This window comes from Budorcas taxicolor, chromosome X, assembly GCF_023091745.1.
Source record: "Budorcas taxicolor isolate Tak-1 chromosome X, Takin1.1, whole genome shotgun sequence".
Lineage (NCBI taxonomy): Eukaryota > Metazoa > Chordata > Mammalia > Artiodactyla > Bovidae > Budorcas > Budorcas taxicolor.
In genome coordinates this window covers 138393929-138531834 of record NC_068935.1, presented here as the reverse complement: position 1 = coordinate 138531834, position 137906 = coordinate 138393929, and positions in this window count along the sequence as shown.

Below are 137906 nucleotides of genomic sequence, written 5' to 3'. Positions count from 1 at the left end.
AGCAGGCTGTGCGATGCTGGGAGAGGCCACTGGCGCCTTCCTGGCCTCAGCTCCACTCCTGCCTTGCCTTTGCATCTAGGCCCCGGGCGTCCGTGGGGAAGGCTTAGGAGCCGGTGGCTTGCACACTGCCAAGCCCTCCGGCAGTGAGGCCTCTCTTCGAGGGGAGGGGAGGGCAAGTGCAGGGCTCCTCCAGCGGGTGCTTGGCCGCCCAGACTCAGCGCCGCACGGAGAGCACAAGGCTCCCAGGTCCCCTGGCTGTGGTCTGCAGCCCCACACACCCGGAGGCTGACTCCGTGGGCGCCCAGAAGGTGCCTGACAGACGTCATGTCCCTAGCGCTCTCCTCCCCAGCAGAGACGTGTGCAGGTGGTGGGGCCTGCCCCTGCGTGTCTGGGCTCCCGCCGGCAGCCCCAGCTCCAGGGAAGCAGCCCCTGAGCCAAGCCCTGTAGGAGGCGCGGGGCGCCCCCGCCTGGAAGCCTAGTGCACAGCAGGCGGGAAGCGAGCCTCCTCGGGAGAAGAGGAGGCAGCCCAGCTGCGTGCGTCTGCACTCACTCCTTGGGCGGAGCCCAGTGAGCCTCCAGGACGGCAGAGCTCCAGCTCTGCTCAGAGGCCCGATCTGGCAGAGTTGCTGGCATGAGGCTGCTCTGCCCTGGGCGAGCCTTGCCCAGATTGCCTCACTGCTAGGCTTTCTGCCCGGGAAGGAGCAGGCTGCGCGAGACAGGCAGACGCTCCTGGCGCCTTCCTGGCCTCAGCTCCACTCCTGCCTTGTCTTTGCACCTAGTCCCCAGGCGTCCTTGAGGAGGGCTTAGGGGCCGGTGGGTTGCACGCTGCCAAGCCCTCCAGCCGTGAGAGCTCTGTCATAGGGAAGGGAATGGCAAGTGCAGGGCTCCTCCAGCGCTCGCTTGGCCGACCAGACTCAGCACAGCACGGAGAGCACCAGGCTTCCCAGGGCCCCTGGCTGTGGTCTGCAGCCCCACACACCCGGAGGCTGACTCCGCGAGCGCCCAGAAGGTGCCTGACAGACGTCATTTCCCTAGTGCTCTCCCCACCAGCAGAGACGTGGGCAGGTGGTTGGGGCCTGCCCCTGCGTGTCTGGGCTGCCGCCCACAGCCTCCGCTCAGGGGAAGCAGCCCCTGTGCCAAGACCTGCAGGAGGCGCGGGGCGTCCCTGCCTGGAAGCCAAGTGAACAGTCCGCTTGGAAGCGAGCCTCCTTGGGAAGAGTCGAGGGAGCCAAGCCGCGTGCAGCTGCAATCCCTGCTTGGGCCGAGCCGAGCGTGCCTCCAGTACGGCAGAGCTCCAGCTCTGCTCAGAGGCCGGATCTAGTCAAGTGCCTTGCGCGAGGCTGCTCTGCCCTGGGCGAGACTTGCCCAGGCTTGCCTCGCTGCTAGGCTTGCTGCCCAGGAAGGAGCAGGCTGTGCGATCCTGGGAGAGGCCACTGGCGCCTTCCTGGCCTCAGCTCCACTCCTGCCTTGCCTTTGCACCTAGTCCCCAGGCGTCCTTGCGGAGGGCTTAGGGGCCGGTGGGTTGCACGCTGCCAAGCCCTCCAGCCGTGAGAGCTCTGTCATAGGGAAGGGAATGGCAAGTGCAGGGCTCCTCCAGCGCTCGCTTGGCCGCCCAGACTCAGCACAGCACGGAGAGCCCCAGGCTCCCAGGGCCCCTGGCTGTGGTCTGCAGCCCCACACAGCCGGAGGCTGACTCCGCGAGCGCCCAGAAGGTGCCTGACAGACGTCATTTCCCTAGTGCTCTCCCCACCAGCAGAGACGTGGGCAGGTGGTTGGGGCCTGCCCCTGCGTGTCTGGGCTGCCGCCCACAGCCTCCGCTCAGGGGAAGCAGCCCCTGTGCCAAGACCTGCAGGAGGCGCGGGGCGTCCCTGCCTGGAAGCCAAGTGCACAGTCCGCTTGGAAGCGAGCCTCCTTGGGAAGAGTCGAGGGAGCCAAGCCGCGTGCAGCTGCAATCCCTGCTTGGGCCGAGCCGAGCGTGCCTCCAGTACGGCAGAGCTCCAGCTCTGCTCAGAGGCCGGATCTAGTCAAGTGCCTTGCGCGAGGCTGCTCTGCCCTGGGCGAGACTTGCCCAGGCTTGCCTCGCTGCTAGGCTTGCTGCCCAGGAAGGAGCAGGCTGTGCGATGCTGGGAGAGGCCACTGGCGCCTTCCTGGCCTCAGCTCCACTCCTGCCTTGCCTTTGCATCTAGGCCCCGGGCGTCCGTGGGGAAGGCTTAGGAGCCGGTGGCTTGCACACTGCCAAGCCCTCCGGCAGTGAGGCCTCTCTTCGAGGGGAGGGGAGGGCAAGTGCAGGGCTCCTCCAGCGGGTGCTTGGCCGCCCAGACTCAGCGCCGCACGGAGAGCACAAGGCTCCCAGGTCCCCTGGCTGTGGTCTGCAGCCCCACACACCCGGAGGCTGACTCCGTGGGCGCCCAGAAGGTGCCTGACAGACGTCATGTCCCTAGCGCTCTCCTCCCCAGCAGAGACGTGTGCAGGTGGTGGGGCCTGCCCCTGCGTGTCTGGGCTCCCGCCGGCAGCCCCAGCTCCAGGGAAGCAGCCCCTGAGCCAAGCCCTGTAGGAGGCGCGGGGCGCCCCCGCCTGGAAGCCTAGTGCACAGCAGGCGGGAAGCGAGCCTCCTCGGGAGAAGAGGAGGCAGCCCAGCTGCGTGCGTCTGCACTCACTCCTTGGGCGGAGCCCAGTGAGCCTCCAGGACGGCAGAGCTCCAGCTCTGCTCAGAGGCCCGATCTGGCAGAGTTGCTGGCGTGAGGCTGCTCTGCCCTGGGCGAGCCTTGCCCAGATTGCCTCACTGCTAGGCTTTCTGCCCGGGAAGGAGCAGGCTGCGCGAGACAGGCAGACGCTCCTGGCGCCTTCCTGGCCTCAGCTCCACTCCTGCCTTGTCTTTGCACCTAGTCCCCAGGCGTCCTTGAGGAGGGCTTAGGGGCCGGTGGGTTGCACGCTGCCAAGCCCTCCAGCCGTGAGAGCTCTGTCATAGGGAAGGGAATGGCAAGTGCAGGGCTCCTCCAGCGCTCGCTTGGCCGCCCAGACTCAGCACAGCACGGAGAGCACCAGGCTTCCCAGGGCCCCTGGCTGTGGTCTGCAGCCCCACACACCCGGAGGCTGACTCCGCGAGCGCCCAGAAGGTGCCTGACAGACGTCATTTCCCTAGTGCTCTCCCCACCAGCAGAGACGTGGGCAGGTGGTTGGGGCCTGCCCCTGCGTGTCTGGGCTGCCGCCCACAGCCTCCGCTCAGGGGAAGCAGCCCCTGTGCCAAGACCTGCAGGAGGCGCGGGGCGTCCCTGCCTGGAAGCCAAGTGCACAGTCCGCTTGGAAGCGAGCCTCCTTGGAAGAGTCGAGGGAGCCAAGCCGCGTGCAGCTGCAATCCCTGCTTGGGCCGAGCCGAGCGTGCCTCCAGTACGGCAGAGCTCCAGCTCTGCTCAGAGGCCGGATCTAGTCAAGTGCCTTGCGCGAGGCTGCTCTGCTCTGGGCGAGACTTGCCCAGGCTTGCCTCGCTGCTAGGCTTGCTGCCCAGGAAGGAGCAGGCTGTGCGATGCTGGGAGAGGCCACTGGCGCCTTCCTGGCCTCAGCTCCACTCCTGCCTTGCCTTTGCACCTAGTCCCCAGGCGTCCTTGCGGAGGGCTTAGGGGCCGGTGGGTTGCACGCTGCCAAGCCCTCCAGCCGTGAGAGCTCTGTCATAGGGAAGGGAATGCAAGTGCAGGGCTCCTCCAGCGCTCGCTTGGCCGCCCAGACTCAGCACAGCACGGAGAGCCCCAGGCTCCCAGGGCCCCTGGCTGTGGTCTGCAGCCCCACACAGCCGGAGGCTGACTCCGCGAGCGCCCAGAAGGTGCCTGACAGACGTCATTTCCCTAGTGCTCTCCCCACCAGCAGAGACGTGGGCAGGTGGTTGGGGCCTGCCCCTGCGTGTCTGGGCTGCCGCCCACAGCCTCCGCTCAGGGGAAGCAGCCCCTGTGCCAAGACCTGCAGGAGGCGCGGGGCGTCCCTGCCTGGAAGCCAAGTGCACAGTCCGCTTGGAAGCGAGCCTCCTTGGGAAGAGTCGAGGGAGCCAAGCCGCGTGCAGCTGCAATCCCTGCTTGGGCCGAGCCGAGCGTGCCTCCAGTACGGCAGAGCTCCAGCTCTGCTCAGAGGCCGGATCTAGTCAAGTGCCTTGCGCGAGGCTGCTCTGCCCTGGGCGAGACTTGCCCAGGCTTGCCTCGCTGCTAGGCTTGCTGCCCAGGAAGGAGCAGGCTGTGCGATGCTGGGAGAGGCCACTGGCGCCTTCCTGTCCTCAGCTCCACTCCTGCCTTACCTTTGCATCTAGGCCCCTGGCGTCCGTGGGGAAGGCTTAGGAGCCGGTGGCTTGCACACTGCCAAGCCCTCCGGCAGTGAGGCCTCTCTTCGAGGGGAGGGGAGGGCAAGTGCAGGGCTCCTCCAGCGGGTGCTTGGCCGCCCAGACTCAGCGCCGCACGGAGAGCACAAGGCTCCCAGGTCCCCTGGCTGTGGTCTGCAGCCCCACACACCCGGAGGCTGACTCCGTGGGCGCCCAGAAGGTGCCTGACAGACGTCATGTCCCTAGCGCTCTCCTCCCCAGCAGAGACGTGTGCAGGTGGTGGGGCCTGCCCCTGCGTGTCTGGGCTCCCGCCGGCAGCCCCAGCTCCAGGGAAGCAGCCCCTGAGCCAAGCCCTGTAGGAGGCGCGGGGCGCCCCCGCCTGGAAGCCTAGTGCACAGCAGGCGGGAAGCGAGCCTCCTCGGGAGAAGAGGAGGCAGCCCAGCTGCGTGCGTCTGCACTCACTCCTTGGGCGGAGCCCAGTGAGCCTCCAGGACGGCAGAGCTCCAGCTCTGCTCAGAGGCCCGATCTGGCAGAGTTGCTGGCGTGAGGCTGCTCTGCCCTGGGCGAGCCTTGCCCAGATTGCCTCACTGCTAGGCTTTCTGCCCGGGAAGGAGCAGGCTGCGCGAGACAGGCAGACGCTCCTGGCGCCTTCCTGGCCTCAGCTCCACTCCTGCCTTGTCTTTGCACCTAGTCCCCAGGCGTCCTTGAGGAGGGCTTAGGGGCCGGTGGGTTGCACGCTGCCAAGCCCTCCAGCCGTGAGAGCTCTGTCATAGGGAAGGGAATGGCAAGTGCAGGGCTCCTCCAGCGCTCGCTTGGCCGCCCAGACTCAGCACAGCACGGAGAGCACCAGGCTTCCCAGGGCCCCTGGCTGTGGTCTGCAGCCCCACACACCCGGAGGCTGACTCCGCGAGCGCCCAGAAGGTGCCTGACAGACGTCATTTCCCTAGTGCTCTCCCCACCAGCAGAGACGTGGGCAGGTGGTTGGGGCCTGCCCCTGCGTGTCTGGGCTGCCGCCCACAGCCTCCGCTCAGGGGAAGCAGCCCCTGTGCCAAGACCTGCAGGAGGCGCGGGGCGTCCCTGCCTGGAAGCCAAGTGCACAGTCCGCTTGGAAGCGAGCCTCCTTGGGAAGAGTCGAGGGAGCCAAGCCGCGTGCAGCTGCAATCCCTGCTTGGGCCGAGCCGAGCGTGCCTCCAGTACGGCAGAGCTCCAGCTCTGCTCAGAGGCCGGATCTAGTCAAGTGCCTTGCGCGAGGCTGCTCTGCCCTGGGCGAGACTTGCCCAGGCTTGCCTCGCTGCTAGGCTTGCTGCCCAGGAAGGAGCAGGCTGTGCGATGCTGGGAGAGGCCACTGGCGCCTTCCTGGCCTCAGCTCCACTCCTGCCTTGCCTTTGCATCTAGGCCCCGGGCGTCCGTGGGGAAGGCTTAGGAGCCGGTGGCTTGCACACTGCCAAGCCCTCCGGCAGTGAGGCCTCTCTTCGAGGGGAGGGGAGGGCAAGTGCAGGGCTCCTCCAACGGGTGCTTGGCCGCCCAGACTCAGCGCCGCACGGAGAGCACAAGGCTCCCAGGTCCCCTGGCTGTGGTCTGCAGCCCCACACACCCGGAGGCTGACTCCGTGGGCGCCCAGAAGGTGCCTGACAGACGTCATGTCCCTAGCGCTCTCCTCCCCAGCAGAGACGTGTGCAGGTGGTGGGGCCTGCCCCTGCGTGTCTGGGCTCCCGCCGGCAGCCCCAGCTCCAGGGAAGCAGCCCCTGAGCCAAGCCCTGTAGGAGGCGCGGGGCGCCCCCGCCTGGAAGCCTAGTGCACAGCAGGCGGGAAGCGAGCCTCCTCGGGAGAAGAGGAGGCAGCCCAGCTGCGTGCGTCTGCACTCACTCCTTGGGCGGAGCCCAGTGAGCCTCCAGGACGGCAGAGCTCCAGCTCTGCTCAGAGGCCCGATCTGGCAGAGTTGCTGGCGTGAGGCTGCTCTGCCCTGGGCGAGCCTTGCCCAGATTGCCTCACTGCTAGGCTTTCTGCCCGGGAAGGAGCAGGCTGCGCGAGACAGGCAGACGCTCCTGGCGCCTTCCTGGCCTCAGCTCCACTCCTGCCTTGTCTTTGCACCTAGTCCCCAGGCGTCCTTGAGGAGGGCTTAGGGGCCGGTGGGTTGCACGCTGCCAAGCCCTCCAGCCGTGAGAGCTCTGTCATAGGGAAGGGAATGGCAAGTGCAGGGCTCCTCCAGCGCTCGCTTGGCCGCCCAGACTCAGCACAGCACGGAGAGCACCAGGCTTCCCAGGGCCCCTGGCTGTGGTCTGCAGCCCCACACACCCGGAGGCTGACTCCGCGAGCGCCCAGAAGGTGCCTGACAGACGTCATTTCCCTAGTGCTCTCCCCACCAGCAGAGACGTGGGCAGGTGGTTGGGGCCTGCCCCTGCGTGTCTGGGCTGCCGCCCACAGCCTCCGCTCAGGGGAAGCAGCCCCTGTGCCAAGACCTGCAGGAGGCGCGGGGCGTCCCTGCCTGGAAGCCAAGTGCACAGTCCGCTTGGAAGCGAGCCTCCTTGGGAAGAGTCGAGGGAGCCAAGCCGCGTGCAGCTGCAATCCCTGCTTGGGCCGAGCCGAGCGTGCCTCCAGTACGGCAGAGCTCCAGCTCTGCTCAGAGGCCGGATCTAGTCAAGTGCCTTGCGCGAGGCTGCTCTGCCCTGGGCGAGACTTGCCCAGGCTTGCCTCGCTGCTAGGCTTGCTGCCCAGGAAGGAGCAGGCTGTGCGATGCTGGGAGAGGCCACTGGCGCCTTCCTGGCCTCAGCTCCACTCCTGCCTTGCCTTTGCACCTAGTCCCCAGGCGTCCTTGCGGAGGGCTTAGGGGCCGGTGGGTTGCACGCTGCCAAGCCCTCCAGCCGTGAGAGCTCTGTCATAGGGAAGGGAATGGCAAGTGCAGGGCTCCTCCAGCGCTCGCTTGGCCGCCCAGACTCAGCACAGCACGGAGAGCCCCAGGCTCCCAGGGCCCCTGGCTGTGGTCTGCAGCCCCACACAGCCGGAGGCTGACTCCGCGAGCGCCCAGAAGGTGCCTGACAGACGTCATTTCCCTAGTGCTCTCCCCACCAGCAGAGACGTGGGCAGGTGGTTGGGGCCTGCCCCTGCGTGTCTAGGCTGCCGCCCACAGCCTCCGCTCAGGGGAAGCAGCCCCTGTGCCAAGACCTGCAGGAGGCGCGGGGCGTCCCTGCCTGGAAGCCAAGTGCACAGTCCGCTTGGAAGCGAGCCTCCTTGGGAAGAGTCGAGGGAGCCAAGCCGCGTGCAGCTGCAATCCCTGCTTGGGCCGAGCCGAGCGTGCCTCCAGTACGGCAGAGCTCCAGCTCTGCTCAGAGGCTGGATCTAGTCAAGTGCCTTGCGCGAGGCTGCTCTGCCCTGGGCGAGACTTGCCCAGGCTTGCCTCGCTGCTAGGCTTGCTGCCCAGGAAGGAGCAGGCTGTGCGATGCTGGGAGAGGCCACTGGCGCCTTCCTGGCCTCAGCTCCACTCCTGCCTTGCCTTTGCATCTAGGCCCCGGGCGTCCGTGGGGAAGGCTTAGGAGCCGGTGGCTTGCACACTGCCAAGCCCTCCGGCAGTGAGGCCTCTCTTCGAGGGGAGGGGAGGGCAAGTGCAGGGCTCCTCCAGCGGGTGCTTGGCCGCCCAGACTCAGCGCCGCACGGAGAGCACAAGGCTCCCAGGTCCCCTGGCTGTGGTCTGCAGCCCCACACACCCGGAGGCTGACTCCGTGGGCGCCCAGAAGGTGCCTGACAGACGTCATGTCCCTAGCGCTCTCCTCCCCAGCAGAGACGTGTGCAGGTGGTGGGGCCTGCCCCTGCGTGTCTGGGCTCCCGCCGGCAGCCCCAGCTCCAGGGAAGCAGCCCCTGAGCCAAGCCCTGTAGGAGGCGCGGGGCGCCCCCGCCTGGAAGCCTAGTGCACAGCAGGCGGGAAGCGAGCCTCCTCGGGAGAAGAGGAGGCAGCCCAGCTGCGTGCGTCTGCACTCACTCCTTGGGCGGAGCCCAGTGAGCCTCCAGGACGGCAGAGCTCCAGCTCTGCTCAGAGGCCCGATCTGGCAGAGTTGCTGGCGTGAGGCTGCTCTGCCCTGGGCGAGCCTTGCCCAGATTGCCTCACTGCTAGGCTTTCTGCCCGGGAAGGAGCAGGCTGCGCGAGACAGGCAGACGCTCCTGGCGCCTTCCTGGCCTCAGCTCCACTCCTGCCTTGTCTTTGCACCTAGTCCCCAGGCGTCCTTGCGGAGGGCTTAGGGGCCGGTGGGTTGCACGCTGCCAAGCCCTCCAGCCGTGAGAGCTCTGTCATATGGAAGGGAATGGCAAGTGCAGGGCTCCTCCAGCGCTCGCTTGGCCGCCCAGACTCAGCACAGCACGGAGAGCACCAGGCTTCCCAGGGCCCCTGGCTGTGGTCTGCAGCCCCACACACCCGGAGGCTGACTCCGCGAGCGCCCAGAAGGTGCCTGACAGACGTCATTTCCCTAGTGCTCTCCCCACCAGCAGAGACGTGGGCAGGTGGTTGGGGCCTGCCCCTGCGTGTCTGGGCTGCCGCCCACAGCCTCCGCTCAGGGGAAGCAGCCCCTGTGCCAAGACCTGCAGGAGGCGCGGGGCGTCCCTGCCTGGAAGCCAAGTGCACAGTCCGCTTGGAAGCGAGCCTCCTTGGGAAGAGTCGAGGGAGCCAAGCCGCGTGCAGCTGCAATCCCTGCTTGGGCCGAGCCGAGCGTGCCTCCAGTACGGCAGAGCTCCAGCTCTGCTCAGAGGCCGGATCTAGTCAAGTGCCTTGCCCGAGGCTGCTCTGCCCTGGGCGAGACTTGCCCAGGCTTGCCTCGCTGCTAGGCTTGCTGCCCAGGAAGGAGCAGGCTGTGCGATGCTGGGAGAGGCCACTGGCGCCTTCCTGGCCTCAGCTCCACTCCTGCCTTGCCTTTGCATCTAGGCCCCGGGCGTCCGTGGGGAAGGCTTAGGAGCCGGTGGCTTGCACACTGCCAAGCCCTCCGGCAGTGAGGCCTCTCTTCGAGGGGAGGGGAGGGCAAGTGCAGGGCTCCTCCAGCGGGTGCTTGGCCGCCCAGACTCAGCGCCGCACGGAGAGCACAAGGCTCCCAGGTCCCCTGGCTGTGGTCTGCAGCCCCACACACCCGGAGGCTGACTCCGTGGGCGCCCAGAAGGTGCCTGACAGACGTCATGTCCCTAGCGCTCTCCTCCCCAGCAGAGACGTGTGCAGGTGGTGGGGCCTGCCCCTGCGTGTCTGGGCTCCCGCCGGCAGCCCCAGCTCCAGGGAAGCAGCCCCTGAGCCAAGCCCTGTAGGAGGCGCGGGGCGCCCCCGCCTGGAAGCCTAGTGCACAGCAGGCGGGAAGCGAGCCTCCTCGGGAGAAGAGGAGGCAGCCCAGCTGCGTGCGTCTGCACTCACTCCTTGGGCGGAGCCCAGTGAGCCTCCAGGACGGCAGAGCTCCAGCTCTGCTCAGAGGCCCGATCTGGCAGAGTTGCTGGCGTGAGGCTGCTCTGCCCTGGGCGAGCCTTGCCCAGATTGCCTCACTGCTAGGCTTTCTGCCCGGGAAGGAGCAGGCTGCGCGAGACAGGCAGACGCTCCTGGCGCCTTCCTGGCCTCAGCTCCACTCCTGCCTTGTCTTTGCACCTAGTCCCCAGGCGTCCTTGAGGAGGGCTTAGGGGCCGGTGGGTTGCACGCTGCCAAGCCCTCCAGCCGTGAGAGCTCTGTCATAGGGAAGGGAATGGCAAGTACAGGGCTCCTCCAGCGCTCGCTTGGCCGCCCAGACTCAGCACAGCACGGAGAGCACCAGGCTTCCCAGGGCCCCTGGCTGTGGTCTGCAGCCCCACACACCCTGAGGCTGACTCCGCGAGCGCCCAGAAGGTGCCTGACAGACGTCATTTCCCTAGTGCTCTCCCCACCAGCAGAGACGTGGGCAGGTGGTTGGGGCCTGCCCCTGCGTGTCTGGGCTGCCGCCCACAGCCTCCGCTCAGGGGAAGCAGCCCCTGTGCCAAGACCTGCAGGAGGCGCGGGGCGTCCCTGCCTGGAAGCCAAGTGCACAGTCCGCTTGGAAGCGAGCCTCCTTGGGAAGAGTCGAGGGAGCCAAGCCGCGTGCAGCTGCAATCCCTGCTTGGGCCGAGCCGAGCGTGCCTCCAGTACGGCAGAGCTCCAGCTCTGCTCAGAGGCCGGATCTAGTCAAGTGCCTTGCGCGAGGCTGCTCTGCCCTGGGCGAGACTTGCCCAGGCTTGCCTCGCTGCTAGGCTTGCTGCCCAGGAAGGAGCAGGCTGTGCGATGCTGGGAGAGGCCACTGGCGCCTTCCTGGCCTCAGCTCCACTCCTGCCTTGCCTTTGCACCTAGTCCCCAGGCGTCCTTGCGGAGGGCTTAGGGGCCGGTGGGTTGCACGCTGCCAAGCCCTCCAGCCGTGAGAGCTCTGTCATAGGGAAGGGAATGGCAAGTGCAGGGCTCCTCCAGCGCTCGCTTGGCCGCCCAGACTCAGCACAGCACGGAGAGCCCCAGGCTCCCAGGGCCCCTGGCTGTGGTCTGCAGCCCCACACAGCCGGAGGCTGACTCCGCGAGCGCCCAGAAGGTGCCTGACAGACGTCATTTCCCTAGTGCTCTCCCCACCAGCAGAGACGTGGGCAGGTGGTTGGGGCCTGCCCCTGCGTGTCTGGGCTGCCGCCCACAGCCTCCGCTCAGGGGAAGCAGCCCCTGTGCCAAGACCTGCAGGAGGCGCGGGGCGTCCCTGCCTGGAAGCCAAGTGCACAGTCCGCTTGGAAGCGAGCCTCCTTGGGAAGAGTCGAGGGAGCCAAGCCGCGTGCAGCTGCAATCTCTGCTTGGGCCGAGCCGAGCGTGCCTCCAGTACGGCAGAGCTCCAGCTCTGCTCAGAGGCCGGATCTAGTCAAGTGCCTTGCGCGAGGCTGCTCTGCCCTGGGCGAGACTTGCCCAGGCTTGCCTCGCTGCTAGGCTTGCTGCCCAGGAAGGAGCAGGCTGTGCGATGCTGGGAGAGGCCACTGGCGCCTTCCTGGCCTCAGCTCCACTCCTGCCTTGCCTTTGCATCTAGGCCCCGGGCGTCCGTGGGGAAGGCTTAGGAGCCGGTGGCTTGCACACTGCCAAGCCCTCCGGCAGTGAGGCCTCTCTTCGAGGGGAGGGGAGGGCAAGTGCAGGGCTCCTCCAGCGGGTGCTTGGCCGCCCAGACTCAGCGCCGCACGGAGAGCACAAGGCTCCCAGGTCCCCTGGCTGTGGTCTGCAGCCCCACACACCCGGAGGCTGACTCCGTGGGCGCCCAGAAGGTGCCTGACAGACGTCATGTCCCTAGCGCTCTCCTCCCCAGCAGAGACGTGTGCAGGTGGTGGGGCCTGCCCCTGCGTGTCTGGGCTCCCGCCGGCAGCCCCAGCTCCAGGGAAGCAGCCCCTGAGCCAAGCCCTGTAGGAGGCGCGGGGCGCCCCCGCCTGGAAGCCTAGTGCACAGCAGGCGGGAAGCGAGCCTCCTCGGGAGAAGAGGAGGCAGCCCAGCTGCGTGCGTCTGCACTCACTCCTTGGGCGGAGCCCAGTGAGCCTCCAGGACGGCAGAGCTCCAGCTCTGCTCAGAGGCCCGATCTGGCAGAGTTGCTGGCGTGAGGCTGCTCTGCCCTGGGCGAGCCTTGCCCAGATTGCCTCACTGCTAGGCTTTCTGCCCGGGAAGGAGCAGGCTGCGCGAGACAGGCAGACGCTCCTGGCGCCTTCCTGGCCTCAGCTCCACTCCTGCCTTGTCTTTGCACCTAGTCCCCAGGCGTCCTTGAGGAGGGCTTAGGGGCCGGTGGGTTGCACGCTGCCAAGCCCTCCAGCCGTGAGAGCTCTGTCATAGGGAAGGGAATGGCAAGTGCAGGGCTCCTCCAGCGCTCGCTTGGCCGCCCAGACTCAGCACAGCACGGAGAGCACCAGGCTTCCCAGGGCCCCTGGCTGTGGTCTGCAGCCCCACACACCCGGAGGCTGACTCCGCGAGCGCCCAGAAGGTGCCTGACAGACGTCATTTCCCTAGTGCTCTCCCCACCAGCAGAGACGTGGGCAGGTGGTTGGGGCCTGCCCCTGCGTGTCTGGGCTGCCGCCCACAGCCTCCGCTCAGGGGAAGCAGCCCCTGTGCCAAGACCTGCAGGAGGCGCGGGGCGTCCCTGCCTGGAAGCCAAGTGCACAGTCCGCTTGGAAGCGAGCCTCCTTGGGAAGAGTCGAGGGAGCCAAGCCGCGTGCAGCTGCAATCCCTGCTTGGGCCGAGGCGAGCGTGCCTCCAGTACGGCAGAGCTCCAGCTCTGCTCAGAGGCCGGATCTAGTCAAGTGCCTTGCGCGAGGCTGCTCTGCCCTGGGCGAGACTTGCCCAGGCTTGCCTCGCTGCTAGGCTTGCTGCCCAGGAAGGAGCAGGCTGTGCGATGCTGGGAGAGGCCACTGGCGCCTTCCTGGCCTCAGCTCCACTCCTGCCTTGCCTTTGCACCTAGTCCCCAGGCGTCCTTGCGGAGGGCTTAGGGGCCGGTGGGTTGCACGCTGCCAAGCCCTCCAGCCGTGAGAGCTCTGTCATAGGGAAGGGAATGGCAAGTGCAGGGCTCCTCCAGCGCTCGCTTGGCCGCCCAGACTCAGCACAGCACGGAGAGCCCCAGGCTCCCAGGGCCCCTGGCTGTGGTCTGCAGCCCCACACAGCCGGAGGCTGACTCCGCGAGCGCCCAGAAGGTGCCTGACAGACGTCATTTCCCTAGTGCTCTCCCCACCAGCAGAGACGTGGGCAGGTGGTTGGGGCCTGCCCCTGCATGTCTGGGCTGCCGCCCACAGCCTCCGCTCAGGGGAAGCAGCCCCTGTGCCAAGACCTGCAGGAGGCGCGGGGCGTCCCTGCCTGGAAGCCAAGTGCACAGTCCGCTTGGAAGCGAGCCTCCTTGGGAAGAGTCGAGGGAGCCAAGCCGCGTGCAGCTGCAATCCCTGCTTGGGCCGAGCCGAGCGTGCCTCCAGTACGGCAGAGCTCCAGCTCTGCTCAGAGGCCGGATCTAGTCAAGTGCCTTGCGCGAGGCTGCTCTGCCCTGGGCGAGACTTGCCCAGGCTTGCCTCGCTGCTAGGCTTGCTGCCCAGGAAGGAGCAGGCTGTGCGATGCTGGGAGAGGCCACTGGCGCCTTCCTGGCCTCAGCTCCACTCCTGCCTTGCCTTTGCATCTAGGCCCCGGGCGTCCGTGGGGAAGGCTTAGGAGCCGGTGGCTTGCACACTGCCAAGCCCTCCGGCAGTGAGGCCTCTCTTCGAGGGGAGGGGAGGGCAAGTGCAGGGCTCCTCCAGCGGGTGCTTGGCCGCCCAGACTCAGCGCCGCACGGAGAGCACAAGGCTCCCAGGTCCCCTGGCTGTGGTCTGCAGCCCCACACACCCGGAGGCTGACTCCGTGGGCGCCCAGAAGGTGCCTGACAGACGTCATGTCCCTAGCGCTCTCCTCCCCAGCAGAGACGTGTGCAGGTGGTGGGGCCTGCCCCTGCGTGTCTGGGCTCCCGCCGGCAGCCCCAGCTCCAGGGAAGCAGCCCCTGAGCCAAGCCCTGTAGGAGGCGCGGGGCGCCCCCGCCTGGAAGCCTAGTGCACAGCAGGCGGGAAGCGAGCCTCCTCGGGAGAAGAGGAGGCAGCCCAGCTGCGTGCGTCTGCACTCACTCCTTGGGCGGAGCCCAGTGAGCCTCCAGGACGGCAGAGCTCCAGCTCTGCTCAGAGGCCCGATCTGGCAGAGTTGCTGGCGTGAGGCTGCTCTGCCCTGGGCGAGCCTTGCCCAGATTGCCTCACTGCTAGGCTTTCTGCCCGGGAAGGAGCAGGCTGCGCGAGACAGGCAGACGCTCCTGGCGCCTTCCTGGCCTCAGCTCCACTCCTGCCTTGTCTTTGCACCTAGTCCCCAGGCGTCCTTGAGGAGGGCTTAGGGGCCGGTGGGTTGCACGCTGCCAAGCCCTCCAGCCGTGAGAGCTCTGTCATAGGGAAGGGAATGGCAAGTGCAGGGCTCCTCCAGCGCTCGCTTGGCCGCCCAGACTCAGCACAGCACGGAGAGCACCAGGCTTCCCAGGGCCCCTGGCTGTGGTCTGCAGCCCCACACAGCCGGAGGCTGACTCCGCGAGCGCCCAGAAGGTGCCTGACAGACGTCATTTCCCTAGTGCTCTCCCCACCAGCAGAGACGTGGGCAGGTGGTTGGGGCCTGCCCCTGCGTGTCTGGGCTGCCGCCCACAGCCTCCGCTCAGGGGAAGCAGCCCCTGTGCCAAGACCTGCAGGAGGCGCGGGGCGTCCCTGCCTGGAAGCCAAGTGCACAGTCCGCTTGGAAGCGAGCCTCCTTGGGAAGAGTGGAGGGAGCCAAGCCGCGTGCAGCTGCAATCCCTGCTTGGGCCGAGCCGAGCGTGCCTCCAGTACGGCAGAGCTCCAGCTCTGCTCAGAGGCCGGATCTAGTCAAGTGCCTTGCGCGAGGCTGCTCTGCCCTGGGCGAGACTTGCCCAGGCTTGCCTCGCTGCTAGGCTTGCTGCCCAGGAAGGAGCAGGCTGTGCGATGCTGGGAGAGGCCACTGGCGCCTTCCTGGCCTCAGCTCCACTCCTGCCTTGCCTTTGCACCTAGTCCCCAGGCGTCCTTGCGGAGGGCTTAGGGGCCGGTGGGTTGCACGCTGCCAAGCCCTCCAGCCGTGAGAGCTCTGTCATAGGGAAGGGAATGGCAAGTGCAGGGCTCCTCCAGCGCTCGCTTGGCCGCCCAGACTCAGCACAGCACGGAGAGCCCCAGGCTCCCAGGGCCCCTGGCTGTGGTCTGCAGCCCCACACAGCCGGAGGCTGACTCCGCGAGCGCCCAGAAGGTGCCTGACAGACGTCATTTCCCTAGTGCTCTCCCCACCAGCAGAGACGTGGGCAGGTGGTTGGGGCCTGCCCCTGCGTGTCTGGGCTGCCGCCCACAGCCTCCGCTCAGGGGAAGCAGCCCCTGTGCCAAGACCTGCAGGAGGCGCGGGGCGTCCCTGCCTGGAAGCCAAGTGCACAGTCCGCTTGGAAGCGAGCCTCCTTGGGAAGAGTCGAGGGAGCCAAGCCGCGTGCAGCTGCAATCCCTGCTTGGGCCGAGCCGAGCGTGCCTCCAGTACGGCAGAGCTCCAGCTCTGCTCAGAGGCCGGATCTAGTCAAGTGCCTTGCGCGAGGCTGCTCTGCCCTGGGCGAGACTTGCCCAGGCTTGCCTCGCTGCTAGGCTTGCTGCCCAGGAAGGAGCAGGCTGTGCGATGCTGGGAGAGGCCACTGGCGCCTTCCTGGCCTCAGCTCCACTCCTGCCTTGCCTTTGCATCTAGGCCCCGGGCGTCCGTGGGGAAGGCTTAGGAGCCGGTGGCTTGCACACTGCCAAGCCCTCCGGCAGTGAGGCCTCTCTTCGAGGGGAGGGGAGGGCAAGTGCAGGGCTCCTCCAGCGGGTGCTTGGCCGCCCAGACTCAGCGCCGCACGGAGAGCACAAGGCTCCCAGGTCCCCTGGCTGTGGTCTGCAGCCCCACACACCCGGAGGCTGACTCCGTGGGCGCCCAGAAGGTGCCTGACAGACGTCATGTCCCTAGCGCTCTCCTCCCCAGCAGAGACGTGTGCAGGTGGTGGGGCCTGCCCCTGCGTGTCTGGGCTCCCGCCGGCAGCCCCAGCTCCAGGGAAGCAGCCCCTGAGCCAAGCCCTGTAGGAGGCGCGGGGCGCCCCCGCCTGGAAGCCTAGTGCACAGCAGGCGGGAAGCGAGCCTCCTCGGGAGAAGAGGAGGCAGCCCAGCTGCGTGCGTCTGCACTCACTCCTTGGGCGGAGCCCAGTGAGCCTCCAGGACGGCAGAGCTCCAGCTCTGCTCAGAGGCCCGATCTGGCAGAGTTGCTGGCGTGAGGCTGCTCTGCCCTGGGCGAGCCTTGCCCAGATTGCCTCACTGCTAGGCTTTCTGCCCGGGAAGGAGCAGGCTGCGCGAGACAGGCAGACGCTCCTGGCGCCTTCCTGGCCTCAGCTCCACTCCTGCCTTGTCTTTGCACCTAGTCCCCAGGCGTCCTTGAGGAGGGCTTAGGGGCCGGTGGGTTGCACGCTGCCAAGCCCTCCAGCCGTGAGAGCTCTGTCATAGGGAAGGGAATGGCAAGTGCAGGGCTCCTCCAGCGCTCGCTTGGCCGCCCAGACTCAGCACAGCACGGAGAGCACCAGGCTTCCCAGGGCCCCTGGCTGTGGTCTGCAGCCCCACACAGCCGGAGGCTGACTCCGCGAGCGCCCAGAAGGTGCCTGACAGACGTCATTTCCCTAGTGCTCTCCCCACCAGCAGAGACGTGGGCAGGTGGTTGGGGCCTGCCCCTGCGTGTCTGGGCTGCCGCCCACAGCCTCCGCTCAGGGGAAGCAGCCCCTGTGCCAAGACCTGCAGGAGGCGCGGGGCGTCCCTGCCTGGAAGCCAAGTGCACAGTCCGCTTGGAAGCGAGCCTCCTTGGGAAGAGTCGAGGGAGCCAAGCCGCGTGCAGCTGCAATCCCTGCTTGGGCCGAGCCGAGCGTGCCTCCAGTACGGCAGAGCTCCAGCTCTGCTCAGAGGCCGGATCTAGTCAAGTGCCTTGCGCGAGGCTGCTCTGCCCTGGGCGAGACTTGCCCAGGCTTGCCTCGCTGCTAGGCTTGCTGCCCAGGAAGGAGCAGGCTGTGCGATGCTGGGAGAGGCCACTGGCGCCTTCCTGGCCTCAGCTCCACTCCTGCCTTGCCTTTGCACCTAGTCCCCAGGCGTCCTTGCGGAGGGCTTAGGGGCCGGTGGGTTGCACGCTGCCAAGCCCTCCAGCCGTGAGAGCTCTGTCATAGGGAAGGGAATGGCAAGTGCAGGGCTCCTCCAGCGCTCGCTTGGCCGCCCAGACTCAGCACAGCACGGAGAGCCCCAGGCTCCCAGGGCCCCTGGCTGTGGTCTGCAGCCCCACACAGCCGGAGGCTGACTCCGCGAGCGCCCAGAAGGTGCCTGACAGACGTCATTTCCCTAGTGCTCTCCCCACCAGCAGAGACGTGGGCAGGTGGTTGGGGCCTGCCCCTGCGTGTCTGGGCTGCCGCCCACAGCCTCCGCTCAGGGGAAGCAGCCCCTGTGCCAAGACCTGCAGGAGGCGCGGGGCGTCCCTGCCTGGAAGCCAAGTGCACAGTCCGCTTGGAAGCGAGCCTCCTTGGGAAGAGTCGAGGGAGCCAAGCCGCGTGCAGCTGCAATCCCTGCTTGGGCCGAGCCGAGCGTGCCTCCAGTACGGCAGAGCTCCAGCTCTGCTCAGAGGCCGGATCTAGTCAAGTGCCTTGCGCGAGGCTGCTCTGCCCTGGGCGAGACTTGCCCAGGCTTGCCTCGCTGCTAGGCTTGCTGCCCAGGAAGGAGCAGGCTGTGCGATGCTGGGAGAGGCCACTGGCGCCTTCCTGGCCTCAGCTCCACTCCTGCCTTGCCTTTGCATCTAGGCCCCGGGCGTCCGTGGGGAAGGCTTAGGAGCCGGTGGCTTGCACACTGCCAAGCCCTCCGGCAGTGAGGCCTCTCTTCGAGGGGAGGGGAGGGCAAGTGCAGGGCTCCTCCAGCGGGTGCTTGGCCGCCCAGACTCAGCGCCGCACGGAGAGCACAAGGCTCCCAGGTCCCCTGGCTGTGGTCTGCAGCCCCACACACCCGGAGGCTGACTCCGTGGGCGCCCAGAAGGTGCCTGACAGACGTCATGTCCCTAGCGCTCTCCTCCCCAGCAGAGACGTGTGCAGGTGGTGGGGCCTGCCCCTGCGTGTCTGGGCTCCCGCCGGCAGCCCCAGCTCCAGGGAAGCAGCCCCTGAGCCAAGCCCTGTAGGAGGCGCGGGGCGCCCCCGCCTGGAAGCCTAGTGCACAGCAGGCGGGAAGCGAGCCTCCTCGGGAGAAGAGGAGGCAGCCCAGCTGCGTGCGTCTGCACTCACTCCTTGGGCGGAGCCCAGTGAGCCTCCAGGACGGCAGAGCTCCAGCTCTGCTCAGAGGCCCGATCTGGCAGAGTTGCTGGCGTGAGGCTGCTCTGCCCTGGGCGAGCCTTGCCCAGATTGCCTCACTGCTAGGCTTTCTGCCCGGGAAGGAGCAGGCTGCGCGAGACAGGCAGACGCTCCTGGCGCCTTCCTGGCCTCAGCTCCACTCCTGCCTTGTCTTTGCACCTAGTCCCCAGGCGTCCTTGAGGAGGGCTTAGGGGCCGGTGGGTTGCACGCTGCCAAGCCCTCCAGCCGTGAGAGCTCTGTCATAGGGAAGGGAATGGCAAGTGCAGGGCTCCTCCAGCGCTCGCTTGGCCGCCCAGACTCAGCACAGCACGGAGAGCACCAGGCTTCCCAGGGCCCCTGGCTGTGGTCTGCAGCCCCACACAGCCGGAGGCTGACTCCGCGAGCGCCCAGAAGGTGCCTGACAGACGTCATTTCCCTAGTGCTCTCCCCACCAGCAGAGACGTGGGCAGGTGGTTGGGGCCTGCCCCTGCGTGTCTGGGCTGCCGCCCACAGCCTCCGCTCAGGGGAAGCAGCCCCTGTGCCAAGACCTGCAGGAGGCGCGGGGCGTCCCTGCCTGGAAGCCAAGTGCACAGTCCGCTTGGAAGCGAGCCTCCTTGGGAAGAGTCGAGGGAGCCAAGCCGCGTGCAGCTGCAATCCCTGCTTGGGCCGAGCCGAGCGTGCCTCCAGTACGGCAGAGCTCCAGCTCTGCTCAGAGGCCGGATCTAGTCAAGTGCCTTGCGCGAGGCTGCTCTGCCCTGGGCGAGACTTGCCCAGGCTTGCCTCGCTGCTAGGCTTGCTGCCCAGGAAGGAGCAGGCTGTGCGATGCTGGGAGAGGCCACTGGCGCCTTCCTGGCCTCAGCTCCACTCCTGCCTTGCCTTTGCACCTAGTCCCCAGGCGTCCTTGCGGAGGGCTTAGGGGCCGGTGGGTTGCACGCTGCCAAGCCCTCCAGCCGTGAGAGCTCTGTCATAGGGAAGGGAATGGCAAGTGCAGGGCTCCTCCAGCGCTCGCTTGGCCGCCCAGACTCAGCACAGCACGGAGAGCCCCAGGCTCCCAGGGCCCCTGGCTGTGGTCTGCAGCCCCACACAGCCGGAGGCTGACTCCGCGAGCGCCCAGAAGGTGCCTGACAGACGTCATTTCCCTAGTGCTCTCCCCACCAGCAGAGACGTGGGCAGGTGGTTGGGGCCTGCCCCTGCGTGTCTGGGCTGCCGCCCACAGCCTCCGCTCAGGGGAAGCAGCCCCTGTGCCAAGACCTGCAGGAGGCGCGGGGCGTCCCTGCCTGGAAGCCAAGTGCACAGTCCGCTTGGAAGCGAGCCTCCTTGGGAAGAGTCGAGGGAGCCAAGCCGCGTGCAGCTGCAATCCCTGCTTGGGCCGAGCCGAGCGTGCCTCCAGTACGGCAGAGCTCCAGCTCTGCTCAGAGGCCGGATCTAGTCAAGTGCCTTGCGCGAGGCTGCTCTGCCCTGGGCGAGACTTGCCCAGGCTTGCCTCGCTGCTAGGCTTGCTGCCCAGGAAGGAGCAGGCTGTGCGATGCTGGGAGAGGCCACTGGCGCCTTCCTGGCCTCAGCTCCACTCCTGCCTTGCCTTTGCATCTAGGCCCCGGGCGTCCGTGGGGAAGGCTTAGGAGCCGGTGGCTTGCACACTGCCAAGCCCTCCGGCAGTGAGGCCTCTCTTCGAGGGGAGGGGAGGGCAAGTGCAGGGCTCCTCCAGCGGGTGCTTGGCCGCCCAGACTCAGCGCCGCACGGAGAGCACAAGGCTCCCAGGTCCCCTGGCTGTGGTCTGCAGCCCCACACACCCGGAGGCTGACTCCGTGGGCGCCCAGAAGGTGCCTGACAGACGTCATGTCCCTAGCGCTCTCCTCCCCAGCAGAGACGTGTGCAGGTGGTGGGGCCTGCCCCTGCGTGTCTGGGCTCCCGCCGGCAGCCCCAGCTCCAGGGAAGCAGCCCCTGAGCCAAGCCCTGTAGGAGGCGCGGGGCGCCCCCGCCTGGAAGCCTAGTGCACAGCAGGCGGGAAGCGAGCCTCCTCGGGAGAAGAGGAGGCAGCCCAGCTGCGTGCGTCTGCACTCACTCCTTGGGCGGAGCCCAGTGAGCCTCCAGGACGGCAGAGCTCCAGCTCTGCTCAGAGGCCCGATCTGGCAGAGTTGCTGGCGTGAGGCTGCTCTGCCCTGGGCGAGCCTTGCCCAGATTGCCTCACTGCTAGGCTTTCTGCCCGGGAAGGAGCAGGCTGCGCGAGACAGGCAGACGCTCCTGGCGCCTTCCTGGCCTCAGCTCCACTCCTGCCTTGTCTTTGCACCTAGTCCCCAGGCGTCCTTGAGGAGGGCTTAGGGGCCGGTGGGTTGCACGCTGCCAAGCCCTCCAGCCGTGAGAGCTCTGTCATAGGGAAGGGAATGGCAAGTGCAGGGCTCCTCCAGCGCTCGCTTGGCCGCCCAGACTCAGCACAGCACGGAGAGCACCAGGCTTCCCAGGGCCCCTGGCTGTGGTCTGCAGCCCCACACACCCGGAGGCTGACTCCGCGAGCGCCCAGAAGGTGCCTGACAGACGTCATTTCCCTAGTGCTCTCCCCACCAGCAGAGACGTGGGCAGGTGGTTGGGGCCTGCCCCTGCGTGTCTGGGCTGCCGCCCACAGCCTCCGCTCAGGGGAAGCAGCCCCTGTGCCAAGACCTGCAGGAGGCGCGGGGCGTCCCTGCCTGGAAGCCAAGTGCACAGTCCGCTTGGAAGCGAGCCTCCTTGGGAAGAGTCGAGGGAGCCAAGCCGCGTGCAGCTGCAATCCCTGCTTGGGCCGAGCCGAGCGTGCCTCCAGTACGGCAGAGCTCCAGCTCTGCTCAGAGGCCGGATCTAGTCAAGTGCCTTGCGCGAGGCTGCTCTGCCCTGGGCGAGACTTGCCCAGGCTTGCCTCGCTGCTAGGCTTGCTGCCCAGGAAGGAGCAGGCTGTGCGATGCTGGGAGAGGCCACTGGCGCCTTCCTGGCCTCAGCTCCACTCCTGCCTTGCCTTTGCACCTAGTCCCCAGGCGTCCTTGCGGAGGGCTTAGGGGCCGGTGGGTTGCACGCTGCCAAGCCCTCCAGCCGTGAGAGCTCTGTCATAGGGAAGGGAATGGCAAGTGCAGGGCTCCTCCAGCGCTCGCTTGGCCGCCCAGACTCAGCACAGCACGGAGAGCCCCAGGCTCCCAGGGCCCCTGGCTGTGGTCTGCAGCCCCACACAGCCGGAGGCTGACTCCGCGAGCGCCCAGAAGGTGCCTGACAGACGTCATTTCCCTAGTGCTCTCCCCACCAGCAGAGACGTGGGCAGGTGGTTGGGGCCTGCCCCTGCGTGTCTGGGCTGCCGCCCACAGCCTCCGCTCAGGGGAAGCAGCCCCTGTGCCAAGACCTGCAGGAGGCGCGGGGCGTCCCTGCCTGGAAGCCAAGTGCACAGTCCGCTTGGAAGCGAGCCTCCTTGGGAAGAGTCGAGGGAGCCAAGCCGCGTGCAGCTGCAATCCCTGCTTGGGCCGAGCCGAGCGTGCCTCCAGTACGGCAGAGCTCCAGCTCTGCTCAGAGGCCGGATCTAGTCAAGTGCCTTGCGCGAGGCTGCTCTGCCCTGGGCGAGACTTGCCCAGGCTTGCCTCGCTGCTAGGCTTGCTGCCCAGGAAGGAGCAGGCTGTGCGATGCTGGGAGAGGCCACTGGCGCCTTCCTGGCCTCAGCTCCACTCCTGCCTTGCCTTTGCATCTAGGCCCCGGGCGTCCGTGGGGAAGGCTTAGGAGCCGGTGGCTTGCACACTGCCAAGCCCTCCGGCAGTGAGGCCTCTCTTCGAGGGGAGGGGAGGGCAAGTGCAGGGCTCCTCCAGCGGGTGCTTGGCCGCCCAGACTCAGCGCCGCACGGAGAGCACAAGGCTCCCAGGTCCCCTGGCTGTGGTCTGCAGCCCCACACACCCGGAGGCTGACTCCGTGGGCGCCCAGAAGGTGCCTGACAGACGTCATGTCCCTAGCGCTCTCCTCCCCAGCAGAGACGTGTGCAGGTGGTGGGGCCTGCCCCTGCGTGTCTGGGCTCCCGCCGGCAGCCCCAGCTCCAGGGAAGCAGCCCCTGAGCCAAGCCCTGTAGGAGGCGCGGGGCGCCCCCGCCTGGAAGCCTAGTGCACAGCAGGCGGGAAGCGAGCCTCCTCGGGAGAAGAGGAGGCAGCCCAGCTGCGTGCGTCTGCACTCACTCCTTGGGCGGAGCCCAGTGAGCCTCCAGGACGGCAGAGCTCCAGCTCTGCTCAGAGGCCCGATCTGGCAGAGTTGCTGGCGTGAGGCTGCTCTGCCCTGGGCGAGCCTTGCCCAGATTGCCTCACTGCTAGGCTTTCTGCCCGGGAAGGAGCAGGCTGCGCGAGACAGGCAGACGCTCCTGGCGCCTTCCTGGCCTCAGCTCCACTCCTGCCTTGTCTTTGCACCTAGTCCCCAGGCGTCCTTGAGGAGGGCTTAGGGGCCGGTGGGTTGCACGCTGCCAAGCCCTCCAGCCGTGAGAGCTCTGTCATAGGGAAGGGAATGGCAAGTGCAGGGCTCCTCCAGCGCTCGCTTGGCCGACCAGACTCAGCACAGCACGGAGAGCACCAGGCTTCCCAGGGCCCCTGGCTGTGGTCTGCAGCCCCACACACCCGGAGGCTGACTCCGCGAGCGCCCAGAAGGTGCCTGACAGACGTCATTTCCCTAGTGCTCTCCCCACCAGCAGAGACGTGGGCAGGTGGTTGGGGCCTGCCCCTGCGTGTCTGGGCTGCCGCCCACAGCCTCCGCTCAGGGGAAGCAGCCCCTGTGCCAAGACCTGCAGGAGGCGCGGGGCGTCCCTGCCTGGAAGCCAAGTGCACAGTCCGCTTGGAAGCGAGCCTCCTTGGGAAGAGTCGAGGGAGCCAAGCCGCGTGCAGCTGCAATCCCTGCTTGGGCCGAGCCGAGCGTGCCTCCAGTACGGCAGAGCTCCAGCTCTGCTCAGAGGCCGGATCTAGTCAAGTGCCTTGCGCGAGGCTGCTCTGCCCTGGGCGAGACTTGCCCAGGCTTGCCTCGCTGCTAGGCTTGCTGCCCAGGAAGGAGCAGGCTGTGCGATGCTGGGAGAGGCCACTGGCGCCTTCCTGGCCTCAGCTCCACTCCTGCCTTGCCTTTGCACCTAGTCCCCAGGCGTCCTTGCGGAGGGCTTAGGGGCCGGTGGGTTGCACGCTGCCAAGCCCTCCAGCCGTGAGAGCTCTGTCATAGGGAAGGGAATGGCAAGTGCAGGGCTCCTCCAGCGCTCGCTTGGCCGCCCAGACTCAGCACAGCACGGAGAGCCCCAGGCTCCCAGGGCCCCTGGCTGTGGTCTGCAGCCCCACACAGCCGGAGGCTGACTCCGCGAGCGCCCAGAAGGTGCCTGACAGACGTCATTTCCCTAGTGCTCTCCCCACCAGCAGAGACGTGGGCAGGTGGTTGGGGCCTGCCCCTGCGTGTCTGGGCTGCCGCCCACAGCCTCCGCTCAGGGGAAGCAGCCCCTGTGCCAAGACCTGCAGGAGGCGCGGGGCGTCCCTGCCTGGAAGCCAAGTGCACAGTCCGCTTGGAAGCGAGCCTCCTTGGGAAGAGTCGAGGGAGCCAAGCCGCGTGCAGCTGCAATCCCTGCTTGGGCCGAGCCGAGCGTGCCTCCAGTACGGCAGAGCTCCAGCTCTGCTCAGAGGCCGGATCTAGTCAAGTGCCTTGCGCGAGGCTGCTCTGCCCTGGGCGAGACTTGCCCAGGCTTGCCTCGCTGCTAGGCTTGCTGCCCAGGAAGGAGCAGGCTGTGCGATGCTGGGAGAGGCCACTGGCGCCTTCCTGGCCTCAGCTCCACTCCTGCCTTGCCTTTGCATCTAGGCCCCGGGCGTCCGTGGGGAAGGCTTAGGAGCCGGTGGCTTGCACACTGCCAAGCCCTCCGGCAGTGAGGCCTCTCTTCGAGGGGAGGGGAGGGCAAGTGCAGGGCTCCTCCAGCGGGTGCTTGGCCGCCCAGACTCAGCGCCGCACGGAGAGCACAAGGCTCCCAGGTCCCCTGGCTGTGGTCTGCAGCCCCACACACCCGGAGGCTGACTCCGTGGGCGCCCAGAAGGTGCCTGACAGACGTCATGTCCCTAGCGCTCTCCTCCCCAGCAGAGACGTGTGCAGGTGGTGGGGCCTGCCCCTGCGTGTCTGGGCTCCCGCCGGCAGCCCCAGCTCCAGGGAAGCAGCCCCTGAGCCAAGCCCTGTAGGAGGCGCGGGGCGCCCCCGCCTGGAAGCCTAGTGCACAGCAGGCGGGAAGCGAGCCTCCTCGGGAGAAGAGGAGGCAGCCCAGCTGCGTGCGTCTGCACTCACTCCTTGGGCGGAGCCCAGTGAGCCTCCAGGACGGCAGAGCTCCAGCTCTGCTCAGAGGCCCGATCTGGCAGAGTTGCTGGCGTGAGGCTGCTCTGCCCTGGGCGAGCCTTGCCCAGATTGCCTCACTGCTAGGCTTTCTGCCCGGGAAGGAGCAGGCTGCGCGAGACAGGCAGACGCTCCTGGCGCCTTCCTGGCCTCAGCTCCACTCCTGCCTTGTCTTTGCACCTAGTCCCCAGGCGTCCTTGAGGAGGGCTTAGGGGCCGGTGGGTTGCACGCTGCCAAGCCCTCCAGCCGTGAGAGCTCTGTCATAGGGAAGGGAATGGCAAGTGCAGGGCTCCTCCAGCGCTCGCTTGGCCGCCCAGACTCAGCACAGCACGGAGAGCACCAGGCTTCCCAGGGCCCCTGGCTGTGGTCTGCAGCCCCACACACCCGGAGGCTGACTCCGCGAGCGCCCAGAAGGTGCCTGACAGACGTCATTTCCCTAGTGCTCTCCCCACCAGCAGAGACGTGGGCAGGTGGTTGGGGCCTGCCCCTGCGTGTCTGGGCTGCCGCCCACAGCCTCCGCTCAGGGGAAGCAGCCCCTGTGCCAAGACCTGCAGGAGGCGCGGGGCGTCCCTGCCTGGAAGCCAAGTGCACAGTCCGCTTGGAAGCGAGCCTCCTTGGGAAGAGTCGAGGGAGCCAAGCCGCGTGCAGCTGCAATCCCTGCTTGGGCCGAGCCGAGCGTGCCTCCAGTACGGCAGAGCTCCAGCTCTGCTCAGAGGCCGGATCTAGTCAAGTGCCTTGCGCGAGGCTGCTCTGCCCTGGGCGAGACTTGCCCAGGCTTGCCTCGCTGCTAGGCTTGCTGCCCAGGAAGGAGCAGGCTGTGCGATGCTGGGAGAGGCCACTGGCGCCTTCCTGGCCTCAGCTCCACTCCTGCCTTGCCTTTGCACCTAGTCCCCAGGCGTCCTTGCGGAGGGCTTAGGGGCCGGTGGGTTGCACGCTGCCAAGCCCTCCAGCCGTGAGAGCTCTGTCATAGGGAAGGGAATGGCAAGTGCAGGGCTCCTCCAGCGCTCGCTTGGCCGCCCAGACTCAGCACAGCACGGAGAGCCCCAGGCTCCCAGGGCCCCTGGCTGTGGTCTGCAGCCCCACACACCCGGAGGCTGACTCCGCGAGCGCCCAGAAGGTGCCTGACAGACGTCATTTCCCTAGTGCTCTCCCCACCAGCAGAGACGTGGGCAGGTGGTTGGGGCCTGCCCCTGCGTGTCTGGGCTGCCGCCCACAGCCTCCGCTCAGGGGAAGCAGCCCCTGTGCCAAGACCTGCAGGAGGCGCGGGGCGTCCCTGCCTGGAAGCCAAGTGCACAGTCCGCTTGGAAGCGAGCCTCCTTGGGAAGAGTCGAGGGAGCCAAGCCGCGTGCAGCTGCAATCCCTGCTTGGGCCGAGCCGAGCGTGCCTCCAGTACGGCAGAGCTCCAGCTCTGCTCAGAGGCCGGATCTAGTCAAGTGCCTTGCGCGAGGCTGCTCTGCCCTGGGCGAGACTTGCCCAGGCTTGCCTCGCTGCTAGGCTTGCTGCCCAGGAAGGAGCAGGCTGTGCGATGCTGGGAGAGGCCACTGGCGCCTTCCTGGCCTCAGCTCCACTCCTGCCTTGCCTTTGCACCTAGTCCCCAGGCGTCCTTGCGGAGGGCTTAGGGGCCGGTGGGTTGCACGCTGCCAAGCCCTCCAGCCGTGAGAGCTCTGTCATAGGGAAGGGAATGGCAAGTGCAGGGCTCCTCCAGCGCTCGCTTGGCCGCCCAGACTCAGCACAGCACGGAGAGCCCCAGGCTCCCAGGGCCCCTGGCTGTGGTCTGCAGCCCCACACACCCGGAGGCTGACTCCGCGAGCGCCCAGAAGGTGCCTGACAGACGTCATTTCCCTAGTGCTCTCCCCACCAGCAGAGACGTGGGCAGGTGGTTGGGGCCTGCCCCTGCGTGTCTGGGCTGCCGCCCACAGCCTCCGCTCAGGGGAAGCAGCCCCTGTGCCAAGACCTGCAGGAGGCGCGGGGCGTCCCTGCCTGGAAGCCAAGTGCACAGTCCGCTTGGAAGCGAGCCTCCTTGGGAAGAGTCGAGGGAGCCAAGCCGCGTGCAGCTGCAATCCCTGCTTGGGCCGAGCCGAGCGTGCCTCCAGTACGGCAGAGCTCCAGCTCTGCTCAGAGGCCGGATCTAGTCAAGTGCCTTGCGCGAGGCTGCTCTGCCCTGGGCGAGACTTGCCCAGGCTTGCCTCGCTGCTAGGCTTGCTGCCCAGGAAGGAGCAGGCTGTGCGATGCTGGGAGAGGCCACTGGCGCCTTCCTGGCCTCAGCTCCACTCCTGCCTTGCCTTTGCATCTAGGCCCCGGGCGTCCGTGGGGAAGGCTTAGGAGCCGGTGGCTTGCACACTGCCAAGCCCTCCGGCAGTGAGGCCTCTCTTCGAGGGGAGGGGAGGGCAAGTGCAGGGCTCCTCCAGCGGGTGCTTGGCCGCCCAGACTCAGCGCCGCACGGAGAGCACAAGGCTCCCAGGTCCCCTGGCTGTGGTCTGCAGCCCCACACACCCGGAGGCTGACTCCGTGGGCGCCCAGAAGGTGCCTGACAGACGTCATGTCCCTAGCGCTCTCCTCCCCAGCAGAGACGTGTGCAGGTGGTGGGGCCTGCCCCTGCGTGTCTGGGCTCCCGCCGGCAGCCCCAGCTCCAGGGAAGCAGCCCCTGAGCCAAGCCCTGTAGGAGGCGCGGGGCGCCCCCGCCTGGAAGCCTAGTGCACAGCAGGCGGGAAGCGAGCCTCCTCGGGAGAAGAGGAGGCAGCCCAGCTGCGTGCGTCTGCACTCACTCCTTGGGCGGAGCCCAGTGAGCCTCCAGGACGGCAGAGCTCCAGCTCTGCTCAGAGGCCCGATCTGGCAGAGTTGCTGGCGTGAGGCTGCTCTGCCCTGGGCGAGCCTTGCCCAGATTGCCTCACTGCTAGGCTTTCTGCCCGGGAAGGAGCAGGCTGCGCGAGACAGGCAGACGCTCCTGGCGCCTTCCTGGCCTCAGCTCCACTCCTGCCTTGTCTTTGCACCTAGTCCCCAGGCGTCCTTGAGGAGGGCTTAGGGGCCGGTGGGTTGCACGCTGCCAAGCCCTCCAGCCGTGAGAGCTCTGTCATAGGGAAGGGAATGGCAAGTGCAGGGCTCCTCCAGCGCTCGCTTGGCCGCCCAGACTCAGCACAGCACGGAGAGCACCAGGCTTCCCAGGGCCCCTGGCTGTGGTCTGCAGCCCCACACACCCGGAGGCTGACTCCGCGAGCGCCCAGAAGGTGCCTGACAGACGTCATTTCCCTAGTGCTCTCCCCACCAGCAGAGACGTGGGCAGGTGGTTGGGGCCTGCCCCTGCGTGTCTGGGCTGCCGCCCACAGCCTCCGCTCAGGGGAAGCAGCCCCTGTGCCAAGACCTGCAGGAGGCGCGGGGCGTCCCTGCCTGGAAGCCAAGTGCACAGTCCGCTTGGAAGCGAGCCTCCTTGGGAAGAGTCGAGGGAGCCAAGCCGCGTGCAGCTGCAATCCCTGCTTGGGCCGAGCCGAGCGTGCCTCCAGTACGGCAGAGCTCCAGCTCTGCTCAGAGGCCGGATCTAGTCAAGTGCCTTGCGCGAGGCTGCTCTGCCCTGGGTGAGACTTGCCCAGGCTTGCCTCGCTGCTAGGCTTGCTGCCCAGGAAGGAGCAGGCTGTGCGATGCTGGGAGAGGCCACTGGCGCCTTCCTGGCCTCAGCTCCACTCCTGCCTTGCCTTTGCACCTAGTCCCCAGGCGTCCTTGCGGAGGGCTTAGGGGCCGGTGGGTTGCACGCTGCCAAGCCCTCCAGCCGTGAGAGCTCTGTCATAGGGAAGGGAATGGCAAGTGCAGGGCTCCTCCAGCGCTCGCTTGGCCGCCCAGACTCAGCACAGCACGGAGAGCCCCAGGCTCCCAGGGCCCCTGGCTGTGGTCTGCAGCCCCACACAGCCGGAGGCTGACTCCGCGAGCGCCCAGAAGGTGCCTGACAGACGTCATTTCCCTAGTGCTCTCCCCACCAGCAGAGACGTGGGCAGGTGGTTGGGGCCTGCCCCTGCGTGTCTGGGCTGCCGCCCACAGCCTCCGCTCAGGGGAAGCAGCCCCTGTGCCAAGACCTGCATAGGCGCGGGGCGTCCCTGCCTGGAAGCCAAGTGCACAGTCCGCTTGGAAGCGAGCCTCCTTGGGAAGAGTCGAGGGAGCCAAGCCGCGTGCAGCTGCAATCCCTGCTTGGGCCGAGCCGAGCGTGCCTCCAGTACGGCAGAGCTCCAGCTCTGCTCAGAGGCCGGATCTAGTCAAGTGCCTTGCGCGAGGCTGCTCTGCCCTGGGCGAGACTTGCCCAGGCTTGCCTCGCTGCTAGGCTTGCTGCCCAGGAAGGAGCAGGCTGTGCGATGCTGGGAGAGGCCACTGGCGCCTTCCTGGCCTCAGCTCCACTCCTGCCTTGCCTTTGCATCTAGGCCCCGGGCGTCCGTGGGGAAGGCTTAGGAGCCGGTGGCTTGCACACTGCCAAGCCCTCCGGCAGTGAGGCCTCTCTTCGAGGGGAGGGGAGGGCAAGTGCAGGGCTCCTCCAGCGGGTGCTTGGCCGCCCAGACTCAGCGCCGCACGGAGAGCACAAGGCTCCCAGGTCCCCTGGCTGTGGTCTGCAGCCCCACACACCCGGAGGCTGACTCCGTGGGCGCCCAGAAGGTGCCTGACAGACGTCATGTCCCTAGCGCTCTCCTCCCCAGCAGAGACGTGTGCAGGTGGTGGGGCCTGCCCCTGCGTGTCTGGGCTCCCGCCGGCAGCCCCAGCTCCAGGGAAGCAGCCCCTGAGCCAAGCCCTGTAGGAGGCGCGGGGCGCCCCCGCCTGGAAGCCTAGTGCACAGCAGGCGGGAAGCGAGCCTCCTCGGGAGAAGAGGAGGCAGCCCAGCTGCGTGCGTCTGCACTCACTCCTTGGGCGGAGCCCAGTGAGCCTCCAGGACGGCAGAGCTCCAGCTCTGCTCAGAGGCCCGATCTGGCAGAGTTGCTGGCGTGAGGCTGCTCTGCCCTGGGCGAGCCTTGCCCAGATTGCCTCACTGCTAGGCTTTCTGCCCGGGAAGGAGCAGGCTGCGCGAGACAGGCAGACACTCCTGGCGCCTTCCTGGCCTCAGCTCCACTCCTGCCTTGTCTTTGCAACTAGTCCCCAGGCGTCCTTGAGGAGGGCTTAGGGGCCGGTGGGTTGCACGCTGCCAAGCCCTCCAGCCGTGAGAGCTCTGTCATAGGGAAGGGAATGGCAAGTGCAGGGCTCCTCCAGCGGTCGCTTGGCCGCCCAGACTCAGCACAGCACGGAGAGCACCAGGCTTCCCAGGGCCCCTGGCTGTGGTCTGCAGCCCCACACACCCGGAGGCTGACTCCATGAGCGCCCAGAAGGTGCCTGACAGACGTCATTTCCCTAGTGCTCTCCCAACCAGCAGAGACGTGTGCAGGTGGTTGGGGACTGCCCCTGCGTGTCTGGGCTGCCGCCCACAGCCTCCGCTCAGGGGAAGCAGCCCCTGTGCCAAGACCTGCAGGAGGCGTGGGGCGTCCCTGCCTGGAAGCCAAGTGCACAGTCCGCTTGGAAGCGAGCCTCCTTGGGAAGAGTCGAGGGAGCCAAGCCGCGTGCAGCTGCAATCCCTGCTTGGGCCGAGCCGAGCGTGCCTCCGGTACGGCAGAGCTCCAGCTCTGCTCAGAGGCCGGATCTAGTCAAGTGCCTTGCGCGAGGCTGCTCTGCCCTGGGCGAGACTTGCCCATGCTTGCCTCGCTGCTAGGCTTGCTGCCCAGGAAGGACCAGGCTGTGCGATGCTGGGAGAGGCCACTGGCGCCTTCCTGGCCTCAGCTCCACTCCTGCCTTGCCTTTGCATCTAGGCCCCGGGCGTCCGTGGGGAAGGCTTAGGAGCCGGTGGCTTGCACACTGCCAAGCCCTCCGGCAGTGAGGCCTCTCTTCGAGGGGAGGGGAGGGCAAGTGCAGGGCTCCTCCAGCGGGTGCTTGGCCGCCCAGACTCAGCGCCGCACGGAGAGCACAAGGCTCCCAGGTCCCCTGGCTGTGGTCTGCAGCCCCACACACCCGGAGGCTGACTCCGTGGGCGCCCAGAAGGTGCCTGACAGACGTCATGTCCCTAGCGCTCTCCTCCCCAGCAGAGACGTGTGCAGGTGGTGGGGCCTGCCCCTGCGTGTCTGGGCTCCCGCCGGCAGCCCCAGCTCCAGGGAAGCAGCCCCTGAGCCAAGCCCTGTAGGAGGCGTGGGGCGCCCCCGCCTGGAAGCCTAGTGCACAGCAGGCGGGAAGCGAGCCTCCTTGGGAGAAGAGGAGGCAGCCAAGCTGCGTGCGTCTGCACTCACTCCTTGGGCGGAGCCCAGTGAGCCTCCAGGACGGCAGAGCTCCAGCTCTGCTCAGAGGCCCGATCTGGCAGAGTTGCTGGCGTGAGGCTGCTCTGACCTAGGCGAGCCTTGCCCAGACTTGCCTCGCTGCTAGGCTCCCTGACCAGGAAGAGGCCTGCTGCGCGAGACTGGGAGACGCTCCTGGCGCCTTCCTGTCCACAATTCCCTCCTGCCTTGCCTTTGCACCTAGTCCCCAGGCGTCCTTGCGGAGGGCTTAGGGGCCGGTGGGTTGCACGCCGCCCAGCCCTCCAGCCGTGAGAGCTCTGTCATAGGGAAGGGAATGGCAACTGCAGGGCTCCTCCAGCGGTCCCTTGGCCGCCCAGACTCAGCACAGCACGGAGAGCACCAGGCTCAAAGGGCCGCTGGCTGTGGTGTGCAGCCCCACACACCCGGAGGCTGACTCCGTGAGCGCCCAGAAGGTGCCTGACAGACGTCATTTCCCTAGTGCTCTCCCCACCAGCAGAGACGTGTGCAGGTGGTTGGGGCCTGCCCCTGCGTGTCTGGGCTGCCGCCCACAGCCTCAGCTCAGGGGAAGCAGCCCCTGTGCCAAGACTTGCAGGAGGCGCGGCGCGTCCCTGCCTGGAAGCCAAGTGCACAGTACGCTTGGAAGCGAGCCTCCTTGGGAAGAGTCGAGGGAGGCAAGCGGCGTGCAGCAGCAATCCCTGCTTGGGTGGAGCCGAGTGTTCCTCCAGTACGGCAGTGCTCCAGCTCTGCTCCGAGGCCGGATCTACTCAAGTTCCTTGCGAGAGGGTGCTCTGCCCTGAGCGAGACTTGCCCCGGCTTACCTCGCTGCTAGGCTTCCTGCCCAGGAAGGAGCAGGCTGCGCGATGCTGGGAGAGGCCAATGGTGCCTTCCTGGCCTCAGCTCCACTCCTGCCTTGCCTTTACATCTAGGCCCCAGGCCTCCTTGGGGAAGGCTTAGGCGCCGCTGGCTTGCACACTGCCAAGCCCTCCAGCAGTGAGGCCTCTGTTAGAGGAGAGGAGAGGGCAACTGCAGGGCTCCTCCAGCGGTTGCTTGGCCGCCCAGACTCAGCGCCGCACGGAGAGCACAAGGCTCACAGGTCCCCTGGCTGTGGTCTGCAGCCCCACACACCCGGAGGCTGACTCCGTGGGCGCCCAGAAGGTGCCTGACAGACGTCATTTCCCTAGCGCTCTCCTCCCCAGCAGAGACGTGTGCAGGTGGTGGGGCCTGCCTCTGCGTTTATGGCCTCCCGCCGGCAGCCCCAGCTCAAGGGAAGCAGCCCCTGAGGCAAGACCTGTAGGAGGCGCGGGGCGCCCCCGCCTTGAAACCTAGTGGACAGCCTGCGGGAAGGGAGCCTCCTCGGGAGAAGAGGAGGCAGCCCAGCTGCGTGCGTCTGCACTCACTCCTTGGGCGGAGCCCAGTGAGCCTCCAGTACGGCAGAGCTCCAGCTCTGCTCAGAGGCCCGATCTGGCAGAGTTCCTGGCGTGAGGCTGCTCTGACCTAGGCGAGCCTTGCCCAGACTTGCCTCGCTGCTAGGCTCCCTGACCAGGAAGAGGCCTGCTGCGCGAGACTGGGAGACGCTCCTGGCGCCTTCCTGTCCACAATTCCCTCCTGCCTTGCCTTTGCACCTAGTCCCCAGGCGTCCTTGCGGAGGGCTTAGGGGCCGGTGGGTTGCACGCCGCCCAACCCTCCAGCCGTGCGAGCTCTGTCATAGGGAAGGGAATGACAACTGCAGGGCTCCTCCAGCGGTCGCTTGGCCCCACAGACTCAGCACAGCACGGAGAGCACCAGGCTCCCAGGGCCCCTGGCTGTGGTGTGCAGCCCCACACACCCGGAGGCTGACTCCGTGAGCGCCCAGACGGTGCCTGACAGACGTCATTTCCCTCGTGCTCTCCCCACCAGCAGAGACGTGTGCAGGTGGTTGGGGCCAGCCCCTGCGTGTCTGGGCTGCCGCCCACAGCCTCAGCTCAGGGGAAGCAGCCCCTGTGCCAAGACTTGCAGGAGGCGCGGGGCGTCCCTGCCTGGAAGCCCAGTGCACAGTACGCTTGGAAGCGAGCCTCCTTGGGAAGAGTCGAGGGAGCCAAGCCGCGTGCAGCTGCAATCGCTGCTTGGGCCGAGCCGAGTGAGCCTCCAGTACGGCAGAGCTCCAGCTCTGCGCAGAGGCCGGATCTAGTCAAGTGCCTTGCGCGAGGCTGCTCTGCCCTGGGCGAGACTTGCCCAGGCTTGCCTCGCTGCTAGGCTTGCTGCCCAGGAAGGAGCAGGCTGTGCGATGCTGGGAGAGGCCACTGGCGCCTTCCTGGTCTCAGCTCCACTCCTGCCTTGCCTTTGCACCTAGGCCCCAGGCGTCCTTGGGGAAGGCTTAGGAGCCGGTGGCTTGCACACTGCCAAGCCCTCCAGCAGTGAGGCCTCTCTTAGAGGGGAGGGGAGGGCAAGTGCAGGGCTCCTCCAGCGGGTGCTTGGCCGCCCAGACTCAGCGCCGCACGGAGAGCACCAGGCTCCCAGGTCCCCTGGCTGTGGTGTGCAACCCCACACACCCGGAGGCTGACTCCGTGGGGGCCCAGAAGGTGCCTGACAGACGTCATTTCCCTAGCGCTCTCCTCCCCAGCAGAGACGTGTGCAGGTGGTGGGGCCTGCCCCTGCGTGTCTGGGCTCCCGCCGGCAGCCCCAGCTCCAGGGAAGCAGCCCCTGAGGCAAGACCTGTAGGAGGCGCGGGGCGCCCCCGCCTGGAAGCCTAGTGCACAGCATGCGGGAAGGAAGCCTCCTCGGGGGAAGAGGAGGCAGCCCAGCTGCGTGCGTCTGCTCTCACTGCTTGGGCGGAGCCCAGTGAGCCTCCAGTACGGCAGAGCTCCAGCTCTGCTCAGAGGCCCGATCTGGTAGAGTTCCTGGCGTGGGGCTGCTCTGCCCTGGGCGAGCCTTGCCCAGACTTGCCTCGCTGCTAGGCTTCGTGCCCAGGAAGGAGCAGGCTGCGCGAGACAAGCAGACGCTCCTGGCGCCTTCCTGGCCTCAGCTCCACTCCTGCCTTGCCTTTGCACCTAGGCCCCAGGCGTCCTTGGGGAAGGCTTAGGAGCCGGTGGCTTGCACACTGCCAAGCCCTCCAGCAGTGAGGCCTCTCTTAGAGGGGAGGGGAGGGCAACTGCAGGGCTCCTCCAGCGGGTGCTTGGCCGCCCAGACTCAGCGCCGCACGGAGAGCACAGGGCTCACAGGTCCCCTGGCTTTGGTCTGCAGCCCCACACACCCGGAGGCTGACTCCATGGGCGCCCAGAAGGTGCCTGACAGACGTCATTTCCCTAGCGCTCTCCTCCCCAGCACAGACGTGTGCAGGTGGTGGGGCCTGCACCTGCGTGTCTGGGCTCCCTCCGGCAGCCCCAACTCAAGGGAAGCAGCCTCTGAGCCAGGACCTGTAGGAGGCGCGGGGCGCCCCCGCCTGGAAGCCTAGTGCACAGCATGTGGGAAGCGAGCCTCCTCGGGGGAAGAGGAGGCAGCCCAGCTGCGTGCGGCTGCAATCACTTTTGGGTGGAGCCCAGTGAGCCTCCAGTACGGCAGAGCTCCAGCTCTGCTCAGAGGCCCGATCTGGCAGAGTTGCTGGCGTGAGGCTGCTCTGACCTAGGCGAGCCTTGCCCAGACTTGCCTCGCTGCTAGGCTCCCTGACCAGGAAGAGGCCTGCTGCGCGAGACTGGGAGATGCTCCTGGCGCCTTCCTGTCCACAATTCCCTCCTGCCTTGCCTTTGCACCTAGTCCCCAGGCGTCCTTGCGGAGGGCTTAGGGGCCGGTGGGTTGCACGCCGCCCAGCCCTCCAGCCGTGAGAGCTCTGTCATAGGGAAGGGAATGGCAACTGCAGGGCTCCTCCAGCGGTCGCTTGGCCCCCCAGACTCAGCACAGCACGGAGAGCACCAGGCTCCCAGGGCCCCTGGCTGTGGTGTGCAGCCCCACACACCCGGAGGCTGACTCCGTGAGCGCCCAGACGGTGCCTGACAGACGTCATTTCCCTCGTGCTCTCCCCACCAGCAGAGACGTGTGCAGGTGGTTGGGGCCAGCCCCTGCGTGTCTGGGCTGCCGCCCACAGCCTCAGCTCAGGGGAAGCAGCCCCTGTGCCAAGACTTGCAGGAGGCGCGGGGCGTCCCTGCCTGGAAGCCCAGTGCACAGTACGCTTGGAAGCGAGCCTCCTTGGGAAGAGTCGAGGGAGCCAAGCCGCGTGCAGCTGCAATCGCTGCTTGGGCCGAGCCGAGTGAGCCTCCAGTACGGCAGAGCTCCAGCTCTGCGCAGAGGCCGGATCTAGTCAAGTGCCTTGCGCGAGGCTGCTCTGCCCTGGGCGAGACTTGCCCAGGCTTGCCTCGCTGCTAGGCTTGCTGCCCAGGAAGGAGCAGGCTGTGCGATGCTGGGAGAGGCCACTGGCGCCTTCCTGGTCTCAGCTCCACTCCTGCCTTGCCTTTGCACCTAGGCCCCAGGCGTCCTTGGGGAAGGCTTAGGAGCCGGTGGCTTGCACACTGCCAAGCCCTCCAGCAGTGAGGCCTCTCTTAGAGGGGAGGGGAGGGCAAGTGCAGGGCTCCTCCAGCGGGTGCTTGGCCGCCCAGACTCAGCGCCGCACGGAGAGCACCAGGCTCCCAGGTCCCCTGGCTGTGGTGTGCAACCCCACACACCCGGAGGCTGACTCCGTGGGGGCCCAGAAGGTGCCTGACAGACGTCATTTCCCTAGCGCTCTCCTCCCCAGCAGAGACGTGTGCAGGTGGTGGGGCCTGCCCCTGCGTGTCTGGGCTCCCGCCGGCAGCCCCAGCTCCAGGGAAGCAGCCCCTGAGGCAAGACCTGTAGGAGGCGCGGGGCGCCCCCGCCTGGAAGCCTAGTGCACAGCATGCGGGAAGGAAGCCTCCTCGGGGGAAGAGGAGGCAGCCCAGCTGCGTGCGTCTGCTCTCACTGCTTGGGCGGAGCCCAGTGAGCCTCCAGTACGGCAGAGCTCCAGCTCTGCTCAGAGGCCCGATCTGGTAGAGTTCCTGGCGTGGGGCTGCTCTGCCCTGGGCGAGCCTTGCCCAGACTTGCCTCGCTGCTAGGCTTCGTGCCCAGGAAGGAGCAGGCTGCGCGAGACAAGCAGACGCTCCTGGCGCCTTCCTGGCCTCAGCTCCACTCCTGCCTTGCCTTTGCACCTAGGCCCCAGGCGTCCTTGGGGAAGGCTTAGGAGCCGGTGGCTTGCACACTGCCAAGCCCTCCAGCAGTGAGGCCTCTCTTAGAGGGGAGGGGAGGGCAACTGCAGGGCTCCTCCAGCGGGTGCTTGGCCGCCCAGACTCAGCGCCGCACGGAGAGCACAGGGCTCACAGGTCCCCTGGCTTTGGTCTGCAGCCCCACACACCCGGAGGCTGACTCCATGGGCGCCCAGAAGGTGCCTGACAGACGTCATTTCCCTAGCGCTCTCCTCCCCAGCACAGACGTGTGCAGGTGGTGGGGCCTGCACCTGCGTGTCTGGGCTCCCTCCGGCAGCCCCAACTCCAGGGAAGCAGCCTCTGAGCCAGGACCTGTAGGAGGCGCGGGGCGCCCCCGCCTGGAAGCCTAGTGCACAGCATGTGGGAAGCGAGCCTCCTCGGGGGAAGAGGAGGCAGCCCAGCTGCGTGCGGCTGCAATCACTTTTGGGTGGAGCCCAGTGAGCCTCCAGTACGGCAGAGCTCCAGCTCTGCTCAGAGGCCCGATCTGGCAGAGTTGCTGGCGTGAGGCTGCTCTGACCTAGGCGAGCCTTGCCCAGACTTGCCTCGCTGCTAGGCTCCCTGACCAGGAAGAGGCCTGCTGCGCGAGACTGGGAGATGCTCCTGGCGCCTTCCTGTCCACAATTCCCTCCTGCCTTGCCTTTGCACCTAGTCCCCAGGCGTCCTTGCGGAGGGCTTAGGGGCCGGTGGGTTGCACGCCGCCCAGCCCTCCAGCCGTGAGAGCTCTGTCATAGGGAAGGGAATGGCAACTGCAGGGCTCCTCCAGCGGTCGCTTGGCCCCCCAGACTCAGCACAGCACGGAGAGCACCAGGCTCCCAGGGGCCCTGGCTCTGGTGTGCAGCCCCACACACCCGGAGGCTGACTCCGTGAGCGCCCAGACGGTGCCTGACAGACGTCATTTCCCTAGTGCTCTCCCCACCAGCAGAGACGTGTGCAGGTGGTTGGGGCCTGCCCCTGCGTGTCTGGGCTGCCGCCCACAGCCTCCGCTCAGGGGAAGCAGCCCCTGTGCCAAGACTTGCAGGAGGCGCGGGGCGTCCCTGCCTGGAAGCCCAGTGCACAGTACGCTTGGAAGCGAGCCTCCTTGGGAAGAGTCGAGGGAGCCAAGCCGCGTGCAGCTGCAATCCCTGCTTGGGCCGAGCCGAGTGAGCCTCCAGTGCGGCAGAGCTCCAGCTCTGCGCAGAGGCCGGATCTAGTCAAGTGCCTTGCGCGAGGCTGCTCTGCCCTGGGCGAGACTTGCCCAGGCTTGCCTCGCTGCTAGGCTTGCTGCCCAGGAAGGAGCAGGCTGTGCGATGCTGGGAGAGGCCACTGGCGCCTTCCTGGCCTCAGCTCCACTCCTGCCTTGCCTTTGCACCTAGGCCCCAGGCGTCCTTGGGGAAGGCTTAGGAGCCGGTGGCTTGCACACTGCCAAGCCCTCCAGCAGTGAGGCCTCTCTTAGAGGGGAGGGGAGGGCAAGTGAAGGGCTCCTCCAGCGGTTGCTTGGCCGCCCAGACTCAGCGCCGCACGGAGAGCACCAGGCTCCCAGGGCCCCTGGCTGTGGTGTGCAGCCCCACACACCCGGAGGCTGACTCCGTGGGCGCCCAGAAGGTGCCTGACAGACGTCATGTCCCTAGCGCTCTCCTCCCCAGCACAGACGTGTGCAGGTGTTGGGGCCTGCCCCTGCGTGTCTGGGCTCCCGACGGCAGCCCCAGCTCAAGGGAAGCAGCCTCTGAGCCAGGACCTGTAGGAGGCGCGGGGCGCCCCCGCCTGGAAGCCTAGTGCACAGCATGTGGGAAGCGAGCCTCCTTGGGGGAAGAGGAGGCAGCCCAGCTGCGTGCGGCTGCAATCATTTCTTGGGCGGAGCCCAGTGAGCCTCCAGTACGGCCGAGCTCCAGCTCTGCTCAGAGGCCCGATCTGGCAGAGTTCCTGGCGTGAGGCTGCTCTGCCCTGGGCGAGACTTGCCCAGACTTGCCTCGCTGCTAGGCTTCCTGACCAGGAAGGAGCAGGCTGCGCGAGACGGGGAGATGCTCCTGGTGCCTTCCTGGACTCTACTCCACTCCTGCCTTGCCTTTGCACCTAGTCCCCAGGCGTCGTTGCGGAGGGCTTAGGGGCCGGTGGGTTGCACACTGCCAAGCCCTCCAGCAGTGAGGCCTCTCTTAGAGGGGAGGGGAGGGCAAGTGCAGGGCTCCTCCAGCGGGTGCTTGGCCGCCCAGACTCAGCGCCGCACGGAGAGCACAAGGCTCACAGGTCCCCTGCCTGTGGTCTGCAGCCCCACACACCCGGAGGCTGACTCCGTGTTCGCCCAGAAGGTGCCTGACAGACGTCATTTCCCTAGCGCTCTCCTCTCCAGCAGAGACGTGTGCAGGTGGTGGGGCCTGCCCCTGCGTGTCTGGGCTCCCGCCGGTAGCCCCAGCTCCAGGGAAGCAGCCCCTGTGCCATGCCCTGTAGGAGGCGCGGGGCGCCCCCGCCTGGAAGCCTAGTGCACAGCAGGCGGGAAGCGAGCCTCCTCGGGAGAAGAGGAGGCAGCCCAGCTGCGTGCGTCTGCACTCACTCCTTGGGCGGAGCCCAGTGAGCCTCCTGGACGGCAGAGCTCCAGCTCTGCTCAGAGGCCCGATCTGGCAGAGTTGCTGGCGTGAGGCTGCTCTGACCTAGGCGAGCCTTGCCCAGACTTGCCTCGCTGCTAGGCTCCCTGACCAGGAAGAGGCCTGCTGCGCGAGACTGGGAGACGCTCCTGGCGCCTTCCTGTCCACAATTCCCTCCTGCCTTGCCTTTGCACCTAGTCCCCAGGCGTCCTTGCGGAGGGCTTAGGGGCCGGTGGGTTGCACGCCGCGCAGCCCTCCAGCCGTGAGAGCTCTGTCATAGGGAAGGGAATGGCAACTGCAGGGCTCCTCCAGCGGTCCCTTGGCCCCCCAGACTCAGCACAGCACGGAGAGCACCAGGCTCAAAGGGCCGCTGGCTGTGGTGTGCAGCCCCACACACCCGGAGGCTGATTCCGTGAGCGCCCAGAAGGTGCCTGACAGACGTCATTTCCCTAGTGCTCTCCCCACCAGCAGAGACGTGTGCAGGTGGTTGGGGCCTGCCCCTGCGTGTCTGGGCTGCCGCCCACAGCCTCAGCTCTGGGGAAGCAGCCCCTGTGCCAAGACTTGCAGGAGGCGCGGCGCGTCCCTGCCTGGAAGCCAAGTGCACAGTACGCTTGGAAGCGAGCCTCCTTGGGAAGAGTCGAGGGAGGCAAGCGGCGTGCAGCAGCAATCCCTGCTTGGGTGGAGCCGAGTGTTCCTCCAGTACGGCAGTGCTCCAGCTCTGCTCCGAGGCCGGATCTACTCAAGTTCCTTGCGAGAGGGTGCTCTGCCCTGAGCGAGACTTGCCCCGGCTTACCTCGCTGCTAGGCTTCCTGCCCAGGAAGGAGCAGGCTGCGCGATGCTGGGAGAGGCCAATGGTGCCTTCCTGGCCTCAGCTCCACTCCTGCCTTGCCTTTACATCTAGGCCCCAGGCCTCCTTGGGGAAGGCTTAGGCGCCGCTGGCTTGCACACTGCCAAGCCCTCCAGCAGTGAGGCCTCTGTTAGAGGAGAGGAGAGGGCAACTGCAGGGCTCCTCCAGCGGTTGCTTGGCCGCCCAGACTCAGCGCCGCACGGAGAGCACAAGGCTCCCAGGTCCCCTGGCTGTGGTCTGCAGCCCCACACACCCGGAGGCTGACTCCGTGGGCGCCCAGAAGGTGCCTGACAGACGTCATTTCCCTAGCGCTCTCCTCCCCAGCAGAGACGTGTGCAGGTGGTGGGGCCTGCCCCTGCGTGTCTGGGCTCCCGCCGGCAGCCCCAGCTCCAGGGAAGCAGCCCCTGAGGCAAGACCTGTAGGAGGCGCGGGGCGCCCCCGCCTGGAAGCCTAGTGCACAGCATGCGGGAAGGAAGCCTCCTCGGGGGAAGAGGAGGCAGCCCAGCTGCGTGCGTCTGCTCTCACTACTTGGGCGGAGCCCAGTGAGCCTCCAGTACGGCAGAGCTCCAGCTCTGCTCAGAGGCCCGATCTGGTAGAGTTCCTGGCGTGGGGCTGCTCTGCCCTGGCCGAGCCTTGCCCAGACTTGCCTCGCTGCTAGGCTTCGTGCCCAGGAAGGAGCAGGCTGCGCGAGACAGGCAGACGCTCCTGGCGCCTTCCTGGCCTCAGCTCCACTCCTGCCTTGCCTTTGCACCTAGGCCCCAGGCGTCCTTGGGGAAGGCTTAGGAGCCGGTGGCTTGCACACTGCCAAGCCCTCCAGCAGTGAGGCCTCTCTTAGAGGGGAGGGGAGGGCAACTGCAGGGCTCCTCCAGCCTGTGCTTGGCCGCCCAGACTCAGCGCCGCACGGAGAGCACAGGGCTCACAGGTCCCCTGGCTTTGGTCTGCAGCCCCACACACCCGAAGGCTGACTCCATGGGCGCCCAGAAGGTGCCTGACAGACGTCATTTCCCTAGCGCTCTCCTCCCCAGCACAGACGTGTGCAGGTGGTGGGGCCTGCACCTGCGTGTCTGGGCTCCCTCCGGCAGCCCCAACTCAAGGGAAGCAGCCTCTGAGCCAGGACCTGTAGGAGGCGCGGGGCGCCCCCGCCTGGAAGCCTAGTGCACAGCATGTGGGAAGCGAACCTCCTTGGGAAGAGTCGAGGGAGCCAAGCCGCGTGCAGCTGCAATCCCTGCTTGGGCCGAGCCGAGTGAGCCTCCAGTGCGGCAGAGCTCCAGCTCTGCGCAGAGGCCGGATCTAGTCAAGTGCCTTGAGCGAGGCTGCTCTGCCCTGGGCGAGACTTGCCCAGGCTTGCCTCGCTGCTAGGCTTGCTGCCCAGGAAGGAGCAGGCTGTGCGATGCTGGGAGAGGCCACTGGCGCCTTCCTGGCCTCAGCTCCACTCCTGCCTTGCCTTTGCACCTAGGCCCCAGGCGTCCTTGGGGAAGGCTTAGGAGCCGGTGGCTTGCACACTGCCAAGCCCTCCAGCAGTGAGGCCTCTCTTAGAGGGGAGGGGAGGGCAAGTGAAGGGCTCCTCCAGCGGTTGCTTGGCCGCCCAGACTCAGCGCCGCACGGAGAGCACCAGGCTCCCAGGGCCCCTGGCTGTGGTGTGCAGCCCCACACACCCGGAGGCTGACTCCGTGGGCGCCCAGAAGGTGCCTGACAGACGTCATTTCCCTAGCGCTCTCCTCCCCAGCACAGACGTGTGCAGGTGTTGGGGCCTGCCCCTGCGTGTCTGGGCTCTCGCCGGCAGCCCCAGCTCAAGGGAAGCAGCCTCTGAGCCAGGACCTGTAGGAGGCGCGGGGCGCCCCCGCCTGGAAGCCTAGTGCACAGCATGTGGGAAGCGAGCCTCCTTGGGGGAAGAGGAGGCAGCCCAGCTGCATGCGGCTGCAATCATTTCTTGGGCGGAGCCCAGTGAGCCTCCAGTACGGCCGAGCTCCAGCTCTGCTCAGAGGCCCGATCTGGCAGAGTTCCTGGCGTGAGCCTGCTCTGCCCTGGGCGAGACTTGCCCAGACTTGCCTCGCTGCTAGGCTTCCTGACCAGGAAGGAGCAGGCTGCGCGAGACGGGGAGATGCTCCTGGTGCCTTCCTGGACTCTACTCCACTCCTGCCTTGCCTTTGCACCTAGTCCCCAGGCGTCGTTGCGGAGGGCTTAGGGGCCGGTGGGTTGCACACTGCCAAGCCCTCCAGCAGTGAGGCCTCTCTTAGAGGGGAGGGGAGGGCAAGTGCAGGGCTCCTCCAGCGGGTGCTTGGCCGCCCAGACTCAGCGCCGCACGGAGAGCACAAGGCTCACAGGTCCCCTGGCTGTGGTCTGCAGCCCCACACACCCGGAGGCTGACTCCGTGTTCGCCCAGAAGGTGCCTGACAGACGTCATTTCCCTAGCGCTCTCCTCCCCAGCAGAGACGTGTGCAGGTGGTGGGGCCTGCCCCTGCGTGTCTGGGCTCCCGCCGGCAGCCCCAGCTCAAGGAAAGCAGCCCCTGAGGCAAGACCTGTAGGAGGCGCGGGGCGCCCCCGCCTGGAAGCCTAGTGGACAGCATGCGGGAAGCGAGCCTCCTCCAGAGAAGAGGAGGCAGCCCAGCTGCGTGCGTCTGCTCTCACTCCTTGGGCGGAGCCCAGTGAGCCTCCAGTACGGCAGAGCTCCAGCTCTGCTCAGAGGCCCGATCTGGTAGAGTTCCTGGCGTGAGGCTGCTCTGCCCTGGGCGAGCCTTGCCCAGACTTCCCTCGCTGCTAGGCTTCGTGCCCAGGAAGGAGCAGGCTGCGCGAGACAGGCAGACGCTCCTGGCGCCTTCCTGGCCTCAGCTCCACTCCTGCCCTGCCTTTGCACATAGTCCCCAGGCGTCCTTGCGGAGGGCTTAGGGGCCGGTGGGTTGCACGCCGCCCAGCCCTCCAGCCGTGAGAGCTCTGTCATAGGGAAGGGAATGGCAACTGCAGGGCTCCTCCAGCGGTCGCTTGGGCCCCCAGACTCAGCACAGCACGGAGAGCACCAGGCTCCCAGGGCCGCTGGCTGTGGTGTGCAGCCCCACACACCCGGAGGCTGACTCCGTGAGCGCCCAGAAGGTGCCTGACAGACGTCATTTCCCTAGTGCTCTCCCCACCAGCAGAGACGTGTGCAGGTGGTTGGGGCCTGCCCCTGCGTGTCTGGGCTGCCGCCCACAGCCTCAGCTCAGGGGAAGCAGCCCCTGTGCCAAGACTTGCAGGAGGCACGGGGCGTCCCTGCCTGGAAGCCCAGTGCACAGTACGCTTGGAAGCGAGCCTCCTTGGGAAGAGTCGAGGGAGCCAAGCCGCGTGCAGCTGCAATCCCTGCTTGGGCCGAGCCGAGTGAGCCTCCAGAACGGCAGTGCTCCAGCTCTGCTTCGAGGCGGGATCTACTCAAGTTCCTTGCGAGAGGCTGCTCTGCCCTGAGCGAGACTTGCCCCGGCTTACCTCGCTGCTAGGCTTCCTGCCCAGGAAGGAGCAGGCTGCGCGATGCTGGGAGAGGCCAATGGCGCCTTCCTGGCCTCAGCTCCACTCCTGCCTTGCCTTTACATCTAGGCCCCAGGCCTCCTTGGGGAAGGCTTAGGAGCCGCTGGCTTGCACACTGCCAAGCCCTCCAGCAGTGAGGCCTCTGTTAGAGGAGAGGAGAGGGCAACTGCAGGGCTCCTCCAGCGGGTGCTTGGCCGCCCAGACTCAGCGCCGCACGGAGATCACAAGGCTCACAGGTCCCCTGGCTGTGGTCTGCAGCCACACACTCCCAGAGGCTGACTCCGTGGGCGCCCAGAAGTTGCCTGACAGACGTCATTTCCCTAGCGCTCTCCTCCCCAGCAGAGACGTGTGCAGGTGGTGGGGCCTGCCCCTGCGTGTCTGGGCTCCTGCCCACAGCCTCAGCTCAGGGGAAGCAGCCCATGTGCCAAGACTTGCAAGAGGCGCAGGGCGTCCCTGCCTGGAAGCCCAGTGCACAGTACGCTTGGAAGCGAGCCTCCTTGGGAAGAGTCGAGGGAGCCAAGCCGCGTGCAGCTGCAATCCCTGCTTGGGCCGAGCCGAGTGAGCCTCCAGTACGGCAGAGCTCCAGCTCTGCTCAGAGGCCCGATCTGGCAGAGTTCCTGGCGTGAGGCTGCTCTGACCTAGGCGAGCCTTGCCCAGACTTGCCTCGCTGCTAGGCTCCCTGACCCGGAAGAGGCCTGCTGCGCGAGACTGGGAGACGCTCCTGGCGCCTTCCTGTCCACAATTCCCTCCTGCCTTGCCTTTGCACCTAGTCCCCAGGCGTCCTTGCGGAGGGCTTAGGGGCCGGTGGGTTGCACGCCGCCCAGCCCTCCAGCCGTGAGAGCTCTGTCATAGGGAAGGGAATGGCAACTGCAGGGCTCCTCCAGCGGTCGCTTGGCCCCCCAGACTCAGCACAGCACGGAGAGCACCAGGCTCCCAGGGCCCCTGGCTCTGGTGTGCAGCCCCACACACCCGGAGGCTGACTCCGTGAGCGCCCAGAAGGTGCCTGACAGACGTCATTTCCCTAGTGCTCTCCCCACCAGCAGAGACGTGTGCAGGTGTTTGGGGCCTGCCCCTGCGTGTCTGGGCTGCCGCCCACAGCCTCAGCTCAGGGGAAGCAGCCCCTGTGCCAAGACTGGCAGGAGGCGCGGGGCGTCCCTGCCTGGAAGCCCAGTGCACAGTACGCTTGGAAGCGAGCCTCCTTGGGAAGAGTCGAGGGAGCCAAGCCGCGTGCAGCTGCAATCCCTGCTTGGGCCGAGCCGAGTGAGCCTCCAGTACGGCAGAGCTCCAGCTCTGCGCAGAGGCCGGATCTAGTCAAGTGCCTTGCGCGAGGCTGCTCTGCCCTGGGCGAGACTTGCCCAGGCTTGCCTCGCTGCTAGGCTTGCTGCCCAGGAAGGAGCAGGCTGTGCGATGCTGGGAGAGGCCACTGGCGCCTTCCTGGCCTCAGCTCCACTCCTGCCTTGCCTTTGCACCTAGGCCCCAGGCGTCCTTGGGGAAGGCTTAGGAGCCGGTGGCTTGCACACTGCCAAGCCATCCAGCAGTGAGGCCTCTCTTAGAGGGGAGGGGAGGGCAAGTGCAGGGCTCCTCCAGCGGGTGCTTGGCCGCCCAGACTCAGCGCCGCACGGAGAGCACAAGGCTCACAGGGACCCTGGCTTTGGTCTGCAGCCCCACACACCCGGAGGCTGACTCCGTGGGCGCCCAGAAGGTGCCTGACAGACGTCATTTCCCTAGCGCTCTCCTCCCCAGCAAAGACGTGTGCAGGTGGTGGGGCCTGCCCCTGCGTGTCTGGGCTCCCTCCGGCAGCCCCAGCTCAAGGGAAGCAGCCTCTGAGCCAGGACCTGTAGGAGGCGCGGGTCGCCCCCGCCTGGAAGCCTAGTGCACAGCATGTGGGAAGCGAGCCTCCTCGGGGGAAGAGGAGGCAGCCCAGCTGCGTGCGGCTGCAATCACTTTTGGGTGGAGCCGAGTGAGCCTCCAGTACGGCAGAGCTCCAGCTCTGCTCAGAGGCCCGATCTGGCAGAGTTCCTGGCGTGAGGCTGCTCTGAGCTAGGCGAGCCTTGCCCAGACTTGCCTCGCTGCTAGGCTCCCTGACCAGGAAGAGGCCTGCTGCGCCAGACTGGGAGACGCTCCTGGCGCCTTCCTGTCCACAATTCACTCCTGCCTTGCCTTTGCACCTAGTCCCCAGGCGTCCTTGCAGAGGGCTTAGGGGCCGGTGGGTTGCACGCCGCCCAGCCCTCCAGCCGTGAGAGCTCTGTCATAGGGAAGGGAATAGCAACTGCAGGGCTCCTCCAGCGGTCGCTTGGCCCCCCAGACTCAGCACAGCACGGAGAGCACCAGGCTCCCAGGGCCCCTGGCTCTGGTGTGCAGCCCCACACACCCGGAGGCTGACTCCGTGAGCGCCCAGACGGTGCCTGACAGACGTCATTTCCCTCGTGCTCTCCCCACCAGCAGAGACGTGTGCAGGTGGTTGGGGCCAGCCCCTGCGTGTCTGGGCTGCCGCCCACAGCCTCAGCTCAGGGGAAGCAGCCCCTGTGCCAAGACTTGCAGGAGGCGCGGGGCGTCCCTGCCTGGAAGCCCAGTGCACAGTACGCTTGGAAGCGAGCCTCCTTGGGAAGAGTCGAGGGAGCCAAGCCGCGTGCAGCTGCAATCCCTGCTTGGGCCGAGCCGAGTGAGCCTCCAGTACGGCAGAGCTCCAGCTCTGCGCAGAGGCAGGATCTAGTCAAGTGCCTTGCGCGAGGCTGCTCTGCCCTGGGCGAGACTTGCCCAGGCTTGCCTCGCTGCTAGGCTTGCTGCCCAGGAAGGAGCAGGCTGTGCGATGCTGGGAGAGGCCACTGGCGCCTTCCTGGCCTCAGCTCCACTCCTGCCTTGCCTTTGCACCTAGGCCCCAGGCGTCCTTGGGGAAGGCTTAGGAGCCGGTGGCTTACACACTGCCAAGCCCTCCAGCAGTGAGGCCTCTCTTAGAGGGGAGGGGAGGGCAATTGAAGGGCTCCTCCAGCGGTTGCTTGGCCGCCCAGACTCAGCGCCGCACGGAGAGCACAAGGCTCACAGGGCCCCTGGCTGTGGTCTGCAGCCCCACACACCCGGAGGCTGACTCCGTGGGCGCCCAGAAGTTGCCTGACAGACGTCATTTCCCTAGCGCTCTCCTCCCCAGCACAGACGTGTGCAGGTGTTGGGGCCTGCCCCTGCGTGTCTGGGTTCCCGCCGGCAGCCCCAGCTCAAGGGAAGCAGCCTCTGAGCCAGGACCTGTAGGAGGCGCGGGGCGCCCCCGCCTGGAAGCCTAGTGCACAGCCTGTGGGAAGCGAGCCTCCTCGGGGGAAGAGGAGGCAGCCCAGCTGCGTGCGGCTGCAATCATTTCTTGGGCGGGGCCCAGTGAGCCTCCAGTACGGCCGAGCTCCAGCTCTGCTCAGAGGCCAGATCTGGCAGAGTTCCTGACGTGAGGCTGCTCTGCCCTGGGCGAGACTTGCCCAGACTTGCCTCGCTGCTAGGCTTCCTGACCAGGAAGGAGCAGGCTGCGCGAGACGGGGAGATGCTCCTGGTGCCTTCCTGGCCTCTACTCCACTCCTGCCTTGCGTTTGCACCTAGTCCCCAGGCGTCCTTGCGGAGGGCTTAGGGGCCGGTGGGTTGCACACTGCCAAGCCCTCCAGCAGTGAGGCCTCTCTTAGAGGGGAGGGGAGGGCAAGTGCAGGGCTCCTCCAGCGGGTGCTTGGCCGCCCAGACTCAGCGCCGCACGGAGAGCACAAGGCTCACAGGTCCCCTGCTGTGGTCTGCAGGCCCACACACCCAGAGGCTGACTCCGTGTTCGCCCAGAAGGTGCCTGACAGACGTCATTTCCCTAGCGCTCTCCTCCCCAGCAGAGACGTGTGCAGGTGGTGGGGCCTGCCCCTGCGTGTCTGGGCTCCCGCCGGCAGCCCCAGCTCAAGGGAAGCAGCCCCTGAGGCAAGACCTGTAGGAGGCGCGGGGCGCCCCCGCCTGGAAGCCTAGTGGACAGCATGCGGGAAGCGAGCCTCCTCCGGAGAAGAGGAGGCAGCCCAGCTGCGTGCGTCTGCTCTCACTCCTTGGGCGGAGCCCAGTGAGCCTCCAGTACGGCAGAGCTCCAGCTCTGCTCAGAGGCCCGATCTGGTAGAGTTCCTGGCGTGAGGCTGCTCTGCCCTGGGCGAGCCTTTCCCAGACTTCCCTCGCTGCTAGGCTTCGTGCCCAGGAAGGAGCAGGCTGCGCGAGACAGGCAGACGCTCCTGGCGCCTTCCTGGCCTCAGCTCCACTCCTGCCCTGCCTTTGCACATAGTCCCCAGGCGTCCTTGAGGAGGGCTTAGGGGCCGGTGGGTTGCACGCCGCCCAGCCCTCCAGCCGTGAGAGCTCTGTCATAGGGAAGGGAATGGCAAGTGCAGGGCTCCTCCAGCGGTCGCTTGGGCCCCCAGACTCAGCACAGCACGGAGAGCACCAGGCTCCCAGGGCCGCTGGCTGTGGTGTGCAGCCCCACACACCCGGAGGCTGACTCCGTGAGCGCCCAGAAGGTGCCTGACAGACGTCATTTCCCTAGTGCTCTCCCCACCAGCAGAGACGTGTGCAGGTGGTTGGGGCCTGCCCCTGCGTGTCTGGGCTGCCGCCCACAGCCTCAGCTCAGGGGAAGCAGCCCCTGTGCCAAGACTTGCAGGAGGCGCGGGGCGTCCCTGCCTGGAAGCCCAGTGCACAGTACGCTTGGAAGCGAGCCTCCTTGGGAAGAGTCGAGGGAGCCAAGCCGCGTGCAGCTGCAATCCCTGCTTGGGCCGAGCCGAGTGAGCCTCCAGTACGGCAGAGCTCCAGCTCTGCGCAGAGGCCGGATCTAGTCAAGTGCCTTGCGCGAGGCTGCTCTGCCCTGGGCGAGACTTGCCCAGGCTTGCCTCGCTGCTAGGCTTGCTGCCCAGGAAGGAGCAGGCTGTGCGATGCTGGGAGAGGCCACTGGCGCCTTCCTGGCATCAGCTCCACTCCTGCCTTGCCTTTGCACCTAGGCCCCAGGCGTCCTTGGGGAAGGCTTAGGAGCCGGTGGCTTGCACACTGCCAAGCCCTCCAGCAGTGAGGCCTCTCTTAGAGGGGAGGGGAGGGCAAGTGCAGGGCTCCTCCAGCGGGTGCTTGGCCGCCCAGACTCAGCGCCGGACGGAGAGCACAAGGCTCACAGGGAACCTGGCTTTGGTCTGCAGCCCCACACACCCGGAGGCTGACTCCGTGGGCGCCCAGAAGGTGCCTGACAGACGTCATTTCCCTAGCGCTCTCCTCCCCAGCAAAGACGTGTGCAGTTGGTGGGGCCTGCCCCTGCGTGTCTGGGCTCCCTCCGGCAGCCCCAGCTCAAGGGAAGCAGCCTCTGAGCCAGGACCTGTAGGAGGCGCGGGTCGCCCCCGCCTGGAAGCCTAGTGCACAGCATGTGGGAAGCGAGCCTCCTCGGGGGAAGAGGAGGCAGCCCAGCTGCGTGCGGCTGCAATCACTTTTGGGTGGAGCCCAGTGAGCCTCCAGTACGGCAGAGCTCCAGCTCTGCTCAGAGGCCCGATCTGGCAGAGTTCCTGGCGTGAGGCTGCTCTGACCTAGGCGAGCCTTGCCCAGACTTGCCTCGCTGCTAGGCTTCCTGACCAGGAAGGAGCAGGCTGCGCGAGACGGGGAGATGCTCCTGGTGCCTTCCTGGCCTCTACTCCACTCCTGCCTTGCGTTTGCACCTAGTCCCCAGGCGTCCTTGCGGAGGGCTTAGGGGCCGGTGGGTTGCACACTGCCAAGCCCTCCAGCAGTGAGGCCTCTCTTAGAGGGGAGGGGAGGGCAAGTGCAGGGCTCCTCCAGCGGGTGCTTGGCCGCCCAGACTCAGCGCCGCACGGAGAGCACAAGGCTCACAGGTCCCCTGCTGTGGTCTGCAGGCCCACACACCCGGAGGCTGACTCCGTGTTCGCCCAGAAGGTGCCTGACAGACGTCATTTCCCTAGCGCTCTCCTCCCCAGCAGAGACGTGTGCAGGTGGTGGGGCCTGCCCCTGTGTGTCTGGGCTCCCGCTGTCAGCCCCAGCTCAAGGGAAGCAGCCCCTGAGGCAAGACCTGTAGGAGGCGCGGGGCGCCCCCGCCTGGAAGCCTAGTGGACAGCATGCGGGAAGCGAGCCTCCTCCGGAGAAGAGGAGGCAGCCCAGCTGCGTGCGTCTGCTCTCACTCCTTGGGCGGAGCCCAGTGAGCCTCCAGTACGGCAGAGCTCCAGCTCTGCTCAGAGGCCCGATCTGGTAGAGTTCCTGGCGTGAGGCTGCTCTGCCCTGGGCGAGCCTTTCCCAGACTTCCCTCGCTGCTAGGCTTCGTGCCCAGGAAGGAGCAGGCTGCGCGAGACAGGCAGACGCTCCTGGCGCCTTCCTGGCCTCAGCTCCACTCCTGCCCTGCCATTGCACATAGTCCCCAGGCGTCCTTGCGGAGGGCTTAGGGGCCGGTGGGTTGCACGCCGCCCAGCCCTCCAGCCGTGAGAGCTCTGTCATAGGGAAGGGAATGGCAACTGCAGGGCTCCTCCAGCGCTCGCTTGGCCCCCCAGACTCAGCACAGCACGGAGAGCACCAGGCTCCCAGGGGCCCTGGCTCTGGTGTGCAGCCCCACACACCCGGAGGCTGACTCCGTGAGCGCCCAGACGGTGCCTGACAGACGTCATTTCCCTCGTGCTCTCCCCACCAGCAGAGACGTGTGCAGGTGGTTGGGGCCAGCCCCTGCGTGTCTGGGCTGCCGCCCACAGCCTCAGCTCAGGGGAAGCAGCCCCTGTGCCAAGACTTGCAGGAGGCGCGGGGCGTCCCTGCCTGGAAGCCCAGTGCACAGTACGCTTGGAAGCGAGCCTCCTTGGGAAGAGTCGAGGGAGCCAAGCCGCGTGCAGCTGCAATCCCTGCTTGGGCCGAGCCGAGTGAGCCTCCAGTACGGCAGAGCTCCAGCTCTGCTCAGAGGCAGGATCTAGTCAAGTGCCTTGCGCGAGGCTGCTCTGCCCTGGGCGAGACTTGCCCAGGCTTGCCTCGCTGCTAGGCTTGCTGCCCAGGAAGGAGCAGGCTGTGCGATGCTGGGAGAGGCCACTGGCACCTTCCTGGCTTCAGCTCCACTCCTGCCTTGCCTTTGCACCTAGGCCCCAGGCGTCCTTGGGGAAGGCTTAGGAGCCGGTGGCTTACACACTGCCAAGCCCTCCAGCAGTGAGGCCTCTCTTAGAGGGGAGGGGAGGGCAATTGAAGGGCTCCTCCAGCGGTTGCTTGGCCGCCCAGACTCAGCGCCGCACGGAGAGCACCAGGCTCCCAGGGCCCCTGGCTGTGGTCTGCAGCCCCACACACCCGGAGGCTGACTCCGTGGGCACCCAGAAGGTGCCTGACAGACGTCATTTCCCTAGCGCTCTCCTCCCCAGCACAGACGTGTGCAGGTGTTGGGGCCTGCCCCTGCGTGTCTGGGCTCCCGCCGGCAGCCCCAGCTCAAGGGAAGCAGCCTCTGAGCCAGGACCTGTAGGAGGCGCGGGGCGCCCCCGCCTGGAAGCCTAGTGCACAGCCTGTGGGAAGCGAGCCTCCTCGGGGGAAGAGGAGGCAGCCCAGCTGCGTGCGGCTGCAATCATTTCTTGGGCGGGGCCCAGTGAGCCTCCAGTACGGCCGAGCTCCAGCTCTGCTCAGAGGCCAGATCTGGCAGAGTTCCTGACGTGAGGCTGCTCTGCCCTGGGCGAGACTTGCCCAGACTTGCCTCGCTGCTAGGCTTCCTGACCAGGAAGGAGCAGGCTGCGCGAGACGGGGAGATGCTCCTGGTGCCTTCCTGGCCTCTACTCCACTCCTGCCTTGCGTTTGCACCTAGTCCCCAGGCGTCCTTGCGGAGGGCTTAGGGGCCGGTGGGTTGCACACTGCCAAGCCCTCCAGCAGTGAGGCCTCTCTTAGAGGGGAGGGGAGGGCAAGTGCAGGGCTCCTCCAGCGGGTGCTTGGCCGCCCAGACTCAGCGCCGCACGGAGAGCACAAGGCTCACAGGTCCCCTGCTGTGGTCTGCAGGCCCACACACCCGGAGGCTGACTCCGTGTTCGCCCAGAAGGTGCCTGACAGACGTCATTTCCCTAGCGCTCTCCTCCCCAGCAGAGACGTGTGCAGGTGGTGGGGCCTGCCCCTGCGTGTTGGGCTCCCGCCGTCAGCCCCAGCTCAAGGGAAGCAGCCCCTGAGGCAAGACCTGTAGGAGGCGCGGGGCGCCCCCGCCTGGAAGCCTAGTGGACAGCATGCGGGAAGCGAGCCTCCTCCGGAGAAGAGGAGGCAGCCCAGCTGCGTGCGTCTGCTCTCACTCCTTGGGCGGAGCCCAGTGAGCCTCCAGTACGGCAGAGCTCCAGCTCTGCTCAGAGGCCCGATCTGGTAGAGTTCCTGGCGTGAGGCTGCTCTGCCCTGGGCGAGCCTTTCCCAGACTTCCCTCGCTGCTAGGCTTCGTGCCCAGGAAGGAGCAGGGTGCGCGAGACAGGCAGACGCTCCTGGCGCCTTCCTGGCCTCAGCTCCACTCCTGCCCTGCCTTTGCACATAGTCCCCAGGCGTCCTTGCGGAGGGCTTAGGGGCCGGTGGGTTGCACGCCGCCCAGCCCTCCAGCCGTGAGAGCTCTGTCATAGGGAAGGGAATGGCAAGTGCAGGGCTCCTCCAGCGGTCGCTTGGGCCCCCAGACTCAGCACAGCACGGAGAGCACCAGGCTCCCAGGGCCGCTGGCTGTGGTGTGCAGCCCCACACACCCGGAGGCTGACTCCGTGAGCGCCCAGAAGGTGCCTGACAGACGTCATTTCCCTAGTGCTCTCCCCACCAGCAGAGACGTGTGCAGGTGTTTGGGGCCTGCCCCTGCGTGTCTGGGCTGCCGCCCACAGCCTCAGCTCAGGGGAAGCAGCCCCTGTGCCAAGACTTGCAGGAGGCGCGGGGCGTCCCTGCCTGGAAGCCCAGTGCACAGTACGCTTGGAAGCGAGCCTCCTTGGGAAGAGTCGAGGGAGCCAAGCCGCGTGCAGCTGCAATCCCTGCTTGGGCCGAGCCGAGTGAGCCTCCAGAACGGCAGTGCTCCAGCTCTGCTTCGAGGCGGGATCTACTCAAGTTCCTTGCGAGAGGCTGCTCTGCCCTGAGCGAGACTTGCCCCGGCTTACCTCGCTGCTAGGCTTCCTGCCCAGGAAGGAGCAGGCTGCGCGATGCTGGGAGAGGCCAATGGCGCCTTCCTGGCCTCAGCTCCACTCCTGCCTTGCCTTTACATCTAGGCCCCAGGCCTCCTTGGGGAAGGCTTAGGAGCCGCTGGCTTGCACACTGCCAAGCCCTCCAGCAGTGAGGCCTCTGTTAGAGGAGAGGAGAGGGCAACTGCAGGGCTCCTCCAGCGGGTGCTTGGCCGCCCAGACTCAGCGCCGCACGGAGATCACAAGGCTCACAGGTCCCCAGGCTGTGGTCTGCAGCCCCACACACCCGGAGGCTGACTCCGTGGGCGCCCAGAAGTTGCCTGACAGACGTCATTTCCCTAGCGCTCTCCTCCCCAGCACAGACGTGTGCAGGTGGTGGGGCCTGCACCTGCGTGTCTGGGCTCCCTCCGGCAGCCCCAACTCAAGGGAAGCAGCCTCTGAGCCAGGACCTGTAGGAGGCGCGGGGCGCCCCCGCCTGGAAGCCTAGTGCACAGCATGTGGGAAGCGAGCCTCCTCGGGGGAAGAGGAGGCAGCCCAGCTGCGTGCGGCTGCAATCACTTTTGGGTGGAGCCCAGTGAGCCTCCAGTACGGCAGAGCTCCAGCTCTGCTCAGAGGCCCGATCTGGCAGAGTTGCTGGCGTGAGGCTGCTCTGACCTAGGCGAGCCTTGCCCAGACTTGCCTCGCTGCTAGGCTCCCTGACCAGGAAGAGGCCTGCTGCGCGAGACTGGGAGATGCTCCTGGCGCCTTCCTGTCCACAATTCCCTCCTGCCTTGCCTTTGCACCTAGTCCCCAGGCGTCCTTGCGGAGGGCTTAGGGGCCGGTGGGTTGCACGCCGCCCAGCCCTCCAGCCGTGAGAGCTCTGTCATAGGGAAGGGAATGGCAACTGCAGGGCTCCTCCAGCGGTCGCTTGGCCCCCCAGACTCAGCACAGCACGGAGAGCACCAGGCTCCCAGGGCCCCTGGCTCTGGTGTGCAGCCCTACACACCCGGAGGCTGACTCCGTGAGCGCCCAGACGGTGCCTGACAGACGTCATTTCCCTAGTGCTCTCCCCACCAGCAGAGACGTGTGCAGGTGGTTGGGGCCTGCCCCTGCGTGTCTGGGCTGCCGCCCACAGCCTCCGCTCAGGGGAAGCAGCCCCTGTGCCAAGACTTGCAGGAGGCGCGGGGCGTCCCTGCCTGGAAGCCCAGTGCACAGTACGCTTGGAAGCGAGCCTCCTTGGGAAGAGTCGAGGGAGCCAAGCCGCGTGCAGCTGCAATCCCTGCTTGGGCCGAGCCGAGTGAGCCTCCAGTGCGGCAGAGCTCCAGCTCTGCGCAGAGGCCGGATCTAGTCAAGTGCCTTGCGCGAGGCTGCTCTGCCCTGGGCGAGACTTGCCCAGGCTTGCCTCGCTGCTAGGCTTGCTGCCCAGGAAGGAGCAGGCTGTGCGATGCTGGGAGAGGCCACTGGCGCCTTCCTGGCCTCAGCTCCACTCCTGCCTTGCCTTTGCACCTAGGCCCCAGGCGTCCTTGGGGAAGGCTTAGGAGCCGGTGGCTTGCACACTGCCAAGCCCTCCAGCAGTGAGGCCTCTCTTAGAGGGGAGGGGAGGGCAAGTGAAGGGCTCCTCCAGCGGTTGCTTGGCCGCCCAGACTCAGCGCCGCACGGAGAGCACCAGGCTCCCAGGGCCCCTGGCTGTGGTGTGCAGCCCCACACACCCGGAGGCTGACTCCGTGGGCGCCCAGAAGGTGCCTGACAGACGTCATGTCCCTAGCGCTCTCCTCCCCAGCACAGACGTGTGCAGGTGGTTGGGCCTGCCCCTGCGTGTCTGGGCTCCCGCCGGCAGCCCCAGCTCAAGGGAAGCAGCCTCTGAGCCAGGACCTGTAGGAGGCGCGGGGCGCCCCCGCCTGGAAGCCTAGTGCACAGCATGTGGGAAGCGAGCCTCCTTGGGGGAAGAGGAGGCAGCCCAGCTGCGTGCGGCTGCAATCATTTCTTGGGCGGAGCCCAGTGAGCCTCCAGTACGGCCGAGCTCCAGCTCTGCTCAGAGGCCCGATCTGGCAGAGTTCCTGGCGTGAGGCTGCTCTGCCCTGGGCGAGACTTGCCCAGACTTGCCTCGCTGCTAGGCTTCCTGACCAGGAAGGAGCAGGCTGCGCGAGACGGGGAGATGCTCCTGGTGCCTTCCTGGACTCTACTCCACTCCTGCCTTGCCTTTGCACCTAGTCCCCAGGCGTCGTTGCGGAGGGCTTAGGGGCCGGTGGGTTGCACACTGCCAAGCCCTCCAGCAGTGAGGCCTCTCTTAGAGGGGAGGGGAGGGCAAGTGCAGGGCTCCTCCAGCGGGTGCTTGGCCGCCCAGACTCAGCGCCGCACGGAGAGCACAAGGCTCACAGGTCCCCTGCCTGTGGTCTGCAGCCCCACACACCCGGAGGCTGACTCCGTGTTCGCCCAGAAGGTGCCTGACAGACGTCATTTCCCTAGCGCTCTCCTCCCCAGCAGAGACGTGTGCAGGTGGTGGGGCCTGCCCCTGCGTGTCTGGGCTCCCGCCGGTAGCCCCAGCTCCAGGGAAGCAGCCCCTGTGCCATGCCCTGTAGGAGGCGCGGGGCGCCCCCGCCTGGAAGCCTAGTGCACAGCAGGCGGGAAGCGAGCCTCCTCGGGAGAAGAGGAGGCAGCCCAGCTGCGTGCGTCTGCACTCACTCCTTGGGCGGAGCCCAGTGAGCCTCCTGGACGGCAGAGCTCCAGCTCTGCTCAGAGGCCCGATCTGGCAGAGTTGCTGGCGTGAGGCTGCTCTGACCTAGGCGAGCCTTGCCCAGACTTGCCTCGCTGCTAGGCTCCCTGACCAGGAAGAGGCCTGCTGCGCGAGACTGGGAGACGCTCCTGGCGCCTTCCTGTCCCCTCAGCTCCACTCCTGCCTTGCCTTTGCATCTAGGCCCCAGAAGTCCTTGGGGAAGTCTTAGGAGCCGGTGGCTTGCACACTGCCAAGCCCTCCAGCAGTGAGGCCTCTATTAGAGGAGAGGAGAGGGCAACTGCAGGGCTCCTCCAGCGGGTGCTTGGCCGCCCAGACTCAGCGCCGCCCGGAGAGCACAAGGCTCACAGGTCCCCTGGCTGTGGTCTGCAGCCGCACACACCCGGAGGCTGACTCCGTGGGCGCCCAGAAGTTGCCTGACAGACGTCATTTCCCTAGCAATCTCCTCCCCAGCAGAGACGTGTGCAAGTGGTGGGGCCTGCCCCTGCGTGTCTGGGCTCCCGCCGGAAGCCCCAGCTCAAGGGAAGCAGCCCCTGAGCCAAGACCTGTAGGAGGCGCGGGGCGCCCCCGCCTGGAAGCCTAGTGGACAGCATGCGGGAAGCGAGCCTCCTCCGGAGAAGAGGAGGCAGCCCAGCTGCGTGCGTCTGCTCTCACTCCTTGGGCGGAGCCCAGTGAGCCTCCAGTACGGCAGAGCTCCAGCTCTGCTCAGAGGCCCGATCTGGTAGAGTTCCTGGCGTGAGGCTGCTCTGCCCTGGGCGAGCCTTTCCCAGACTTCCCTCGCTGCTAGGCTTCGTGCCCAGGAAGGAGCAGGCTGCGCGAGACAGGCAGACGCTCCTGGCGCCTTCCTGGCCTCAGCTCCACTCCTGCCCTGCCTTTGCACATAGTCCCCAGGCGTCCTTGCGGAGGGCTTAGGGGCCGGTGGGTTGCACGCCGCCCAGCCCTCCAGCCGTGAGAGCTCTGTCATAGGGAAGGGAATGGCAAGTGCAGGGCTCCTCCAGCGGTCGCTTGGGCCCCCAGACTCAGCACAGCACGGAGAGCACCAGGCTCCCAGGGCCGCTGGCTGTGGTGTGCAGCCCCACACACCCGGAGGCTGACTCCGTGAGCGCCCAGAAGGTGCCTGACAGACGTCATTTCCCTAGTGCTCTCCCCACCAGCAGAGACGTGTGCAGGTGTTTGGGGCCTGCCCCTGCGTGTCTGGGCTGCCGCCCACAGCCTCAGCTCAGGGGAAGCAGCCCCTGTGCCAAGACTTGCATGAGGCGCGGGGCGTCCCTGCCTGGAAGCCCAGTGCACAGTATGCTTGGAAGCGAGCCTCCTTGGGAAGAGTCGAGGGAGCCAAGCCGCGTGCAGCTGCAATCCCTGCTTGGGCCGAGCCGAGTGAGCCTCCAGAACGGCAGTGCTCCAGCTCTGCTTCGAGGCGGGATCTACTCAAGTTCCTTGCGAGAGGCTGCTCTGCCCTGAGCGAGACTTGCCCCGGCTTATAGGCTTCCTGCCCAGGAAGGAGCAGGCTGCGCGATGCTGGGAGAGGCCAATGGCGCCTTCCTGGCCTCAGCTCCACTCCTGCCTTGCGTTTACATCTAGGCCCCAGGCCTCCTTGGGGAAGGCTTAGGAGCCGCTGGCTTGCACACTGCCAAGCCCTCCAGCAGTGAGGCCTCTGTTAGAGGAGAGGAGAGGGCAACTGCGGGCTCCTCCAGCGGGTGCTGGCCGCCCAGACTCAGCGCCGCACGGAGATCACAAGGCTCACAGGTCCCCAGGCTGTGGTCTGCAGCCACACACTCCAGAGGCTGACTCCGTGGGCGCCCAGAAGTTGCCTGACAGACGTCATTTCCCTAGCGCTCTCCTCCCCAGCAGAGACGTGTGCAGGTGGTGGGGCCTGCCCCTGCGTGTCTGGGCTCCTGCCCACAGCCTCAGCTAGGGGAAGCAGCCCCTGTGCCAAGACTTGCAAGAGGTGCAGGGCGTCCCTGCCTGGAAGCCCAGTGCACAGTACGCTTGGAAGCGAGCCTCCTGGGAAGAGTCGAGGGAGCCAAGCCGCGTGCAGCTGCAATCCCTGCTTGGGCCGAGCCGAGTGAGCCTCCAGTACGGCAGAGCTCCAGCTCTGCTCAGAGGCCCGATCTGGCAGAGTTCCTGGCGTGAGGCTGCTCTGACCTAGGCGAGCCTTGCCCAGACTTGCCTCGCTGCTAGGCTCCCTGACCCGGAAGAGGCCTGCTGCGCGAGACTGGGAGACGCTCCTGGCGCCTTCCTGTCCACAATTCCCTCCTGCCTTGCCTTTGCACCTAGTCCCCAGGCGTCCTGCGGAGGGCTAGGGGCCGGTGGGTTGCACGCCGCCCAGCCCTCCAGCCTGAGAGCTCTGTCATAGGGAAGGGAATGGCAACTGCAGGGCTCCTCCAGCGGTCGCTTGGCCCCCCAGACTCAGCACAGCACGGAGAGCACCAGGCTCCCAGGGCCCCTGGCTCTGGTGTGCAGCCCTACACACCCGGAGGCTGACTCCCTGAGCGCCCAGAAGGTGCCTGACAGACGTCATTTCCCTAGTGCTCTCCCCACCAGCAGAGACGTGTGCAGGTGGTTGGGCCTGCCCCTGCGTGTCTGGGCTGCTGCCCACAGCCTCAGCTCAGGGGAAGCAGCCCCTGTGCCAAGACTTGCAGGAGGCGCGGGGCGTCCCTGCCTGGAAGCCCAGTGCACAGTACGCTTGGAAGCGAGCCTCCTTGGGAAGAGTCGAGGGAGCCAAGCCGCGTGCAGCTGCAATCCCTGCTTGGTCCGAGCCGATGTGAGCCTCCAGTACAGCAGAGCTCCAGCTCTGTGCAGAGGCCGGATCTAGTCAAGTGCCTTGCGCGAGGCTGCTCTGCCCTGGGCGAGACTTGCCCAGGCTTGCCTCGCTGCTAGGCTTGCTGCCCAGGAAAAGGAGCAGGCTGTGCGATGCTGGAGAGGCCACTGGCGCCTTCCTGGCATCAGCTCCACTCCTGCCTTGCCTTTGCACCTAGGCCCCAGGCGTCCTTGGGGAAGGCTTAGGAGCCGGTGGCTTGCACACTGCCAAGCCCTCCAGCAGTGAGGCTCTCTTAGAGGGAGGGGAGGGCAAGTGCAGGGCTCCTCCAGCGGGTGCTTGGCCGCCCAGACTCAGCGCCGCACGGAGAGCACAAGGCTCCCAGGTCCCCTGGCTTTGGTCTGCAGCCCCACACACCCGGAGGCTGACTCCGAGGGCACCCAGAAGGTGCCTGACAGACGTCATTTCCCTAGCGCTCTCCTCCCCAGCACAGACGTGTGCAGGTGGTGGGGCCTGCCCCTGCGTGTCTGGGCTCCCGCCGGCAGCCCCAGCTCAAGGAAGCAGCCTCTGAGCCGACCTGTAGGAGGCGCGGGGCGCCCCCGCCTGGAAGCCTAGTGCACAGCATGTGGGAAGAGAGCCTCCTCCGGGAAGAGGAGGCAGCCCAGCTGCGTGCGGCTGGCAATCACTTCTTGGGCGGAGCCCAGTGAGCTTCCAGTACGGCAGAGCTCCAGCTCTGCTCAGAAGCCCGATCTGGTAGAGTTCCTGGCGTGAGGCTGCTCTGCCCTGGGCGAGCCTTGCCCAGACTTGCCTCGCTGCTAGGCTTCGTGCCAGGAAGGAGCAGGCTGCGCGAGACAGGCAGACGCTCCTGGCGCCTTCCTGGCCTCAGCTCCACTCCTGCCCTGACATTGCACATAGTCCCCAGGCGTCCTTGCGGAGGTCTTAGGGGCCGGTGGGTTGCACGCCGCCCAGCCCTCCAGCCGTGAGAGCTCTGTCATAGGGAAGGGAATGGCAACTGCAGGAAGGGAATGGCAACTGCAGGGCTCCTCCAGCGGTCGCTTGGCCCCCCAGACTCAGCACAGCACGGAGAGCACCAGGCTCCCAGGGCCGCTGGCTGTGGTGTGCAGCCCCACACACCCGGAGGCTGACTCCGTGAGCGCCCAGACGGTGCCTGACAGACGTCATTTCCCTAGGGCTCTCCTACCCAGCAGAGACGTGTGCAGGTGGTTGGGGCCTGCCCCTGCGTGTCTGGGCTGCCGCCCACAGCCTCAGCTCAGGGGAAGCAGCCCCTGTGCCAAGACTTGCAGGAGGCACGGGGCTTCCTTGCCTGGAAGCCCAGTGCAGAGTACGCTTGGAAGCGAGCCTCCTTGGGAAGAGTCGAGGGAGCCAAGCCGCGTGCAGCTGCAATCCCTGCTTGGGCCGAGCCGAGTGAGCCTCCAGTACGGCAGAGCTCCAGCTCTGCTCCGAGGCCGGATCTACTCAAGTGCCTTGCACGAGGCTGCTCTGCCATGTGCGAGACTTGCCCAGGCTTGCCTCGCTGCTAGGCTTCCTGCCCAGGAAGGAGCAGGCTGTGCGATGCTGGGAGAGGCCACTGGCGCCTTCCTGGCCTCAGCTCCACTCCTGCCTTGCCTTTGCATCTAGGCCCGAGAAGTCCTTGGGGAAGTCTTAGGAGCCGGTGGCTTGCACACTGCCAAGCCCTCCAGCAGTGAGGCCTCTATTAGAGGAGAGAAGAGGGCAACTGCAGAGCTCCTCCAGCGGGTGCTTGGCCGCCCAGACTCAGCGCCGCCCGGAGAGCACAAGGCTCACAGGTCCCCTGGCTGTGGTCTGCAGCCGCACACACCCGGAGGCTGACTCCGTGGGCGCCCAGAAGTTGCCTGACAGACGTCATTTCCCTAGCAATCTCCTCCCCAGCAGAGACGTGTGCAAGTGGTGGGGCCTGCCCCTGCGTGTCTGGGCTCCCGGCGGAAGCCCCAGCTCAAGGGAAGCAGCCCCTGAGCCAAGACCTGTAGGAGGCGCGGGACGCCCCCGCCTGGAAGCCTAGTGCACAGCATGCGGGAAGCGAGCCTCCTCGGGGGAAGAGGAGGCAGCCCAGATGCCTGCGGCTGCAATCACCTCTTGGGCGGAGCTCAGTGAGCCTCCAGTACGGCAGAGCTCCAGCTCTGCTCAGAGGCCCGATCTGGCAGAGTTCCTGGCGTGAGGCAGCTCTGCCCTGGGCGAGCCTTGCCCAGACTTGCCTCGCTGCTAGGCTTCCTGACAAGGAAGGAGCAGGCTGCGCCAGACTGGGAGACGCTCCCGGCGCCTTCCTGGCCTCAGCTACACTCCTGCCTTGCCTTTGCACCTAGTCCCCAGGCGTCCTTGCGGAGGGCTTAGGGGCCGGTGGGTTGCACGCCGTCCAGCCCTCCAGCCGTGAAAGCTCTGTCATAGGGAAGGGAATGGCAAGTGCAGGGCTCCCCCAGCGGCCGCTTGGCCGCCCAGACTCAGCACAGAACGGAGAGCACCAGGCTCCCAGGGCCCCTGGCTGTGGTGTGCAGCCCCCACACAGCCGGAGGCTGACTCCGTGGGCCCACAGAAGGTGCCTGACAGACGTCATTTCCCTAGCGCTCTCCTCCCCAGCAGAGACGTGTGCAGGTGGTTGGGGCCTGCCCCTGCGTGTCTGGGCTGCCACCCACAGCCTCAGCTCAGGGGAAGCATTCCCTGTGCCAAGATTTGCAGGAGGCGCGGGGCGTCCCTGCCTGGAAGCCAAGTGCACAGTACGCTTGGAAGCGAGCCTCCTTGGAAAGAGTCGAGGGAGCCAAGCCGCGTGCAGCTGCAAAGCCTGCTTGGGCGGAGCCGTGTGCGCCTCCAGTACGGCAGAGCTCCAGCTCTGCTCAGAGGCCCGATCTGCCAGAGTTCCTGGCGTGAGGCTGCTCTTACTTGGGCGAGCGTTATCCAAACTTGCCTCGCTGCTAGGCTTCCTGTCCAGGAAGGAGCAGGCTGCGCGAAGCTGGGAGACGCCACTGACATCTTTCTGGTCTCAGCTACGCTCCTGCCTTGCCTTTGCACCTAGGCCCCAGGCTCCCTTGGGAAGGGCTTAGTGGCCCGTGGGTTCCACACTGACAAGGGCTCCAGCAGTGAGAGCTCTCTGCAGGGTTCCTCCAGCGGTTGCTTTGCTGTCCAGACTCAGCACCGCACGTAGAGCACCAGGCTCCTGGGGCCCCTGGCTGGGGTCTGCTGCCCCGCACACCTGGAAGCTGACTCCGTGGTCACTCAGCAAGTGCCTCACACACGTATTTTCCCTCGCGCACTCCTCTCCAGCAGAGACGTGTGCAAGGGGTTGGGGCCTGGCCTTGCTTGTCTTGGCTCCCGCCCACAGCCCCAGCTCATGGGAAGCAGCCCCTGAGCCAAGACCTGAAGGAGGCGCGGGGCGCCCCCGCCTGGAAGCCGAGTGCACAGCATGCGGGGAAGCGAGCCTCCTCGGGGGAAGACCAGGCAGCCCAGCTGCGTGCGGCTGCAATCACTTCTTGGTCGGAGCCCAGTGTGCCTCCAGGACGGCAGAGCTCCAGCTCTGCTCAGAGGCCCGATATGGCAGAGTTCCTGGTGTGAGGCTGTTCTGCCCTGGGCGAGCCTTGCCCAGACTTGTCTCGCTGCTAGGCTTCCTGACCAGGAAGGAGTAGGCTGCGCGAGACTTTGAGACACTCCTGGCGCCTTCCTGGCCTCAGCTCCACTCCTGCCTTGCCTTTGCACCTAGTCCCCAGGCGTCCCTGCGGAGGGCTTTGGGGCCGGTGGGTTGCACGCTGCCAAGCCCTCCAGCCGTGAGATCGCTGTCATAGGGAAGGGAATGGCAAGTGCAGGGCTCCTCCAGCGGTCGCGTGGCCGCCCAGACTCAGCACAGCACGGAGAGCAGCAGGCTCCCAGGGCCCCTGGCTGTGGTCTGCAGCCCCACACACCCGCAGGCTGACTCCGTGAGTGCCCAGAAGGTGCCTGACAGACGTCATTTCCCTAGTGCTCTCCTACCCAGCAGAGACGTGTGCAGGTCGTTGGGGCCTGACCCTGCTTGTCTGGGCGGTCACCCACAGCCTCAGCTCAGGGAAAGTAGCCTCTGTGCCAAGACTTGCAGTAGGCGCGGGGCGTCCCTGCCTGGAAACCAAGTGCACAGTACGCTTGGAAGCGAGCTTCCTTGGGAAGAGTCGAGGGAGCCAAGCCGCGTGCAGCTGCAATCCCTGCTTGGGCGGAGCCGAGTGCACCTCCAGTACAGCAGAGCTCCAGCTCTGCTCAGAGGCCGGATCTAGTCAAGTCCCTTGCGCGAGGCTCCTCTGCCCTGTGCGAGACTTGCCCAGGCTTGCCTCGCTGCTTGGCTTCCTGCCCAGGAAGGAGCAGGCTGTGCGATGCTGGGAGAGGCCACTGGCGCCTTCCTGGCCTCAGCTCCACTCCTGCCTTGCCTTTGCATCTAGGCCCCAGGCCTCCTTGGGGAAGGCTTAGGAGCCGGTGGCTTGCACACTGCCAAGCCCTCCAGCAGGGAGGGCTCTATTAGAGGGGAGGGTAGGGCATCTGCAGGGCTCCTCCAGCGGTTGCTTGGCCGTCCAGACTCAGCGCTGCATGGAGAGCACAAGGCTCACAGGTCCTCTGACTGTGGTCTGCAGCCCCACACACCCGGAGGCTGACTCCGTGGGTGCCCAGAACTTGCCTGACAGACGTCACTTCCCTAGCGCTCTCCTCCCCAGCAGAGACGTGTGCAGGTGGTGGGGCCTGCCCCTGCGTGTCTGGGCTGTCACCCACCATCTCGGCTCAGGGGAAGCAGCCCCTGTGCCAAGACTTGCAGGAGGCGCGGGGCGTCCCTGCCTGGAAGCCAAGTGCACAGTACGCTTGGAAGCGAGCCTCCTTGGGAAGAGTCGAGGGAGCCAAGCCGCGTGCAGCTGCAATCCCTGCTTGGGCGGAGCCGAGTGAGCCTCCAGTACGGCAGAGCTCCAGCTCTGCTCAGAGGTCGGATCTAGTCAAGTTCCTTGCGCGAGGCTGCTCTGCCCTGTGCGAGCCTTGCCCTGGCTTGCCTCGCTGCTAGGCTTCCTGCCCAGGAAGGAGCAGGTTGTGCGATGCTGGGAGAGGCCACTGGCGCCTTCCTGGCATCAGCTCCACTCCTGTCTTGCCTTTTCATCCAGGCCCCAGGCGTCCCGGATGAGGGCCTAGGGGCCGGCGGGTTGCACACTGCCAAGCGCTCCAGCAGTGAGGGCTCTATTAAAGGGAAGGGCAGGGCAACTGCAGGGCTCCTCCAGCGGTTGCTTGGCCGCCCAGACTCAGCACAGCACGGAGAGCACCAGGCTCACAGGGCCCCTGGCTGGGGTCTGCTGCCCCGCACACCCGGAGGCTGACTCCATGAGCGCCCAGAAGGTGCCTGACACACGTAGGTTCCCTAGGGCTATTCTCCCCTGAAGAGACGTGTGCAGGTGGTTGGGGCCGGCACCTGCGGGTCTGGGCTCCCGCCCACCGCCCCAGCTCAGGGGAAGCAGCCACTGAGCCAAGACCTGCAGTAGGCGCAGGGTGCCCCCGCCTGGAAGCCGAGTGCACAGCATGCGGGGAAGCGAGCCTCCTCGGGGGAAGACGAAGCAGCCCTGCTGCGTGCAGCTGTAAGCCTTGGTTGGACGGAGCCGAGTGTGCCTCCAGTACGGCAGAGCTCCAGCTCTGCTCAGGGGCCCGATCTGGCAGAGTTCCTGGCGCGAGGTTGCTCTGCCCTGGGCGAGCCTTGCCCAGACTTGCCTCACTGCTAGGCTTCCTGCCCAGCAAGGAGCAGGCTGCGCGAGGCTGGGAGACGCCACTGGCGCCCTTCTGGCCTCAGCTCCTCTCCTGCCTTGCCTTTTAACCTAGGCCCCAGGCGTCCTTGGGGAGGGCTTAGTGGCCAGTGGGTTCCACACTGCCAAGGGATGCATCAGTGAGAGCTCTGTCAGTGGGAAGGGAAGGGCATCTGCAGCGCTCCTCCAGCGGTTGCTTGGCCGCCCAGACTCAGCACCGCAATGAGAGCACCAGGCTCCCAGGCCCCTGGATTGGGCCTGCAGCCCTGCACACCCCGAGGCTTACTCCGTGGGCGCCAGGAAGGTGCCTCACACACGTGGGATCCCTAGCGCTCTCCTCCCCAGCAGAGACGTGTGCAGGTGTTTGGGGCCTGCCCCTGCGTGTCTGGGCTCCCGCCCACAGCTCCAGCTCAGGGGAAGCAGCCCATAAACCAAGACCTGCAGGAGGCGCGGGGCGCCCCCACCTGGAAGCCGAGTGCACAGCATGCGGGGAAGCGAGCCTCCTCGGGGGAAGACGAGGCAGCCCAGCTGCGTGCGGCTGCAAACCCTGCTTGGGCGGAGCCGTGTGCGCCTCCAGTACGGCAGAGCTCCAGCTCTGCTCAGAGGCCCGATCTGCCAGAGTTCCTGGCGTGAGGCTGCTCTTACTTGGGCGAGCGTTATCCAAACTTGCCTCGCTGCTAGGCTTCCTGTCCAGGAAGGAGCAGGCTGCGCGAAGCTGGGAGACGCCACTGACATCTTTCTGGTCTCAGCTACGCTCCTGCCTTGCCTTTGCACCTAGGCCCCAGGCTCCCTTGGGAAGGGCTTAGTGGCCCGTGGGTTCCACACTGACAAGGGCTCCAGCAGTGAGAGCTCTCTGCAGGGTTCCTCCAGCGGTTGCTTTGCTGTCCAGACTCAGCACCGCACGTAGAGCACCAGGCTCCTGGGGCCCCTGGCTGGGGTCTGCTGCCCCGCACACCTGGAAGCTGACTCCGTGGTCACTCAGCAAGTGCCTCACACACGTATTTTCCCTCGCGCACTCCTCTCCAGCAGAGACGTGTGCAAGGGGTTGGGGCCTGGCCTTGCTTGTCTTGGCTCCCGCCCACAGCCCCAGCTCATGGGAAGCAGCCCCTGAGCCAAGACCTGAAGGAGGCGCGGGGCGCCCCCGCCTGGAAGCCGAGTGCACAGCATGCGGGGAAGCGAGCCTCCTCGGGGGAAGACCAGGCAGCCCAGCTGCGTGCGGCTGCAATCACTTCTTGGGCGGAGCCCAGTGTGCCTCCAGGACGGCAGAGCTCCAGCTCTGCTCAGAGGCCCGATCTGGCAGAGTTCCTGGTGTGAGGCTGTTCTGCCCTGGGCGAGCCTTGCCCAGACTTGTCTCGCTGCTAGGCTTCCTGACCAGGAAGGAGTAGGCTGCGCGAGACTTTGAGACACTCCTGGCGCCTTCCTGGCCTCAGCTCCACTCCTGCCTTGCCTTTGCACCTAGTCCCCAGGCGTCCCTGCGGAGGGCTTTGGGGCCGGTGGGTTGCACGCTGCCAAGCCCTCCAGCCGTGAGATCGCTGTCATAGGGAAGGGAATGGCAAGTGCAGGGCTCCTCCAGCGGTCGCGTGGCCGCCCAGACTCAGCACAGCACGGAGAGCAGCAGGCTCCCAGGGCCCCTGGCTGTGGTCTGCAGCCCCACACACCCGCAGGCTGACTCCGTGAGTGCCCAGAAGGTGCCTGACAGACGTCATTTCCCTAGTGCTCTCCTACCCAGCAGAGACGTGTGCAGGTCGTTGGGGCCTGACCCTGCTTGTCTGGGCGGTCACCCACAGCCTCAGCTCAGGGAAAGTAGCCTCTGTGCCAAGACTTGCAGTAGGCGCGGGGCGTCCCTGCCTGGAAACCAAGTGCACAGTACGCTTGGAAGCGAGCTTCCTTGGGAAGAGTCGAGGGAGCCAAGCCGCGTGCAGCTGCAATCCCTGCTTGGGCGGAGCCGAGTGCACCTCCAGTACAGCAGAGCTCCAGCTCTGCTCAGAGGCCGGATCTAGTCAAGTTCCTTGCGCGAGGCTCCTCTGCCCTGTGCGAGACTTGCCCAGGCTTGCCTCGCTGCTAGGCTTCCTGCCCAGGAAGGAGCAGGCTGTGCGATGCTGGGAGAGGCCACTGGCGCCTTCCTGGCCTCAGCTCCACTCCTGCCTTGCCTTTGCATCTAGGCCCCAGGCCTCCTTGGGGAAGGCTTAGGAGCCGGTGGCTTGCACACTGCCAAGCCCTCCAGCAGGGAGGGCTCTATTAGAGGGGAGGGTAGGGCATCTGCAGGGCTCCTCCAGCGGTTGCTTGGCCGTCCAGACTCAGCGCTGCACGGAGAGCACAAGGCTCACAGGTCCTCTGACTGTGGTCTGCAGCCCCACACACCCGGAGGCTGACTCCGTGGGTGCCCAGAACTTGCCTGACAGACGTCACTTCCCTAGCGCTCTCCTCCCCAGCAGAGACGTGTGCAGGTGGTGGGGCCTGCCCCTGCGTGTCTGGGCTGTCACCCACCATCTTGGCTCAGGGGAAGCAGCCCCTGTGCCAAGACTTGCAGGAGGCGCGGGGCGTCCCTGCCTGGAAGCCAAGTGCACAGTACGCTTGGAAGCGAGCCTCCTTGGGAAGAGTCGAGGGAGCCAAGCCGCGTGCAGCTGCAATCCCTGCTTGGGCGGAGCCGAGTGAGCCTCCAGTACGGCAGAGCTCCAGCTCTGCTCAGAGGTCGGATCTAGTCAAGTTCCTTGCGCGAGGCTGCTCTGCCCTGTGCGAGCCTTGCCCAGGCTTGCCTCGCTGCTAGGCTTCCTGCCCAGGAAGGAGCAGGTTGTGCGATGCTGGGAGAGGCCACTGGCGCCTTCCTGGCATCAGCTCCACTCCTGTCTTGCCTTTTCATCCAGGCCCCAGGCGTCCTGGATGAGGGCCTAGGGGCCGGCGGGTTGCACACTGCCAAGCGCTCCAGCAGTGAGGGCTCTATTAAAGGGAATGGCAGGGCAACTGCAGGGCTCCTCCAGCGGTTGCTTGGCCGCCCAGACTCAGCACAGCACGGAGAGCACCAGGCTCACAGGGCCCCTGGCTGGGGTCTGCTGCCCCGCACACCCGGAGCCTGACTCCATGAGCGCCCAGAAGGTGCCTGACACACGTAGGTTCCCTAGGGCTATTCTCCCCTGAAGAGACGTGTGCAGGTGGTTGGGGCCGGCACCTGCGGGTCTGGGCTCCCGCCCACTGCCCCAGCTCAGGGGAAGCAGCCACTGAGCCAAGACCTGCAGTAGGCGCAGGGTGCCCCCGCCTGGAAGCCGAGTGCACAGCATGCGGGGAAGCGAGCCTCCTCGGGGGAAGACGAAGCAGCCCTGCTGCGTGCAGCTGTAAGCCTTGGTTGGACGGAGCCGAGTGTGCCTCCAGTACGGCAGAGCTCCAGCTCTGCTCAGGGGCCCGATCTGGCAGAGTTCCTGGCGCGAGGTTGCTCTGCCCTGGGCGAGCCTTGCCCAGACTTGCCTCACTGCTAGGCTTCCTGCCCAGCAAGGAGCAGGCTGCGCGAGGCTGGGAGACGCCACTGGCGCCCTTCTGGCCTCAGCTCCTCTCCTGCCTTGCCTTTTAACCTAGGCCCCAGGCGTCCTTGGGGAGGGCTTAGTGGCCGGTGGGTTCCACACTGCCAAGGGATGCATCAGTGAGAGCTCTGTCAGTGGGAAGGGAAGGGCATCTGCAGCGCTCCTCCAGCGGTTGCTTGGCCGCCCAGACTCAGCACCGCAATGAGAGCACCAGGCTCCCAGGCCCCTGGATGGGGCCTGCAGCCCTGCACACCCCGAGGCTTACTCCGTGGGCGCCAGGAAGGTGCCTCACACACGTGGGATCCCTAGCGCTCTCCTCCCCAGCAGAGACGTGTGCAGGTGTTTGGGGCCTGCCCCTGCGTGTCTGGGCTCCCGCCCACAGCTCCAGCTCAGGGGAAGCAGCCCATAAACCAAGACCTGCAGGAGGCGCGGGGCGCCCCCACCTGGAAGCCGAGTGCACAGCATGCGGGGAAGCGAGCCTCCTCGGGGGAAGACGAGGCAGCCCAGCTGCGTGCGGCTGCAAACCCTGCTTGGGCGGAGCCGTGTGCGCCTCCAGTATGGCAGAGCTCCAGCTCTGCTCAGAGGCCCGATCTGCCAGAGTTCCTGGCGTGAGGCTGCTCTTACTTGGGCGAGCGTTATCCAAACTTGCCTCGCTGCTAGGCTTCCTGTCCAGGAAGGAGCAGGCTGCGCGAAGCTGGGAGACGCCACTGACATCTTTCTGGTCTCAGCTATGCTCCTGCCTTGCCTTTGCACCTAGGCCCCAGGCTCCCTTGGGGAGGGCTTAGTGGCCGGTGGGTTCCACACTGACAAGGGCTCCAGCAGTGAGAGCTCTCTGCAGGGTTCCTCCAGCGGTTGCTTTGCTGTCCAGACTCAGCACCGCACGTAGAGCACCAGGCTCCCGGGGCCCCTGGCTGGGGTCTGCTGCCCCGCACACCTGGAAGCTGACTCCGTGGTCACTCAGCAAGTGCCTCACACACGTATTTTCCCTCGCGCACTCCTCTCCAGCAGAGACGTGTGCAGGGGGTTGGGGCCTGGCCTTGTTTGTCTTGGCTCCCGCCCACAGCCCCAGCTCATGGGAAGCAGCCCCTGAGCCAAGACCTGAAGGAGGCGCGGGGCGCCCCCGCCTGGAAGCCGAGTGCACAGCATGCGGGGAAGCGAGCCTCCTCGGGGGAAGACCAGGCAGCCCAGCTGCGTGCGGCTGCAAACCCTGCTTGGGCGGAGCCGAGTGCGCCTCCAGTACGGCAGAGCTCCAGCTCTGCTCAGAGGCCCGATCTGGCAGAGTTCCTGGCGCGAGGCTGCTCTGCCCTGGGCGAGACTTGCCCAGACTTGCTTCGCTGCTAGGCTTCCTGTCCAGGAATGAGCAGGCTGCGCGAGGCTGGGAGACGCCACTGACATCTTTCTGGCCTCAGCTCCGCTCCTGCCTTGCCTTTGCACCTAGGCCCCAGGCTCCCTTGGGGAGGGCTTAGTGGCCGGTGGTTTCCACACTGCCAAGGGCTGCAACAGTGAGAGCTCTGTCAGAGGGAAGGGAAGGGTAAGTGCAGGGCTCCTTTCAGCGGTTGCTTGGCCGCCCAGACTCAGCACCGTAAGGGGAGCACCAGGCTCCCAGGCCCCTGGCTGGGGTCTGCAGCCCCGCACCCCCAGAGGCTTACTCGGTGGGCGCCAGGCAGGTGCCTCACACACGTAGGATCCCTAGCGCTCTCCTCCCCAGCAGAGACGTGTGCAGGTGGTTGGGGCCTGCCCCAGCGTGTCTGGCCTCCAGCCCACTGCCCCAGCTCAGGGGAACCAGCCCCTGATCCAAGACCTCCGGGAGGCGGTTGGCCCCCCGCCTCGAAGCCGAGTGCACAGCATGCGTGAAAGCGAGCCTCCTTGGGGGAAGACGAGGCAGCCCTGCCGCGTGCCTCTGGAAGCCCTGCTTGGGAAGGCCCTAGTGCTCCTCCAGAATGACAGAACACTAGCTCTGCTCAGAGGTCTGATCTGGCAGAGTCCTGGGGGTGAGGCTGCACTGCCCTGGGCGAACCTTGCCAGAGTTGCCCAGGTGGTAGGGCTACTGCCCTGGAAGTATCACATTACACGAGGTTGGGAGACTCCACTATCGCCTTCCTGGCCTCAGCTCCGCTCCTGCCATGCCTTTGCATATAGGCCCCAGGCCTAGTTGGTTTGGGTTATGGACCGGTGGGTTCCACACTGCCAAGGGCTCCTGCAGTGAGAGCTCTGTCAGAGGGAAGGAAGGGCAACTGGATGGCTTCTCCAGCTGTTGCTTGGCCGCACAGACTAGCGGGGCATGGAGAGCAGCTGGCTCCCAGGGACCCTGGCTATGGTACTCAGCCTCACCCCCATAGGCTGAGAGCGTGACAGCCAGCCAGTGCCTGAGAGACGTAAGTTCCCTAGCGATCTCCTACCCAGTGGTGCCTGTGCAGGTGATTTGGCCCTGCTCCTGAGTGTCTGGGCTCCTGCCCCCAACCCGAGGTCATGGAAGCAGCCCCTGATCCAAGGCCTCCATGAAACGTGTAGGGTCCCCGTCTGGAAGCCGACTGCAAAGCCTGCTGGGAAGCGAGACTATTCGGAGGAAGACGAGGCAGATCAGCCACTTGCGTTGGCACGCCCTGCTTGGGAAGGTCAGAGTGTGTCTCCAGAACAGCAGAGCTGCAGATCTTCTCAGAGGCCAAATCTGGAAGTGTCCAGGGCATGAGGCTGCTCTGTCCTGGGCGAGCCTTGCCCAGACATGCCTAGCTGCTATGGTTATTTCCCAGGAAGGAGCAGGCTGCGCGATGCTGGGAGACGCCACTGGCACCTTCCTGGCCTCAGCTCTGCTCCTGCATAGCCTTTCCACGTAGGCCCCTGTCTTACTTCGTGAGGGGTTAGGGGCCGGTGGGTTCCACACTGCCGAGGGCTCCAACAGTGAGAGTTCTCTCAGAGGGAAGGGAAGGGCAACTGAATGGCTTCTCCAGCAGTTGCTTGGCTGCACAGACGCAGTGCCGCACATAGATCGTCAGGCTTTCAGGGTCCATGTGTGGATTATTCTGCCCCACAACCTGCAGTGTGACATCGTGGGTCCCCGGCCAGTGCCTGGCAGATGTAGGTTCCCTAGCGCTCTCCTACCCTGGAGAGACGTATGCAGGCAGTTTGCGCCTGCTCCTGAGTGTCTGCGCTCCCGCCCACAACACCAACTCATGGAAGCAGCCCCAGAGCCAAGACCTCCAAGAGGCGCGTGGCGCCCCCGTTTGGAAGCCGAGTGCACAGCATGCGGGGAAGTGAGACCCTTGGAGGAAGACGAGCCAGCCCAGCCACGTGTGTATGCCAGCCCTGCTTGGGAAGGCCCCAGTGCACCTCCAGAACGGCAGAGCTGCAGCTTTGCTCAGAGGCCAGATCTGGAAGATTCCCAGGTGCGATGCTGCTCTATCCTGGTAGAACTTTGCCCAGATTTGTATAGCTGCTAGGGTTACTGCCCAGGAAGGAGCAGGCTCCGTGAGGCTGGGAGACGCCACTGGTGCCTTCCTGGCCTCAGCTCCGCTTCTGCCTTGCCTTTCCACATAGACCCCAGGCTTACTTGGGGAGGGGTTAGGGTATGGTGGGTTCCACACTGCCAAGGGGTCAGGCAGTGAGAGCTCTGTCAGAGGGAAGGGAAGGGCAACTGGATGTTTCTCCAGCTGGTGCTTGGCCGGGAGACTCAGCGCTACATGGAGAGCACCAGGCTCCCAGGGCCCCTGGCTGTGGTATGCAGGCCCACGACCCAGAGGCTGACTCCGTGGCGCCCAGCCAGTGCCTGACAGATGTAGGTTCCCTAGCGCTCTCCTACCCAGCCGAGACGAATGCAGGTGGTTTGGGCCTGCCCCTGTGTCTCTGGGCTCCCACCCACAGCCCTAGCTCAGGGGAAACATCCCTTGAGCCAAGACCTCGAGGAGGTGAGTGGCGCCGCTGTCTGGACGCCGAGTGCACAGCATGCGGTGAAGGGAGACTCCTCGGTGGAAGACGAGGCAGCCCAGTCACGTGCATCTGCAAATCCTGGTTGCGAAGTCCTGAGTGCGCTTCCAGAGGGGCAGAGTTGCAGTTCTGCTGAGAGGCCAGATCTGGAAGAGTCCATGTCTCGAGGCTGCTCTGCCCTGGGCGAGCCTTGCCCAGACTTGCCTAGCTGCTATGGTTATTGACCAGGAAGTAGCAGGCTGCTTGAGGCTGGGAGATGCCATGGGCGCCTACCTCGCCTCAGCTAGACTCCTTCCTTGCCTTTCCACATAGGCCCCAGGCCTGCTTGAGGAGCGGTTAGGGGCCGGTGGGTTCCACACTGCCAAGGGCTCCAGCAGTGAGAGCTCTGTCAGAAGGAAAGGAAGGCAACTGAATGGCTTCTCCAGCAGTTGCTTGGCCACACAGACTCAGCACCACACGTACAGCATCAGGCTCCCAGGGCCCATGGTTTGGTTATGCTACCCCACAACCCGGATGGTGACATCGTGGTCCCCAGCCAGTGCCTGACAGACGTACGTTCCCTGGTGTTCTGCTACCCAGCCAAGACGTGTGCAGGTGGTTTCGGCCTGCTCCTGAGTGTCTGAGCTCCCGCCCACAACCCCAACTCATGGAAGCAAACACGGAGCTACTACATCCAGGAGGCGCCTGGCGCCCCCATCTGGAAGCTGAGTGCACAGCACGTGGGGAATCGAGACTCCTTGGAGGAATACGAGGAAGCCCAGTCACGTGCATCTGCAAGCCCTGGTTGGGAAGGCCTGAGTGTGCCTCCAAAACGACAGATCTGCAAGTCTGCTCAGAGGCCAGATCTGGCAGAGTCCCGGGCACAAGGCTGCTCTGTCCTGGGCGAGCCTTGCCCAGACTTTCCTAGCTGCTAGGGACACTGCCCAAGAAGGAGCAGGCTGCACGAGGCTCGGAGGCGCCACTGGCGCATTCCTGGCCTCAGCTCAGCTCCTGCCTTGCATTTCCACATAGGCCCCAATCCTACTTTGTGAAGGGTTTGGGGTCGGTGGGAACCACACTGCCAAGGGCTCAGGCAGTGAGAGATCAATCAGAGGGAAGGGAAGGGCAACTGGATGGCTTCTCCAGCTGGTGATTGGCTGCAAGACTCAGTGCCGCAAGGAGCGCAACAGGCTCCCAGGGCCCCTGGCTGTGGGATGCAGCCTCACACCCGGAGGATGACTCCATGCTGCCCTCCCAGTGGCTGACAGATGTAGGTTCCCTAGCTCTCTTGTACCCAGCCGTGACGTGTACAGGTGGTTTGGGTCTACCCTACAACTCTGGGCTCCCACCCACAGCCCTAGCTCAGGGGAACCAGCCCCTGAGAATAGACCTGCAGGAGGCGCGAGGTGCCCCCGCCTGGAGGCGAGTGCACAGCATGCTGGGAAGCGAGCCTCTTCGGGGGAAGACAAGGAAGCCCAGCCACGTTCGTCTGCAAGCCCTGGTTGGGAATGCCCGTGTGCACCTCCAGAACGGGAATACTCCAGCTCAGCTCAGAGGCGTGATCTGGCAGAGTCCTGGGCACGAGGCTGCTCTGCCCTGGGCGATGATTGCCCAGAGTTGCCTCGCTGCTAGGGCTACTGCCCAGGAAGGAGGACGCCTGCGAGGTTGGGAGACGCCACTGGTGCCTTCTTTGCCTCAGCTCTGCTACTGCTTTGCCTTTGGACCTAGGCTCCAGGCATACTTTGGGAAGGGTTAGGGGCCGGTGGTTTCCACACTGCTAAGGGCTCCAGCAGTGAAAGCTCTGTCAGAGGGAAAGGAAGGGCAACGGGATGGCTTCTCCAGCTGTTGCTTGGCCGAACAGACTCAGCACCGCGCAGAGAGCTGCAGGCTCCCAGTGTCCCTGGGTGGGGTATGCAGCCCCACCCCAGGAGGCTGACTCCGTGGTGCCCAGCCAGTGCCTGACAGAGGTAGGATTCCTAGCGCTCTCCTTCCCAGCCAAGACTTGTCCAGGTGGTTTGTGGCTGCCCCTGCGTGTCTAGGATCCCGCCCACAACCTCAGCTCAGAGGAACTTGCCCCTGAGACAAGACCTCCAGGAGGCGCTGGGCGCCCCCGCATGGAAGCAGAGTGCACAACATGCACAGAAGCGAGCCTCCTTGGGGGAAGACAAGGCAGCCCAGCTGCTTGTGTTTGGAAGCCCTGGTTGGGAAGGCCCGAGTGAGCCTCCAAAACCACAGAGCTGCAACTCTGCTGAGAGGCCAGATCTGGCAGAGTCCTGGGCGCAAGGGTGCTCTGCCCTGGGCGAGCCTTGCCCAGATGTGCCTAGCTGCTAGGGTTATTGCCCAGGAAGGAGCAGGCTGTGTGAGGCTGGGAGATGCCACTGCCGCCTTCCTGGCCTCAGCTCCTCTCCTGCCTTGCCTTTCCACATAGGCCCCAGTCCTAGTTTGGGAGGGGTTAGGGGCCGGCGTGTTCCAAATTTCCACGGGCTCAGGCAGTGAGAGCTCTGTCAGAGGGAAGGGAAGGACAGCTGGATGGTTTCTCAAGCTGCTGCTTTACCGCAAGACTCAGCCCCACACCGAGAGCAGCAGGCTACCTGGGCCTCTGGGTGGGTTATGTATCTCCACACCCAAAGGCTGACTCCGTGCCACCCAGCCAGTGCCTGACAGACGTAGGTTCCCTAGCTCTCTCCTACCCAGCCGAGACGTGTGCCGGTGGTTTGGGCCTGCCCCTGCCTCTCTGGGCTCCCGCCCACAGTACCAGCTCAGGGGAAAAGCCCCTGAGCCAAGACCTGCAGGAGGCGCGTGGCGCCCCCGCCTGGAAGCTGCGTGCAGAGCACGGGGGGAAGCGAGCCTCCTTGGGGGAAGAGTAGGCACTCGAGCCGCATGTGTCTGCAAGCCCTGTTTGGAAAGGCCCTAGTGAGACTCCAGATCGGTAGAGCTTCAGCTCTGCTCAGAGGCCAGGTCTGGCAGAGTCCAGGGCGGAAGGCTACTCTACCCTGGGCGAGCCTTTCCCAGACTTACCTAGCTTCTAGGGTTACTGCCCAGGAAGGATCAGGCTGTGCGGGGCTGGGAGATGCCACTGGCACCTTCCTGGCCTCAGCTCCGCTCCTGCCTTGCCTTGCCACATGGGCCCCAGGCATACTTCGGGGAGGTGTTAGCGCTGGTGGGTTCCACACTGCCAAGGGGTCCAGCAGTGAAAGCTGTGCCAGAGAGAAAGGAATGGCTACTGGATGGCTTCTCCAGCAGTTGCTTGGCCGCAAGATTCAGCGCACCACGAACAGCAGCAGGCTCCCAGGGCTCCTGTGTGGGGTATGTAGACCCACACCTGGAGGATGATTCCATGGCGCTCAGAAAGTGCCTGACAGATGTAGGTTCCTAGCACTCTCCTACGCAGCTGAGACGTGTGCAGGTGGTTTGTGCCTGCTCCTGAGTGTAGGGGCTCACGCCCACAGCCCCATCTCAGGGAAGCAGCCACTGAGCCAAGACCTCCACGAGGCTCATGACACGCCCTTCTGGAAGCCGAGTGCACTGCATGCCAGGAAGCGAGACTCCTTGGAGGAAGACGAGGCAGCCCAGCCAAGTGTGTCTGCAAGCCCTGGTTGGGAAGGCCCGAGTGCGCCTCTAGTACTGCAGAGCTCCAGCTCTGCTCAGAGGCCCAATCTGGCAGAGTCCCGGGCTCGAGGCTGCTCTGCCCTGGGCGAGCCCTGCCCAGACTTGTCTAGCTGCTAGGATTACTGCCCAGGAAGGAGCAGGCTGCCCAAGGCTGGGAGACGCCACTGGTGCCTTCCTGGCCTCAGCTCCACTCCTTTCTTGCCTTTCCACATAGGCCCCTGGCCTACATTTTGAGGGTGTAGGGGCCGGTGGTTTCCACACTTCCAAGGGCTCCAGAAGTGAGAGCTTTGTCAGCGTGAAGGGAAGGGCAACTGGAATTGCTTCTCCAGCTGTTGCTTGGCTGCAGAGACTCAGCACCACACCGAGAACATCAGGCTCCTAGGGCCCCATGGTGGGGTATGCAGCCCCACAATGGAGGGTGACTGAGTGGGAGCCCAGTCAGTTCCTGACAGACGTAGGCTCCCTAGCGCTCTCCTGCCCATCAAAGACGTGTGCAGGTGGTTTGGGCCTGCCCCTGAGTGTCTGGGTGCAGGCCAACAGCCCCAGCAGAGCGGAACCATCCCCTGAGCCAAGATCTTCACGAGGTGCGTGGCGCACCCACCTGAAAGCCGAGTGCACAGCATGCGGGGAAGCGAGCCTCCTCGGGGAAGACGAGGCAGCCCAGCCGTGTGTGTTTCAAGCCCTAGCTGGGAAGGCCCTAGTACGCCACTAGAATGGCAGAGCTCCATCTCTGCTCAGAGGCCAGATCTGGCAGAGTCTGTGGTGTTTGGCTGCTCTGCCCTGGGCGAGCCTTGTCCAGACTTGCCTAGCTGCTAGGGTTATTGGCCAGGATGAAGCAGGCTGCGCGAGGCTGGGTGACGCCACGGACGCCTTCCTGGCCTCAGCTCCACTCCTGCCTTGCCTTTCCACCTAGGACCCAGGCTTACTTGCGGAGGGCTTAGGGGCTGGTGGATTCCAAACTGCCAAGGGCTCCAGCAGTGAGAGCTCTGTCAGACGGAAGCGAAAGGCAACTGGATGACTTTTCCAGCTGTTGCTTGGTCACACAGATTCAGCGCAGCACGGAGAGCACCCGACTCACAGGGCCCTTGTTTGGGGTATGCAACCCCACACTTGGAGGCTGACTCCATGGCGCCGAGGAATTGCCTGACAGAGGTAGGTTCCCTAGTGCTTCCTACCCATCTGAGATGTGTGATCATTGTCTTCGCCTGCCCCTGCGTGACTGGGCTCCCACCCACTGTACCAGCTAATGGAAAACAGGCCCTGAGCCAAGTCCTCCAGGAGGCACGTGTCGCCTCCCCCTGGAAGCCGAGTGCACAGCATGTGGAGAAGTGAGCCTCCTCGGGGGAAGACGAGGCAGCCCAGCCGCGTAGCTATGGAAGCCCTGGTTGTGAAGTTTTGAGTGCACCTCCACCACTGCAGAGCTCCAGCCCTGCTAAGACGCCAGATCTGCCAGAGTCCCGGGCGCGCAACTGTTCTGCACTGGGTGAGCCTCACCGAAACTTGCCTAGCTGCTAGCCATACTGCCCAGGAAGGAGCAGGCTGCGCGAGGCTGGGAGACGCCACTGGCGCCTTCCTGGCCTCAGCTCCGCTCCTGACTTGCCTTTTCACATAGTCCCCTGCCTACTTGTTGAGGGCCTAGGCGCCAGTGGGTTCCACACTGCCAAGGGCCCCAGCAGTGAGACCTGTGTTAGAGGGAAGGGAAGGGCAACTGGATGCCTTCTCCAACTGTTGCTTGGCCGCACAGACTCAGCGCTGCACGGAGAGCACCAGGCTCCCAGAGCCCCTGGGTGAGGTATGCAGGCCCACAACCTGAGGCTGACTCCGAGGGCACCCCCCAAGTGCCTGACAGACGTAGGTTCTCTAGCGTGCTCCTACCGAGCAGAGACGTGTGCAGGTGGTTTGGGCCTGCCCTTGCATGTCTGGGCTCCCTACCAAAGCCCCAGCTAAGGGGAACCTGCCCCTGAGCCAAGACGTCCAGGGGGCCCGTGGCGCCCCTGCCTGAAAGCCAGATGCACAGCATGCATTAAGGTGCCCCTCCCCGGGGGAAAAAAGGCAGCCCAGCCATGAGCATCTGCAAGCCCTGCTTGGGAAGGCCCTAGTGCGCCTCCAGAAAGGTAGAGGTCCCAGGCGCTAGGCTGCTCTGCCCTGGGTGAGCCTTGCCCAGAATCGATTAGCTGCTAGTGTTACTGCCCAGGAAAGAGCAGGCTGCACGAGGCTGTGAGACGCCACTTGCGCCTTCCTGAACTCAGCTCCGCTCCTGTCTTGCCTTTCCAACTGGGCCTAAGGCTTAATTGGGGAGGGGTTAAGAGCCGTTGGGTTCCACACTGCCAACGACTCCAGCCGTGAGAACTCTGTCAGAGGGAAGGAAAGGGCCACCGGAAGGCTTCTGCAGATGTTTCTTGGCGGCAAAGACTCAGTGCCGCACGGAGAGCACCAGTCTCCCAGGGCCCCTGGCTGCGGTATGCAGCCCCACACCCGGAGGCTGACACCGTGGGCTCCCAGCAAGTGCTAGAGAGATGTAGGTACCCTAGCACTCTCCTATCCAGCAGGGATGTGTGCACGAGGTTTATTCCTGACACTGCGTGTCTCGGCTCCCACCCACAGTCTCAGGTCTGGGGAACCAACCCGTGAGCCAAGACCTCTAGGAAGCGCTTGGTGACTCCGGCTGGGAAGCGAGTGCACACCATGCGTGGAAGCGAGCCCCTCGGGGGAAGATCTCTCAGAAATACCTCGACTGTCACCCTGAAGATTGATGCAACCACTGTGGCACCTGTGACAGCTCTTTGGCACTTCGAGGGAAAGCTTCAAACACTTTGTGAACCCAATGGAGAGACAGACACTGGTGCTACAGCTCGGGAGGAAAGCAGACGTGCATGCGCCCAATCGAGACGAGGACTGACTCCCCTGTAGAGACTCCAGAAGTACCCCAAGATCCATGTCAGCACTGGAGAGGAATCCTCAGCGTCCGGCCCCAACTCCACACAAGGTCTTAGGCCCCGGCATCGACTGGGGAGCAATCCCCAGAGGACCATAGCAACTCGCCTGGGGGCTGGCCTTTCCTGAGGCCACAAAAGCGGGTCCCTAAGGTCCCCGTCACAAATCGAGAGGCACCTGTAGCAACTCGAGAATATCCAGAAGGATCTCACCTCCAGGCGAGATGAGGCCAATTTCGGATGAGGTGTCTTGAGGCTAATCACTCCTTCCCTCTTGAACTTTGAAAGCGTCATTCACACCCTTGCTGAAACTCAAGAAGTTTCCCGACATACCCGTCTCCACTGGAGAGGAAGAAGGAGGGACACGCCCACATAAAGAGGTGGCCCGTTTCCGCCTCGGAGCTCGAGATGAGGGATCCTTTCCCTGTTTCGTCGGGAAAGAATTCCCGGCGTTCCCGTCGCGTCGCAAGTGGAGGCGCCGTCAACAGGAAATGCGAGAGGAACTCCAAGGTCGTGTCACCATTCCAAGAGTCCCCCAGATGTCTCAGTCCATTCCACAGGAACCTGTTTCCCTTGCACTGCCTCAAATTTCACGCCGAGATTCGACTCACACCACGGTGGCACGTGGGACAGCCCTGTGGGAAAGCCTCGTGGGAAAGCCTCGAGAAAAAACCACAGATCCCTTTATCCACACGACGGGTATTGTGACACTGCTGCTACAGCTCGGGAGGAAAGTGCACCTGCATGCCCCCACTCGAGACGAGGACTGACTCCCCTGTGGAGACTCCAGAAGTACCCCAAGATCCATGTCACGACTGGAGCGGAATCCTCAGGTTCCGGCCCCGACTCCACACAAGGTCTTAGGCCCCGGCATCGACTGGAGAGGAATCCCGAGAGGCATCCTAGCATCACGCTTGGGAACTGGTCTTTCCTGAGGCCACCAGAGAGGGTCCCTGAGGTCCCGGACGTAACTCAAGAGCTCCTGCCGCAACTCGAGAAAATCCAGGAGGTTCTCCCCTCCAGACGACATGAGGCCCATTTCCGCTGAGGCGTCTCGAGGCTAACCACACCTAACCTCTGGAACTTCGATAGGGTTCTTCACACCCTTGCTGCATCTCAAGAGTTTCTCCAACATACCCGTCTCCACTCGAGACGAAGCACGAGGGTCCCGCCCACATCCAGAGGAGAACCGTTTCTGCCTCGTCGCTCAATATGAGGGATCCTTTCCCAGCGTCTTCGGGAAAGAATTCCCGGGGTTCCTGTCGCATCTCAAGAGGAGCCGCTCTCAACAGGAAAGGCGAGAGGAACTCCAGGGTCGAGCCACCATTCCAAGTGTCCCCCAGATGTCTCAGGCCATTCCAGAGGAACCTGTTTTCCCTGCAGTACCTCGACTTTCACGCCGAGAACCGACTCACACCACGGTGGCATGTGGAACAGCCCTGTGGGAATGCCTCATGGGAAAGCCTCGAGGGAAAGCCAAGATCCCTTGATCCACGCCACGGGAAGCATGACACTGTTGCTAGAGTTAGGGAGGAAAGCGCACCTGCATACCCCCACTCGAGACGAGGACTGACTCCCCTGGGGAGACTCCAGAAGTATCCCAAGATCCATGTGAGCACCGAAGAGGAATCCTCAGGTTCCAGCCCCGAATCCACACAAGGTCTTAGGCCCTGGCATCGAGGGGAGAGGAATCCCGAGCGGCCCCCTAGCAACTCGCATGGGGACTGGCCTTTCCTGAGGCCACCAGAGCGGGTACCTGAGGTCCCCGTCGTAACTCAAGAGCACCTGGCGCAACTCGATAAAAGCCAGAAAGTTCTCCCCTCCAGGCGAGATGAGGCCCATTTCCGCTGAGGCCTCTCGAGGCTAATCACACCTCAACTCCGGAACTTCGAAAGGGTCCTTCACACCCTTGATGCATCTCAAGAAGTTCCCCGACATACCCGTCTCCACTCGAGAGGACGCACAAGGATCCCGCCAACATCCAGAGGAGCCCCGTTTCCGCCTCGTAGCTCGAGATGACGGATCGTTTCCCTGCTTCGTCGAGAGAGAATTCCCAGCGTTCCCGTAGCATCTCAAGAGGAGGCGCTCTCAACAGGAAAGGCGAGAGGAACTCCAGGGTCGTGCCACAATACCAAGAGTCCCCCAGATTTCTCAGTCCTTTCCAGAGGAACCTCGTTTTTCTGCACTGCCTCGACTCTCATGCCGAGGATCGATTCACACCACGGTGGCACGTGGGACAGCCCTGTGGGAAAGCCTTGTGGGACAGCCTCGAGGGAAAGACACAGATCCCTTGTTCCACGCCACGGGAAGCGTGACACTGCTGCTACAGCTCGGGAGGGAAGCGCACGTGCATGCCCCCACTCGAGACGAGGACTGACTCCCCTGGGGAGACTCCAAAATTATCCCAAGTTCCATGTCAGCAGTGGAGAGGAAAATCAGGTTCCTGTCAAGACTCCACATGAGGACTTAGGCCCCGGCATCGACTGGAGTTCAATCCAGTGAGGCCGCCTCCCATCTCCCATGGAGACTGGCCTTACCTGAGGCCACAAGAGTGGGTCGCTGATGTCCCCGTTGTAACTCGAGAGGCACCTGCTGCAACTCGAGAAAATCTAGGACGTACTCCCCTCCAGGCGAGATGGGGCCCATTTCGGATGAGGCGTCTTGAGGCTAATCACACCTTCCCTCTTGAATTTCGAAAGGGTACTTCACACCCTTGCTGCAATTCAAGAGTTCCCCAACATACCCGTCTGCACTTCAGAGGAAGCACGAGTGGCAAGCCCACATGAGGAGGAGTCCCGTTTCCACCTCTTAGCTCGAGATGAGGGATCCTTTCCCTAGTTCTTCAGGAAAGAATTCCGGGCATGCCCATCTTATATCAAGAGGAGGGACTCTCAAACGGAAAGATGAGAGGATCTCCTGGGTGGTGCCACCATTTAAATACTCCCCCAAATGTCTCAGTCCATTCCAGCAAAAAATGTTTTCCCGGCTCTGCCTTGACGTTCAGGCCGAGGATCGACACACACCATGGTGGCACGTGGGACAGCCCTGTGGGAAAGCCTAGAGGGAAAGCCTCGAGTGAAAGTCTCGAGTGAAAGACTCGAGGGAATGCCACAGATCCCTTGACCCACGCTTCGGGAAGCGTGATACGGCAGCTAGAGCTCGGTAGGAAAGCGAACATTCATGCCCCCACTTGAGACGAGGACTGAATCCCCTGGGGAGACTCCAGAAGTACCCCAAGATACATGTCAGCACAGGAGCGGATTCCTCAGGTTCCGGCCCCGACCCAACACAATGCCTTTGGCCCTGCCATCGACTGGAGAGGAATCCCGAGAGGCCCCCTAGCAACTCGCTTGGGGACTGGCCTTTCCTGAGACCACCAGAGCGGGTCCCTGAAGACCCTGTCCTAACTCGAGAGCACATTCCACAAGTCGCGAAAATACAGGAGGTTCTTCTCTTCAGGCAAATTTTGACCCATTATCACTGAGGCGTCTCGAGGCTAACCACTCCTAACTTCTGGAACTTCGAAAGGGTCCTTCAAACCCTTGCTGCAACTCAAGAAGTTCCCCAGCATATCCGTCTCCACTCGAGAGGAAGCACGAGGGTCCCGCCCACATCCAGAGGAGCCCCATTTCTGCCTCGTAGCTAGAGATGAGGGATCTTTTCCCTGCTGCGTCGGGAAAGAATTCCCGGCGTACCCATCGCATCTCAAGAAAACGTGCTCTCAACAGGAAAGGCGAGAGGAACTCCAGGGTCTTGCCACCATTCCAAGAGTCCCCCAGATGTCTCAGTCCATTCCAGAGGAACCTGTTTTCCCTGCACTGCCTCGACTTTCACGCCGAGGATCGACTCACACCACGGTGGCACGTGGGACAGCCCTGTGGGAAAGCCTCGTGGGAAAGCCTCGAGGGAAAGCCACAGATCCCTTAATACACATGACGGGAAGCGTGACACTGCTGCTACTCTCGGGAGGAAGGCGGACGTGCATGCCCCCACTCGAAATGAGGACTGACTCCCCTGTGGAGACTCCAGAATTATCCCAAGTTCCATGTCAGCAGTGGAGAGGAAATCTCAGGTTCCAGTGAAGACTCCACATGAGGACTTAGGCCCCGGCATCGACTGGAGTTCAGTCCAGTGAAGCCGCCTCCCATCTCCCATGGAGGCTGGCCTTACCTGTGGCCACAAGAGCGGGTCGCTGATGTCCCTGTTGTAACTCGAGAGGCACCTGCTGCAAATCGAGACAATCTAGGACGTACTCCCCTCCAGGCGAGATGGGGCCCATTTCGGATGAGGTGTCTTGAGGCTAATCACACCTTCCCTCTTGAATTTCGAAAGGGTACTTCACACCCTTGCTGCAATTCAAGAGTTCTCCGACATACTCGTCTGCACTTCAGAGGAAGCACGAGTGGCAAGCCCACATGAAGAGGAGTCCCGTTACCACCTCTTAGCTCGAGATGAGGGATCCTTTCCCTAGTTCTTCAGGAAAGAATTCCGGGCATGCCCATCTTATATCAAGAGGAGGGACTCTCAAACGGAAAGATGAGAGGATCTCCTGGGTGGTGCCACCATTTAAATAATCCCCCAAATGTCTCAGTCCATTCCAGCGAAAACTGTTTTCCCAGCTCTGCCTCGACGTTCAGGCCGAGGATCGACACACACCATGGTGGCACGTGGGACAGCCCTGTGGGAAAGCCTCGAGGGAAAGCCTCGAGTGAAAGTCGAGAGTGAAAGCCTCGAGGGAAAGCCACAGATCCCTTGATCGACATGACGGGAACCGTGACACTGCTGCTACAGCTCAGGAGGAAAACGCACGTGCACGCCCCCAGTCGAGACGAGGACTGACTCCCCTGGGGAGACTCAAGAAGTACCCCAAGATCCATGTCAGTACTGGAGAGGAATCCTCAGGTTCCGGCCCCGAATCCACACAAGGTCTTAGGCCCCGGCATCGACGGGAGAGGAATCGCGAGAGGACCCTAGCAACTCACATGGGGACTGGCCTTTCCTGAGGCCACCAGAGCGGGTCCCTGAGGTCCCCATCGTAACTCGAGAACACCGGCCGCAACTCGAGTAAATCCAGGAGGTTCTCCCCTCCAGGCGAGATGAGGCCCATTTTCGCTGAAGCGTCTCGAGGCTAATCACACCTAACCTCGGGAACTTCGAAAGGGTCCTTCACACCCTTACTGCAACTCAAGAAGTTCCCCGACATACCCGTCTCCACTCGAGAGGAAGCACGAGGGTCCCGCCCACATCCAGAGGCGCCCCGTTTCCGCCTCGTAGCTCGAGATGAGGGATCCTTTCCCTGCTTCGTCGGGAAAGAATTCCCGGGGTTCCCGTCGCACCTCAAGAGGAGGCGCTCTCCACAGGAAAGGCGAGAGGAACTCCAGGGTCGTGCCACCATTCCAAGAGTCCCCCAGAGGTCTCAGTCCTTTGCAGAATAACCTGTTTTCCCTGCACTGCCTCGACTTTGACGCCGAGGATCGACTCACACCGCGGTGGCACGGGGGACAGCCCTGTGGGAAAGCCTCGTGGGAAAGCCTGGAGGGAAAGCCACGGATCCCTTGATCCACGCGACGGGAAGCGTGACACTGCTGCTACAGCTCGGGAGGAAAACGCACGTGCATGCCCCCAGTCGAGACGAGGACTGACTCCCCTGGGGAGACTCAAGAAGTACCCCAAGATCCATGTCAGTCCTGGAGAGGAATCCGCAGGTTCCGGACCCCTCTCCACACAAGGTCTTAGGCCCCGGCATCGACGGGAGAGGAATCGCGAGAGGACCCTAGCAACTCTCATGGGGACTGGCCTTTCCTGAGGCCACCAGAGCGGGTCCCTGAGGTCCCCATCGTAACTCGAGAACACCGGCCGCAACTCGAGTAAATCCAGGAGGTTCTCCCCTCCAGGCGAGATGAGGCCCATTTTCGCTGAAGCGTCTCGAGGCTAATCACACCTAACCTCGGGAACTTCGAAAGGGTCCTTCACACCCTTACTGCAACTCAAGAAGTTCCCCGACATACCCGTCTCCACTCGAGAGGAAGCACGAGGGTCCCGCCCACATCCAGAGGAGCCCCGTTTCCGCCTCATAGCTGGAGATGAGGGATCCTTTCCCTGCTTCGTCGGGAAAGAATTCCCGGGGTTCCCGTCGCACCTCAAGAGGAGGCGCTCTCCACAGGAAAGGCGAGAGGAACTCCAGGGTCGTGCCACCATTCCAAGAGTCCCCCAGAGGTCTTAGTCCTTTGCAGAGGAAACTTTTTCCCTGCACTGCCTCGACTTTTACGCCGAGGATCACCTCACACCGCGCTGGCACGTGGGACAGCCCTGTGGGTAAGCCTCGTGGGAAAGCCTGTAGGGAAAGCCACGGATCCCTTGATCCACGCGACGGGAAGCATGACACTGCTGCTACAGCTCGGGAGGAAAGCGCACGTGCACGCCCCCAGTCGAGACGAGGACTGACTCCCCTGGGGAGACTCAAGAAGTACCCCAAGATTCATGTCAGTACTGGAGAGGAATCCGCAGGTTCCGGACCCCACTCCACACAAGGTCTTAGGCCCCGGCATGGACGGGAGAGGAATCCCGAGAGGCCCCCTAGCAACTCACATGGGGACTGGCCTTTCCTGAGGCCACCAGAGCGGTTCCCTGTGGTCCCCGTCGGCACTCGAGAAGACCTGCCGCAACTCGAGAAATTCCAGGAGGTCCTCCCCTCCAGGCGAGATGAGTCCCATTTCCGCTGAGGCATCTCGAGGCTAATCAAACCTAACCTCGGGATCTTGGAAAGGGTCCTTTACACCCTTGCTGCAAGTCAAGAAGTTTCCCGACATACCCGTCTCCACTCGAGAGGAAGCACGAGGGTCCCGCCCACATCCAGAGGAGCCCCCTTTCCGCCTCGTAGCTCGAGATGAGGGATCCTTTCCCTGCTTCGTCGGGAAAGAATTCCTGAGGTTCCCGTCGCACCTCAAGAGGAGGCGCTCTCAACAGGAAAGGCGAGAGGAACTCCAGGGTCGTGCCACCATTCCAAGAGTCCCCCAGATGTCTCAGTCCTTTGCAGAGGAACCTGTTTTGCCTGCACTGCCTCGACTTTCACGCCGAGGATCGACTCACACAGCGCTGGCACGGGGGACAGCACTGTGGGTAAGCCTCGTGGGAAAGCCTGGAGGGAAAGCCACGGACCCCTTGATCCATGCGACGGGAAGTGTGACGCTGCTGCTACAGCTCGGGAGGAAAGCGCACGTGCAAGCCTCCAGTCGAGACGAGGACTGACTCCCCTGGGAGACCCAAGAAGTACCCCAAGATCCATGTCAGTACTGGAGAGGAATCCTCAGGTTCCGGACCCCAATCCACACAAGGTCTTAAGCCCCGGCATGGACGGGAGAGGAATCCCGAGAGGCCCCCTAGCAACTCACATGGGGACTGGCCTTTCCTGAGGCCACCAGAGCGGTTCCCTGTGGTCCCCGTCGGCACTCGAGAAGACCTGCCGCAACTCGAGAAATTCCAGGAGGTCCTCCCCTCCAGGCGAGATGAGTCCCATTTCCGCTGAGGCATCTCGAGGCTAATCAAACCTAACCTCGGGATCTTGGAAAGGGTCCTTTACACCCTTGCTGCAAGTCAAGAAGTTTCCCGACATACCCGTCTCCACTCGAGAGGAAGCACGAGGGTCCCGCCCACATCCAGAGGAGCCCCCTTTCCGCCTCGTAGCTCGAGATGAGGGATCCTTTCCCTGCTTCGTCGGGAAAGAATTCCTGAGGTTCCCGTCGCACCTCAAGAGGAGGCGCTCTCAACAGGAAAGGCGAGAGGAACTCCAGGGTCGTGCCACCATTCCAAGAGTCCCCCAGATGTCTCAGTCCTTTGCAGAGGAACCTGTTTTGCCTGCACTGCCTCGACTTTCACGCCGAGGATCGACTCACACAGCGCTGGCACGGGGGACAGCACTGTGGGTAAGCCTCGTGGGAAAGCCTGGAGGGAAAGCCACGGACCCCTTGATCCATGCGACGGGAAGTGTGACGCTGCTGCTACAGCTCGGGAGGAAAGCGCACGTGCAAGCCTCCAGTCGAGACGAGGACTGACTCCCCTGGGAGACCCAAGAAGTACCCCAAGATCCATGTCAGTACTGGAGAGGAATCCTCAGGTTCCGGACCCCAATCCACACAAGGTCTTAAGCCCCGGCATGGACGGGAGAGGAATCCCGAGAGGCCCCCTAGCAACTCACATGGGGACTGGCCTTTCCTGAGGCCACCAGAGTGGGTCTCTGAGGTCCCCGTCGTAACTCGAGAACACCTGCCTCAACTCGAGAACATCCAGGAGGTTCTCCCCTCCAGGCGAGTTGAGGCCCATTTCCGCTGAGGCGTCTCGTGGCAAATCACACCTAACCTCGGGAAAGTCGATAGGGTCCTTCACACCCTTGCTGCAATTCAAGAAATTCCGCGACATACCCGTCGCAACTCGACAGGAAGAACGAGGGTCACGCCCTCATCCAGATGAGCCCTGTTTCCGCCTCGTAGCTAGAGATGAGGGATCATTTCCCTGTTTCATCGGGAAAGATTTCCCGGGGATTCCGTCGCACCTCAAGAGCAGGCGAGAGGAACTCCAGGGTCGTGCCACCATTCCAACAGTCCCCCAGAGTTCTCCGTCCTTTCAATAGGAACCTGTTTTGCCTGCACTCCCTCGAGTTTCATGCCAAGTATAGACTCACACCACGGTGACATGGGGAACAGCCCTGAGGGAAAGCCTCATGGGAAAGCCGGGAGGGAAAGCCTCGGATCCCTTGATCCACGTGACGGGAAATGTGACACTGCTGCTACAGCTCCCTAGGAAAGCGCACGTGCAGGCCCCCAGTCGAAACGAGGACTGACTCCCCTGGGCAGACTTAAGAAGAACCCCACGATCCATGTCAGTGCTGAAGAGGAATCCGCAGTTTCCGGACCCCACTCCACACAAGGTCTTAGGCCCCGGCATGGATGGGAGAGGAATCCCGAGAGGCCCCCTAGCAACTCACATGGGGACTGGCCTTTCCTGAGGCCACCAGAGCGGGTCCCTGAGGTCCCCGTCATAACTCGAGAACACCTGCCGCAACTCGAGAAAATCCAGGAGGTTCTCCCCTCCAGGCGAGATGAGGCCCATTTCCGCTGAGGCGTTTCGAGGCTAATCACACCTAACCTCGGGAACTTCGAAAGGGTCCTTCACACCCTTGCTGCAACTCAAGAAGTTCCCCGACATACCCGTCTCCACTCGAGAGGAAGCACGAGGGTCCCGCCCACATCCAGAGGAGCCCCATTTCCGCCTCGTAGCTCGAGATGAGGGATCCTTTCTTTCCATGCTTCGTCGGGAAAGAATTCCCGGGGTTCCCGACCCACCTCAAGAGCAGGCGCTCTCCACAGGAAAGGCGAGAGGAACTCCAGGGTCGTGCCACCATTCCAAGAGTCCCCCAGAGGTCGCAGTCCTTTGCAGAGGAACCTGTTTTCCCTGCACTGCCTCGACTTTCACGCCGAAGATCGACTCACACCGCTGTGGCATGGGGGACAGACCTGTGGGTAAGCCTCGTGGGAAAGCCTGGAGGGAAAGCCACGGATCCCTTGATCCACGCGACGGGAAGCATGACACTGCTGCTACAGCTCAGGCGGAAATCACACGTGTACGCCCCCAGTCGAGACGAGGACTGACTCCCCTGGGGAGACCCAAGAAGTACCCCAAGATCCATGTCAGCAATGAAGAGGAATCCGCAGGTTCCGGACCCCACTCAACACAAGGACTTAGGCCCGGCATGGACAGGAAAGGAATCCCGAGAGGCCGCCTAGCAACTCACATGGGAACTGGCCTTTCCTGAGGCCACCAGAGCAGGTACCTGAGGTCCCCGTCGTAACTCGAGAACACCTGCCACAACTCGAGAAAATCCAGCCGGTTCTGCCCTCCAGGCGAGATGAGGCCCATTTCCGCTGAGGCGTCTCGAGGCTAATCACACCTAACGTCGGGAACTTCGAAAGGGTCCTTCACACCCTTGCTGCAACTCAAGAAGTTCCCCGACATACCCGTCTCCACTCGAGAGGAAGCACGAGGCTACCGCTCACAACCAGAGGAGCCCCGTGTCCGCCTCGTAGCTTGAGATGAGGGATCCTTTCCCTGCTTCGTTGGGAAAGAATTCCCGGGGTTCCCGTCGCACCTCAAGAGGAGGCGCTCTCAACAGGAAAGGCGAAAGGAACTCCAGGGTCGTGACACCGTTCCAAGAGTCCCCCAGAGGTTTCAGTCCTTTGCAGAGGAACCTTTTTTCCCTGCACTGCCTCGAGTTTCACGCCGAGGATCGACGCACACCTCGCTGGCACGGGGGACAGACCTGTGGTTAAGCCTCGTGGGAAAGCCTGGAGGGAAAGCCACGGATCCCTTGATCCACGTGACAGGAAGCGTGACACTGCTGCTACAGCTCGGGCGGAAAGCGCACGTGTATGCCCCCAGTCGAGACGAGGACTGACTCCCCTGGGCAGACCCAAGAAGTACCCTAAGATCCATGTCAGTACTGGAGAGGAATCCACAGTATACGGACCCCACTCCACACAAGGTCTTAGGCCCCAGAATAGACGGGAGAGTAATCCCGAGAGGCCCCCTAGCAACTCACATGGGGACTGGCCTTTCCTGAGGCCACCAGAGCGGGTCCCTGAGGTCCCCGTCGTAACTCAAGAACACCTGCCGCAACTCGAGAAAATCCAGGAGGTTCTCCCCTCCAGGCGAGATGAGGCCCATTTCCGCTGAGGCGTCTCGAGGCTAATCACACCTAACCTCGGGAACTTCGAAAGGGTCCTTCACACCCTTGCTGCAACTCAAGAAGTTCCCCAACATACCCGTCTCCACTCGAGAGGCAGCACGAGGGTCCCGCCCACATCCAGAGGAGCCGCGTTTCTGCCTCGTAGCTCGAGATGAGGGATCCCTTCCCTGCTTCGTTGGGAGAGAATTCCCGGGGTTCCCGACCCACCTCAAGAGCAGGCGCTCTCCACAGGAAAGGCAAAAGGAACTCCAGGGTCGTGCCACCATTCCAAGAGTCCCCCAGAGGTCTCTGTCCTTTGCAGAGGAACCTGTTTTCCCTGCACTGCCTCGACTTTCACGCCGAGGATCGACTCACACCGCAGTTGCACGGGGAACAGCCCTGTGGGTTAGCCTCGTGGGAAAGCCTGGAGGGAAAGCCACGGATCCCTTGATCCACGCGACGGGACGCGTGACACTGCTGCTACAGCTCGGGAGGAAAGTACACGTGCACGCCCCCAGTCGAAATGAGGACTGACTCCCCTGGGCAGACTCAAGAAGAACCCCATGAACCATGTCAGTCCTGGAGAGGAATCCGCAGTTTCCGGACCCCATTCCACACAAGTTCTTAGGCCCCGGCATGGACGGGAGAGGAATCCCGAGAGGCCCCCTAGCAACTCACATGGGGACTGGGCTTTCTTGAGGCCACCAGAGCGGGTCGCTGACGTCCCCTTCGTAACTCGAGAACACTTGCCGCAACTCGAGAAAATCCAGGAGGTTCTCCCCTCGAGGGGAGATGAGGCCCATTTCCGCTGAGGCGTCTCGAGGCTAATCACACCTAACATCGGGAACTTCGAAAGGGTCCTTCACACCCTTGCTGCAACTCAAGAAGTTCCCTGACATTCCCGTCTCCACTCGAGAGGAAGCACGAGGGTCCCGCCCACATCCAGAGGAGCCCCGTTTCTGCCTCGTAGCTCGAGATGAGGGATCCTTTCCCTGCTTCGTCGGGAAAGAATTCCCGGGGTTCCCTTCACACCTCAAGAGGAGGCGCTCTCAACAGGAAAGGCGAAAGGAACTCCAGGGTCGTGACACCATTCCAAGAGTCCCCCAGAGGTCTCAGTCCTTTGCAGAGGAACCTGTTTTCCCTGCACTGCCTCGAGTTTCACGCCGAGGATCGACGCACACCTCGCTGGCACGGGGGACAGACCTGTGGTTAAGCCTCGTGGGAAAGCCTGGAGGGAAAGCCACGGATCCCTTGATCCACGTGACAGGAAGCGTGACACTGCTGCTACAGCTCGGGCGGAAAGCGCACGTGTACGCCCCCAGTCGAGACGAGGACTGACTCCCCTGGGCAGACCCAAGAAGTACCCTAAGATCCATGTCAGTACTGGAGAGGAATCCACAGTATACGGACCCCACTCCACACAAGGTCTTAGGCCCCAGAATAGACGGGAGAGTAATCCCGAGAGGCCCCCTAGCAACTCACATGGGGACTGGCCTTTCCTGAGGCCACCAGAGCGGGTCCCTGAGGTCCCCGTCGTAACTCAAGAACACCTGCCGCAACTCGAGAAAATCCAGGAGGTTCTCCCCTCCAGGCGAGATGAGGCCCATTTCCGCTGAGGCGTCTCGAGGCTAATCACACCTAACCTCGGGAACTTCGAAAGGGTCCTTCACACCCTTGCTGCAACTCAAGAACCTGCGGATTCCTTGTGTGGATTGGGGTCCGGAACCTGCGGATTCCTCTTCATTACTGACATGGATCTTGGGGTACTTCTAGGGTCTCCCCAGGGGCGTCAGTCCTTGTCTCGCCTGGGGGCATGCATCTGCGCTTTCCTCCCGAGCTGTAGCAGCAGTGTCAAGACGAGGACTGACTCCCCTGGGCAGACCCAAGTAATACCCTAAGATCCATGTCAGTACTGGAGAGGAATCCGCAGGTTCCGGACCCCAATCCACACAAGGATTTAGGCCCCGGCATGGACGGGAGAGGAATCCCGAGAGGCCCCCTAGCAACTCACATGGGGACTGGCCTTTCCTGAGGCCACCAGAGCGGGTCCCTGAGGTCCCCCTCGTAACTCGAGAACACATGCCACAACTCTAGAAAATCCAGGAGGTTCTCCCCTCGAGGCGAGCTGAGGCCCATTTCTGCTGAGGCGTCTCGAGGCTAATCACACCTAACGTCGGGAACTTCGAAAGGGTCCTTCACACCCTTTGTGCAACTCAAGAAGTTCCCCGACATACCTGTCTCCACTCGAGAGGAAGCACGAGGGTCCCGCCCACATCCAGAGGAGCCCCGTTTCCGCCTCGTAGCTCGAGATGAGGGATCCTTTCCCTGCTTCGTCGGGAAAGAATTCCCGGGGTTCCCGTCGCACCTCAAGACGAGGCGCTCTCAACAGGAAAGGCGAGAGGAACTCCAGGGTCGTGCCACCATTCCAAGAGTCCCCCAGAGGTCTCAGTCCTTTGCAGAGGAAACAGTTTTCCCTGCACTGCCTCGACTTACACGCCGAGGATCGATTCTACCGCACTGGCACGGGGGACAGACCTGTGGGTAAGCCTCGTGGGAAAGCCTGGAGGGAAAGCCACGGATCCCTTGATCCACGCGACGGGAAGCGTGACACTGCTGCTACAGCTCGGGCGGAAAGCGCACGTGTTCGCCCCCAGGCGAGACGAGGACTGACTCCCCTGGGCAGACCCAAGAAGTACCCCAAGATCCATGTCAGTACTGGAGAGGAATCCACAGGATCCGGACCCCACTCCACGCAAGGTCTTAGGCCCCGGCATCGACGGGAGAGGCATCCCGAGAGGCCCCCTAGCAACTCACATGGGGACTGCCCTTTCCTGAGGCCACCAGAGCGTGTCCCTGAGGTCCCCGTCGTAACTCGAGAACACCTGCCGCAACTAGAGAAAATCCAGGAGGTTCTCCCCTCCAGGCGAGATGAGGCCCATTTCCGCTGAGGCGTCTCGAGGCTAATCACACCTAATCTCGAGAACTTCGAAAGGGTCCTTCACACCCTTGCTGCAACTCAAGAAGTTCCCCGACATTCCCGTTTCCACTCGAGAGGAAGCACGAGGGTCCCGCCCACATCCAGAGGAGCTCCGTTTCTGCCTCGTAGCTCGAGATGAGGGATCCTTTCCCTGCTTCGTCGGGAGAGAATTCCCGGGGTTCCCGACCCACCTCAAGAACAGGCGCTCTCCACAGGAAAGGCGAGAGGAACTCCAGGGTCGTGCCACCATTCCAAGAGTCCCCCAGAGGTCTCCGTCCTTTGCAGAGGAACCTGTTTTCCCTGCACTGCCTCGACTTTCACGCCGAGGATCGACTCACACCGCGGTGGCACGGGGGACAGCCCTGTGGGTAAGCCTCGTGGGAAAGCCTGGAGGGAAAGCCACGGATCCCTTGATCCACGTGACGGGTAGCGTGACACTGCTGCTACAGCTCGGGAGGAAAGCGCACGTGCACGCCCCCAGTGGAGACGAGGACTGACTCCCCTGGGGAGACCCAAGAAGTACCCCAAGATCCATGTCAGTAATGAAGCGGAAACCGCAGGTTCCGGACCCCACTCCACACAAGGTCTTAGGCCCCGGCATCGACGGGAGAGGAATCCCGAGAGGACCCCTAGCAACTCACATGGGGTCTGGCCTTTCCTGAGGCCACCAGAGCGGGTCCCTGAGGTCCTCTTCGTAACTCGAGAACACCTGCCGCAACTCGAGAAAATCCCGCAGGTTCTCCCCTCCAGGCGAGATGAGGCCCATTTCCGCTGAGGAGTCTCGAGGCTAATCACACCTAACCTCGCGAACTTCTAAAGGGTCCTTCACACCCTTGCTGCAACTCAAGAAGTTCCCCGACATACCCGTCTCCACTCGAGAGGAAGCACGAAGGTCCCGGCCACATCCATAGGAGCCCCGTTTCCGCCTCGTACCTCGAGATGAGGGATCCTTTCCCTGCTTCGTAGGGAAAGAATTCCCGGGGTTCCGTCGCACCTCAAGTGCAGGCGCTCTCAACAGGAAGGGCGAGAGGAACTCCAGGGTCGTGCCACCATTCCAAGAGTCCCCCAGAGTTCTCCGTCCTTTGCAGAGGAACCTGTTTTCCCTGCACTGCCTTGACTTTCACGCCGAGGATCGACTCACACCGCGGTGGCACGGGGGACAGCCCTGTGGGAAAGCCTCGTGGGAAAGCCTGGAGGGAAAGCCACGGATCCCTTGATCCACGCGACGGGAAGCGTGACACTGCTGCTACACCTCGGGAGGAAAACGCACGTGCACGCCCCCAGCCGAGACGAGGACCTACTCCCCTGGGGAGACTCAAGAAGTACCCCAAGATCCGTCTCAGTACTGGAGAGGAATCCGCAGGTTCCCGACCCCAGTCCACACAAGTTCTTTGGCCCCAGCATCGAAGGGAGAGGAATCCCGAGAGGCCCCCTAGCAACTCTCATGGGGACTGGCCTTTCCTGAGGCCACCAGAGCGGGTCCCTGAGGTTCCCGTCGTAACTCGAGAAGACCTGCCACCACTCGAGAAAATCCAGGAGGTTCTCCCCTCCAGGCGAGATGAGGCCCGTTTCCGCTGAGGTCTCTCGAGGCTAATCACACCTAAACTCGGGAACGTCCAAAGGGTCTTTCACACCCTTACTGCAACTCAAGAAGTTCCCCGACATACCCGTGTCCACTCGAGAGGAACCACGAGGGTCCCGCCCACATCCAGAGGAGCCCCGTTTCCGCCTCGTAGCTCGAGATGAGGGATCCTTTCCCTGCTTCGTCGGGAAAGAATTCCCGGGGTTCCCGACCCACCTCAAGAGCATACGCTCTCCACAGGAAAGGCGAGAGGAACTCCAGGGTCGTGCAACCATTCGAAGAGTTCCCCAGAGGTCTCAGTCCTTTCCAGAGAAACCTGTTTACCCTGTACTGCCTCGAAGTTCACGCCGAGGATCGACGCACACCGCGGTGGCTCGGGGGACAGCCCTGTGGGAAAGCCTCGTGGGAAAGCCTGGAGGGAAAGCCACGGATCCCTTGATCCACGGGACGGGAAGCGTGACACTGCTGCTACAGCTCAGGAGGAAAACGCACGTGCAAGCCCCCAGTCGAGACGAGGACTGACTCCCCTGGGGAGACTCAAGAAGTACCCCAAGATCCATGTCAGTCCTGGAGAGGAATCCGCAGGTTCCGGACCCCACTCCACACAAGGTCTTAGGCCCCGGCATCCACGGGAGAGGAATCCCGAGAGGCCCCCTAGCAACTCACATGGGGTTGGCCTTTCCTGAGGCCAACAGAGCGGGTCCCTGAGGTCCGCGTCGTAACTCGAGAACACCTGCCGCAACTCGAGAAAATCCAGGATGTTCTCCCCTCCAGGCGAGATGAGGCCCATTTCCGCTGAGGCGTCTCGAGGCTAATCACACCTAACCTCTGGAACTTCGAAAGCGTCCTTCACACCCTTGCTGCAAGTCAAGAAGTTCCCCGACATACCCGTCTCCACTCGAGAGGGAGCACGAGGGTCCCGCCCACATCCAGAGGAGCCCCGTTTCCGCCTCGTAGCTCGAGATGAGGAATCCTTTCCCTGCATCGTCGCGAAAGAATTCCCGGGGTTCCCGTCGCACCTCAAGAGGAGGCGCTCTCATCAGGAAAGGCGAGAGGATCTCCAGGGTCGTGCCACCATTCCAAGAGTCCCCCAGACGTCTCCGTCCTTTCCAGAGGAACCTGTTTTCCCTGCACTGCCTCGAGTTTCACGCCGAGGATCGACACATACCGCGGTGGCACGGGGGACAGCCCTGTGGGAAAGCCTCGTGGGAAAGCCTGGAGGGAAAGCCACGGATCCCTTGATCCACGCGACGGGAAGCATGACACTGCGGCTACAGCTCGGGAGGAAAACGCATGTGCACGCCAACAGTCGAGAATAGGACTGACTCCCCTGGGGAGACTCAAGAAGTACCCCAAGATCCATGTCAGTCCTGGAGAGGAATCCGCAGGTTCTGGACCCCACTCCACTCAAGGTCTTAGGCCCCGGTATCGACGGGAGAGGAATCCCGAGAGGCCCCCTAGCAACTCACATGGGGACTGGCCTTTCCTGAGGCCACCAGAGCGGGTCCCTGAGGTCCCCGTCGTAACTCGAGAACACCTGCCGCAACTCGACAAAATCCAGCAGGTTCTCCCCTCTTGGCGAGATGAGGCCCATTTCCGCTGAGGCGTCTCGAGGCTAATCACACCTAACCTCGGGAACTTCGAAAGGGTCCTTCACACCCTTGCTGCAACTCAAGAAGTTCCCCGACATACCCGTCTCCACTCGAGAGGAAGCACGAGGGTCCCGCCCACATCCAGAGGAGCCCCGTTTCCGCCTCGAAGCTCGAGATGAGGGATCCTTTCCCTGCTTCGTCGGGAAAGAATTCCCGGGGTTCCCGACCCACCTCAAGAGCAGGCGCTCTCCACAGGAAAGGCGAGAGGAACTCCAGGGTCGTGCCACCCTTCCAAGAGTCCCCCAGAGGTCTCCGTCCTTTGCAGAGGAACCTGTTTTCCCTGCACTGCCTCGACTTTCACGCCGAGGATCGACTCACACCGCGGTTGCACGGGGGACAGCCCTGTGGGTAAGCCTCGTGGGAAAGCCTGGAGGGAAAGCCACGGATCCCTTGATCCACGCGACGGGAAGCGTGACACTGCTGCTACAGCTCGGGAGGAAAGCGCAGATGCATGCCCCCAGGCGAGACGAGGACTGACGCCCCTGGGGAGACCCTAGAAGTACCCCAAGATCCATGTCAGTAATGAAGAGGAATCCGCAGGTTCCGGACCCCACTCAACACAAGGACTTAGGCCCGGCATGGACGGGAGAGGAATCCCGAGAGGCCGCCTAGCAACTCACATGGGAACTGGCCTTTCCTGAGGCCACCAGAGCGGGTCCCTGAGGTCCCCGTCGTAACTCGAGAACACATGCCGCAACTCGAGAAAATCCAGCAGGTTCTCTCCTCCAGGCGAGATGAGGCCCATTTCCACTGAGGCGTCTCGAGGCTAATCACGCCTAACGTCGGGAACTTCGAAAGGGTCCTTCACACCCTTTCTGCAACTCAAGAAGTTCCCCGACATACCCGTCTCCACTCGAGAGGAAGCACGAGAGTCCCGCCCACATCCAGAGTAGCCCCGTTTCCGCCTCGTAGCTCGAGATGAGGGATCCTTTCCCTGCTTCGTCGGGAAAGAATTCCCGGTGTTCCCGTCGCACCTCAAGACGAGACGCTCTCGACAGGAAAGGCGAGAGGAAATCCAGGGTCGAGCCACCATTCCAAGAGTCCCCCAGAGGTCTCAGTCCTTTGCAGAGGAACCTGGTTTCCCTGCACTGCTTCGACTTTCAGAACGAGAATCGACTCACACCGCGGTGGCACGGGGGTCAGCCCTGTGGGTAAGCCTCGTGGGAAAGCCTGGAGTGAAAGCCACGGATCCCTTGATCCACGAGATGGGAAGCGTGACATTGCTGCTACAGCTCGGGAACAAAGCGCACGTTAAAGCGTCCAGTCGAGACGAGGACTGACTCCCCTGGGCAGACCCAAAAAGTACCGCAAGATCCATGTCAGTACTGGAGAGGAATCCTCAGGTTCCGGACCCCATTCCACACAAGGTCTTAGGCCCCGGCATGGACGCGAGAGGAATCCCGAGAGGCCCCCTAGCAACTCACATGGGGACTGGCCTTTCCTTAGGCCACCAGAGCGGGTCCCTGAGGTCCACGTTGTAACTCGAGAACACCTGCCGAAACTCGAGAAAATCCAGGAGCTTCTCCCCTGCAGGCGACATGAGGCCCATTTCCGCTGAGGCGAGTCAAGGCTAATCACACCTAACCTCGGGAACGTCCAAAGGGTCTTTCACACATTTGCTGCAACTCAAGAAGTTCCCCGACATACCCGTCTCCACTCGAGTGGAACCACGAGGGTCCCGCCCACATCCAGAGGAGCCCCGTTTCCGCCTCGTAGCTCGAGATGAGGGATCCTTTCCATGCTTCTTCGGGAAAGATTTCCCGGGGTTCCCATCGCACCTCAAGAGCAGGCGCTCTCCACAGGAAAGGCGAGATGAACTCCAGGGTCGTGCCACCATTCCAAGAGTCCCCCAGAGTTCTCCATCCTTTCCAGAGGAACCTGTTTTCCCTATTCTGCCTCGAGTTTCACGCTGAGGATCGACTCACACCGGGGTGGCACGTGGGACAGCGCTGTGGGAAAGCCTCGTGGGAAAGCCTGGAGGGAAAGCCACGGATCCCTTGATCCACGCGACGGGAAGCGTGACACTGCTGCTACAGCTCGGGAGGAAAGCGCACGTGCACGCCTCCAGTCGAGACGAGGACTGACTCCCCTCGGCAGACCCAAGAAGTACCCCAAGATCCATGTCAGTAGTGGAGAGGAATCCTGAGGTTTCGGACCCCACTCCACAGACGGTCTTAGGCCCCGGCATCGACGACGAGGAATCCCGAGAGGCCCCCTAGCAACTCACATGGGGACTGGCCTTTCCTGAGGCCACCAGAGCGGGTCCATGAGGTCCCCGTCGTAAGTCGAGAACACCTGCCGCGACTCGATAAAATCCAGCAGGTTCTCTCCTCCAGGCGAGATGAGGCCCATTTCCGCTGAGGCGTCCCAAGTCTAATCACACCTAACCTCGGGAACTTCGAAAGAGTCCTTCACACCCTTGCTCGAACTCAAGAAGTTCCCCGACATACCCGTCTCCTCTCGAGAGGAACCACGAGGGTCCCGCCCACATCCAGAGGAGCCCCGTTTCCGCCTTGTAGCTCGAGATGAGGGATCCTTTCCCTGCTTCGTCGGGAAAGATTTCCCGGGGTTCCCTTCGCACCTCAAGAGCCGGCGCTCTCCACAGGAAAGGCGAGAGGAACTCCAGGGTCGTGCCACCATTCCAAGAGTCCCCCAGAGGTCTCAGTCCTTTGCAGAGGAACCTGTTTTCCCTGCACTGCCTCGACTTTCATGCCGAGGATCGACTCACACCGCGCTGGCACGGGGGACAGCCCTGTGGGTAAGGCTCGTGGGAAAGCCTGGAGGGAAAGCCACGGATCCCTTGATCAACGCAACGGGAAGCGTGACACTGTTGCTACAGCTGGGAGGAAAGCGCACATGTACGCCCCCAGTCGAGACGAGGACTGACTCCCCTGGGGAGTCCCAAGAAGTACCCCAAGATCCATGTGAGTACTGGAGAGGAATCCGCAGGTTGGGACCCCAATCCACACAAGGTCTTCGGCCCCGGCATCGACGGGAGAGGAATCCCGAGAGGACCCCTAGCAACTCACATGGGGACTGGCGTTTCCTGAGGCCACCAGAGCGGGACGCTGAGGTCCCCGTCGTAACTCGCGAACACCTGCCGCAACTCGAGAAAATCCAGCAGGTTCTCCCCTCCAGGCGAGATGAGGCCCATTTCCGCTGAGGCGTCTCGAGGCTAATCACACCTAACCTCGGGAACTTCGAACGGGTCCTTCACACCCTTGCTGCAACTCAAGAAGTTCCCCGACATACCCGTCTCCACTCGAGAGGAAGCACGAGGGTCCCGCCCACATCCAGAGGCGCCCCGTTTCCGCCTCGTAGCTCGAGATGAGGGATCCTTTCCCTGCTTCGTAGGGAAAGAATTCCCGGGGTTCCCGTCGCACCTCAAGACGAGGCGCTCTCAACAGGAAAGGCGAAAGGAACTCCAGCGTCGTGCCACCATTCCAAGAGTCCCCCAGAGGTCTCAGTCCTTTGCAGAGGAACCTGTTTTCCCTGCACTGCCTCGACTTTCAGGCCCAGGATCGACTCACACCGCAGTGGCATGGGGGACAGACCTGTCGGTAAGCCTCGTGGGAAAGCCTGGAGGGAAAGCCACGGATCCCTTGATCCACGCGACGGGAAGCATGACACTGCTGCCACAGCTCGGCCGGAAAGCGCACGTGTACGCCTCCAGTCGAGACATGGACTCACTCCCCTGGGCAGACCCAAGAAGTACCCCAAGATCCATGTCATTACTGGACAGGAATCCTCAGTTTCCGAACCCCACTCCACACACGGTCTTAGGCCCCGGCATGGAAGGGAGAGGAATCCCGAGAGGCCCCCTAGCATCTCACATGGGGACTGACCTTTCCTGAGGCCACCAAAGCGGGTCCCTGAGGTCCCCGTCGTAACTCGAGAACACCTGCCGCAACTCGAGAAAATCCAGCAGGTTCTACCCTCCAGGCGAGATGAGGCCCATTTCCGCTGAGGCGTCTGGAGGCTAATCACACCTAACCTCGGGAACTTCGAAAGGGTCCTTCACACCCTTGCTTCAACTCAAGAAGTTCCCCGACATACCCGTCTCCACTCGAGAGGAAGCACGAGGGTCCCGCCCACATCCAGAGGCGCCCCGTTTCCGCCTCGTAGCTCGAGATGAGGGATCCTTTCCCTGCTTCGTCGGGAGAGAATTCCCGGGGTTCCCGACCCACCTCAAGAGCAGGCGCTCTCAACAGGAAAGGCGAGAGGAACTCCAGGGTCGTGACACCATTTCAAGAGTCCCCCAGAGGTCTCAGTCCTTTGCAGAGGAACCTGTTTTCCCTGCACTGCCTCGACTTTCACTCCGAGGATGGATTCTACCGCGGTGGCATGGGGGACAGACCTGTGGGTAAGCCTCGTGGGAAACCCTGGAGGGAAAGCCACGGATCCCTTGATCCACGCGACGGGAAGCATGACACTCCTGCTACAGCTCGGGCGGAAAGCGCACGTGCACGCCCCCAGTCGAGACGAGGACTGAGTCCCCTGGGCAGACCCAAGAAGTACCCCAAGATCCATGTCAGTACTGGAGAGGAATCCTCAGGTTCCGGCCCCGATTCCACACAAGGATTGAGGCCCCGGCATGGACGGGAGAGGAATCCCGAGAGGTCCCCGAGCAACTCGCATGGGGACTGGCCTTTCCTGAGGCCACCAGAGCGGGTCCTTGAGATCCACGTTGGAACTCGAGAAGACCTGCCGCAACTCGAGAAAATCCAGGAGGTTCTCCCCTCCAGGCGAGATGAGGCCCATTTCCGCTGAGGCGTCTCGAGGCTAATCACACCTAACCTCGGGAACTTCGAAAGGGTCCTTCACACCCTTGCTGCAACTCAAGAAGTTCCCCGACATCCCCGTCTTCACTCGAGAGGAAGCACGAGGGTCCCGCCCACATCCAGAGGAGCCCCGTTTCCACCTCGAAGCTTGAGATGAGGGATACTTTTCCTGCTTGGACGGGAAAGAATTCCCGGGGTTCCCGTCGCACCTCAAGAGGAAGCGCTCTCAACAGGAAAGGCGAGAGGAACTCCAGTGTCGTGCCACCATTCCAAGAGTCCTCCAGAGTTCTCAGTCCTTTGCAGAGGAACCTGTTTTCCCTGCACTGCCTCGACTTTCATGCCGAGGATCGACTCACACCGCGGTGGCACGGGGGACAGCCCTGTGGGTAAGGCTCGTGGGAAAGCCTGGAGGGAAAGCCACGGATCCCTTGATCCACCCAACGGGAAGCGTGACACTGTTGCTACAGCTGGGAGGAAAGCGCACGTGTACGCCCCCAGTCGAGACGAGGACTGACTCCCCTGGGGAGACCCAAGAAGTACCCCAAGATCCATGTGAGTACTGGAGAGGAATCCGCAGGTTCCGGACCCCACTCCACACAAGGTCTTCGGCCCCGGCATCGACGGGAGAGGAATCCCGAGAGGCCCCCTAGCAACTCACATGGGGACTGGCCTTTCCTGAGGCCACCAGAGCGGGTCCCGGAGGTCCCCGTCGTAACTCGAGAAGACCTGCCGCAACTCGAGATAATCCAGGAGGTTCTCCCCGCCAGGCGAGATGAGGCCCATTTCCCCTGAGGCGTCTCGAGGCTAACCACACCTAACCTCGGGAACTTCGAAAGGGTCCTTCACACCCTTGTTACAACTCAAGAAGTTCCCCGATATACCCGTCTCCACTCGAGAGGAAGCACGAGGGTCCCGCCCACATCCAGAGAGGCCCTGTATCCGCCTCGTAGCTCGAGATGAGGGATCCTTTCCTTTCTTCGTCGTGATAGAATTCCCGGGGTTCCCATCGCAACTCAAGAGGTGGCGCTCTCTACAGGAAAGGCGAGCGGATCTCCAGGGTCGTGCCACCATTCCAAGAGTCCCCCAGAGGTTTCAGTCCTTTCCAGAGGGACCTGTTTTCCCTGCACTGCCTCGACTTTCAGAACGAGGATCGACTCACACCGCGGTGGCACGGGGGACAGCCCTGTGGGTAAGCCTCGTGCGAAAGCCTGGAGGGAAAGCCACGGATCCCTTGATCCACGCCAAGGGAAGCGTGACACTGCTGCTACAGCTCGGGAGGAAAGCGTACGTGCACGCCCCCAGTCGAGACGAGGACTCACCCCCCTGGGGAGACTCAAAATGTACCCCAAGGTCCATGTCAGTACTGGAGAGAAATCCGCAGGTTCCGGACCCCACTCCACACAAGGTCTTAGGCCCCGGCATCGACGGGAGAGGAATCCCGAGAGGCCCCCTAGCAACTCACATGGGGACTGGCCTTTCCTGAGGCCACCACAGCGGGTCCTTGAGGTCCACGTCGGAACTCGAGAAGACCTGCCGCAACTCGAGAAAATCCAGGAGGTTCTCCCCTCCAGGCGAGATGAGTGCCATTTCCCCTGAGGCGTCTCGAAGCTAACCACACCTAACCTCGGGAACTTCGAAAGGGTCCTTCACACCCTTGTTACAACTCAAGAAGTTCCCCGACATACCCGTCTCCACTCGAGAGGAAGCACGAGGGTCCCGCCCACATCCAGAGGATCCCCGTCTCCGCCTCGTAGCTCGAGATGAGGTTTCCTTTAACTTCTTCGTCGGGATAGAATTCCCGGGGTTCCCGCCGCACCTCAAGAGGAGGCGCTCTCTACAAGAAAGGCGAGAGGATCTCCAGGGTCGTGCCACCATTCCAAGAGTCCCCCAGATGTCTCCGTTCTTTGCAGAGGGACCTGTTTTCCCTGCACTGCCTCGACTTTCAGAACGAGAATCGACTCACACCGCGGTGGCACGGGGGTCAGCCCTGTGGGTAAGCCTCGTGGGAAAGCCTGGAGCGAAAGCCACGGATCCCTTGATCCACGAGATGGGAAGCGTGACATTGCTGCTACAGCTCGGGAGGAAAGCGCACGTGTACGCCCCCAGTCGAGACGAGGACTGAGTCCCCTGGGCAGACCCAAGAAGTACCCCAAGATCCATGTCAGTACTGGAGAGGAATCCTCAGGTTCCGGACCCCACTCCACACAAGGTTTTAGGCCCCGGCATTGACGGGAGAGGAATCCCGAGAGGCCCCCTAGCAACTCACATGGGGACTGGCCTTTCCTGAGGCCACCAGAGCGGGTCCCTGAGGTCCCCGTCGTAACTCGAGAACACCTGCCGCAATTCGAGAAAATCCAGGAGGTTCTCCCCTCCAGGCGAGATGAGGCCCATTTCCGCTGAGGCGTCTCGAGACTAATCACATCTAACCTCAGGAACTTCAAAAGGGTCCTTCACACCCTTGCTGCAACTCAAGAAGTTCCCCGACATACCCGTCTCCACTCGAGAGGAAGCACGAGGGTCCCGCCCACATCCAGAGGAGCCCCGTTTCCGACTCGTAGCTCGAAATGTGGGATCCTTTCCCTGCTTCTTCGGGAAAGAATTCCCGGGGTTCCCGTCGCACCTCAACAGAAGGCGCTCTCAACAGGAAAGCCGAGAGGAACTCCAGGGTCGTGCCACCATTCCAAGAGTCCCCCAGAGGTCTCAGTCGTTTGCAGAGGAACCTGTTTTCCCTGCACTGCCTCGACTTTCACACCGAGGATCGACTCACACCGCGGTGTCTCATGGACAGCCCTGTGGGAAAGCCTCGTTGGAAAGCCTGGAGGGAAAGCCACGGATCCCTTGATCCACGCGATGGGAAGCATGACACTGCTGCTACAGCTCGGGAGGAAAGCGCACGTGCACGCCCCCAGTTGAGATGAGAACTGACTCCCCTGGGGAGACTCAAGAAGTACCCCAATATCCATGTCAGTCCTGGATAGGAATCCTCAGGTTCTGGACCCGACACAACACAAGGTCTTAGCCCAGGTATCGACGGGAGAGGAATCCCGATAGGCCCCCTAGCAACTCACATGGGGACTGGCCTTTCCTGAGGACAGCAGAGCGGGTCCCTGAGGTCCCCGTCTTAAGTCGAGAACACCTGCCGCAACTCGAGAAAATCCAGCAGATTCTCTCCTCCAGGCGAGATGAGGCCCATTTCTGCTGAGGCGTCTCGAGGCTAACCACACCTAACCTCGGGAACTTCGAAAGGGTCCCTCACACCGTTGATGCAACTCAGGAAGTTCCCCGACATACCCGTCTCCACTCGAGAGGAAGCACGAGGGTCCCACTCACATCCAGAGGAGCCCCGTTTCCGCCTCGTAGCTCGAGATGAGGGATCCTTTCCCTGCTTCGTCGGGAAAGATTTCCCGGGGTTCCAGTTGCACCTCAAAGGGAGGCGCTCTCAACAGGTAAGGCGAGAGGAACTCCAGGGTCGTGCCACCATTCCAAGAGTCCCCCAGACGTCTCAGTCCTTTGCAGAGGAACCTGTTTTCCCTGCACTGGCTCGACTTTCACGTCGAGGATCGACTCACACCGCTGTGGCACGGGGGACAGCCCTGTGGGTAAGCCTCGTGGGAAAGCCTGGAGGAAAAGCCACGGATCCCTTGATCCACGCGACGGGAAGCGTGACACTGCTGCTACAGCTGGGAGGAAAGCGCACGTGCACGCCCCCCCTCGAGTCGAGGACTGACTCCCCTGGGGAGACCCAAGAAGTACCCCAAGATCCATGTCAGTAATGAAGAGGAATCCTCAGGTTCCGGACCCCACTCAACACAAGGTCTTAGGCCCGGCTTGGACGGGAGAGGAATCCCGAGAGGCCCCCTAGCAAGTCACATGGGCACTGGCCTTTCCTGAGGCCACCAGAGCGGGTCCCTGAGGTCCCCGTCGTAACTCGAGAAGACCTGCCGCAACTCGAGAAAATCCAGGAGGTTCTCCCCTCCAGGTGAGATGGGGCCCATTTCCGCTGAGGCGTCTCGAGGCTAATCACACCTAACCTCGGGAGCTTCGAAAGCGTCCTTCACACCCTTGCTGCAACCCCGGAAGTTCCCCGATATACCCGTCTCCACTCCAGAGGAAGCACGAGGGTCCCGCCCACATCCAGAGGAGCCCCGTTTCTGCCTCGTAGCTCGAGATGAGGGATCCTTTCCCTGCTTCGTCGGGTAAGAATTCCCGGGGTCCCCATCGCACCTCAAGAGCAGGCGCTCTCCACAGGAAAGGAGAGAGGAACTCCAGGGTCATGCCACCATTCCAAGAGTCCCCCAGAGATCTCAGTCCTTTGCAGAGGAACCTGTTTTCCCTGCACTGCGTCGACTTTCACGCCAAGGATGGACTCACACCGCGCTGGCACGGGGGACAGCCCTGTGGGTAAGCCTCGTGGGAAAGCCTGGAGGGAAAGCCACGGATCCCTTGATCCACGGGACGGTAAGCCTGACACTGCTGCTACAGCTCGGGAGGTATGCACACTTGCAGGCCCCCAGTCGAGATGAGGACTGACTCCCCTGTGGAGACTCAAAATGTACCCCAAGATCCATGTCAGTACAGAGGAGGAATCCGCAGGTTCGGGCCCCGACTCCACATAAGGTCTTAGGCCCCGGCATGGACGGGAGAGGAATCCCGAGAGGCCCCCTAGCAAGTCACATGGGCACTGGCCTTTCCTGAGGCCACCAGAGCGGGTCCCTGAGGTCCCCGTCGTAACTCGAGAAGACCTGCCGCAACTCGAGAAAATCCAGGAGGTTCTCCCCTCCAGGCGAGATGAGGCCCATTTCCGCTGAGGCGTCTCGAGGCTAATCACACCTAACCTCGGGAACTTCGAAAGCGTCCTTCACACCCTTGCTGCAACCCCGGAAGTTCCCCGACATACCCGTCTCCACTCCAGAGGAAGCACGAGGGTCCCGCCCACATCCAGAGGCGCCCCGATTCCGCCTCATAGCTCGAGATGAGGGATCCAATCCCTGCTTCGCCGGGAAAGAATTCCCGGGTTTCCCGTTGCACCTCAAGAGGAGGCGCTCTCAACAGGAAAGGCGAGAGGAGCTCCAGGGTCGTGCCACCATTCCAAGAGTCCCCCAGAAGTCTCAGTCCTTTGCACAGGAACCTGATTGCCCTGCACTGCCTCGACTTTCACGCCGAGGATCGACTCACACCGCGGTGGCACGGGGGACAGCCTTGTGGGTAAGCCTCTTTGGAAAGCATGGAGGGAAAGCCACGGATCCCTTGATCCACGTGACGGGAAGCGTGACACTGCTGCTACAGCTCGGGAGGAAAGCACACGTGCACGGCCCAGTTGAGACGAGGACTGACTCCCCTGGGGAGACCCAAGAAGTACCCCAAGATCCATGTCAGTCCTGGAGAGGAATCCGTAGGTTCCGGACCCCACTCCACACAAGGTCTTAGGCCCCGGCATCGACGGGAGAGGAATCCCGAGGGGCCCCCTAGCAACTCACATGGGGACTGGCCTTTCCTGAGGCCACCAGAGCGGGTCCCTGAGGTCCCCGTCGTAACTCGAGAAGACCTGCCGCAACTCGAGAAAATCCAGGAGGTTCTCCCCTCCAGGCGAGATGAGGCCCATTTCCGCTGAGGCGTCTCGAGGCTAATCACACCTAACCTCGGGAGCTTCGAAAGCGTCCTTCACACCCTTGCTGCAACCCCGGAAGTTCCCCGATATACCCGTCTCCACTCCAGAGGAAGCACGAGGGTCCCGCCCACATCCAGAGGAGCCCCGTTTCTGCCTCGTAGCTCGAGATGAGGGATCCTTTCCCTGCTTCGTCGGGAAAGAATTCCCGGGGTCCCCATCGCACCTCAAGAGCAGGCGCTCTCCACAGGAAAGGCCAGAGTAACTCCAGGGTCGTGCCACCATTCCAAGAGTCCCCCAGAGGTCTCCGTCCTTTCCAGAGGAACCTGTTTTCCCTGCACTGCCTCGAGTTTCACGCCGAGGATCGACTCACACCGCGCTGGCACGGGGTACAGCCCTGTGGGTAAGCCTCGTGGGAAAGACAGGAGGGAAAGCCACGGATCCCTTGATCCACGCGATGGGAAGCGTGACACTGCTGCTACAGCTCGGGCGGAAAGCGCACGTGCACGCCCCCACTCGAGTCGAGGACTGACTCCCCTGGGGAGACCCAAGAAGTACCCCAAGATCCATGTCAGTAATGAAGAGGAATCCTCAGGTTCCGGACCCCACTCAACACAAGGTCTTAGGCCCGGCTTGGACGGGAGAGGAATCCCGAGAGGCCCCCTAGCAAGTCACATGGGCACTGGCCTTTCCTGAGGCCACCAGAGCGGGTCCCTGAGGTCTCCGTCGTAATTCGAGAACACCTGCCGCACCTCGAGAAAATCCAGAAGGTCCTCCCCTACAGGCGAGATGAGGCCCATTTCCGCTGAGGCGTCTCGAGGCTAATCACACCTAACCTCGGGAACTTCGAAAGGGTCCTTCACACCCTTGCTGCAAGTCAAGAAGTTCCCCGACATACCCGTCTCCACTCGAGAGGAAGCACGAGGGTCCCGCCCACATCCAGAGGAGCCCCGTTTCCGCCTCGTACCTCGAGATGAGGGATCCTTTCCCTGCTTCGTCGGGAAAGAATTCCCGGGGTTCCCGTCGCACCTCAAGAGGAGGCACTCTCAACAGGAAAGGCGAGAGGAACTCCAGGGTCGTGCCACTATACCAAGAGTCCCCCAGAGGTCTCAGTCCTTTCCAGAGGAGCCTGTTTTCCCTGCACTGACTCGATTTTCACGCCGAGGATCGACCTACACCGTGGTGGCACGGGGGACAGACCTGTGGAAAGTCCTCGTGGGAAAGCCTGAAGGGAAAGCCACGGATCACTTGATCCACGCGACGGGAAGTGGGACACGGCTGCTAGAGCTCGGGAGGTATGCACACTTGCAGGCCCCCAGTCGAGATGAGGACTGACTCCCCTGTGGAGACTCAAAATGTACCCCAAGATCCATGTCAGTACAGAGGAGGAATCCGCAGGTTCGGGCCCCGACTCCACATAAGGTCTTAGGCCCCGGCATGGACGGGAGAGGAATCCCGAGAGGCCCCCTAGCAAGTCACATGGGCACTGGCCTTTCCTGAGGCCACCAGAGCGGGTCCCTGAGGTCCCCGTCGTAATTCGAGAACACCTGCCGCAATTCGAGAAAATCCAGGAGGTTCTCCCCTCCAGGCGAGATGAGGCCCATTTCCGCTGAGGCGTCTCGAGGCTAATTACACCTAACCTCGGGAACTTTGAAAGGGTCCTACACACCCTTGCTACAAGTCAAGAAGTTCCCCGACATACCCGTCTCCACTCGAGAGGAAGCACGAGGGTCCCGCCCACATCCAGAGGAGCCCCGTTTCCGCCTCGTAGCTCGAGATGAGGGATCCTTTCCCTGCTTCGTTGGGAAAGAATTCCCGGGGATCCCGTCGCACTTCAAGAGGAGGCGCTCTCAACAGGAAAGGAGAGAGGAACTCCAGGGTCGTGCCACCATTCCAAGAGTCCCCCAGAGATCTCAGTCCTTTGCAGAGGAACCTGTTTTCCCTGCACTGCGTCGACTTTCACGCCAAGGATGGACTCACACCGCGGTGGCACGGGGGACAGCCCTGTGGGTAAGCCTCGTGGGAAAGCCTGGAGGGAAAGCCACGGATCCCTTGATCCACGGGACGGTAAGCCTGACACTGCTGCTACAGCTCGGGAGGGAAGCGCACGTGCAAGCCTCCAGTCGAGACGAGGACTGACTCCCCTGGGCAGGCCCAAGAAGACCCCCAAGATCCATGTCAGTACTGGAGAGGAATCCTCAGGTTCCAGACCCAACTCCACACAAGGTCTTAGGACCCGGCATGGACGGGAGAGGAATCCCGAGAGGCCCCCAAGCAACTCACATAGGGACTGGCCTTTCCTGAGGCCAGCAGAGCGGTTCCCAGAGGTCCCCGTCGTAACTCGAGAACACCTGCCGCAACTCGAGAAAATCCAGGAGGTTCTCCCCTCCAGGCGAGATGAGGCCCATTTCCGCTGAGGCGTCTCGAGGCTAATCACACCTAACGTCGGGAACTTCGAAAGGGTCCTTCACACCCTTGCTGCAACTCAAGAAGTTCCCCGACATACCCGTCTCCACTCGAGAGGAAGCACGAGGGTCCCGCCCACATCCAGAGGTGCCCCGATTCCGCCTCGTAGCTCGAGATGAGGGATCCAATCCCTGCTTCGCCGGGAAAGAATTCCCGGGTTTCCCGTTGCACCTCAAGAGGAGGCGCTCTCAACAGGAAAGGCAAGAGGAGCTCCAGGGTCGTGCCACCATTCCAAGAGTCCCCCAGAAGTCTCAGTCCTTTGCACAGGAACCTGATTGCCCTGCACTGCCTCGACTTTCACGCCGAGGATCGACTCACACCGCGGTGGCACGGGGGACAGCCTTGTGGGTAAGCCTCTTTGGAAAGCATGGAGGGAAAGCCACGGATCCCTTGATTCACGTGACGGGAAGCGTGACACTGCTGCTACAGCTCGGGAGGAAAGCACACGTGCACGGCCCAGTTGAGACGAGGACTGACTCCCCTGGGGAGACCCAAGAAGTACCCCAAGATCCATGTCAGTCCTGGAGAGGAATCCGCAGGTTCCGGACCCCACTCCACACAAGGTCTTAGGCCCCGGCATCGACGGGAGAGGAATCCCGAGGGGCCCCCTAGCAACTCACATGGGGACTGGCCTTTCCTGAGGCCACCAGAGCGGGTCCCTGAGGTCCCCGTCGTAACTCGAGAAGACCTGCCGCAACTCGAGAAAATCCAGGAGGTTCTCCCCTCCAGGCGAGATGAGGCCCATTTCCGCTGAGGCGTCTCGAGGCTAATCACACCACACCTCGGGAGCTTCGAAAGCGTCCTTCACACCCTTGCTGCAACCCCGGAAGTTCCCCGATATACCCGTCTCCACTCCAGAGGAAGCACGAGGGTCCCGCCCACATCCAGAGGAGCCCCGTTTCTGCCTCGTAGCTCGAGATGAGGGATCCTTTCCCTGCTTCGTCGGGAAAGAATTCCCGGGGTCCCCATCGCACCTCAAGAGCAGGCGCTCTCCACAGGAAAGGCCAGAGTAACTCCAGGGTCGTGCCACCATTCCAAGAGTCCCGCAGAGGTCTCCGTCCTTTCCAGAGGAACCTGTTTTCCCTGCACTGCCTCGAGTTTCACGCCGAGGATCGACTCACACCGCGCTGGCACGGGGTACAGCCCTGTGGGTAAGCCTCGTGGGAAAGCCAGGAGGGAAAGCCACGGATCCCTTGATCCACGCGATGGGAAGCGTGACACTGCTGCTACAGCTCGGGCGGAAAGCGCACGTGCACGCCCCCACTCGAGTCGAGGACTGACTCCCCTGGGGAGACCCAAGAAGTACCCCAAGATCCATGTCAGTAATGAAGAGGAATCCTCAGGTTCCGGACCCCACTCAACACAAGGTCTTAGGCCCGGCTTGGACGGGAGAGGAATCCCGAGAGGCCCCCTAGCAAGTCACATGGGCACTGGCCTTTCCTGAGGCCACCAGAGCGGGTCCCTGAGGTCTCCGTCGTAACTCGAGAACACCTGCCGCACCTCGAGAAAATCCAGAAGGTCCTCCCCTACAGGCGAGATGAGGCCCATTTCCGCTGAGGCGTCTCGAGGCTAATCACACCTAACCTCGGGAACTTCGAAAGGGTCCTTCACACCCTTGCTGCAAGTCAAGAAGTTCCCCGACATACCCGTCTCCACTCGAGAGGAAGCACGAGGGTCCCGCCCACATCCAGAGGAGCCCCGTTTCCGCCTCGTACCTCGAGATGAGGGATCCTTTCCCTGCTTCGTCGGGAAAGAATTCCCGGGGTTCCTGTCGCACTTCAAGAGGAGGCACTCTCAACAGGAAAGGCGAGAGGAACTCCAGGGTCGTGCCACTATACCAAGAGTCCCCCAGAGGTCTCAGTCCTTTCCAGAGGAGCCTGTTTTCCCTGCACTGACTCGATTTTCACGCCGAGGATCGACCTACACCGTGGTGGCACGGGGGACAGACCTGTGGAAAGTCCTCGTGGGAAAGCCTGAAGGGAAAGCCACGGATCACTTGATCCACGCGACGGGAAGTGGGACACTGCTGCTACAGCTCGGGAGGTATGCACACTTGCAGGCCACCAGTCGAGATGAGGACTGACTCCCCTGTGGAGACTCAAAATGTACCCCAAGATCCATGTCAGTACAGAGGAGGAATCCGCAGGTTCGGGCCCCGACTCCACATAAGGTCTTAGGCCCCGGCATGGACGGGAGAGGAATCCCGAGAGGCCCCCTAGCAAGTCACATGGGCACTGGCCTTTCCTGAGGCCACCAGAGCGGGTCCCTGAGGTCCCCGTCGTAATTCGAGAACACCTGCCGCAATTCGAGAAAATCCAGGAGGTTCTCCCCTCCAGGCGAGATGAGGCCCATTTCCGCTGAGGCGTCTCGAGGCTAATCACACCTAACGTCGGGAACTTCGAAAGGGTCCTTCACACCCTTGCTGCAACTCAAGAAGTTCCCCGACATACCCGTCTCCACTCGAGAGGAAGCACGAGGGTCCCGCCCACATCCAGAGGCGCCCCGATTCCGCCTCGTAGCTCGAGATGAGGGATCCAATCCCTGCTTCGCCGGGAAAGAATTCCCGGGTTTCCCGTTGCACCTCAAGAGGAGGCGCTCTCAACAGGAAAGGCGAGAGGAGCTCCAGGGTCGTGCCACCATTCCAAGAGTCCCCCAGAAGTCTCAGTCCTTTGCACGGGAACCTGATTGCCCTGCACTGCCTCGACTTTCACGCCGAGGATCGACTCACACCGCGGTGGAACGGGGGACAGCCTTGTGGGTAAGCCTCTTTGGAAAGCATGGAGGGAAAGCCACGGATCCCTTGATCCACGTGACGGGAAGCGTGACACTGCTGCTACAGCTCGGGAGGAAAGCACACGTGCACGGCCCAGTTGAGACGAGGACTGACTCCCCTGGGGAGACCCAAGAAGTACCCCAAGATCCATGTCAGTCCTGGAGAGGAATCCGTAGGTTCCGGACCCCACTCCACACAAGGTCTTAGGCCCCGGCATCGACGGGAGAGGAATCCCGAGGGGCCCCCTAGCAACTCACATGGGGACTGGCCTTTCCTGAGGCCACCAGAGCGGGTCCCTGAGGTCCCCGTCGTAACTCGAGAAGACCTGCCGCAACTCGAGAAAATCCAGGAGGTTCTCCCCTCCAGGCGAGATGAGGCCCATTTCCGCTGAGGCGTCTCGAGGCTAATCACACCTAACCTCGGGAACTTCGAAAGCGTCCTTCACACCCTTGCTGCAACCCCGGAAGTTCCCCGACATACCCGTCTCCACTCCAGAGGAAGCACGAGGGTCCCGCCCACATCCAGAGGCGCCCCGATTCCGCCTCGTAGCTCGAGATGAGGGATCCAATCCCTGCTTCGCCGGGAAAGAATTCCCGGGTTTCCCGTTGCACCTCAAGAGGAGGCGCTCTCAACAGGAAAGGCGAGAGGAGCTCCAGGGTCGTGCCACCATTCCAAGAGTCCCCCAGAAGTCTCAGTCCTTTGCACAGGAACCTGATTGCCCTGCACTGCCTCGACTTTCACGCCGAGGATCGACTCACACCGCGGTGGCACGGGGGACAGCCTTGTGGGTAAGCCTCTTTGGAAAGCATGGAGGGAAAGCCACGGATCCCTTGATCCATGTGACGGGAAGCGTGACACTGCTGCTACAGCTCGGGAGGAAAGCACACGTGCACGCCCCAGTTGAGACGAGGACTGACTCCCCTGGGGAGACCCAAGAAGACCCCCAAGATCCATGTCAGTACTGGAGAGGAATCCGCAGGTTCCGGACCCCACTCCACACAAGGTCTTAGGCCCCGGCATCGACGGGAGAGGAATCCCGAGAGGCCCCCTACCATCTCACATGGGGACTGGCCTTTCCTGAGGCCACCAGAACGGCTTCCTGAGGTCCCCGTCGTAACCCGAGAAGACCTGCCGCAGCTCGAGAAAATCCAGGAGGTTCTTCCTTCCAGGCGAGATGAGGCCCATTTACGCTGAGCCGTCTCGAGGCTAATCACAGCTAACCTCCGGAACTTCGAAAGGGTCTTTCACCCCCTTGCTGCAACTCAAGAAGTTCCCCGACATACCCGTCTCCACTCGAGAGGAAGCACGAGGGTCCCACCCACATCCAGAGGAGCCCCGTTTCCGCCTCGTAGCTCGAGATGAAGGATCCTTTCCCTGCTTGGTCGGGAAAGAATTCCCGGGGTTCCCGTCGCACCTCAAGAGGAGTCGCTTTCCACAGGAAAGGTGAGAGAAACTCCAGGGTCGTGACACCATTCCAAGAGTCCCCCAGAGGTCTCAGTCCTTTTCAGAGGAAACTGTTTTCCTTGCACTGCCTCGACTTTCACGCCAAGGATCGACACACACCGCGGTGGCACGGGGGACAGCCCTGTGGGTAAGCCTCGTGGGAAAGCCCGGAGGGAAAGCCACGTGGGAAAGCCTGGAGGGAAAGCCACGGATCCCTTGATCCACGCGACGGGAAGCGTGACAATGCTGCTACAGCTCGGGAGGAAAGCGCACGTGCACGTCCCCAGTCGAGACGAGGACTGACTCCCCTGGGGAGACCCAAGAAGTAACCCAAAATCCATGTCAGTACTGGAGAGGCATCCGCAGGTTCCGGACCCCACTCCACACAAGGTCTAAGGCCCCGGCTTCGACGGGAGACGAATCCCGAGAGGCCCCCTAGCAACTCACATGGGGACTGGCCTTTCCTGAGGTCACCAGAGCGGGTCCCTGAGGTCCCCGTCGTAACTCGAGAAGACCTGCCGCAACACGAGAAAATCCAGGAGGTTCTCCCCTCCAGTCGAGATGAGGCCCATTTCCGATGAAGCGTCTCGAGGATAATCACCCCAAACCTCCGGAACTTCGAAAGGGTCCTTCACACCCTTGCTGCAAGTCAAGAAGTTCCCCGACATGCCCGTCTCCACTCGAGAGGAAGCACGAGGGTCCCGCCCACATCCAGAGGAGCCCCGTTTCCGCCTCGTAGCTCGAAACGAGTGAACCTCTCCCTGCATCGTTGGGAAAGAATTCCCGGGGTTCCCTTCGCACCTCAAGAGGAGGCGCTCTCAACAGGAAAGGCGAGAGGAACTCCAGGGTCGTCCCACCATTCCAAGAGTCCCCCAGAGGTCTCACTCCTTTGCAGAGGAACCTGTTTTCCCTGCACTGCCTCGACTTTCTCACGGAATATCGGCTCACACCGCACTGGCATGGGGGACAGCCATGTGGGTAAGCCTTGTGGGAAAGCCTGGAGGGAAAGGCCCGGATCCCTTGAACCACGTGACGGGAAGCGTGACAATGCTGCTACAGCTCGGGAGGAAAGCGCACGTGCACGCCCCCAGTCGTGACGAGGACTGACTCCCCTGGGGAGACCCAAGAAGTATCCCAAGATACATGTCAGTACTGGAGGGAATCCGTAGGTTCCGGACCCCACTCCATCCAAGGTCTTAGGCCCCGGCATCGACGGGAGAGGAATCCCGAGAGGCCCCCTAGCAACTCACATGGGGACTGGCCTTTCCTGAGGTCACCAGAGCGGGTCCCTGAGGTCCCCGTCGTAACTCGAGAAGACCTGCCGCAACTCGAGAAAATCCAGGAGGTTCTTCCCTCCAGGCGAGATGAGGCCCATTTCCGCTGAGGCGTCTCGAGGCTATTCACACCTAACTTCGGGAACTTCGAATGCGTTTTTCACGCCCTTCCTGCAACTCGAGAAGTTCCCCGACATACCCGTCTCCACTCGAGAGGAAGCACGAGGGTCCCGCTCACATCCAGAGGAGCCCCGTATCCGTCTCGTAGCTCGAGATGAGGGATCCTTTCCCTGCTTCGTCGGGAAAGAATTCCCGGGGTTCCCATCGCACCTCAGGAGGAGGCGCTCTCAACAGGAAAGGCGAGAGGATCTCCAGGGTCGTGCCACCATTCCAAAAGTCCCCCAGAGGTCTCAGTCGTTTGCAGAGGAACCTGTTTTCCCAGCACTGCCTCGACATTCACGCTGAGGATCGACTTACACCGTGGTGGCACGGGGGACAGCCCTGTGGGGAAGCCTCGTGGGAAAGCCTGGAGGGAAAGCCACGGATCCCTTGATCCACGCGACGGGTAGCGTGACACTGCTGCTACAGCTCAGGCGGAAAGCGCAGTTGTACGCCAACAGTCGAGATGAGGACTGACTCCCCTGGGGAGACTCAAGAAGTACCCCAAGATCCATGTCAGTCCTGGAGAGGAATCCGCAGGTTCCGGACCCCACTCCACACAAGGTCTTAGGTCCCCGCATTGACGGGAGAGGTATCCCGAGACGCCCCCTAGCAACTCACATGGGGACTGGCCTTTCCTGAGGCCACCAGAGCGGGTCCCTGAGGTCCCCGTTGTAACTCGACAACACCTTCCGCAACTCGAGAAAATCCAGCAGGTTCTCCCCTCCAGGCGAGATGAGGCCCATTTCCGCTGAGGCGTCTCGTGGCTAATCACACCTAACCTCGGGAACTTCGAAAGGGTCCTTCACACCCTTGCTGCAAGTCAAGAATTTCCCCGACATAACCGTCTCCACTCGAGAGGAAGCACGAGGGTCCCGCCCACATCCAGAGGAGCCCCGTTTCCGCCTCGTAGCTCGAGATGAGGGATCCTTTCCCTGCTTCCTCGGGAAAGAATTCCCGGGGTTCCCATCGCACCTCAAGAGCAGGCGCTCTCCACAGGAAAGGCGAGAGGAACTCCAGGGTCGTGCCACCATTCCAAGAGTCCCCCAGAGGTCTCCGTCCTTTGCAGAGGAACCTGTTTTCCCTGCACTGCCTTGACTTTCTCACCGAGGATCGACTCACACTGCGCTTTCACTGGGGACAGCCCTGTGTGTAAGCCTCGTGGGAAAGCCTGGAGGGAAAGCCACGGATCCCTTGATCCACGCATCGGGAAGCGTGCCACTGCTGCTACAGCTCGGGAGGAAAGCGCACGTGCACGCCCCCAGTTGAGACGAGGTCTGACTCCCCTGGGGAGACTCAAGAAGTACCCCAAGATCCGTCTCAGACTGGAAAGGAATCCGCAGGTTCCGGACCCCACTCCACACAAGGTCTTAGGCCCCGGCATCGACGGGAGAGGAATCCCGAGAGGCCCCCTAGCAACTCACAATGGGTTTGGCCTTTCCTGGGGCCACCAGAGCGGGTCCCTGAGGTCCGCATCGTAACTCGAGAACACCTGCGGCAACTCGAGAAAATCCAGGAGGTTCTCCCCTCCAGGCGAGATGAGGCCCATTTCCGCTGAGGCGTCTCGAGGCTAATCACACCTCACCTCTGGAACTTCGAAAGGGTCCTTCACACCCTTGCTGCAACTCAAGAAGTTCCCCGACATACCCGTCTCCACTCGAGAGGAAGCACGAGGGTCCCGGCCACATCCAGAGGAGCCCCGTTTCCGCCTCGTAACTCGAGATGAGGGATCCTTTCCCTGCTTCGTCGGGATAGAATTCCCGGGGTTCCCGTCGCACCTCAAGAGCAGGCGCTCTCCACAGGAAAGGCGAGAGGAACTCCAGGGTCGTGCCACCATTCCAAGAGTCCCCCAGAGTTCTCCGTCCTTTCCAGAGGAACCTGTTTTCCCTGCACTGCCTTGACTTTCACGCCGAGGATCGACTCACACCGCGGTGGCACGGGGGATAGCCCTGTGGGAAAGCCACGTGGGAAAGCCTGGAGGGAAAGCCACGGATCCCTTGATCCACGCGACGGTAAGCCTGACACTGCTGCTACTGCTCGGGAGGAAAGCGCACGTTCAAGCCTCCAGTCGAGTCATGGACTGACACCCCTGGGAGACCCAAGAAGTACCCCAAGATCCATGTCAGTACTGGAGGGGAATCCGCAGGATCCGGACCCCACTCCACACAAGGTCTTATGCCCCTTCATGGACGGGAGAGGAATCCCGAGAGGCCCCCTAGCAACTCAAATGGGCACTGGCCTTTCCTGAGGCCACCAGAGCGGGTCCTTGAGGTCCCCGTCATAACTCGAGAAGGCCTGCTGCAACTCGAGAAAATCCAGGAGGTTCTCCACTGCAGGCGAGATGAGGCCCATTCCCGCTGAGGCGTCTCGAGGCTAATCACACCTAACGTCGGGAACTTCGAAAGGGTCCTTCACACCCTTGCTGCAACTCAAGAAGTTCCCCGACATACCTGTCTCCACTCGAAAGGAAGCACGAGCGTCCCGCTCACACCCAGAGGAGCCCGATTTCCGCCTCGTAGCTCGAGATGAGGGATCCTTTTCCTGGTTCGTCGGGAAAGAATTCCCGGGGTTCCCGTCGCACCTCAAGAAGAGGTGCTCTCGACAGGAAAGGAGGGAGGAACTCCAGGGTCGTGCCACCATTCCAAGAGTCCCCCAGAGGTCTCAGTCCTTTGCAGAGGAACCTGTTTTCCCTGCACTGCCTCGACGTTCACGCCGAGGATCGACTCACACCGCGGTGGCACGGGGGACAGCCCTGTGGTAAGCCGCGTGGGAAAGCCTGTAGGGAAAGCCACGGATCCCTTGATCCACGGGACAATAAGACTGACACTCTGCTACAGCTCGGGAGGAAATTGCACGTGCACACCCCCATTCGAGACGAGGACTCACTCCCCTGGGGAGACTCAAGAAGTACTCCAAGATCCGTCTCAGTACTGGAGAGGAATCCGCAGGTTCCGGACCCCACTCCACACAAGGTCTTAGGCCCCGGCATCGACGGGAGAGGAATCCCGAGAGGCCCCCTAGCAACTCACATGGGGAATGGCCTTTCCTGAGGCCACCAGAGCGGGTCCCTGAGGTCCCCGTCGAAACTCGAGAACACCTGCCGCAACTCGAGAAAATCCAGGAGGTTCTCCCCTCCAGGCGAGATGAGGCCCATTTCCGCTGAGGCGTCTCGAGGCTAATCACACCTAACCTCGGGAACTTCGAAAGGGTCCTTCACACCCTTGCTGCAACTCAAGAAGTTCCCGACATACCCGTCTCCACTCGAGAGGAAGCACGAGGGTCCCGCCCACATCCAGAGGAGCCCCGTTTCCGCCTCGGAGCTCGAGATGAGGGATCCTTTCCCTGCTTCGTCGGGAAAGATTTCCCGGGGTTCCAGTCGCACCTCAACAGGAGGCGCTCTCAACAGGTAAGGCGAGAGGAACTCCAGGGTCGTGCCACCATTCCAAGAGTCCCCCAGACGTCAGTCCTTTGCAGAGGAACCAGTTTTCCCTGCACTGCCTCGACTTTCACGCCGAGGATCGACTCACACCGCGCTGGCACGGGGGACAGCCCTGTGGGAAAGCCTCGTGGGAAAGCCTGGAGGGAAAGCCACGGATCCCTTGATCCACGCGACGGGAAGGGTGACACTGCTGCTACAGCTCGGGAGGAAAACGCACGTGCACGCCCACAGTCGAGACGAGGACTGACTCCCCTGGGGAGACTCAAGAAGTACCCCAAGATCCATGTCAGTCCTGCAGAGGAATCCGCAGGTTCCGGACCCCACTCCACACAAGGTCTTAGGCCCCGGCATGGACGGGAGAGGAATCCTGAGAGGCCCCCTAGCAACTGACATGGGGACTGGCCTTTCCTGAGGCCACCAGAGCCGGTCCCTGAGGTCCCCGTCGTAACTCGAGAACACATGCCGCAACTCGAGAAAATCCAGGAGGTTCTCCCTTCCAGGCGAGATGAGGCTCATTTCCGCTGAGGCGTCTAGAGGCTAATCACACGTAACCTCGGGAAGTTGGAAAGGGTCCTTCACACCGTTGCTGCAATTCAAGAAGTTCCCCGACATACCCATCTCCACTCGAGAGGAAGCACGAGGGTCCCGCCCACATCTAGAGGAGCCCCGTTAGCGCCTCGTAGCTCGAGATGAGAGATCCTTTCCCTGCATCGTCGGGAAAGATTTCTCGGGGTTCCCGGCGCACCTCAAGGGGAGGCGCTCTCAACAGGTAAGGCGAGAGGAACTCCAGGGTCGTGCCACCATTCCAAGAGTCCCCCAGTCGTCTCAGTCCTTTGCAGAGGAACCTGTTTTCCCTGCACTGCCTCGACTTTCATGCTGAGGATCGACTCACACTGCGCTGGCACGGGGGACAGCCCTGTGGGTAGGCCTCGTGGGAAAGCCTGGAGGGAAAGCCACGGATCCCTTGATCCACGCGATGGTAAGACTGACACTGCTGCTACAGCTCGGGAGGAAAGTGCACGTGCACGCCTCCAGTCGAGACATGGACTCACTCCCCTGGGCAGACCCAAGAAGTACCCCAAGATCCATGTCATTACTGTAGAGGAATCCTCAGGTTCGGAACCCCACTCCACACAAGGTCTTAGGCTCCGGCATCGACGGGAGAGGAATCCCGAGAGGCCCCCTAGCAACTCACATGGGGACTGGACTTTCCTGAGGCCACCAGAGCGGGTCCCTGAGGTCCCCGTCGTAACTCGAGAACACCTGCCGCAACTCGAGAAAATCCAGCAGGTTCTCCCCTCCAGGCGAGATGAGGCCCATTTCCGCTGAGGCGTCTCGAGGCTAATCACATCTAACCTCGGGAACGTCGAAAGGGTCCTTCACACCCTTGCTGCAACTCAAGAAGTTCCCCGACATACCCGTCTCCACTCGAGAGGAACCACGAGGGTCCCGCCCACATCCAGAGGAGCCCCTTTTCCGCCTCGTAGCTCGAGATGAAGGATCCTTTCCCTGCTTCGTTGGGAAAGAATTCCCGGGTTTCCCGTCGCACCTCAAGAGCAGGCGCTCTCCACAGGAAAGGCGACAGGAACTCCAGGGCTGTGCCACAATTCCAAGAGTCCCCCAGAGTACTCCGTCCTTTGCAGAGGAACCTGTTTTCCCTGCACTGCCTCGAGTTTCACGCCGAGGATCGACTCACACCGCGGTGGCACGGGGGACAGCCCTGTGGGTAACCCTGTGGGAAAGCCTGGAGGGAAAGTCACGGATCCCTTGATCCACGCGACGGGAAGCGTGACACTACTGCTGCAGCTCGGTAGGAAAGCGCACGTGCATGCCCCCACTCGAGACGAGGCGTGACTCCCCTGGGGAGACTCAGAAGAATCCCAAGATCCATAGCAACACTGGAGAGGAATCCTCAGGTTCCGGCCCCGATTCCACACAAGGTCTTAGGCCCCGGCATGGACCGGAGAGGAATCCCGAGATGGCCCCTAGCAACTCGCATGGGAACTGGCCTTTCCTGAGGCCACCAGAGCGGTTCCCTGAGGTCCCCGTCGTAACACGAGAAGACCTGCCGCAACTCGAGAAAATCCAGGAGGTTCTCCCCTCCAGGCGAGATGAGGCCCATTTCCGCTGAGGCGTCTCGAGGCTGATCACACCTCACCTCTGGAACTTCGAAAGGGTCCTTCACACCCTTGGTCCGAGTCAAGAAGTTCCCCGACATACCCGTCTCCACTCGAGAGGAAACAAGTGGGTCCCGCCCACATCCAGAGGAGCCCCGTTTCCGCCTCGTAGCTCGAGATGAGGGATCCTTTCCCTGCTTCGTCGGGAAAGAGTTCCCGGTGTTCCCGTCGCATCTCAAGAGGAGGCCCTCTCAACAGGAACGGCGAGAGGAACTCCAGGGTCGTGCCACCATTCCAAGAGTCCCCCAGATGTCTCAGTCCATTCCAGAGGAACCTCTTTTCCCTTCACCGGCTCGTCCTTCACGCCGAGGATCGACTCACACCAAGGTGGCACGTGGCACGGCCCTGTGGGAAAGCCTCGTGGGAAAGCCTCGAGGGAAAGCCTCGAGGGAAAGCCACAGATCCCTTGATCCACGTGACCGGAAGCGTGACACTACTGCTGCAGCTCGGGAGGAAAGCGCACGTGCATGCCCCCACTCGAGACGAGGCCTGACTGCCCTGGGGAGACTCAGAAGCACCCCAAGATCCATGGCAACATTGGAGAGGAATCCTCAGGTTCCGGCCCTGACTCCACACAAGGTCTCAGGCCCCAGCATGGACGGGAGAGGAATCCCGAGAGGGCCCCTAGCAACTCGCATGGGGACTGGCCTTTCCTGAGGCCACAACAGCGGGTCTCTGAGGTCCCCGTCGTAACTCGAGAAGACCTGCCGCCACTCGAGAAAATCCAGGAGGTTCTCCCCTCCAGGCGAGATGAGGCCCATTTCCGCTGAGGCGTCTCGAGGCTGATCACACCTCACCTCTGGAACTTCGAAAGGGTCCTTCACACCCTTGGTGCAAATCAAGAAGTTCCCCGACATACCCGTCTCCACTCGAGAGGAAACACGAGGGTCCCGCCCACATCCAGAGGAGCCCCGTTTCCGCCTCGTAGCTCGAGATGAGGGATCCTTTCCCTGCTTCGTCGGGAAAGAGTTCCCGGCGTTCCCGTCGCATCTCAAGAGGAGGCCCTTTCCACAGGATCGGCGAGAGGAACTCCAGGGTCGTGCCACCATTCCAAGAGTCCCCCAGATGTCTCAGTCCACTCCAGAGGAACCTCTTTTCCCTTCACCGGCTCGGCTTTCACGCCGAGGATCGACTCACACCAAGGTGGCACGTGGCCCGGCCCTGTGGGAAAGCCACGTGCGAAAGCCTCGAGGGAAAGCCTCGAGGGAAAGCCACAGATCCCTTGATCCACGTGACAGGAAGCGTGACAGTACTGCTCCAGCTCGGGAGGAAAGCGCACGTGCATGCCCCCACTCGAGACGAGGCCTGACTCCCCTGGGGAGACTCAGAAGCACCCCAAGATCCATGGCAACACTGGAGAGGAATCCTCAGGTTCCGGCCCCGACTCCACACAAGGTCTTAGGCCCCGGCATGGACGGGAGAGGAATCCCGAGAGGGCCCCTAGCAACTCGCATGGGGACTGGCCTTTCCTGAGGCCACCACAGCGGGTCTCTGAGGTCCCCGTCGTAACTCGAGAAGACCTGCCGCAACTCGAGAAAATCCAGGAGGTTCTCCCCTCCAGGCGAGATGAGGCCCATTTCCGCTGAGGCGTCTCGAGGCTGATCACACCTCACCTCTGGAACTTCGAAAGGGTCCTTCACACCCTTGGTGCGAGTCAAGAAATTATCCGACATACCCGTCTCCACTGGAGAGGATACACGAGGGTCCCGCCCACATCCAGAGGAGCCCCGTTTCCGCCTCGTAGCTCGAGATGAGGGATCCTTTCCCTGCTTCGTCGGCAAAGAGTTCCCGGCGTTCCCGTCGCATCTCAAGAGGAGGCCCTCTCAACAGGAACGGCGAGAGGAACTCCAGGGTCGTGCCACCATTCCAAGAGTCCCCCAGATGTCTCAGTCCATTCCAGAGGAACCTCTTTTCCCTTCACCGGCTCGTCTTTCACGCCGAGGATCGACTCACACCAAGGTGGCACTTGGCACGGCCCTGTGGGAAAGCCTCGTGGGAAAGCCTCGAGAGAAAGCCACAGATCCCTTGATCCACGTGACCGGATGCGTGACACTACTGCTGCAGCTCGGGAGGAAAGCGCACGTGCATGCCCCCACTCGAGACGAGGCCTGACTCCCCTCGGGAGACTCAGAAGCACCCCAAGATCCATGGCAACACTGGCGAGGAATCCTCAGGTTCCGGCCCCGACTCCACACAAGGTCATAGGCCCCGGCTTGGACGGAGAGGAATCCCGAGAGCGCCCCTAGAAACTATCATGGGGACTGGCCTTTCCTGAGGCCACCAGAGCGGGTCCCTGAGGTCCCCGTCGTAACTCGAGAAGACCTGCCGCAACTCGAGAAAATCCAGGAGGTTCTCCCCTCCAGGCGAGATGAGACCCATTTCCGCTGAGGCGTCTCGAGGCTGATGACACCTCACCTCTGGAACTTCGAAAGGGTCCTTCACACCCTTGCTGCAAATCAAGAAGCTGCCCGACATACCCGTCTCCACTCGAGAGGAGACACGAGGGTCCCGCCCACATCCAGAGGAGCCCCGTTTCCGCCTCGTAGCTCGAGATGAGGCATGCTTTACTGCTTCGTAGGGAAAGAGTTATTGGCGTTCCCGGCGCATCTCAAGAGGAGGCCCTCTCAACAGGAACGGCGAGAGGAACTCCAGGGTCGTGCCACCATTCCCAGAGTCCCCCAGATGTCTCAGTCCATTCCAGAGAAACCTCTTTTCCCTTCACCGGCTCGTCTTTCACGCCGAGGATCGACTCACACCAAGGTGGCACGTGGCACGGCCCTGTGGGAAAGCCTCGTGGGAAAGCCTCGAGGGAAAGCCTCGAGGGAAAGCCACAGATCCCTTGATCCACGTGACAGGAAGCGTGACACTACTGCTGCAGCACGGGAGGAAAGCGCACGTGCATGCCCCCACTCGAGACGAGGCCTGACTCCCCTGGGGAGACTCCGAAGCACCCCGAGATCCATGGCAACACTGGCGAGGAATCCTCAGGTTCCGGCCCCGACTCCACAAGGTCTTAGGCCCCGGCTTGGATGGAGAGGAATCCCGAGAGGCCGCCTAGCAACTCGCATGGGAACTGGCCTTTCCTGAGGCCACCAGAGCGGGTCCTTGAGATCCCCGTCGTAACTCGAGAAGACCTGCCGCAACTCGAGAAAATCCAGGAGGTTCTCCCCTCCAGGCGAGATGAGGCCCATTTCCGCTGAGGCGTCTCGAGGCTAACCACACCTAACCTCGGGAACTTCGAAAGGGTCCCTCACACCCTTGCTGCAACTCAAGAAGTTCCCCGACATACCCGTGTCCACTCGAGAGGAAGCACGAGGGTCCCGCACACATCCAGAGGAGCCCCGTTTCCGCCTCGGAGCTCGAGATGAGGGATCCTTTCCCTGCTTCGTCGGGAAAGATTTCCCGGGGTTCCAGTCGCACCTCAACAGGAGGCGCTCTCAACAGGTAAGGCGAGAGGAACTCCAGGGTCGTGCCACCATTCCAAGAGTCCCCCAGACGTCAGTCCTTTGCAGAGGAACCAGTTTTCCCTGCACTGCCTCGAATTTCACGCCGAGGATCGACTCACACCGCGCTGGCACGGGGGACAGCCCTGTGGGAAAGCCTCGTGGGAAAGCCTGGAGGGAAAGCCACGGATCCCTTGATCCACGCGACGGGAAGGGTGACACTGCTGCTACAGCTCGGGAGGAAAACGCACGTGCACGCCCACAGTCGAGACGAGGACTGACTCCCCTGGGGAGACTCAAGAAGTACCCCAAGATCCATGTCAGTCCTGCAGAGGAATCCGCAGGTTCCGGACCCCACTCCACACAAGGTCTTAGGCCCCGGCATGGACGGGAGAGGAATCCTGAGAGGCCCCCTAGCAACTGACATGGGGACTGGCCTTTCCTGAGGCCACCAGAGCCGGTCCCTGAGGTCCCCGTCGTAACTCGAGAACACATGCCGCAACTCGAGAAAATCCAGGAGGTTCTCCCTTCCAGGCGAGATGAGGCTCATTTCCGCTGAGGCGTCTAGAGGCTAATCACACGTAACCTCGGGAAGTTGGAAAGGGTCCTTCACACCGTTGCTGCAACTCAAGAAGTTCCCCGACATACCCGTCTCCACTCGAGAGGAAGCACGAGGGTCCCGCCCACATCTAGAGGAGCCCCGTTAGCGCCTCGTAGCTCGAGATGAGAGATCCTTTCCCTGCATCGTCGGGAAAGATTTCTCGGGGTTCCCGGCGCACCTCAAGGGGAGGCGCTCTCAACAGGTAAGGCGAGAGGAACTCCAGGGTCGTGCCACCATTCCAAGAGTCCCCCAGTCGTCTCAGTCCTTTGCAGAGGAACCTGTTTTCCCTGCACTGCCTCGACTTTCATGCTGAGGATCGACTCACACTGCGCTGGCACGGGGGACAGCCCTGTGGGTAGGCCTCGTGGGAAAGCCTGGAGGGAAAGCCACGGATCCCTTGATCCACGCGATGGTAAGACTGACACTGCTGCTACAGCTCGGGAGGAAAGTGCACGTGCACGCCTCCAGTCGAGACATGGACTCACTCCCCTGGGCAGACCCAAGAAGTACCCCAAGATCCATGTCATTACTGTAGAGGAATCCTCAGGTTCGGAACCCCACTCCACACAAGGTCTTAGGCTCCGGCATCGAAGGGAGAGGAATCCCGAGAGGCCCCCTAGCAACTCACATGGGGACTGGACTTTCCTGAGGCCACCAGAGCGGGTCCCTGAGGTCCCCATCGTAACTCGAGAACACCTGCCGCAACTCGAGAAAATCCAGCAGGTTCTCCCCTCCAGGCGAGATGAGGCCCATTTCCGCTGAGGCGTCTCGAGGCTAATCACACCTAACCTCGGGAACGTCGAAAGGGTCCTTCACACCCTTGCTGCAACTCAAGAAGTTCCCCGACATACCCGTCTCCACTCGAGAGGAACCACGAGGGTCCCGCCCACATCCAGAGGAGCCCCTTTTCCGCCTCATAGCTCGAGATGAAGGATCCTTTCCCTGCTTCGTTGGGAAAGAATTCCCGGGTTTCCCGTCGCACCTCAAGAGCAGGCGCTCTCCACAGGAAAGGCGAGAGGAACTCCAGGGCTGTGCCACAATTCCAAGAGTCCCCCAGAGTTCTCCGTCCTTTGCAGAGGAACCTGTTTTCCCTGAACTGCCTCGAGTTTCACGCCGAGGATCGACTCACACCACGGTGGCACGGGGGACAGCCCTGTGGGTAACCCTGTGGGAAAGCCTGGAGGGAAAGTCACGGATCCCTTGATCCACGCGACGGGAAGCATGACACTACTGCTGCAGCTCGGTAGGAAAGCGCACGTGCATGCCCCCACTCGAGACGAGGCGTGACTCCCCTGGGGAGACTCAGAAGAATCCCAAGATCCATAGCAACACTGGAGAGGAATCCTCAGGTTCCAGCCCCGATTCCACACAAGGTCTTAGGCCCCGGCATGGACCGGAGAGGAATCCCGAGATGGCCCCTAGCAACTCGCATGGGAACTGGCCTTTCCTGAGGCCACCAGAGCGGTTCCCTGAGGTCCCCGTCGTAACACGAGAAGACCTGCCGCAACTCGAGAAAATCCAGGAGGTTCTCCCCTCCAGGCGAGATGAGGCCCATTTCCGCTGAGGCGTCTCGAGGCTGATCACACCTCACCTCTGGAACTTCGAAAGGGTCCTTCACACCCTTGGTCCGAGTCAAGAAGTTCCCCGACATACCCGTCTCCACTCGAGAGGAAACAAGTGGGTCCCGCCCACATCCAGAGGAGCCCCGTTTCCGCCTCGTAGCTCGAGATGAGGGATCCTTTCCCTGCTTCGTCGGGAAAGAGTTCCCGGCGTTCCCGTCGCATCTCAAGAGGAGGCCCTCTCAACAGGAACGGCGAGAGGAACTCCAGGGTCGTGCCACCATTCCAAGAGTCCCCCAGATGTCTCAGTCCATTCCAGAGGAACCTCTTTTCCCTTCACCGGCTCGTCCTTCACGCCGAGGATCGACTCACACCAAGGTGGCACGTGGCACGGCCCTGTGGGAAAGCCTCGTGTGAAAGCCTCGAGGGAAAGCCTCGAGGGAAAGCCACAGATCCCTTGATCCACGTGACCGGAAGCGTGACACTACTGCTGCAGCTCGGGAGGAAAGCGCACGTGCATGCCCCCACTCGAGACGAGGCTGACTCCCCTGGGGAGACTCAGAAGCACCCAAGATCCATGGCAACACTGGAGAGGAAATCCTCAGGTTCCGCCCCCGACTCCACACAAGGTCTTAGCCCCTGCATGGACGGGAGAGGAATGCCGAGAGGGCCCCTAGCAACTCGCATGGGGACTGGCCTTTCCTGAGGCCACCACAGCGGGTCTCAGAGGTCCCCGTCGTAACTCGAGAAGACCTGCCGCAACTCGAGAAAATCCAGGAGGTTCTCCCCTCCAGGCGAGATGAGGCCCATTTCCGCTGAGGCGTCTCGAGGCTGATCACACCTCACCCCTGGAACTTCGAAAGGGTCCTTCACACCCTTGGTGCAAATCAAGAAGTTCCCCGACATACCCGTCTCCACTCGAGAGGAAACACGAGGGTCCCGCCCACATCCAGAGGAGCCACGTTTCCGCCTCGTAGCTCGAGATGAGGGATCCTTTCCCTGCTTCGTCGGGAAAGAGTTCCCGGCGTTCCCGTCGCATCTCAAGAGGAGGCCCTCTCCACAGGAACGGCGAGAGGAACTCCAGGGTCGTGCCACCATTCCAAGAGTCCCCCCAGATATCTCAGTCCACTCCAGAGGAACCTCTTTTCCCTTCACCGGCTCGGCTTTCACGCCGAGGATCGACTCACACCAAGGTGGCACGTGGCCCGGCCCTGTGGGAAAGCCACGTGCGAAAGCCTCGAGGGAAAGCCTCGAGGGAAAGCCACAGATCCCTTGATCCACGTGACAGGAAGCGTGACAGTACTGCTCCAGCTCGGGAGGAAAGCGCACGTGCATGCCCCCACTCGAGACGAGGCCTGACTCCCCTGGGGAGACTCAGAAGCACCCCAAGATCCATGGCAACACTGGAGAGGAATCCTCAGGTTCCGGCCCCGACTCCACACAAGGTCTTAGGCCCCGGCATGGACGGGAGAGGAATCCCGAGAGGGCCCCTAGCAACTCGCATGGGGACTGGCCTTTCCTGAGGCCACCACAGCGGGTCTCTGAGGTCCCCGTCGTAACTCGAGAAGACCTGCCGCAACTCGAGAAAATCCAGGAGGTTCTCCCCTCCAGGCGAGATGAGGCCCATTTCCGCTGAGGCGTCTCGAGGCTGATCACACCTCACCTCTGGAACTTCGAAAGGGTCCTTCACACCCTTGGTGCGAGTCAAGAAATTATCCGACATACCCGTCTCCACTGGAGAGGATACACGAGGGTCCCGCCCACATCCAGAGGAGCCCCGTTTCCGCCTCGTAGCTCGAGATGAGGGATCCTTTCCCTGCTTCGTCGGCAAAGAGTTCCCGGCGTTCCCGTCGCATCTCAAGAGGAGGCCCTCTCAACAGGAACGGCGAGAGGAACTCCAGGGTCGTGCCACCATTCCAAGAGTCCCCCAGATGTCTCAGTCCATTCCAGAGGAACCTCTTTTCCCTTCACCGGCTCGTCTTTCACGCCGAGGATCGACTCACACCAAGGTGGCACTTGGCACGGCCCTGTGGGAAAGCCTCGTGGGAAAGCCTCGAGAGAAAGCCACAGATCCCTTGATCCACGTGACCGGATGCGTGACACTACTGCTGCAGCTCGGGAGGAAAGCGCACGTGCATGCCCCCACTCGAGACGAGGCCTGACTCCCCTCGGGAGACTCAGAAGCACCCCAAGATCCATGGCAACACTGGCGAGGAATCCTCAGGTTCCGGCCCCGACTCCACACAAGGTCATAGGCCCCGGCTTGGACGGAGAGGAATCCCGAGAGCGCCCCTAGAAACTATCATGGGGACTGGCCTTTCCTGAGGCCACCAGAGCGGGTCCCTGAGGTCCCCGTCGTAACTCGAGAAGACCTGCCGCAACTCGAGAAAATCCAGGAGGTTCTCCCCTCCAGGCGAGATGAGACCCATTTCCGCTGAGGCGTCTCGAGGCTGATGACACCTCACCTCTGGAACTTCGAAAGGGTCCTTCACACCCTTGCTGCAAATCAAGAAGCTGCCCGACATACCCGTCTCCACTCGAGAGGAGACACGAGGGTCCCGCCCACATCCAGAGGAGCCCCGTTTCCGCCTCGTAGCTCGAGATGAGGCATGCTTTACTGCTTCGTAGGGAAAGAGTTATTGGCGTTCCCGGCGCATCTCAAGAGGAGGCCCTCTCAACAGGAACGGCGAGAGGAACTCCAGGGTCGTGCCACCATTCCCAGAGTCCCCCAGATGTCTCAGTCCATTCCAGAGAAACCTCTTTTCCCTTCACCGGCTCGTCTTTCACGCCGAGGATCGACTCACACCAAGGTGGCACGTGGCACGGCCCTGTGGGAAAGCCTCGTGGGAAAGCCTCGAGGGAAAGCCTCGAGGGAAAGCCACAGATCCCTTGATCCACGTGACAGGAAGCGTGACACTACTGCTGCAGCACGGGAGGAAAGCGCACGTGCATGCCCCCACTCGAGACGAGGCCTGACTCCCCTGGGGAGACTCCGAAGCACCCCGAGATCCATGGCAACACTGGCGAGGAATCCTCAGGTTCCGGCCCCGACTCCACAAGGTCTTAGGCCCCGGCTTGGATGGAGAGGAATCCCGAGAGGCCGCCTAGCAACTCGCATGGGAACTGGCCTTTCCTGAGGCCACCAGAGCGGGTCCTTGAGATCCCCGTCGTAACTCGAGAAGACCTGCCGCAACTCGAGAAAATCCAGGAGGTTCTCCCCTCCAGGCGAGATGAGGCCCATTTCCGCTGAGGCGTCTCGAGGCTAACCACACCTAACCTCGGGAACTTCGAAAGGGTCCCTCACACCCTTGCTGCAACTCAAGAAGTTCCCCGACATACCCGTGTCCACTCGAGAGGAAGCACGAGGGTCCCGCACACATCCAGAGGAGCCCCGTTTCCGCCTCGGAGCTCGAGATGAGGGATCCTTTCCCTGCTTCGTCGGGAAAGATTTCCCGGGGTTCCAGTCGCACCTCAACAGGAGGCGCTCTCAACAGGTAAGGCGAGAGGAACTCCAGGGTCGTGCCACCATTCCAAGAGTCCCCCAGACGTCAGTCCTTTGCAGAGGAACCAGTTTTCCCTGCACTGCCTCGACTTTCACGCCGAGGATCGACTCACACCGCGCTGGCACGGGGGACAGCCCTGTGGGAAAGCCTCGTGGGAAAGCCTGGAGGGAAAGCCACGGATCCCTTGATCCACGCGACGGGAAGGGTGACACTGCTGCTACAGCTCGGGAGGAAAACGCACGTGCACGCCCACAGTCGAGACGAGGACTGACTCCCCTGGGGAGACTCAAGAAGTACCCCAAGATCCATGTCAGTCCTGCAGAGGAATCCGCAGGTTCCGGACCCCACTCCACACAAGGTCTTAGGCCCCGGCATGGACGGGAGAGGAATCCTGAGAGGCCCCCTAGCAACTGACATGGGGACTGGCCTTTCCTGAGGCCACCAGAGCCGGTCCCTGAGGTCCCCGTCGTAACTCGAGAACACATGCCGCAACTCGAGAAAATCCAGGAGGTTCTCCCTTCCAGGCGAGATGAGGCTCATTTCCGCTGAGGCGTCTAGAGGCTAATCACACGTAACCTCGGGAAGTTGGAAAGGGTCCTTCACACCGTTGCTGCAACTCAAGAAGTTCCCCGACATACCCGTCTCCACTCGAGAGGAAGCACGAGGGTCCCGCCCACATCTAGAGGAGCCCCGTTAGCGCCTCGTAGCTCGAGATGAGAGATCCTTTCCCTGCATCGTCGGGAAAGATTTCTCGGGGTTCCCGGCGCACCTCAAGGGGAGGCGCTCTCAACAGGTAAGGCGAGAGGAACTCCAGGGTCGTGCCACCATTCCAAGAGTCCCCCAGTCGTCTCAGTCCTTTGCAGAGGAACCTGTTTTCCCTGCACTGCCTCGACTTTCATGCTGAGGATCGACTCACACTGCGCTGGCACGGGGGACAGCCCTGTGGGTAGGCCTCGTGGGAAAGCCTGGAGGGAAAGCCACGGATCCCTTGATCCACGCGATGGTAAGACTGACACTGCTGCTACAGCTCGGGAGGAAAGTGCACGTGCACGCCTCCAGTCGAGACATGGACTCACTCCCCTGGGCAGACCCAAGAAGTACCCCAAGATCCATGTCATTACTGTAGAGGAATCCTCAGGTTCGGAACCCCACTCCACACAAGGTCTTAGGCTCCGGCATCGACGGGAGAGGAATCCCGAGAGGCCCCCTAGCAACTCACATGGGGACTGGACTTTCCTGAGGCCACCAGAGCGGGTCCCTGAGGTCCCCATCGTAACTCGAGAACACCTGCCGCAACTCGAGAAAATCCAGCAGGTTCTCCCCTCCAGGCGAGATGAGGCCCATTTCCGCTGAGGCGTCTCGAGGCTAATCACACCTAACCTCGGGAACGTCGAAAGGGTCCTTCACACCCTTGCTGCAACTCAAGAAGTTCCCCGACATACCCGTCTCCACTCGAGAGGAACCACGAGGGTCCCGCCCACATCCAGAGGAGCCCCTTTTCCGCCTCATAGCTCGAGATGAAGGATCCTTTCCCTGCTTCGTTGGGAAAGAATTCCCGGGTTTCCCGTCGCACCTCAAGAGCAGGCGCTCTCCACAGGAAAGGCGAGAGGAACTCCAGGGCTGTGCCACAATTCCAAGAGTCCCCCAGAGTTCTCCGTCCTTTGCAGAGGAACCTGTTTTCCCTGAACTGCCTCGAGTTTCACGCCGAGGATCGACTCACACCACGGTGGCACGGGGGACAGCCCTGTGGGTAACCCTGTGGGAAAGCCTGGAGGGAAAGTCACGGATCCCTTGATCCACGCGACGGGAAGCATGACACTACTGCTGCAGCTCGGTAGGAAAGCGCACGTGCATGCCCCCACTCGAGACGAGGCGTGACTCCCCTGGGGAGACTCAGAAGAATCCCAAGATCCATAGCAACACTGGAGAGGAATCCTCAGGTTCCAGCCCCGATTCCACACAAGGTCTTAGGCCCCGGCATGGACCGGAGAGGAATCCCGAGATGGCCCCTAGCAACTCGCATGGGAACTGGCCTTTCCTGAGGCCACCAGAGCGGTTCCCTGAGGTCCCCGTCGTAACACGAGAAGACCTGCCGCAACTCGAGAAAATCCAGGAGGTTCTCCCCTCCAGGCGAGATGAGGCCCATTTCCGCTGAGGCGTCTCGAGGCTGATCACACCTCACCTCTGGAACTTCGAAAGGGTCCTTCACACCCTTGGTCCGAGTCAAGAAGTTCCCCGACATACCCGTCTCCACTCGAGAGGAAACAAGTGGGTCCCGCCCACATCCAGAGGAGCCCCGTTTCCGCCTCGTAGCTCGAGATGAGGGATCCTTTCCCTGCTTCGTCGGGAAAGAGTTCCCGGCGTTCCCGTCGCATCTCAAGAGGAGGCCCTCTCAACAGGAACGGCGAGAGGAACTCCAGGGTCGTGCCACCATTCCAAGAGTCCCCAGATGTCTCAGTCCATTCCAGAGGAACCTCTTTTCCCTTCACCGGCTCGTCCTTCACGCCGAGGATCGACTCACACCAAGGTGGCACGTGGCACGGCCCTGTGGGAAAGCCTCGTGTGAAAGCCTCGAGGGAAAGCCTCGAGGGAAAGCCACAGATCCCTTGATCCACGTGACCGGAAGCGTGACACTACTGCTGCAGCTCGGGAGGAAAGCGCACGTGCATGCCCCCACTCGAGACGAGGCTGACTCCCCTGGGGAGACTCAGAAGCACCCCAAGATCCATGGCAACACTGGAGAGGAATCCTCAGGTTCCGCCCCCGACTCCACACAAGGTCTTAGGCCCCTGCATGGACGGGAGAGGAATGCCGAGAGGGCCCCTAGCAACTCGCATGGGGACTGGCCTTTCCTGAGGCCACCACAGCGGGTCTCAGAGGTCCCCGTCGTAACTCGAGAAGACCTGCCGCAACTCGAGAAAATCCAGGAGGTTCTCCCCTCCAGGCGAGATGAGGCCCATTTCCGCTGAGGCGTCTCGAGGCTGATCACACCTCACCCCTGGAACTTCGAAAGGGTCCTTCACACCCTTGGTGCAAATCAAGAAGTTCCCCGACATACCCGTCTCCACTCGAGAGGAAACACGAGGGTCCCGCCCACATCCAGAGGAGCCACGTTTCCGCCTCGTAGCTCGAGATGAGGGATCCTTTCCCTGCTTCGTCGGGAAAGAGTTCCCGGCGTTCCCGTCGCATCTCAAGAGGAGGCCCTCTCCACAGGAACGGCGAGAGGAACTCCAGGGTCGTGCCACCATTCCAAGAGTCCCCCAGATATCTCAGTCCATTCCAGAGGAACCTCTTTTCCCTTCACCGGCTCGTCTTTCACGCCGAGGATCGACTCACACCAAGGTGGCACGTGGCACGGCCCTGTGGGAAAGCCTCGTGGGAAAGCCTCAAAGGAAAGCCTCGAGGGAAAGCCACAGATCCCTTGTTCCACGTGACAGGAAGCGTGACACTACTGCTGCAGCTCGGGAGGAAACCGCACGTGCAAGCCCCCACTCGAAACGAGGCCTGACTCCCCTGGGGAGACTCAGAAGCACCCCAAGATCCATGGCAACACTGGAGAGGAATCCTCAGGTTCCGGCCCCGACTCCACACAAGGTCTCAGGCCCCAGCATGGACGGGAGAGGAATCCCGAGAGGGCCCCTAGCAACTCGCATGGGGACTGGCCTTTCCTGAGGCCACCACAGCGGGTCTCTGAGGTCCCCGTCGTAACTCGAGAAGACCTGCCGCCACTCGAGAAAATCCAGGAGGTTCTCCCCTCCAGGCGAGATGAGGCCCATTTCCGCTGAGGCGTCTCGAGGCTGATCACACCTCACCTCTGGAACTTCGAAAGGGTCCTTCACACCCTTGGTGCAAATCAAGAAGTTCCCCGACATACCCGTCTCCACTCGAGAGGAAACACGAGGGTCCCGCCCACATCCAGAGGAGCCCCGTTTCCGCCTCGTAGCTCGAGATGAGGGATCCTTTCCCTGCTTCGTCGGGAAAGAGTTCCCGGCGTTCCCGTCGCATCTCAAGAGGAGGCCCTTTCCACAGGATCGGCGAGAGGAACTCCAGGGTCGTGCCACCATTCCAAGAGTCCCCCAGATGTCTCAGTCCACTCCAGAGGAACCTCTTTTCCCTTCACCGGCTCGGCTTTCACGCCGAGGATCGACTCACACCAAGGTGGCACGTGGCCCGGCCCTGTGGGAAAGCCTCGTGCGAAAGCCTCGAGGGAAAGCCTCGAGGGAAAGCCACAGATCCCTTGATCCACGTGACAGGAAGCGTGACAGTACTGCTCCAGCTCGGGAGGAAAGTGCACGTGCATGCCCCCACTCGAGACGAGGCCTGACTCCCCTGGGGAGACTCAGAAGCACCCCAAGATCCATGGCAACACTGGAGAGGAATCCTCAGGTTCCGGCCCCGACTCCACACAAGGTCTTAGGCCCCGGCATGGACGGGAGAGGAATCCCGAGAGGGCCCCTAGCAACTCGCATGGGGACTGGCCTTTCCTGAGGCCACCACAGCGGGTCTCTGAGGTCCCCGTCGTAACTCGAGAAGACCTGCCGCAACTCGAGAAAATCCAGGAGGTTCTCCCCTCCAGGCGAGATGAGGCCCATTTCCGCTGAGGCGTCTCGAGGCTGATCACACCTCACCTCTGGAACTTCGAAAGGGTCCTTCACACCCTTGGTGCGAGTCAAGAAATTATCCGACATACCCGTCTCCACTGGAGAGGATACACGAGGGTCCCGCCCACATCCAGAGGAGCCCCGTTTCCGCCTCGTAGCTCGAGATGAGGGATCCTTTCCCTGCTTCGTCGGCAAAGAGTTCCCGGCGTTCCCGTCGCATCTCAAGAGGAGGCCCTCTCAACAGGAACGGCGAGAGGAACTCCAGGGTCGTGCCACCATTCCAAGAGTCCCCCAGATGTCTCAGTCCATTCCAGAGGAACCTCTTTTCCCTTCACCGGCTCGTCTTTCACGCCGAGGATCGACTCACACCAAGGTGGCACTTGGCACGGCCCTGTGGGAAAGCCTCGTGGGAAAGCCTCGAGAGAAAGCCACAGATCCCTTGATCCACGTGACCGGATGCGTGACACTACTGCTGCAGCTCGGGAGGAAAGCGCACGTGCATGCCCCCACTCGAGACGAGGCCTGACTCCCCTCGGGAGACTCAGAAGCACCCCAAGATCCATGGCAACACTGGCGAGGAATCCTCAGGTTCCGGCCCCGACTCCACACAAGGTCATAGGCCCCGGCTTGGACGGAGAGGAATCCCGAGAGCGCCCCTAGAAACTATCATGGGGACTGGCCTTTCCTGAGGCCACCAGAGCGGGTCCCTGAGGTCCCCGTCGTAACTCGAGAAGACCTGCCGCAACTCGAGAAAATCCAGGAGGTTCTCCCCTCCAGGCGAGATGAGACCCATTTCCGCTGAGGCGTCTCGAGGCTGATGACACCTCACCTCTGGAACTTCGAAAGGGTCCTTCACACCCTTGCTGCAAATCAAGAAGCTGCCCGACATACCCGTCTCCACTCGAGAGGAGACACGAGGGTCCCGCCCACATCCAGAGGAGCCCCGTTTCCGCCTCGTAGCTCGAGATGAGGCATGCTTTACTGCTTCGTAGGGAAAGAGTTATTGGCGTTCCCGGCGCATCTCAAGAGGAGGCCCTCTCAACAGGAACGGCGAGAGGAACTCCAGGGTCGTGCCACCATTCCCAGAGTCCCCCAGATGTCTCAGTCCATTCCAGAGAAACCTCTTTTCCCTTCACCGGCTCGTCTTTCACGCCGAGGATCGACTCACACCAAGGTGGCACGTGGCACGGCCCTGTGGGAAAGCCTCGTGGGAAAGCCTCGAGGGAAAGCCTCGAGGGAAAGCCACAGATCCCTTGATCCACGTGACAGGAAGCGTGACACTACTGCTGCAGCACGGGAGGAAAGCGCACGTGCATGCCCCCACTCGAGACGAGGCCTGACTCCCCTGGGGAGACTCCGAAGCACCCCGAGATCCATGGCAACACTGGCGAGGAATCCTCAGGTTCCGGCCCCGACTCCACAAGGTCTTAGGCCCCGGCTTGGATGGAGAGGAATCCCGAGAGGCCGCCTAGCAACTCGCATGGGAACTGGCCTTTCCTGAGGCCACCAGAGCGGGTCCTTGAGATCCCCGTCGTAACTCGAGAAGACCTGCCGCAACTCGAGAAAATCCAGGAGGTTCTCCCCTCCAGGCGAGATGAGGCCCATTTCCGCTGAGGCGTCTCGAGGCTAACCACACCTAACCTCGGGAACTTCGAAAGGGTCCCTCACACCCTTGCTGCAACTCAAGAAGTTCCCCGACATACCCGTGTCCACTCGAGAGGAAGCACGAGGGTCCCGCACACATCCAGAGGAGCCCCGTTTCCGCCTCGGAGCTCGAGATGAGGGATCCTTTCCCTGCTTCGTCGGGAAAGATTTCCCGGGGTTCTAGTCGCACCTCAACAGGAGGCGCTCTCAACAGGTAAGGCGAGAGGAACTCCAGGGTCGTGCCACCATTCCAAGAGTCCCCCAGACGTCAGTCCTTTGCAGAGGAACCAGTTTTCCCTGCACTGCCTCGACTTTCACGCCGAGGATCGACTCACACCGCGCTGGCACGGGGGACAGCCCTGTGGGAAAGCCTCGTGGGAAAGCCTGGAGGGAAAGCCACGGATCCCTTGATCCACGCGACGGGAAGGGTGACACTGCTGCTACAGCTCGGGAGGAAAACGCACGTGCACGCCCACAGTCGAGACGAGGACTGACTCCCCTGGGGAGACTCAAGAAGTACCCCAAGATCCATGTCAGTCCTGCAGAGGAATCCGCAGGTTCCGGACCCCACTCCACACAAGGTCTTAGGCCCCGGCATGGACGGGAGAGGAATCCTGAGAGGCCCCCTAGCAACTGACATGGGGACTGGCCTTTCCTGAGGCCACCAGAGCCGGTCCCTGAGGTCCCCGTCGTAACTCGAGAACACATGCCGCAACTCGAGAAAATCCAGGAGGTTCTCCCTTCCAGGCGAGATGAGGCTCATTTCCGCTGAGGCGTCTAGAGGCTAATCACACGTAACCTCGGGAAGTTGGAAAGGGTCCTTCACACCGTTGCTGCAACTCAAGAAGTTCCCCGACATACCCGTCTCCACTCGAGAGGAAGCACGAGGGTCCCGCCCACATCTAGAGGAGCCCCGTTAGCGCCTCGTAGCTCGAGATGAGAGATCCTTTCCCTGCATCGTCGGGAAAGATTTCTCGGGGTTCCCGGCGCACCTCAAGGGGAGGCGCTCTCAACAGGTAAGGCGAGAGGAACTCCAGGGTCGTGCCACCATTCCAAGAGTCCCCCAGTCGTCTCAGTCCTTTGCAGAGGAACCTGTTTTCCCTGCACTGCCTCGACTTTCATGCTGAGGATCGACTCACACTGCGCTGGCACGGGGGACAGCCCTGTGGGTAGGCCTCGTGGGAAAGCCTGGAGGGAAAGCCACGGATCCCTTGATCCACGCGATGGTAAGACTGACACTGCTGCTACAGCTCGGGAGGAAAGTGCACGTGCACGCCTCCAGTCGAGACATGGACTCACTCCCCTGGGCAGACCCAAGAAGTACCCCAAGATCCATGTCATTACTGTAGAGGAATCCTCAGGTTCGGAACCCCACTCCACACAAGGTCTTAGGCTCCGGCATCGACGGGAGAGGAATCCCGAGAGGCCCCCTAGCAACTCACATGGGGACTGGACTTTCCTGAGGCCACCAGAGCGGGTCCCTGAGGTCCCCATCGTAACTCGAGAACACCTGCCGCAACTCGAGAAAATCCAGCAGGTTCTCCCCTCCAGGCGAGATGAGGCCCATTTCCGCTGAGGCGTCTCGAGGCTAATCACACCTAACCTCGGGAACGTCGAAAGGGTCCTTCACACCCTTGCTGCAACTCAAGAAGTTCCCCGACATACCCGTCTCCACTCGAGAGGAACCACGAGGGTCCCGCCCACATCCAGAGGAGCCCCTTTTCCGCCTCGTAGCTCGAGATGAAGGATCCTTTCCCTGCTTCGTTGGGAAAGAATTCCCGGGTTTCCCGTCGCACCTCAAGAGCAGGCGCTCTCCACAGGAAAGGCGAGAGGAACTCCAGGGCTGTGCCACAATTCCAAGAGTCCCCCAGAGTTCTCCGTCCTTTGCAGAGGAACCTGTTTTCCCTGAACTGCCTCGAGTTTCACGCCGAGGATCGACTCACACCACGGTGGCACGGGGGACAGCCCTGTGGGTAACCCTGTGGGAAAGCCTGGAGGGAAAGTCACGGATCCCTTGATCCACGCGACGGGAAGCGTGACACTACTGCTGCAGCTCGGTAGGAAAGCGCACGTGCATGCCCCCACTCGAGACGAGGCGTGACTCCCCTGGGGAGACTCAGAAGAATCCCAAGATCCATAGCAACACTGGAGAGGAATCCTCAGGTTCCAGCCCCGATTCCACACAAGGTCTTAGGCCCCGGCATGGACCGGAGAGGAATCCCGAGATGGCCCCTAGCAACTCGCATGGGAACTGGCCTTTCCTGAGGCCACCAGAGCGGTTCCCTGAGGTCCCCGTCGTAACACGAGAAGACCTGCCGCAACTCGAGAAAATCCAGGAGGTTCTCCCCTCCAGGCGAGATGAGGCCCATTTCCGCTGAGGCGTCTCGAGGCTGATCACACCTCACCTCTGGAACTTCGAAAGGGTCCTTCACACCCTTGGTCCGAGTCAAGAAGTTCCCCGACATACCCGTCTCCACTCGAGAGGAAACAAGTGGGTCCCGCCCACATCCAGAGGAGCCCCGTTTCCGCCTCGTAGCTCGAGATGAGGGATCCTTTCCCTGCTTCGTCGGGAAAGAGTTCCCGGCGTTCCCGTCGCATCTCAAGAGGAGGCCCTCTCAACAGGAACGGCGAGAGGAACTCCAGGGTCGTGCCACCATTCCAAGAGTCCCCCAGATGTCTCAGTCCATTCCAGAGGAACCTCTTTTCCCTTCACCGGCTCGTCCTTCACGCCGAGGATCGACTCACACCAAGGTGGCACGTGGCACGGCCCTGTGGGAAAGCCTCGTGTGAAAGCCTCGAGGGAAAGCCTCGAGGGAAAGCCACAGATCCCTTGATCCACGTGACCGGAAGCGTGACACTACTGCTGCAGCTCGGGAGGAAAGCGCACGTGCATGCCCCCACTCGAGACGAGGCTGACTCCCCTGGGGAGACTCAGAAGCACCCCAAGATCCATGGCAACACTGGAGAGGAATCCTCAGGTTCCGCCCCCGACTCCACACAAGGTCTTAGGCCCCTGCATGGACGGGAGAGGAATGCCGAGAGGGCCCCTAGCAACTCGCATGGGGACTGGCCTTTCCTGAGGCCACCACAGCGGGTCTCAGAGGTCCCCGTCGTAACTCGAGAAGACCTGCCGCAACTCGAGAAAATCCAGGAGGTTCTCCCCTCCAGGCGAGATGAGGCCCATTTCCGCTGAGGCGTCTCGAGGCTGATCACACCTCACCCCTGGAACTTCGAAAGGGTCCTTCACACCCTTGGTGCAAATCAAGAAGTTCCCCGACATACCCGTCTCCACTCGAGAGGAAACACGAGGGTCCCGCCCACATCCAGAGGAGCCACGTTTCCGCCTCGTAGCTCGAGATGAGGGATCCTTTCCCTGCTTCGTCGGGAAAGAGTTCCCGGCGTTCCCGTCGCATCTCAAGAGGAGGCCCTCTCCACAGGAACGGCGAGAGGAACTCCAGGGTCGTGCCACCATTCCAAGAGTCCCCCAGATATCTCAGTCCATTCCAGAGGAACCTCTTTTCCCTTCACCGGCTCGTCTTTCACGCCGAGGATCGACTCACACCAAGGTGGCACGTGGCACGGCCCTGTGGGAAAGCCTCGTGGGAAAGCCTCAAAGGAAAGCCTCGAGGGAAAGCCACAGATCCCTTGTTCCACGTGACAGGAAGCGTGACACTACTGCTGCAGCTCGGGAGGAAACCGCACGTGCAAGCCCCCACTCGAAACGAGGCCTGACTCCCCTGGGGAGACTCAGAAGCACCCCAAGATCCATGGCAACACTGGAGAGGAATCCTCAGGTTCCGGCCCCGACTCCACACAAGGTCTTAGGCCCCGGCATGGACGGGAGAGGAATCCCGAGAGGGCCCCTAGCAACTCGCATGGGGACTGGCCTTTCCTGAGGCCACCACAGCGGGTCTCTGAGGTCCCCGTCGTAACTCGAGAAGACCTGCCGCCACTCGAGAAAATCCAGGAGGTTCTCCCCTCCAGGCGAGATGAGGCCCATTTCCGCTGAGGCGTCTCGAGGCTGATCACACCTCACCTCTGGAACTTCGAAAGGGTCCTTCACACCCTTGGTGCGAGTCAAGAAATTATCCGACATACCCGTCTCCACTGGAGAGGATACACGAGGGTCCCGCCCACATCCAGAGGAGCCCCGTTTCCGCCTCGTAGCTCGAGATGAGGGATCCTTTCCCTGCTTCGTCGGCAAAGAGTTCCCGGCGTTCCCGTCGCATCTCAAGAGGAGGCCCTCTCAACAGGAACGGCGAGAGGTACTCCAGGGTCGTGCCACCATTCCAAGAGTCCCCCAGATGTCTCAGTCCATTCCAGAGGAACCTCTTTTCCCTTCACCGGCTCGTCTTTCACGCCGAGGATCGACTCACACCAAGGTAGCACTTGGCACGGCCCTGTGGGA